The 142,372-nt window shown below is 46.2% G+C and overlaps 8 protein-coding genes across 15 annotated transcripts in view; 4 read left to right on the top strand and 4 right to left on the bottom strand.

Annotated features, from left to right (window-relative positions):
* LOC118233943 (phosphatidylinositol 4-kinase beta-like) overlaps window positions 1-3,194 on the bottom strand; it is a 40,470-nt gene extending 37,276 nt beyond the window's left edge. For both annotated transcript variants that reach the window (XM_035430110.1, XM_035430112.1), the window contains exon 1: window positions 2,773-3,194. The gene's annotated coding sequence lies outside the window, so the exon portion shown is untranslated. The remainder of the gene's footprint in view (window positions 1-2,772) is intronic.
* Window positions 3,195-6,790: 3,596 nt separating this feature from the next.
* On the bottom strand, window positions 6,791-16,124 carry rfx5 (regulatory factor X, 5). 5 transcript variants are annotated; one of them, XM_035430117.1, is made up of 10 exons: window positions 16,104-16,124; window positions 13,670-13,839; window positions 13,062-13,095; window positions 12,152-12,234; window positions 11,289-11,411; window positions 10,720-10,836; window positions 10,121-10,199; window positions 9,397-9,595; window positions 8,629-8,723; window positions 6,791-8,516 (listed from the first exon to the last, which is right to left on the bottom strand). In XM_035430117.1, exons 2-10 carry the CDS (start codon window positions 13,783-13,785, stop codon window positions 7,380-7,382), a joined length of 1,983 nt encoding a protein of 660 aa, XP_035286008.1. In that variant the 5' UTR covers window positions 13,786-13,839; window positions 16,104-16,124; the 3' UTR covers window positions 6,791-7,379. The 5 variants fall into 5 exon arrangements, with proteins under 5 accessions (XP_035286008.1, XP_035286006.1, XP_035286004.1 ...); XM_035430115.1 differs by lacking the exon at window positions 16,104-16,124 and adding an exon at window positions 15,553-15,609; XM_035430113.1 differs by lacking the exon at window positions 16,104-16,124 and adding an exon at window positions 15,427-15,563.
* Window positions 16,125-16,349: 225 nt separating this feature from the next.
* psmb4 (proteasome 20S subunit beta 4) lies at window positions 16,350-21,660 on the top strand. The gene is made up of 7 exons (XM_035430131.1): window positions 16,350-16,512; window positions 17,261-17,467; window positions 18,589-18,735; window positions 19,657-19,738; window positions 20,744-20,860; window positions 21,192-21,280; window positions 21,514-21,660. Exons 1-7 carry the CDS (start codon window positions 16,364-16,366, stop codon window positions 21,524-21,526), a joined length of 804 nt encoding a protein of 267 aa, XP_035286022.1. The 5' UTR covers window positions 16,350-16,363; the 3' UTR covers window positions 21,527-21,660.
* A 2,979-nt stretch (window positions 21,661-24,639) lies between these two features.
* On the bottom strand, window positions 24,640-54,579 carry pogza (pogo transposable element derived with ZNF domain a). Of its 3 annotated transcripts, none has more exons than XM_035430106.1 (20): window positions 54,424-54,579; window positions 42,786-42,886; window positions 42,531-42,674; window positions 41,657-41,871; window positions 41,020-41,091; window positions 39,865-39,955; window positions 39,075-39,509; window positions 37,781-37,942; window positions 37,406-37,497; window positions 36,542-36,882; window positions 36,192-36,346; window positions 35,021-35,121; window positions 34,642-34,788; window positions 32,703-32,837; window positions 32,165-32,355; window positions 31,449-31,589; window positions 30,037-30,096; window positions 28,715-28,827; window positions 27,947-27,977; window positions 24,640-27,456 (listed from the first exon to the last, which is right to left on the bottom strand). In XM_035430106.1, the coding sequence occupies exons 2-20, from the start codon at window positions 42,883-42,885 to the stop codon at window positions 25,830-25,832; spliced, it is 4,353 nt and encodes a 1,450-aa protein (XP_035285997.1). In that variant the 5' UTR covers window position 42,886; window positions 54,424-54,579; the 3' UTR covers window positions 24,640-25,829. The 3 variants fall into 3 exon arrangements, with proteins under 3 accessions (XP_035285997.1, XP_035285998.1, XP_035285999.1); XM_035430107.1 differs by lacking the exon at window positions 54,424-54,579 and adding an exon at window positions 51,216-51,620; XM_035430108.1 differs by lacking the exon at window positions 41,020-41,091 and having other exon boundaries at window positions 42,531-42,689.
* Window positions 54,580-55,724: 1,145 nt separating this feature from the next.
* zgc:153441 (retinol-DH_like_SDR_c domain-containing protein) lies at window positions 55,725-61,598 on the top strand. The gene is made up of 7 exons (XM_035430129.1): window positions 55,725-56,066; window positions 57,151-57,285; window positions 58,034-58,225; window positions 58,330-58,491; window positions 58,884-59,003; window positions 59,508-59,712; window positions 60,491-61,598. Exons 1-7 carry the CDS (start codon window positions 56,000-56,002, stop codon window positions 60,594-60,596), a joined length of 987 nt encoding a protein of 328 aa, XP_035286020.1. The 5' UTR covers window positions 55,725-55,999; the 3' UTR covers window positions 60,597-61,598.
* Window positions 61,599-61,840: 242 nt separating this feature from the next.
* Window positions 61,841-73,322, top strand: vps45 (vacuolar protein sorting 45 homolog). The gene is made up of 15 exons (XM_035430118.1): window positions 61,841-62,156; window positions 62,731-62,865; window positions 63,348-63,408; window positions 63,524-63,603; window positions 63,978-64,046; window positions 64,596-64,733; window positions 65,672-65,782; window positions 66,744-66,878; window positions 67,195-67,308; window positions 67,774-67,941; window positions 68,909-69,067; window positions 69,156-69,263; window positions 69,382-69,503; window positions 69,957-70,088; window positions 72,069-73,322. Exons 1-15 carry the CDS (start codon window positions 62,064-62,066, stop codon window positions 72,154-72,156), a joined length of 1,713 nt encoding a protein of 570 aa, XP_035286009.1. The 5' UTR covers window positions 61,841-62,063; the 3' UTR covers window positions 72,157-73,322.
* Window positions 73,323-76,320: 2,998 nt separating this feature from the next.
* plekho1a (pleckstrin homology domain containing, family O member 1a) lies at window positions 76,321-97,819 on the top strand. The gene is made up of 6 exons (XM_035430128.1): window positions 76,321-76,931; window positions 77,624-77,770; window positions 86,837-86,977; window positions 92,120-92,224; window positions 94,590-94,691; window positions 96,452-97,819. Exons 1-6 carry the CDS (start codon window positions 76,905-76,907, stop codon window positions 97,112-97,114), a joined length of 1,185 nt encoding a protein of 394 aa, XP_035286019.1. The 5' UTR covers window positions 76,321-76,904; the 3' UTR covers window positions 97,115-97,819.
* Window positions 97,820-119,562: 21,743 nt separating this feature from the next.
* On the bottom strand, window positions 119,563-131,709 carry anp32e (acidic (leucine-rich) nuclear phosphoprotein 32 family, member E). The gene is made up of 7 exons (XM_035430133.1): window positions 131,500-131,709; window positions 127,414-127,563; window positions 125,491-125,613; window positions 124,499-124,661; window positions 122,601-122,722; window positions 122,015-122,066; window positions 119,563-121,697 (listed from the first exon to the last, which is right to left on the bottom strand). The coding sequence occupies exons 1-7, from the start codon at window positions 131,551-131,553 to the stop codon at window positions 121,609-121,611; spliced, it is 753 nt and encodes a 250-aa protein (XP_035286024.1). The 5' UTR covers window positions 131,554-131,709; the 3' UTR covers window positions 119,563-121,608.
* Between the last annotated feature and the right edge of the window lie 10,663 nt (window positions 131,710-142,372).

Raw genomic sequence — 142,372 nt, 5'->3', positions numbered from 1 at the left:
ACACGTAAAACACATTCACACACACACATACAAATGGACACACACAGGCAAACATGTGTAAACACACTCACAGACACACAGACACACACACAAACACACACTCTCACAGACACAGACATCCACACACACACACACACACACTCACAGACACAGACACAGACACACACTCAGACACAGACATCCACACACACACACTCACAGACACAGACATACATACACACACACACACACACATACACATTCACACAGCCCTGCTGCAGGTGTGAATGGGACCCAAAGCAAACGATGCAAAGTGCTGTTCAACCCTGCGCTGCTCAGGGGGACTTGTACACATGCACCGATGTGCAAATCAACTGCTCCAAACACTTCACAAGCCCTAAAGCATCGTGCTCTCCACTCACACGGATTTTTAACAGATTAGCAGCATTTTACGCATGAATCCCACGTGTATTTATATTACATCGTTTGCGATTGTTTTATTGGCTGAAAGTTAAAAGTTAAATCCCCGGGGGATTTAATGCACTGTATATCCGTCTCCATAAACTCATGTGAGGCCGTAGCTGTAAGACAAGGACTGGCACTGCCTCGGAAACGCGGCACCGTATGTCCCCGTTAAAAGGGCGCGATCCGGAGGAGGCCGCGCGCTGATGCCAGAGGTCCGCAGCCAGCAGTTGAAATATCTGTAATGCCCGACTGCCGAACTGTTGGGGGTCCTGCCCCGCCCCCTTCGAATCACCCGACAGCTCGGTTCCAGAGTACAGCAAAAGCGCTCTGCGTGTCATCAGAAGTATGGTGCAGCGGTTAGGGCACTGGGTTCCAAACTCTCCTATGCCGCAGGTTCAAATCCCGGGCCGGGTATTCCTGCTATACTCTTAGGCAAGTTACTTATCTTGAACCGCTTCAGTAAACATCCATCTATAAAAATGGATAGGGCATAAAGAACACATAGGCTAAGTTGTGCGATTCACTCTGCATAAGGGTGTCTGTCTGACAATGTAATGCTATGAAAAATATATTATTTCCTCATTGATTCCCAAAAGGGCCAATGGCACTCCATGTAACTGAAACACTACAGCAGCCATCATATGTATTTTTTCCTGATCCGCTATTTCTTTGACAAAAAGGCAAACCAGTCAGACTGTACCGGGCGTATGACCAACAGTGTCGGCGGCGTGCGTAATTAACCGAAATAAAAAACACCCCGGCACGAGGAAGTACGTTGGTGCCGTCAGTAATAGGAGCAGAGTTTCCGGAACCTAACATGTACAGTGACTAACGCTTTGAGACGCCAACACACTCACAATTACATACTTCACAGTCTTTTCAGCACGCCAGCGCGTGGGTTTAGAGAAGTGAGTGAGTGAGGGTCAGTCGTGACACCAGAAACGCTAATATAACTACACAAACCGGAAAACACCCAAGTTCCCGTGTAAACAGCCGACACTTTCTACAATAGCGCACCACCCACCACCCACCACCACACACTGGCGAAACCCCCGCACAATTTAGATAATCGAGGACGCGGGGGTTCCCACAATCACAGTCAAGGACCTACAATTAATCTAATAATAAACTAAACTCTCCCTCACACTGAAAACGTCGATATCAACATTAATCACGATTTACATGGCATGGCTATTTTTCATTTACCTGCCAAATTAATAGAAAACTACCTTAACCTACTGATTAGTTACATAGCCAGCAAAAGTAAGTTATTGGACAATACAGCTAATCAAAACTATACACGCATTTACTATAGACAAGCAACGCAACACGTTATGCAGCTTCTCGCTGTATCTGATAACCATGCGAGATTACTGAGGAAGGTTTGTCTTGGTGAAAGGAACTAAATAAAGAACCTATTGAAATGTATGGACCAGTTACCTGACAGGTTTCTGTGTTAATTGACTGCGTACATCTAAGGCAGGGTTAGGCTCGAAGTATTACATAAATTCCATTTATCAAGCAACACACTAGGCTACATATTGTGTGGAATTAGCTAGACGCGAAGGTACAGTTGTGGCAACGAAAATGAGACTAAAGTGTGCCCGCATTTTACAGACAGTGATATGCTGCCACCATTAACAGTTTATCGCGATAGCTAACTGTGCTAGGTGAACCAAAATACTGGTATAAAGACAACATTACCATTTATCGGCTTGCTGAGAATGTTAGATGTTGGCTAACTGTCTTGTGAACTAGGCTCTGTCGAGAATGTTCAAAAATAAAGACGCACAGAAAAGAATAACAATAACAACAAAATCACGTTGCTGCTCAGACTGCGTATTTTTAAAGCCACAGGTCCTCCCTGATATAGCCACATCATTCAATCCAGCTAACGTTAAAGCAGCGCACGCAAAATAAAAATGAGAGAGGTCTGTGACTTAGCACTGAACTCGGTCCATTCGTTATAGACCGTATTGACAAGAATAAACACGATTTTGGCTCTCTGATAAAGCCCGAGCAGCGAGCTAATGCCAAACTAACGATACGCGGCTACACAGCGATGGTTGTCGTATTAGCCAGCGTGCCACAACCAAGCAATTGCCGTTGTGTACAGACAACCAATTAACGTTATTGCTTTACATTCAGTTAAACAGTTTATTAGCCACGTATGCTGGATATCCTATATAGTATGTTAACTACACTAACGCTCGATAGTGACAGGGTGTGTGAACCCACTAACGTCAGGCTAACAACACAATACATATTCCTATTTAAAAATAAACACCTAACCGCGGAAAATACAGTACGTAGCCACGCCATTCTTACCTGGTAAGCTGCTAACGGTCGAGTAAAAATAAGATTTTTCTCTTTCCTTATCTCCGGTTTATCCGCTCCATGGGGAAAGGACTCCTTATTTACCCGACTCGCGCAGATCCAGACGAGTTTGCTCAACTTCTGCAGGCCTGGGTCTGTCTGTCACTGGCCTGCGGGTCCTCAAATTTTTTATTTAACCGGCGATGTCATAGCAATGAGTGGGCGAAACTGATTATCCCACGCAACAAAAGCTACACGTACAGTTCCGTTTATTTAGAGCTACATTATAACGTTACCATTCGCTGTTAACACTACTGATTCCTAACTACAAAAGCATTCAGGATCTGTGTTTTCGTCTGAGGACCTCGGTCGCCGCAAACGATAACATTTACGTCTATGAACGTACGGCGTGATAGCTGCCCGATTACTGCCTGAAAAAATGAAAACTTGTCACAACATTCGAACCAAGATGAAATGATCTGTTCTAATGGGTGGACGCAGTTCGTTTGATTTTGAAGACGCTGATAGCTTCAACCTTGTTTGTGTTAAGGAAAGAAGATGATCAACGAGGCTTGTAACTAGGGGGAAGTGCATTACAGCCAGCTTGCCCATTGTCTTCAAATAACTAAAATTAATTAATTACACACACGATTAATCCGAAACATTAATTGGAAAATTACGCTACATGTATCAATGAAACTGTTTCCTCTTTAAATGTTGAACGCAAAGTGGAAAAGAAAAAAACCAGTTAGACGTGATTTCAATATTTCTCTGTGAAGAAATAGCCTATGCACTGCAAATTCAGTTTTTATATTTTGTAATAGTTTTTATTTGAATATTGCATTTGTCAACACTAACTCAACATTTAAATGGATACGTTTCATTATATAAAAATGTTCACTTTCTAAAATTCTACACAAACGTAGCCAGCACGATTTAGATCTCATGTGATAGAGATTTCTGTAATTGGAACCATCGTTCTTTAACAGTACTGCTGTCCATGCTGTAATTTGATATCCACCTTCCTTGTCTGATGTTGAAAAAATACACAATGCACACGACAGTTGGCTTGATAAATTCCGCGATTCAAATTCAACGGCGTTGACGATAACCGTGACCTAGCTAGCTATCAGATACCGGCCTCAGATTACTTTTACTCTTTTTATGGCTCTGTTTTCACATAGTTCTTGAAATGTAGTGCAGTAGGCTTAGTGTCAAGTTTTTGTACTGGAAAAAGTCAGTGTTTTAAATGGAAAATGCACATTAGGCTGAATACAGGAGTGACACCACTTAATTAACACAACACAGCTTATGACTTAATTTGTGTGTTTAAGTGCGTGCGTGCACGTTTCAGAATTTTCATTACAATATCGCGCAGTCACAAAAAATGCAGCCATTTTAGAGCATCAATTTTTAAAGAGTGTAATTTGGGAAAGAGTTCAATGGGACCGGCTCCCAGAGACTCACAGCCCCAACCCAAGGAGCACCTTATCGCAGAGCGCCCCCGTGTGACGGAATAAGGCCTGAAACATTTTCACGTCGTCAATACAACAAGCTCATAAACTAAGAATGCACTCGTGTACAAGAGCTAAATTCAAAAATGGCCATCATAGGTCTGTTACTTGGTAAATTAATATTGGGAGTTTACGATTTTAAAAAAATTCCACGAGACTTGAAGAGGGTTCACATACTATGAAAATATGTACACTTATTAAAATAGAAGCATACGTACACAGTAAAATGCCCTGTGTTCATTCAACTCTAACAGAGTAGCCTACGCTACACGAGTCCAGTAGGGACCATATGTACTCTGTAAGAGTTGATTTAACACGCAACATTTCACTGTGTAGCTCTTTACATCTACCAGATTCCCGATTTCTAATCCTTCTCTATGTCATGTCTTCAAAAGCTCAGAGATTAAGGTTTGTATTGTCTTGCCATCCTGATGAGTGACACATGACTGAAAATATTTTTGCAGAATAAAAAGTAGTGACGTCGATGAAAATACGATTACTGAAATTACACTTTTTTAAAATCAAGAATCGAAGTCATGACTGAATTGTGGGACTGACCGTAAATTTTACTTTCTAGGCAACAATAGATGAACAAAACGGCGCTTTTCATCCACAAACATATATGTACACAACATTTATTACAGTAATGTTTATGCAAAATATATTCACATTAGACGGCGTAATTTCGTTTGGGCTCGTTTTAAAAAGGAAGCATAAAAGTCAGTCAACTAAAATATATGAAAGAAACGTGAGGAAGAATTAACGTAGGCTACATTCAAAATAACACACAAAAACCACCAGGATAATCCTTCAGAAGACCAACCCCATATCATGCACACCGTTTAAAAAGACAATCAAGATTTATATGCAGGTTTAAAAAAATTATAATAATAAAGTGCAGGACCCAGGTCGTTGGAGGGAAACCGGACGAATTATTACTGTTATAAATAGTTTTCCCATTTGTCATCAAACTGATTCAAATTTCTGGTTTCCTTAAATTTTAAACAGGCCTACACAAAAAAATCTGAGGTCAATACTTGTACCAATGCGACGTGTTTAACTCCCCAAGTGCAATTTCCTCATAAATAGTCTGTATATTAAAAAATAAACATATCTTTAAAAATAAACGATAACTCTCTTCTCATTTGTAATAACCAACAAAAATCCAAAAAACGAAATAATTAATTTTCCTGCTCCATACACGGCTATAGTAACTGGACAATTCGAATTTAATTACGTTTGCCGTTCGCTTGAGCTTACCGGAAGCTCCACTGAGGACGTCACGCGTTTTCTGACACGAACCGCACTCGGGGGGGGCACGTGAGTGCAAACGTTCAGCTCCGCGGGAGTTACAATCAACGCGTTCTCATTCTCCCCGTATTGACATAATTTCAGTTGCTACAATATAGTGCAATAATGGCAGTGTATTTTCGCTAAAATCCAAAGCAATGTTATTACGCTCCTGGGCCTCGTGATCACCGATTTACAGCTGTTTCGTCTACTTTCTAATTTGATGGGCTTGTGCAAAATTTTGCTAATCGTCTCCTGCCTGCAATCATACTGAGGTCGTTTTCAGGAGTAGCTGACTGATTCAAAATTATTTTCAATCCGTTTCGGTTAAGCGCTCTTTCTTGTTACATAGGCTATGGCGGAACGGTCCAGGTTCGACTGGTTTTTGTCCCATTACAAAAAAGTAATATGCTCTGAAACCAAACATAATACCTCAAATATAAAAAAAAATGCTTTCTCACACTGACAAAATGTCCCGCCTGTAACTACATGTAGATCACTTATGACCACAGTCATACGCGTAATTTTCTGCAAATATATTGCACAAAATGACATGAATTGTGAAATGTTTTACAACATACAGGATGCATAAAATTGCATATATTAAAGAGGAAATGAGTGACATATTTAGGAAATCCTTCCATACACAATATGTCATGTACAACAAATATAGTTCTCATATTCTGGAGGCCAGATTTTTACCATGTATAGACATGTACGCTTTTCTCATAACTTTAACACAGGAAAAGGGATGATTGGCTCAATCAATTATTAAACCAAGTTAGCCAAACTCAGGACAAACACCGAAAACCAACCCCAAACCCATTTTTTGAAAGCCAACAGTAACAGCTAACAGACTAGGGCCAATGATGACCACACTGGGTAAATCTACAGCTGAACCAGACTGGCTCATTATAGCCCTTTCCCACTGTAGAGCTGGAACCAGGCTGGCTCATTATAGTCCTTTCCCACTGTAGAGCTCGAACCAGGCTGGCTCATTATAGCCCTTTCCCACTGTAGAGCTGGAACCAGGCAGGCTCATTATAGTCCTTTCCCACTGTAGAGCTGGAACCAGGCTGGCTCATTATAGCCCTTTCCCACTGTAGAGCTGGAACCAGGCTGGCTCATTATAGTCCTTTCCCACTGTAGAGCTGGAACCAGGCTGGCTCATTACAGCCCTTTCCCACTGTAGAGCTGAACCAGGCTGGCTCATTATACCCCTTTCCCACTGTAGAGCTGGAACCAGGCTGGCTCATTACAGCCCTTTCCCACTGTAGAGCTGAACCAGGCTGGCTCATTATACCCCTTTCCCACTGCAGCGATGGAACCAGACTGGCTCATTATAGCCCTTTAGTGTAGGGCTACAATTCAGTAAGGCTAAAATGAGCCAAGCTGGTTCCAGGTTTAAAGGTAAAACAAAAATAATATCTCTACCCGTAGAGTCCACGCCGTCAGGAGGACTTAAAGATGAAACACTCAGAAGTAAAGCTGCTAAGGGCTCCTGGCTTACACTCACTCAAGGAAACATGCAGTAACTGTGAGGACCGAAGCGCTTCATCTAATCAAGAAACAATGGAGCTCAGAGGAGGGCTTTCCCCCTTCTAATTTACAAGTGACTTGGCTTCATCCATCTGGTTGGCTGCTGCCAGCGCCAATCTCAGACTTCCACCAATAACACAGGTGGACGGAAAGGGGGCGGGAAGAGCGGGAGAGGCTGGAGGGGTGCTACGAGTGTGTTAGCGCGTCCTGGAAGCAGAGAGACCGGACTGACGCTTCCTGATCTCCATGGAGACCAGAGGGGAGGCAGATGCAGGGCTAGGGGGCGTCGGCCGAGGCGCTGGCGGTAACCGGGGGCTCGGAGAGAGAGTCCACGGGGGTGAGGATGATCTCCACCTCCTCCTGCTCCTGCTCCTTCTCCTCCGGCAGGGTGGAAAGAGGAGGGGGGTTGGCCTTCGCCTCCCGCGCCATGGGGGCCCGTCTGATGACCTCCACAGTGGCCCCGCCTACCCCCCAGCTCGGCCCCCCCGGTTTGGCCGGCTGGCCACATGGGCTCTGGAGCACCAGGGGGCCCTCCAGGGTGGGACGGGCATCGCCACTGGCCCCCGGGCGGTAACACTGCACCACAACACTCTTCTGCTGCCCCTGGGGGCTGTCCGTCACGGCCGTGGCCCCTCCTCCTGTGGCCGGGAGGGGCGGAGCCTCCAAAGAGGAGGCGGGGACTGCGCTCAGGAAGCGGATGTGCTGGTCCTGGATCACGATCTCCATGATTTCAGGCTGGGGGGGCTGCTGCGGGGGCTGGGGGGCCAAGGAGGAAGAGGAGGAGGACGAAGATGAGGAGGAGGCCTTCTGGATCACTCCACCGGTAAAGGGCGAGAGGGTGTGCCCGGCAGGGGAAGGGGGCAGCAACTGCCCCGCCTCTTCAGGGCGTGGCTTCCTGGGCCGGCCCCTCTTCCTCTTCATGGGCGTGGCCCCCGCCACATCGACGGGTGACGGGTCCGGGGCCCGTTTAGGGGCCGCCAGGCGGGACTTCTGCAGCACACTGGGGCTGGGGGCTGGGCCAGGCGTGGTTGTCACGGTGACGGGCGGGGCCTTCTCCCTCTCCGGGTAGGAGAGGCTCACCCCAGAGGGCAGGATCATGTTGAAGACGGCGGTGGCCCCGCCCGGCTGCTGGGGCAGCGTAGTCATGGTGATGGGCAGGGTGACCTTCAGCGCGTCCTTGGGGGCCAGCGGCGGGGGGGAGGAGCGGGCGCAGGCTGGGGGCGGGGTCTTGTCCGGGACCGAGCCGCGGGGCAGCAGCTGGGGGTAGCGCTTCATCACCGCCTCCACCTGCAGGTCGCGACCCCCAGCCCCCGCCCCCCCCGCTGTGCCCCGCCCTCCCTCTGCCCCCTTCACTGGCTTCTCCCCGTGAGCTGGTTTCCCTGGTGACGCCTGGTCGCCCCTCTCTCTGTCCTTCTGGAGGAAGGAGAAATAAACACGCCCTCTCACATCATTACATCAGAGGTACTCTTGTAATGACTGTGATACATTGTTTCGACTTGTAAGGACCGTGACACACTATTTCTACCTTGTTTTCAGGCCCGCCTCCTTCGCCGTCTGCTCCGCCCCCTTTTGCCGGGGCCACGTTCCTCTTGATCACCTTATGGGGCTTCGGGGAGCCACCTGAGGGCAATTTAAAGGGGGGGGGGGGGTGTCCAGTGAGAATCAGAGTTCAATGCAAGGTCATAATGAACACAGTGCTCGACACCCCGCAGTATGTATGACACTGGGTGGCGTCAGATGGCATCATGCCACACAAAATACTGCAGCTGATTATAGTCTGTGAACCTGCGTCTCTCCTCTCTCAATGTTTGAAGGACTGTGAGTACACCTATGGGAGCAACATATGGCCCTCGGCCTAAAGCCCCAAGCTAAAGTACAATATGAAGAATGCAGAGCTGGAGGCAATCACTGCCAAAACAAAGAAATAAGCCAATCTTCACAGGTACTTTTGTTTTATATTTATAGTTAAAATCTTATTACTTCTTTCTTAATAAGACAAAAATATTGGCCATGAGGTGAGACAGTGTTTATCTCATCTCAACAGTAAAAAGTGACTTGGCCAATATTTTCAACTTCAGAGAAAAAAAGTCTTTAGTCTTAAGACTAAAACACTTGTTAAGACAGACTTTTTTGCAGTGATTACATTTCAGTTATTTATTTTCAGGGAACTGCTTCATAGAGGAAGTCCTCAGATGGCCAGTATTAGGGCCCCAGACTGCCAGCTGAGCGGCCCGCTTTAGGAGCTGGTTTTGGGCGCGGCCCGTCGGAGGTCGGGGGGGGGGGGCGGACGGACCTGCCAGGGCGGCGCTGGTGATGAGCTCGGCCTGGCTGCAGCGGGGGTTGACGATGTGCTCCTGCACCAGGAAGCGGGCGATCTCCACCACGGTGTCGAAGGAGCGCTTCAGGATCTTCTGCGCCCAGTCGCAGATGAGCTCGCACGCGGCCTCCGTCACCTCCTGCTTGTACGTCTGCACCAGCTCCGTCAGCTCCGACTGCGGGAGGGGAGGGGCCTCGCTTTAGCCACGCCCACTTCTTCACCGCATCACAGCAGCCTGCCACAGCCACCTACTACTAACCGCTAATAGGGCAGCTAGGCTAAGTGGTTCTATGTGTTATGTCAGGCACTGTTTGATTTTGGTTCTAGATTGGTCACAATGTTAATCTCTCGTATGATATGTAAATACTAGTTATTTGCTCAGCTCTTTTCCTTTAAGAACTGTTACTTCTCTTTTTAAGGTGTTTGACCTGTGAAAACCTTTTTTCACGCAACAGTCTACTTCCCCCTTGGCAAATCACTCTGGATAACAGAATCTCCTAAATACTGTAAATGCACTGTAATGAGGAAATGAAAACCCAGGGAAAGTGTTGGGTTGGACAGAACGGAGCTTTTATAGACGAGCATGAAATTAAGGAGTAAAGAAGCTGAGGGCCATGGGAAGGGGCCATGCCTCACTTTGAACAACCAATCAGTGGGGTGGATGAAAAATGTAAGCACCAATCAGCAGGCGGAATCTTACTGGGTCATTCTTGAGGTCCAGGCTGGGCAGCAGGGGCATGTTCAGGACGCTCTTCCGGCGAATTCCGCTGTAGCAGTACGTGTCGGCCGCAGAGTCAAGGAGCCACAGCCTGCACTTTCCTGATTGGCTCTGAAGCAGCCAATCGTTCGATTGGCTCCCACTTTTATCATATGTATGGGGGACCAATGATATCACAACAAAACAGTCACAGCTACAATGTGCAGTAAGGAGACAGGAATGTGGGTGGAAAATCAGGAGAGCCCTCACCCTTGTCTGGCTATAATGTAGGACCAAATCCAATCAGAGCTCAGGAGCTCCCACCACTCAACAAGAAAGCAGACCTGATTGGCCAGAACCTCTGAGATGTAAAAAAAAATCCAGTATTGGCAACCATGGTTACCACAAAATGATTATAATATGAAGGTGTGTCAGTGGCTGGAGTGATTGACAGGCATCTCTGGATCTAAGACTGACCTGGTGTGCAAAACATGCCCCAAACTTTTAAAAATGTACCAACGAGAGGGCATTTGCCCGATGAGTTGAGCAGTGACAGTGGAATGCTGTGGAACATTAATGCAACACAGGAGGCAAAAGGATATTTGGACTGGCCCCGCCCCCCCAGCCTGCGGGCTTTGATGTTGGGGAAGATGTCGCGGATGATCTTGCCGAAGTTGGCGGCACTGAGGGAGCGGTACTGGAGGTTATCACAGTATCTCCTTGGGGGGGGGACAAAGAGACGAACAAAGCACGCTTACAAATGTTTGTTTCTTTTCTCCTAACTTACCTGTAGGCCTCGTACACGTCCTGCTTGGGCTGCGTGCTGCTAACTTACCTGTAGGCCTCGTACACGTCCTGCTTGGGCTGCGTGCTGCTAACTTACCTGTAGGCCTCGTACACGTCCTGCTTGGGCTACATGCTCCTAACTTACCTGTAGGCCTCGTACACGTCCTGCTTGGGCTGCGTGCTGCTAACTTACCTGTAGGCCTTGTACACGTCCTGCTTGGGCTGCGTGCTGCTAACTTACCTGTAGGCCTCGTACACGTCCTGCTTGGGCTGCATGCTCCTAACTTACCTGTAGGCCTCGTACACGTCCTGCTTGGGCTGCGTGCTCCTAACTTACCTGTAGGCCTCGTACACGTCCTGCTTGAGCTGCGTGCTCCTAACTTACCTGTAGGCCTCGTACACGTCCTGCTTGGGCAGGCAGGTGTCCGCATGCTCCTCCAGGTGGCTCCGGATCCAGTTACATGCGTGCAGCTGGTCAGACGTGTTGAAGGAGTTGGAGTCACCACCGCTGCGCGTCAGGACAACACAAAGCACAGATCCTAGATCAGCCTGGGGGCCCAAACCAGCTGCCCGAACAGCGTCTGCCACTGTTCTCTAGGTGGTGAGGTGAATCAGCTGGTCACCATAGTAACAAACACATTCTCAGCATGTTTGCTTAGTCATAATACCCCTGAGGTCATTACAGTTGGGCTTGGTGTGTCTGTGGGCTTGAATATATGATTCAGTGCTGTGGGGATTCGCTCCTCATCTGGATGGCTAATTTCATTGGAGTCCAGGGTGAAAGGCTTAAGCCAACAATTTTAGCCCATTCAACCTATTATTAAGATCAGTAAATCTGTGTAGTCCTGAGGTATAAAAACAATACCATACACTGACAATAAAAAAGCCAGTGTATTATTTCTGCAGTGAGGACATTTTACTTCAAAACTGAGAAGCCGAATCAAAGAGGCTGAGATGTGAAATCTGTAATTGTCCTCACTGAATACATTTTTTTCCTCCAAATCATTCCAACAGTTAAAGTCTACGTGTTTGTGCGTTCCCCCTAAAATTCTGAGAAGCTAAATTAGCAAATTTGTCTTCATAAAGCACCTCAACTTCATGTACTATTGCAATTCCTCGTTCATGTCCATCTGTCATGCTAAACAGGCGCAGTAACCACACTTTACCACTAGAGGTCATGGTTCAGTCAGATCGGGTGAGGGCCCACACCCCTGGCAGTAAGTGCACAGTAAACAGCATATTTCCCACCTCTTCTCGGTCGTCCCCGGTCCGGAGGGCAGCTGCAGGTACAGGTAGAGCTTATCGCTGTCAGAGAAACGCTGGACTTCTTGCTGTAAAGACAGGGGGAGCCAGAGAACAGGGTAAGGACATGCATATTACAGGGCGAGCCCCAAACACTGCTCATTTGTAAATGACACCTGATGGTGGTGGATATGACAAGTTGCGCTCATGATGGTTCTGGAACCTTGATGAATGCTGTGTATGTCCAGCGTGTTTTTTTGAATGAATGAATGAATGAATGAATGAAACATTTCATTTATATATCACTTTTCCAGATGCTCAAAGTGCTTCACAATGATGAGGGGGAACTCACCTACAGTTTTTAAAATTCCACCTGCCATGTTTAAATAAACTGAACCTCCTTTGTCTGACATAACACTATTCCCTTATTTTATTATTTAAAAAAACAGGACTTTGCAAACAGGTTCAATGCCCAAATGATGTTATTTTGCAACCACAGAAAGCTAAATCTTGCTCCATTTATGTATCTAGTTTTTACTGTCACGGTCAGAACTCAACGTGAGACTGTAGATATGTTGGAAAAAAAGTAATTCCACATTTATTCTCTCTGATCGAGGAGAGCCAAAGAACACTGTACAATTATATCATACATAATTCAACACTATTGTTAATTTTCCTGCCCGGAAGTCTGGCCTATTCACAGTGAACTCATTGTTATCACGAAAATGCAGCTTCACATAGAATCTTTGGGGAGAATGAGTGGGCTTGGGTGACCTGCATATTTTTTGGAGCTGCAGAATGTATGAATATTAAATTAATATACATGTTCATTTCTATAGGCACCTAGCCTTCTGAGTAGAGGAATACAAAATTTTTTGCGCCAAAATAAATAGCATTATTCCAAATTAAAACTCACCAGGATGAAATCCACTTTACTCTGAATGTTCTTACTGCAATAAACAAAAAAATATGTGAGGATGCAAAATCTGGAAGCAATGAAGGTCTCGTTCAGAAAACAACAAAGGTTGAAGTCCTCAGTCAACACTGTTAACTATAAATTATGAAATCCAAAACATAAAGGGGCAATTACAATCAACTTAGCAGGGGTCTAAACCCTTAAACAACAGAACTCCATATAAACTTCAACAGCTGCTGCTAAACTGTGGAAGCAGTGGTTCAGCTGTACCTGCTGAAATTAAGTTCTGTGGAATTGGGGTTTAAATGATTTGTAGTTTTTAGTTAGATAAGTTTTAACCGTGTAAGAGTAGGTGCTTTGCAATGTTCTTTTTTTTGAAACTCCAAGTCAGTGTTCTAGAATTTTCAGTTACCAGCAGTGATTGTTACATCAGCATTAAAATGTTCAGTTAAGAACATTCTAATCACATATATGTGATCTCACAACCTACAGGGTTAAACTTGTGCTAAGCTGGCTGCAACTGCCCAGTAACTTTTAGAAAACCCAACGGTCGAGTGTCCTGCACATGGTAGCACAGTTAAGGGCGCCGGGAGAAGATGGGGTCTTACGAAATGTTACTCCTCAGCTTCCGGAGCAGCATGCTTGGCTCGGACCCCACCTCTGCGAGGTCCAGTCTGGGGGCGTCCCGGCTGGGCATTGCTGCCTGAGGGCCGTCTTCCGCCATGGCTTTCCGCTCGTCGCCGTAGAAACCCGCATCCGGGTACCACCACCGGGAGATCTACGGTTGGGAGCACAAGAGCGTAAATAAAATAGAGAATCACATCTTTTTTTTCTTCTTTTCTAAATTTTTGCTTCTGGATTTATTTATTTTTTTGGGGCCTACACAGATTCAGCCCTGGCAAAGACTTCGGAATTCCAGGAAATCATTTTATTCAGCCAGGCATTTTACAGAAGAAAATTAGGTCAAGTACTTTGCTTAAGGTGGGAATCAAACCAGCAACCTTTGGGCCAACAAACCCAGTTCCCTAACCACCATACTGTAACATCACCCTGTTTAATAAAATGATTAATGACAATGTTAATATCAGTACTATTACTAATAGTAAATGTAGTAATAGTAGTATTAGAAGTAGTATTACTACTATTCATAATATTTCAAAAACATTATAAAAGCACAGCACCTGGTATTCAATCAAACAATCTTCTGGATAAATACCAATGTTTCACAAGTAATATAAACTCAGCTGCAACCAAAATAAAAAAAGGCAGACTTTAATGGCACATTAGAACCTGAATGTTTTTTATTCTAATTATTTAATTATTTGTAGATCTCATTGTTTAGAGTACGGTTTAAAAAATACTGTTTTTTAACTATGCGGTGCTGTTCACCTGTGAAAATCTAAACTTTCACTTTCAGCTGCGAGCATACCTCCCTGCTGGTTGTAACAGCTATGTATGAGGATTTTAAGTATTCTGCTCCATATATGATTTTACATCAACGACGGAATTAATGCTCTTTAAATCCTGTTAACAGATTATCAAAGTCAGTGTGCTGATACTACCGCACGAATTCCCCCAAATTCCCAACGCTTAGTTATTCTTCAATGAAACGAGACTGCGGTCCCTCCCACTACGACACGAGACTTCCAATGTCTGAACGATCGAAAAAAAATAGACCCGCGATGTCTGCTTCACAGCACATAGGTTATAAGAACAGAGATTCTCCAAATTAAAGTTATTTTTTCAGTGCATCGGCGCTGAATTACTAGACGATGGCTGTAAACATGAGTTACTAATCATACAGCTAATACTATCTTGGTAACGTCAGTGCTTAATCGGACACAGGCTACTACGGTAACTACGAGAATGTAGCTGGCAAGCTAGTAGTAAGCACGTTCGTAGCTAAACCAGGCACCTTTACAAATTCCGAATCCACGAAACACGCCTAATGCACAAGTCTAGTTTTACTCTTTTCCACATTACACGCTAGCCATGTTCTTAATTGTGGTAATGTTCGTGTGTACGTGCTTAACTTTTTTCATGTTCTTATTGGCGTACAGCATGCTATGGTCATGCGCCTACAATTTACATACTTCCCGCTTTCTTGGGTTTTCGACAGCGCACTTGCGAGAGCCAGACACAGATTGTAGTTCACCAGTTAGCAACCAGGCTAACTCACTAAATTCGTAAACGCACGTTTCGTATGTAGTAGATAGCAAGATACATTATCGCAGCGTTGTGAAATGTTGACAGTGAAACGTTACTTGTAGCAATAGCTGGCTACCTAGCTGGTTAACACATGTAGCTAGCATACTGTAGCTTAACATTTCATCTTACAGCGAATTAGCTACGGACATGTTATTACCTGAATTCGAAAGAACATCAACTTTTCTAAATGCACACAACAAAACGATTTAAATTAAATATATATATATGAAGATTTTCAACAATGTTGCTGCGGTATTTATTTTATAAAAGAAAAAGAAAGTACCTGACTCAAAGATACGGCAAAAATCCTCTTTCAGATTTTTTTATGATTGGACAACTGTGTCATATCTGCCTGACTACAAAGTAAATGTCAATTCTTATTGGCGAATTGTTTTCGCCCTGCCCGGATACATAAAGTGTGTTTAATTCTATTGGTCAAACGCCCATATTTTCTTGTTAAGGTTTATTGTGATAGGAGATCATTTGCAGATCTGCCCAGTAACCGAGCTCAAGATTCCTATCAGAGTCTGCCTAGTGACAAAGATGTGATTGGATGGTTTTATATGCCGATATTTTCCGTCCGAGGTAAGGGGGATCTGCCCGTTTTACGTAAATTCACGGGTGTCAGTTCGGAGCATAGACCGTATAAAAATAGGTTCGGAGCTACGAAGGCGCGCAATGTGGTCCGGTTTTCATGAGCAAACAGTGGCCCCAGTTATTAGAAGCATGTAATGAACAACATTGCTCTTTGTGATGCTGGCTTTAAAATGATTCCTGTGAATAAAAACGGTTATGTTAAAGGTCAGGAAATTGAAAAAAGCGCAGAAAACTCACATTCTCGTGAATAAATGGCAAAGGTGATTCGGAAATGGATACTTAATTCAAGGCTAATTCAAAATTTCAATTCTTGTTTCAAATAGCGTCCACGAAGTACTTCATTGGACAGGGGGCTCAAATGTCATTTTTGATTCAGCTGTTAGAACTCGCGGGGGACAGACCGTGAAAACAGCAAGGTCTTCCAATATCCCATGTGTCCATTCACTTGCCAGTATTAAATATGACTGCCAAATGCAATAAATTTCCTCGGACCATGTATGTCGTCATTTCCGCCAGTTTTCAAAATGGACCCGAACGGAATGAAGCTGAGTTTTTGGGAGAATGGCCCGAAACCCGGTCAATTTTATTCATATCCAGGCAACAGTAACCCCACAGTTCCTGGATGTGGACCCGTAAGACATACACTGTGAGTATATTTTATTCTTACGTATAACTTTTATGTGGGAGAAACGTTTCAAGACTTAGTTCCTTGGCACTTTCGTTTTCCCTCTGAGCCGTGCTGTATCATCATGGTGGTGATAATTAGAATAGGATGCTAACTAGCTAGCCACTGTGTCCGATTCGTATGTGTTTCAGCCTTTTTTTAATGTAGTTAATTAGCTTCTTGGATTAAGTTTTAACATCATTGCGGTAAGTGTTTGCGTTTCTTTAACAGTCTTGTCATTAAACCTGAATTTATGTTCGCGACCTAACGTTAGCTAGCTGGCTACTTGTCTCGTCTTCTTACTTTAAGTGACCGAGTAAGTTGTTGGTTAACTAATTGCGGAATTGTTTTTAACTAGTCAAATCAGATTTATGTTGAGTAGCAGTATTAAGTAATGTGCAATAATATGTGAAGATTAATGTCTGCTTCCTGAACTAAACAGCGACTTACCATCGCTAGTTCTAACTCAGAAATGATTGAATAATCTTGCGACCTAGCTACCAAGATATCTCTGTATTGTTATTTTATATAGTAATGTAAGTCAGTAACTTGTAGTTATTACCCACTAGACAGCCCAACGTTGCTTTTTCTAACCAGAACCATGTTATATTACACATTGTAACCATAACTGAATTGTACTGGAGGACTATATTTGTCTCGACAACAATACCAGGTAGTGTACATAATTCACCAAAACTGAGTGACACACTCCCTCTTTCCCGACCTTTAGTAACCCCATGGTGACGGGTACGTCTGTTCTGGGCGTCAAGTTTACCGGAGGCGTGATCATCGCGGCGGACATGCTCGGCTCCTACGGCTCCCTGGCCCGTTTCCGCAACATCTCGCGTCTCATGAAGGTCAACGGCAACACCATCCTGGGCGCCTCGGGCGACTACGCGGACTACCAGTACCTTAAACAGATCATCGAACAAATGGTGTAAGCCTGGCTTTACTGGGGTTTGCCTGAAGCATGTGTTACTACAGCCGCTGTCTGTGGAATACTGCTGTATCTTTTAAGATTAAGATTAGTGAAGAGTCGTTTAAGGAATAGGTGACGTCAAGGCATTCTGACATAATTCTCTTTGTCATTAACTGTCACACCTGCCAACCTGACTCAAATCAAATTCTGTTTAGGGACCCTCAAAGGCTTAACTTGATAATGATCGTCATGGCTTTAATAATGAGACTAAAGTTGTAATTCAATTTCAATGAAAAGAATTTACATTTCAATTCCTTTCCCCTTCAATATATTCCCCTTCTGCAACTACACACCGCTGCATTCTGGTCTTCCACTGATCAAAGCAGTGCAGTAGGTCTTCTTCCGTTAGTTGTCTCAGTAGCTCCATCGTTTTCTTCTTCACTTCTGGAACAGACTCGAAACAGGTTCCCTTGAGTGCAGACTTGATTTTAGGGAAATGAAAAAAGTTGCATGGTGCTAGATCAGGTGAATAGGGAGGGTGGTCAAGTACTGCGATGCGTTTCTCGGCCAAAAACTGCTTCACTGAGAGCGCTGAGTGTGCTGGCGCGTTGTCCTGATGAAGGATGAAGCCATTTTCCCACAGCTGTGGCCTCTTTCTTCTGACCCTTTTAGAGCAACAGTGAACCAACACTATTACAAACCAGTTCTAGAAACTTTGCGAGAAAGGGTCAGAAGAAAGAGGCCACAGCTGTGGGAAAATGGTTTCATCCTTCATCAGGACAACGCAGAAGGGGAATATATTGAAGGGGAAAGGAATTGAAATGTAAGTTTTCTTCATTAAAATTGAATTACAGCATTAGTCTCATTATTTAATAGCCACACCTCGTATACATTTTTTTTAAAAACCTGACACACTTCTTAGTGGGGAGGGGGGAATCCAGTTTTTTTTTGGGTACTTCTGTTTGTTTAGCTGCCAGTAAATTGATAATTTTATCAATACATTAATTTTCTGGAGTCATTAGGAGTATGCAAACTCAAGTGCACCTTGTTCCTTGCTGAGAGCGAACCTTTTGGGCAGCCATGTTTGGCGTGTCCAGGGGACCGTAGATGATGTGTCGCACTCTTCCTTGCGTGCCCAGGATCGATGAGGAGCTGCTGGGAGACGGCCACAGCTACAGCCCCAAAGCCATCCACTCCTGGCTCACCCGGGTGATGTACAACCGCCGCAGCAAGATGAACCCGCTGTGGAACACCGTCGTCATCGGCGGCTTCTACAACGGAGAGAGGTGAGGCCCGGCTGGGGGTCCGGAACGGGGGGCGCGGGACGCCGGGTTTCAGCAGGCGTGGGCGCGCCCTGTGCTCTGGTGTCTAATGCAGACCACCCCGAATGTTGGCTGGTGTGTAATGGGGCTGTAGTGTGGCCCGTGGAGGGAGGGTGTCAGTTGCCGGGACTGTCCTTGTCTCATGCGGTTGCTGTGGTCAGTTGGGCTCTTGCAGTGAAATGTGCTGCTCAGCTGGTGGGCAGTGGTGTGAAAAGACACAGCGTTTTGCAGCGCGCGATCCATCGGATGAGCGTGTGCTTCTCTGCACGGTCCCAAAAGGACCGAGGTTGTTGCGGCAGTGACAGGTCTACGAATATTCAAGACTGGGAGAAAACAACAGGCATGAAAAATGTAAAATTGTAGTCTGCCCTCAACATTTATCTGTAAGGGAGCCACGGCATTAAGCCGCTTCTCCATTTAAGCCGGATTTATACTTCATTGCACGACCATTTTGACAAGTTTCACATGAACAAAATGCAAGTGTCGCATGATGTTTTGCATTTACACTTCGGAAAAGGGCTGTGGAGAGGGTTCTGTTGTCTCTCTGGTAATGAGACAAAATTACTGAGAAACAGAGCAACATGTTTTTCCATTGAAAATACATCATTTCTATCATGCAACACTTGTCAAAAGTATAAGTCAGGCATTACTTTTATGTAACTGAAGTTCTGTTTAACCATTTAAAGAGCGGGTTTTTTAACGTTTTTTCTAAATTCTAAGTCAGTGTTCTAGAACTTTGTTGCTGTCAATCACCAGTAGTGATTGTCACATCAGCATTAGAATGTTCAGTTAAGAACATTCTAATTGCATATTTATGATCTCACACCTTAAACAGAGGGTGAATTCCACTCAACCCCCCCCCCCCTTTGGTTTTTCTCCCTTCAGTTTCCTGGGTTACGTGGACAAGCTGGGCGTGGCCTACGAAGCTCCTACAGTGGCCACAGGGTTTGGGGCCTACCTAGCACTGGTGAGAGGGTTTTGCATCTCCATGAAAGGTTTTCTTTTCCCGAAAGTGCATTGGAATCCGATAAGGGAACGCTTATATGTGTTACATTGGCATTTGTATTTATGTAGGTTTACATTCGGTGTAATAGTGGTACCTGTCTGTTAGGTGAAATGTGACTATGTATATGACCATATAACTGTGTAGCTCCTTTGGAACCTGAATGTGTTGCGTAAAAACCGGGTTACCTGTGTGAGAGATTTGGTCTAAGGTATCACTAGTATCTGTGTGAAGGCGCAGGTCTGACCCTTGTGTGTGGACACAGGTGGAGGTGTAAGTGAACGTGTATGTGGGTTCAGGTAACTGCAGCTTTGCTAACCCTGTGCTCTGGTACTTGTGAGAGTTCAGGTGAAGGTACGAGTGGTGCCTGTGTGAGGGTTCAGGTGTAGCTCAGCTGTCTGTGTGTGTATTCAGGTAAAGGTGTAGCTCTGGTTCCTTTGTGTAAGTTCAGGTAAAGGTGTAGCTCTGGTTCCTGTGAGAGTTTCAGTAAAAGTGTAGCTCTGTGTGTGAGTTCAGGTAAAATTATTGATCTGGTTTGTTGGTGTCAGTTCAGGTAAAGGTGTAGCTCTGGTTCCTGTGTGAGAGTTCAGGAAAAGGTCCGACCTCGGTCAAATACGTATTTGTTTTGTATTCAAATACTTTTCTGCGCTTTACTGATCACTGATCTTGTCTGATGTATTGGAACCAATGAAATACTCTCAAAAAGTGCAAACCCTGCCTTCTGTTCATATTGGCAGGCTTAATTACACCAGGCAAGATCAACAGAGCCCAGAAAAGTATTTGAATCCAGAACAAATACGTATTTGATCCAGGTCTGGTAAAGATATGTAGCTTGTGTGTGAGTTCAGGTAAAGTTGCAGCTGTGTGTGTGAATTCAGGTAAAGGTGTAGCTATGTGTGTGAGTTCAGGTAAAGGTGTAGCTGTGTGTGAGAGTTCAGGTAAATGTGTAGCTCTTGTGTTTCTCCTCAGCCACTTATGAGGGAGGTGGTGGAGAACAAGGTGGAGATCACCAAAGCGGAGGCTCAGGCGCTGGTGGAACGCTGCCTCAAAGTGCTGTACTACCGTGACGCCCGCTCCTACAACAGGGTGAGTCTCAGCCAATCACAGCCGTCCTCCAATCAGCGGAATCGTCTGCGGTGAATTTTCATTGGTAGAGGAGGTAGTAAAGCTTGTAGGTGTCTCATACATCCTATTCATTTCACAAGAACACAAAACTATTCTCATATAAATTAAGTTCAGAATGTACACTGAATATATAAGCCACAATTATTATATGCAGCACTTCAGAATGTCCATTTCCTGAGCGTGTCTACAGTTGCACTTGTGGAATGTATGGGTTTAAAGGTGACCCCCCAGTGCCCCGTCGAAATTAATTTCCTAATGGTTTGGGCTAATTTTGTCCTTTTGCTCATTTCAGCATGAGATTGCCATAGTAACAGAAGACGGTGTGGAGATTCTGGGGCCTCTGTCTTCTGAGACAAACTGGGACATCGCCAACATGGTCAGGTGAGCAGTGTCCCTTTAGTTTGAGAAGGAAGTCCCCCGCAAAAAATACTTTATTAAAGTGGGATGAACATACAGAATGCATGTGTGGTGAAAGTCTAACTCCGCAGCAAGAATTAATGACATCTGCCATGTGTTTCCTCCCACATTCTTTGACTTCTGCAAATTTGACCTGCATAAGGTATAATTTTAACACTTTATTTTAAAATGTAACATATTCCACCCTTCTTTTTCAGTGGGTTCGAATGATTCTACGTTGTTCCGGTGTCTCCAACCCCTCCCAAAATATCCATCTGTCCCTCTACATTCTACCACTAGTGTGTCTACTCTGTAACCAATTTAGTTTCTTTTTGTAAAAGGAAAAATAAATGTCAAATCCATTCTGCCTTTGTCATGACTTGAGTCTGTGAAATGGGATCTATATAAACTGCGTTCAGGTGAGGTTCAGGTAGCCAATCATATCGGGTCAACTTTCATGATTTTAATCAAAGCCCCTCCCCCCAGATCTGTAGAGGAAGTGGTATCCCCACCCTGAGTGAGTGTACTGGTGCCTTCTGCAAACTTAAATATTAACCCCCCCCCCCCCCCCCCCCCCCCCCATGGGTGTGAGCCTACCAAGCACAGGGTTAGCTGGCGCCTCGGTCACTGAACAAAGAGAAGTGAGGAAGCTGCAGGACATCACGCCAAGCAGCTTCCAGCAGGGTCGATTACTGCAGGGCATCACGCCAAGCAGCCTCCAGCAGGGTTGATTACTGCAGTACAGGGCATCACGCCAAGCAGCTTCCAGCAGGGTCGATTACTGCAGTACAGGGCATCACACCAAGCAGCTTCCAGCAGGGTCGATTACTGCAGTACAGGGCATCACGCCAAGCAGCCTCCAGCAGGGTCGATTACTGCAGTACAGGGCATCATGGCAAGGAGCTTCCAGCAGGGTCGATTACTGCAGTACAGGGCATCACACCAAGCAGCTTCCAGCAGGGTCGATTACTGCAGGGCATCACACCAAGCAGCTTCCAGCAGGGTCGATTACTGCAGGGCATCACACCAAGCAGCTTCCAGCAGGGTTGATTACTGCAGGGCATCACGCCAAGCAGCTTCCAGCAGGGTCGATTACTGCAGTACAGGGCATCACACCAAGCAGCTTCCAGCAGGGTCGATTACTGCAGTACAGGGCATCACGCCAAGCAGCTTCCAGCAGGGTCGATTACTCAGGGCATCACGCCAAGCAGCTTCCAGCAGGGTCGATTACTGCAGTACAGGGCATCACGCCAAGCAGCTTCCAGCAGGGTCGATTACTGCAGTACAGGGCATCACACCAAGCAGCTTCCAGCAGGGTCGATTACTGCAGGGCATCACACCAAGCAGCTTCCAGCAGGGTCGATTTCTGCAGGGCATCACGCCAAGCAGCCTCCAGCAGGGTCGATTACTGCAGTACAGGGCATCACACCAAGCAGCTTCCAGCAGGGTCGATTACTGCAGTACAGGGCATCACGCCAAGCAGCTTCCAGCAGGGTCGATTACTGCAGTACAGGGCATCACGCCAAGCAGCCTCCAGCAGGGTTGATTACTGCAGGGCATCACGCCAAGCAGCTTCCAGCAGGGTCGATTACTGCAGGGCATCACACCAAGCAGCTTCCAGCAGGGTCGATTACTGCAGGACATCACGCCAAGCAGCTTCCAGCAGGGTCGATTACTGCAGGACATCACGCCAAGCAGCTTCCAGCAGGGTCGATTACTGCAGTACAGGGCACCACGCCAAGCAGCTTCCAGCAGGGTCGATTACTGCAGTACAGGGCATCACACCAAGCAGCTTCCACAGCAGGGTCGATTACTGCAGTACAGGGCACCATGCCAAGCAGCTTCCAGCAGGGTCGATTACTGCAGTACAGGGCACCATGCCAAGCAGCTTCCAGCAGGGTCGATTACTGCAGGGCATCACGCCAAGCAGCTTCCAGCAGGGTCGATTACTGCAGTACAGGGCATCACACCAAGCAGCTTCCAGCAGGGTCGATTACTGCAGTACAGGGCATCACGCCAAGCAGCCTCCAGCAGGGTCGATTACTGCAGTACAGGGCATCATGGCAAGGAGCTTCCAGCAGGGTCGATTACTGCAGTACAGGGCATCACACCAAGCAGCTTCCAGCAGGGTCGATTACTGCAGGGCATCACACCAAGCAGCTTCCAGCAGGGTCAATTACTGCAGGGCATCACACCAAGCAGCTTCCAGCAGGGTTGATTACTGCAGGGCATCACGCCAAGCAGCTTCCAGCAGGGTCGATTACTGCAGTACAAGGCATCACGCCAAGCAGCTTCCAGCAGGGTCGATTACTGCAGTACAGGGCATCACACCAAGCAGCTTCCAGCAGGGTCGATTACTGCAGTACAGGGCATCACGCCAAGCAGCTTCCAGCAGGGTCGATTACTCAGGGCATCACGCCAAGCAGCTTCCAGCAGGGTCGATTACTGCAGTACAGGGCATCACGCCAAGCAGCTTCCAGCAGGGTCGATTACTGCAGTACAGGGCATCACACCAAGCAGCTTCCAGCAGGGTCGATTACTGCAGGGCATCACACCAAGCAGCTTCCAGCAGGGTCGATTTCTGCAGGTCATCACGCCAAGCAGCCTCCAGCAGGGTCGATTACTGCAGTACAGGGCATCACACCAAGCAGCTTCCAGCAGGGTCGATTACTGCAGTACAGGGCATCACGCCAAGCAGCTTCCAGCAGGGTCGATTACTGCAGTACAGGGCATCACGCCAAGCAGCCTCCAGCAGGGTTGATTACTGCAGGGCATCACGCCAAGCAGCTTCCAGCAGGGTCGATTACTGCAGGGCATCACACCAAGCAGCTTCCAGCAGGGTCGATTACTGCAGGACATCACGCCAAGCAGCTTCCAGCAGGGTCGATTACTGCAGGACATCACGCCAAGCAGCTTCCAGCAGGGTCGATTACTGCAGTACAGGTCACCACGCCAAGCAGCTTCCAGCAGGGTCGATTACTGCAGTACAGGGCATCACACCAAGCAGCTTCCACAGCAGGGTCGATTACTGCAGTACAGGGCACCATGCCAAGCAGCTTCCAGCAGGGTCGATTACTGCAGTACAGGGCACCATGCCAAGCAGCTTCCAGCAGGGTCGATTACTGCAGGGCATCACGCCAAGCAGCTTCCAGCAATACAGGGCATCATGGCAAGGAGCTTCCAGCAGGGTCATTACTGCAGTACAGGGCATGATGGCAAGGAGCTTCCAGTAGGGTCTGATCCACGTGGACCTGTGTCAGGTACAACTAGCATGTCAGTACACAAAAGTTCAAGTGGGGGGAAAAAATCCTGATTACATTAAATGAGCACAGAGGCAGTTAGTGTTTCTGTTAGTACTTTTTATTATCAAAAACAGCTCCACTAGGACCCCTGAGTTGGGGTGTAACCATTTATAAAAAGGGGGGTTACGTCCACCAAGACCAACAAACGTAAATCCCTCACCTAAGTACAAAAATAAAAAGTAAAAAAAAGTACAGCAGTTATTTTGTACGCTACCTCCTTTACATACACAGTAGTGTTTTTATCCAAAATGAACATCATTTCTTAGTTTTCCCTTTCCCTGCACACACACAAAATGAGGGGTTGCGATTCTGGAATACCAGGGTTGGATTATCCACCAATAAGAATTTTGAATGAACTCATCTACTTGGCCTGATTCTATTATAGCCAGTGTGATGCAAGAACATAAATGTGACAGAGTTGACTCATCTGATGCTGAAAAGTGAAAATGGCAGGCTCAATTGTAGTTATTTGAATCCCCTTTTATTAGTTTCCCCCCTCAATTCATAATTTTTTTTTTTTAACCAGAAGCGATGCCGTTCTCAAGACTTGTGCTCTATTCTTACCAATAAAGGAAGTGAGCGTAAATTTTTTGTTACACAAATGAAACGTAGCTATATTTTTTCCTTTGTGAGTTGTCTGAGGTCTCTGCACATCTGCTATCAAATTGGAGCCTTGGTTTCAGAGCCAAGGATTACTGATATCAACCCAGAACTTGTGTATGGGGCATCCCTTATCACAATGGAGGATCAACACTCTGAGGAAAGGCTGTTGGGGTGAATGATAAGAGACTGGGGTATTGTGCAAGAGAGGAAGAAGAGGAAGAGGAGACAGGAGGAATGTGTTGCGTATTGGGAAAGATCTGACAGAAACATTCCTGACAATGGGGATGGACCCCGCTACATACATTCAAATAACATTTTCCCTCAATCCCTGCAGGGCAGACCCCACAGACTGTCTGCACTAACCAGATGGTCCACTCCATATTAACCAAATGTTGAGTCCCTCCCTTCTTTGGCTCGTTATTAATATTCATGAAGGGAGGTGTAGTAACATCACAAAAACGGGACACCGCGGAAAGCAGCAGAAACTTCCAAATGTCGGGAATACCGAGGACGGAAAGAAAGTTGGGAGTTGACCATCTGGTCTGTGTGTCTATTATCTGTGGCCAAGCCCTCCGGGTTCTTGGTTCCTGGTTTTTAGGACGGTTGGGGGGGGAAGAGGAGGGACCGCGCTACTGCCCGAGCACGGCGGAGATCTCCGACTCGTCGAACCCGAGGAAGGACTCCGCGTCGCTGTCCTTCTCGAAGATGCTGCGGAGCGCCTGGGGGTTGGCGGTCAGCGGCGGCCAGCGGGGTGAGGCGGCCGAGCTCTCGGCCGAGGTGTCCAGGACGCTCCCTCTCTCCCCTTCCTCCTGCTTCTCCTCCTCCTCCTCCTCCTCCGGCGGGGGCGGGACGGCGTTGGCCGGTTTGGGCCCCATGAGGACCTCGGTGAGGGCCCGCACCAGCTCGCTCTGGGTCTCGGCGGGGTCCCCGTCGCCCGCCTCCGCCGGGACCAGGCCGCTGCAGCGGAACGAGCGCCGCAGGAGCTCCGGCAGGCCGGCCAGCGCCCCCAGCGCCTCCCCCAACCAATCCAGCACCAGCTGCAGCATCTGGCCGGGCGTGGTCCCGGCCCCGGCCCCGCCCTCCGCCGCCAGCTGGCTCCAGCGGGCCTCCAGGAAGCCGCGCAGCGCCGGCCCGGCGCACATCTCCAGCGGCTGCAGCCGCCCGGCGCAGCCCAGGGGGAGCACCACCGCCAGCGTGCCCGCCTCCCGCAGCGCGTCCTGGAAGTCCGCCCGCGCGTGCCCGCGGTAGCCGTCCATCACCAGCAGGGCGTGGGAGCCGGCGTCGGCCACGCCCCTCTGCCACGCCCGCGACACCCACAGCCTCAGCTGCTGGGAGGCGGAGGGGCCCTCGGAGGCCGGCTGCAGCAGGACGGAGCGGGGCGGGCGCAGCGGCCCGGGGACGGGCCGGCGGGGGAAGACCAGGGCGGGCAGCAGCGTGCCGTCCGCCAGGGCCGACAGGAAGACGTCGCAGAGCGGCGCCCCCGTGCCCGACAGGTGGAAGGCCAGCTGCCTGCGCTCCGGCGCCGCCGCGGGGCTGGCCAGCAGGTCGAAGTTGACGAAGACGGACAGCTCGTCCAGGGTGCCCACGGCACGCAGGGGCACCTCGCGCGCGCGCCGCCGGAACAACTCCATGAAGGCCCGGACGCGCGCCTGGGCGCGGGCGGGGAGCGGGCGGCTCACGGTGCCCGTGGCCTGGATGCCCAGCTGCCAGCGTAGCAGGAAGTCCACCATCCAGCCGCAGGAGACGCCCCGGGGGCCGGCCCGGTGCTGGAACAGGCCCGAGGTCTTGCCGAAGAGGTTCTTCTCGTGGACGGGCAGCTGCTGCTCCCGCCGGGACAGCACCCACTCCGCCAGTCGCTCCGCCTCCTCGCCCTGGGCCCCGCCCCCGGCCCCGCCCTCGGCCCCGCCCGCCGGCTCCAGCCCCCTCTCCCTCTCCAGCAGCCAGGTCCAGATCAGCTGGGGCGGGGCGCGGAAGCGCTGGGCCGCCCGGGGGACCCCGCAGCAGAGCGCGAACAGCAGGACCCGCAGCTGTCGTACCGTCAGCGCCCCCGCCCCGGGCCCCGCCCCCTCCTCGTTTGCGCCCTCCCAGCCCGGCCCCGCGTCCTGCTCGCCGCGGCCGCCGCCATCCCCGTCGTCCCCGTCGCGCTCGGAGTGCACGGGCACGGCGAGCGGCAGGACGCGCGAGGAGACGGCCGGCGGCTGAGCGGCCTGCCCGCCATCAGGCCCCGTCAGGGCCCTCGCCGCGGAGTCGCCACGGCTACAGAGAGGCAAGAGGGAAAAAAAGAACGTTACTAAAAACAAAGAACGTTTTAAAAAAAAAAATGTTCTCAGACCTTTTTTCATTTCCCAAACGGCAAGCAGGACCAGTTTCTGTTCCCTTTCCTATAATTTAAAATGGCCGATTCGAGGAGGATGGGCATCAAGTCGACTTCATGCTTTGTGAGTAACCAGAGGCGCCCTTCTTCAGCGATGAAACAGGTAAAACGGGAAGCGCCCAAAACTGGAGCCGACTGAAACGTGACCCGTGTGATCGCCTTCAGATTTTACAAATGAACCGATACGGGCAGGAAATGAGAACGCACAGATCCATCTGTTTCTCTCTAACATTCAGGTTCTGTGAATCAGGATTCAGGACGCTCCCATTAACCCACATTTCCAGGTGTAAATACTCAGCAGGAAAGGCACAGAGCTGTTCCACAGGGTGGTTTGTTAAAATTTTTTTTAAAAATTAAAAAAAGATTTGTTACCTCTGAGATCCCCGTCCTCGTACCGGAGGTCCTGTAAAAGAATGAAGAAACTTCAGATGGAACATTGCCAATTTTTACCAAAATATCGTTGCAACTTTCATTTGAAAGCATGACATACCATTGTTCTCGATTTCAGTTGAAAAAACTGGGCTCAAAGGCCAAAACCAAAAAAGAAGGAAGAACTTCAAATCCAAACAAGTGAGCGTTTACTGACACTTAGGATATGCAAGCAAGCTTTCACCTGAAGAGCAATCAATCAATTGTATTTCCCTTATGTAGTGCATTTTACAAAGCACTTGTCACACTCTGACCTCTTCTATACATCAACATATTTTCCTATTGTTCAGACACTGCTCCTTATTAATGTAACAATGGTGTGAAGTCAATAGTGCTGTTTGCAAAAAAATAAGTGTTAAAATGTGAGTCCACAAGGTTGGCATCGTAAGACACATCCCTGATTGAGTGCAGAAACGTGATGTTTAAACCCTTTGAAGAGTAGGTTTAGTGGAAATCAAAATTCAGTGTCAGTGTTCTAGAACTTTGTTGCTGTCAATCACCAGCAGTGATTGTGACATCAGCATTAGAATGTTCAGTTAAGAACATTCTGATCACATGTTTGTGATCTCCCACCTAATAGGGTTAACTGACACATCAAAAATACACGTGAATCCAAAGCCACTGCCATAAATGTATCAATTTCAATTTTGATCGACAGCCCCGCAGTCCAATAGGGCAGCTGGGTTACCAGGTACGTGTGTAAACCCCCACCTTTCAGCGTGCAGTAGCTGGAGGAGTGGGAGGAGTTTTTTGCCAGGTGTTTGGCCATCTGGTCCCCCACATGGGTGCTGAAGCCGCAGGCCGTGCACACGAGCTCAGACCACCTGGAGGAACGGGAACGACAGGAAGAGTCAGAATGAGAGAGAGAGAGAGAGAGAGGGAGGGGGGGGAGAGAGAGAAAGGGAGGGGAAGAGGGAGGGGGGAGAGAGAAAGAGACAGAGAGAGGGAGGGGGGGCAGAGAGAGAGAGAAAGGGAGGGGGAGAGAGAAAGAGACAGAGAGAGGGAGGGGGGGCAGAGAGAGAGAGAAAGGGAGGGGGAGAGAGAAAGAGACAGAGAGAGGGAGAGAGATAATACTGACACTCACTGTCCCCCAGGCTATGAAGTAATTTTACAGTAATCCCTCAAGCAGAGAACATCAGACATGGCAGAAATTCTGGCGGGATTATCATGGTATAGAGATGATTTGTCAACCCAATTAGAACTAATTAAAAAGGCAACAACACACATCTGGCTAAAATTAAATAAAAATATTATCAAATGTGGTAATGACTTACATATATGTGCGGCCTACATTCCCCCTTGAAGTCACCATGTTACAATGAAAACATTTTTGAAAATTTCCATAAAGCGACCACACATTACACACATTGTAGTTGACTATGCCATTACTGACATGGACCCCTCTTAGTGCATTCACGGTCAGACTACAAACATAGCTCAGGAGGTAAGAGCAGTTGTCTGGCAGTCAGAGGGTTGCCGGTTCGATCCCCCGCCCTGGACGTGTCGAAGTGTCCCTGAGCAAGACATCTAACCCCTAATTGCTCCCAACGAGCTGATTGGTACCTTGCATGGCAGCCTTTCACCGTTGGTGTGTGAGTGTGTTTGTGAATGGGTGAATGAGAGGCATCAATTGTAAAGCACTTTGGATAAAAGCGCTATATAAAAATGCAGTCCATTTAAGCAACAAAGAAAACAGAATTTGGCCCTTTTTTAAAAAAAAATCATTTTAAAAAACTTAATTGGCAAACGTCACCTAATAATCAAAATTATGAACAAAAACAAATCCAAGAAAAGTTGAAGAAAGAACCCTGTTGATTACCAAATTACAATGAAAGAATTAGAAGACAACATTAAAAAGCTACAACCTGGAAAAGCATGTGGGCCTGACCGCATCAGGACAGAGATGCTTAAACACAGCACCCCTGAGCTGCGACAGGCCCTGCTCAAATTGTTCAATCTTGCTCTCCAAGCTGGCTGCTTTCCTGATATCTGGAATCAGGACAAAGGAGACAAAGGGGAAGGTTCCGTGTTACCTGGGGCCGGCCTTGTACAAGGCCAGGTATTTGGTGCTGGTCTTGCGGGACACGTGATTGCTGCAATCGAAAAGCGACAGAAACCGTTAACAGCTGCCAGAGGACCCGACCACTCACCAGCACAGCATTTACACTCCTCACAGGGGATTTAAAAGCTGGAGTAACACACAGCATTTACACTCCTCACAGGGGATTTAAAAGATGGAGTAACACACAGCATTTACACTCCTCACAGGGGATTTAAAAGATGGAGTAACACACAGCATTTACACTCCTCACAGGGGATTTAAAAGCTGGAGTAACACACAGCATTTACACTCCTCACAGGGGATTTAAAAGATGGAGTAACACACAGCATTTACACTCCTCACTGGGGATTTAAAAGATGGAGTAACACACAGCATTTATACTCCTCACAGGGGATTTAAAAGATGGAGTAACACACAGCATTTATACTCCTCACAGGGGATTTAAAAGATGGAGTAACACACAGCATTTATACTCCTCACAGGGGATTTAAAAGATGGGAGTAACACACAGCATTTATACTCCTCACAGGGGATTTAAAAGATGGAGTAACACACAGCATTTATACTCCTCACAGGGGATTTAAAAGATGGAGTAACCGACTACACGCAGGCCAAAGAACATTAAAAAAGGGTGGCACACAACCAAGGAGGACAGCTACTCTCCATCACAAAGGCCTTAATTAGCACAGGTATGTTACTGAGTGAACTATGAGACTACAGACACAGAGGGGTTTGGGTTAAGGTGTGGAGAGTAAAGGCTGATCTGCAGACACAGAGGGGTTTGGGTTAAGGTGTGGAGAGTAAAGGCTGATCTGCAGACACAGAGGGGTTTGGGTTAAGGTGTGGAGAGTAAAGGCTGATCTGCAGACACAGAGGGGTTTGGGTTAAGGTGTGGAGAGTAAAGGCTGATCTGCAGACACAGAGGGGTTTGGGTTAAGGTGTGGAGAGTAAAGGCTGATCTGCAGACACACAGGGGTTTGGGTTAAGGTGTGGAGAGTAAAGGCTGATCTGCAGACACAGAGGGGTTTGGGTTAAGGTGTGGAGAGTAAAGGCTGATGTAATGTGGAGACAGATCTGTTCCTTCCAGCCGTGATCAAGTGACCAACACCAAACTGCACAAACACAACGTGGAAAATAAGCTAAAGGAGTTAATTCGGGAGTGAAATCTTCCGAAAACATTCACAGGATCATAGATAAAGATCCTGGTTTTTTCTCAAACTTCCCCAACAGCTGCGTTACTCCCCACCGGCAGAGCGGAGAGGCAGGGGTTAGGGTTAGGGTTACTCCCCGCCGGCAGAGCGGAGAGCCAGGGGTTGGGGTTAGGGTTAGGGTTAGGGTTACTCCCCACCGGCAGAGCGGAGAGCCAGGGGTTCTGTGACTCACTTGATCATGTGGTTGGCGTAGGCTCGGGAGCAGCAGGTGCAGTACTGGCAGAGGGAGCAGCTGACGTAGGTGGGGTAGTGGCTGGGGAAGTCCGGGATGTCGAAGGTGCACTCCAAGCAGCTCTGCCTCCCCAGGGCCTCTCTGGGGGAGGGGTCAACGCCAGAGGCCAACATTAAAACATCACCTCCAGCAGGGCCCACAATGCATCACATCAATCCCATAATGAGTCATGCCAATACAACAATTCATCCCAACAATCCCACAATGCATCATGCCAATCCTACAATGCATCATACCAATGCTTCATACAATTCCCATAATGCATCACAACAATCTCATATTGCATCATGCCAATGCAACAATGCATCCCAACAATCCCACAATGCATCATGCCAATGCTTCATACAAGTCCCATAATGCATCGCAACAATCCCATATTGCATCATGCCAATGCAACAATGCATCCCAACAATCCCACAATACATCATGCCAATCCTACAATGCATCATACCAATGCTTCATACAAGTCCCATAAAGTATCGCATCAATCCCATATTGCATCATGCCAATCCTACACTCCCTCCCAACAATCCCACAAGATATTGCAACAATCCCACAGTACAAACATCTCACAGTCCATCACAGCAATCCCACAAAGCACTGCAACAATCCCACAATGCATCACATCAATCCCACAGTGCTTCATTCACACACACCTTTCCTCCTGGAACTTGGTCAACAGCTCCTGCATGCTGCACATTGGTTTCCTCTTGGCGACTGGCTGCTTCTTGGCGGGGGAGGGCGTGGCTGAGGCGGTCACTGCCTGGGCGGCGGGTTCCGGCTTCACCGCTGCCGTCCAGTTTATCCCCACAGTCCTGTTCTCCACGGCATAGGCGCGGATCGTGACCTGCCGAAATGCGGGAGGGACCCTTTCACACACAGTTTGGTTTCTGGGCAATCAGAGAAATTTGCCTGACCTCAGGCAAATGCAAATACATCTCACTGCTGATTTTACCATATGAGAATTGAACTTCATTTCCCAACACACCCCAGTGCGGGCTTACAAAAGCACAGTTCCTACAAGCAAAGCTTACTTGTGCCCAATCACGTTATTGTTTTTTTTTGGGGGGGGGGGGGGGGGAGGGGGGGGGGAAACAAGGCACATTTTGAGGATATTTTATTCATCCCGCGTTTGGCATAGACCGAGGTGACAGCCTGAGATAGGGGTTGGGGGTCAGGCGTCGCGGGCCTCACCTTGGTGCCGGGCTTCAGGCCCTGCAGTTGCCTGGGCTTGCAAAATGACTTGTGCTGGCTGACCTTGTGTTCCAGCTTGTCCCTGGTGCACAGGAACTGCAGACGGCACTTATCACAGTGGTACACAGACTTCTTCTACAGAGAGGGAGAGAGAAGTAAGAGAGAGAGGGAATGAGTAAACTGGAGAGGGAAAGAGAGTAACTAAAAGGACAAAAAGAGCAATCGAATCGAGCGAAAGAGTAATCGAATGAAAAAACTGAATGAATGAATGAACCATCAAATGAAGGGGTGAGCAAGAGAGACCAAGTGAATAACTGAACAACTGAGCAAGAGAGTGAAAAAGAGAAGACTGTAAACCTCCCCACATTATCCTGTCCAGCATTACCCACAATTCTCTCCCCAAGACACACAAGAACATTACATACCCTGGTTGATGATTCGCAAGTAACAGCTTGAGGGGCGGACCCTGCATGCGTTCACTTGCTTAAGACGCTACAGACCGACTGTATTACTACTGCAGACTGCTGTGAAATTAATTAGCACTAATTTCAGAGTTGCATTTCTGGTCGTATAGAAACTGCCGCAAGATACTAGGACTAACTCATTCTGCTGCACACATCACATATAGGCTACTGTATTGCGTGCAACATGTCTACAATTTTATTAAGCAAACCCAAAAATTGTACTTATTCACTAAATCCAACTATTTCTTCCTACAGTCTACTTAATAATACTGCGTACAACCACTAGCCAACATTTTGTGAGTCTGTGTGTGTCAGCATGTGTGTACTACATTTCTCTATGTAGGCTAGTGTTGGGCAGAGCTAATACCTTAACTAGCCTACGTTTTCCATTACCATGTGTGTACTTTCTTTTACTAAAATCAAGTACCGACAATTATAGCCGAGCTGTATTGGCATAAAAGTGCGTTTGTTAGACCACCATCATTTCTTCACAACCAAAATCCCAGTTCACATTTAAAGCCCCATTGTCTATCGGATATTGAAAGCAAAACCTAAATTAGACCACATCGTGTCTCCAACACGATTTTCTTGCGCCAATTTCACTGGCAACGTTTTTGTACTGTCACTATGGAAACCTGTATTGGTGTAAAAGTTCATTCATTACACCAGCGTCATACCTGGACAAAATCCCAGCTTGTACATTCACACCATTATCCGTCGAATATTCACAGTGAAATTCCCTGCCTGAAATGGACATGATTTATCCTCTTACCACAACAGCTCTGCCCCATATAAAATGCAAGTATTTGTGTTGCTGTCACGTAATACTGGACAGTTAATTTACCATGCCATGAATGAATGGGCACGCTTAATGTAACAAAGTTCTCAACAGCAGCAGATTGGCCATATTTCACATCAATCAAGCGTACCTGCCGTCTCGCTGGCTATCTATTTATTTCTCTTGCTAGCTAGCTAGCGATCTATGAATCTTGCTAGAGAGAGATTTTTAAAAAAATTAATTATTGTATTCACTCTTTCACCTAATTTAAACATGACATTACACAAGCTAACATACACAAATACCACACACACAAAGTTGTATTCTGTTCATCATATGTTTACTGTTTGTTGGACTTATGTTTTCCAGTATGCCAATAAAGCTTATTTTATTTGAATCTTCTGACTGAGAGATCTGACCAATCGGTGCAATGTAACAGCACAACGTAACCCAAGAAAGGGAAAGGGGGGATGAAATTAGGCGTGACAGCTGCAGGGAGGCTAAGCTCGCGTGTCCCCTGCTGATGACTCACAGGCACTAAAGGTTGCAGGGAGGCTAAGCTAGCGTGTCCCCTGCTGATGACTCACAGGCACTAAAGGTTGCAGGGAGGCTAAGCTAGCGTGTCCCCTGCTGATGACTCACAGGCACTAAAGGCTGCAGGGAGGCTAAGCTAGCGTGTCCCCTGCTGATGACTCACCTGGTGGCGGTTGTAGTGGTGCTGGTAGTTGCCGTTGGTTTTGAAGACTTTGAGGCAGTAGGGGCACAGCAGTTTGGCGGTGTCTTTGTGCTGGCTGCGGAAGTGGTTGAACACATCCGAGTAGATGGAAGAGCGGAACTCGCACACCTCAAGTGGGGCGGAGAGAGGGGTTGGGGTTAGCCGGTCAGCCAATCCGAATGAAGCTCAAACTGAACACGCCCTGTACTAAAGGCACACAGGGTGTGAGAAGAAATGCAGCATGTTCATTTGCTGCAGATTAGCTGGAAAACTAACTGCAATGAATTCTGGGATGTCTTCAAAATGGTTTGTACAGTGAAAACAGCTCTTTTAGCTGATCTGTGGAGAGGGCAGGGGTTACCTGGCACAGGTAGGGCATCTCGCCGGCGCTGTGGGTGTTCTTCATGTGCTGCAGGAACACAGGCTCGCTCTCGAACGCCCACTCACAGATCTTACACTTAGCTGCAGCCAGCAATCCACAGACAAACAAAAACAGACCATCAGCAGAGCCTCCATATCTGCACCATGCACATCTGCGTGTGTGTGCGTGTGCGTGTGAGAGAGAGATTATGTGTGTGTCTGTGTGTGAGAGAGAAAATGTATGTATGTGTGTGAGTGTGAGAGAGTGTACGTGTATAGTGTGCATGCGTATATAGTGTATATGAAAGGCAGGCAATCAATGGTGAACTCGTACTGGCTGTGGTGTGTGTGTGTGTGTGTGTGTGTGTGTTGTGTATAGTGTGCGTGTGTATAGTGTATATAGAGGGCTGGTGCTCACTGGTGGACTCGTACTGGCTGTGGTGTGTGTGTTGTGTCTAGTGTGCGTGTGTATCGTGTATATTGAGGGCAGGTGCTCATTGGTGGACTCGTACTGGCTGTGGTGTGTGTGTGTGTGTTGTGTATAGAGTGCGTGTGTATAGTGTATATAGAGGGCTGGTGCTCACTGGTGGACTCGTACTGGCTGTGGTGTGTGTGTGTGTGTGTGTGTGTGTTGTGTATAGTGTGCGTGTGTATAGTGTATATAGAGGGCTGGTGCTCAATGGTGGACTCGTACTGGCTGTGGTGTGTGTGTGTTGTGTATAGTGTGCGTGTGTATTGTGTATATAGAGGGCTGGTGCTCACTGGTGGACTCGTACTGGCTGTGGTGTGTGTGTTGTGTATAGTGTGCGTGTGTATCGTGTATATCGAGGGCAGGTGCTCATTGGTGGACTCGTACTGGCTGTGGTGTGTGTGTGTGTGTGTGCGTGTATATAGTGTATATAGAGGGCTGGTGCTCACTGGTGGACTCGTACTGGCTGTGGCGTGTGTGTGTGTGTGTGTGTGTGTGTTGTGTATAGTGTGCGTGTGTATTGTGTATATAGAGGGCTGGTGCTCACTGGTGGACTCGTACTGGCTGTGGTGTGTGTGTTGTGTATAGTGTGCGTGTGTATCGTGTATATCGAGGGCAGGTGCTCATTGGTGGACTCGTACTGGCTGTGGTGTGTGTGTGTGTGTGTGCGTGTATATAGTGTATATAGAGGGCTGGTGCTCACTGGTGGACTCGTACTGGCTGTGCACGCTCTCCAGGTGGCACTGCAGGCGGAAGGGCGTGGTGAACCGGCGGTAGCAGTGCTGGCAGCTGCTGTGTGTGTCCACCTCCCCACTCTGCTGCTCCAGCTCTATGTGATGCCTCAAGTGGTTCATCAGCCTGTGGGACACACACACACACAGACACAGACACACACACACACACTTATTACGTACATAAGACATACACCTCATACAATGACCATGTGCACATGCATGTATATATTTGTACTGCCATCTTCCACAGTGTACATAATGGAACCTCAGCAGAGAAAGCTGGGGCGCCACAGGTGAGATGCACTGTGGGTAATCAGACCTGACGTTGTTCTTGAGCTTCTTGTCGCAGCGGAGGCAGCGGAACTGCACGGGCCCCTGCTGGCCGCCGTCCCAGCCGCCCGGCGCGCCCCGCCCCTCGTCCCGCCCGTAGTAGAAATCGTCCACCAGCATGATCAGCTTCCCCGTGGTGTCTGAGTCGCCCTCGTCCGGGCGGGACGGGGAGCGGGACGGGGACAGGGCCACGCAGGCGGTGGCCGCCACTCTGGGCGTGGCCTTGGAGGCGGGCGCTTTGGAGGCGGCGGGCGAGAGGACGGGGCGGACGTTCGCGGCTCCGGCGGCGCCGATGGCCAGCAGGCCGCGCGTGATTTCAGGGGAACACAACTAGGGAACAACCCACCCCCCAAAAAAGCAAGACAAAAGAAATAATATTAGCATCTGCTCGGGGGTAAAACTGTAACAGAATGGTTCAGGGACTGCGCTTGTAGGTCGCAGGTTCAAGTCCCTGTGTGGGACACTGTTGTTTTAGCCTTGAACCAAAGCACATGACCTGGATCGCTGGCTAAATGTGCAAAACCCACCCTGCAATTCTGCTTTGCCATCAACCAGCTCTGAATTAAAGACCTGGGTTAACTGTGGAATACGGCATGCTTGTAGCAGTGTCGACACAAACACTGACATTTTTATGCTACCAGTGAGTTCCAATGGCAGCCCCCCAATATTTAAATGGAAATATTAGCAAGAAGTCATACTGCCGTTCTTTAAATGGAATCAAGCCTGACCCGGCTGGTCCACTCAGTTTATCCGAGCAGCTCTGTCAGACAGGCGGCGAGCGGTCGCTGTGAACACCTGCCTGGGTGCCGCTGGCCGTGGGGCTAATGTACGCGGGACGGAGGGGCGGACTTACGCACAGCAGCCCCCGAAGAGCTTCCACCACCCGGTACTGAGCGCCGCACTGTGGACACATCTTATTCCCCAGCACGGGTTTGGGAGGACGCGCTGCAAAAACACAGAGGCATGATGGGATACGACCTCTTCCACTGGAGGTACAAGCAGTGAAACGAACAGCAGTGTAGGCAGGCTGTCACTCAAAAAGGAGTTTCCTGGCAACAGCCCTGAAGCAGCCCCCTAACCCTGAGGCCATTACGCCTTTATGTCAACCTGCAAATCATGCATGACTTTATTTTTCTTCCTAAACAAATAATTCACCCAAAAATGGAAACAGAAAAATTAGATTAATGCAATACTGTCCTAAATCAAAAAGTTTTATTTGACCTCTGACCTTTGACCTTGGACGGGGGGGCGGCGGGCAGGCCGTTGGCAGGGGGCTTGTTGTTGGGCTTGACAACCTTCAGGGTCTTCAGCTGCGCGGCGATGGAGGTGCTGGCTGCATTCACAGCCTGAATCAGCTTCTTCACCTCCGGGTTGGAGGGCCGTTTCTCCGCTGCACAGGAAGGGCAGGGCGGGTTAGCACAGGCAAGAAATGCCTCAAGCAGGGCCCTCATTTTTAATTTGTTGTGAAATAGGAAATGCTGATTTTCAAACCCAAAATATCTCAAAATCTGCAATGATCCTGGTGTATCATAAGCAAACAACCCACTCAGGTACACCTACCAAACATTACGAGCTTTGCACTCCTTCATAGGTCATTGCAGCCCAACACACACAACGTTCTCAAAATGTTACTGGAATGTTTTGTCAGGGTTATAACACTGCCACAATGTGGCAGAAATACTGTGAGACTGCTAGGGAATCAGGCTTGTGTGAGAGGACAACTTCAGGATGAAAACCGCCTCCCCTTTCCCCACAAGCACCATACTGGCATTTCTCCTGGTTATGTATGCCTGTGTGTGTGTGTGTGTGCGCGTGTGTGCGTGTGTGTGTGTAGTGGGCGTTTGTGTGTGTGTGTGTGTTTGTGTGTGCGGTAGGGCTGGGAGATACGGACAAAATCAAATATCACAATATTTTTGACCAAATACCTCAATATCGATATTGTGATGATATTGTGTAGATGACTATTAGTACTTTCACAAAATTACACAATGAGATTTTTGATAAATAATCATCAGTAATGCCTGTGTAATAATTAAGTGGGCAAAGGCAAATAATAGAACTGCTAGAACAGTCAGGTAAGTTCAGAAAATTACATCACTTTACTGTAATGTTGCCTTTAAAACCAGGAAAAAACAATACTTATGCCATATCACAATATTAAGATATACAAAATCCCAGACGATATGTAGTCTCAAATCACAATATCGATATAATATCAATATATTGCCCAGCCCTAGTGTGTGGGTGAGCGAGTGTGTTGTGTTGTTGTGTGTGTGTGTAGTGTGTGTTTGTGCGAGTGTAGTGTGTATATGTGTGTGTGTGTGTGTGTGTAGTGTGCGTTTGTGAGCGTGTGTGTGCGTGAGTGTTGTGTTGTTCTGTGCGTGTGAAGTGTGTGTTTGTGTGTTCGCGTGTGTGCGTGTAGTGCGTGTATGTGTGTGTGTGCGCGTGCGTTTGTGTGTGTGTGAGCGCGCGTATGTGTGTGTGTGTGCGTGCGTGTAGTGTGTGTGTGCGAGACATCGTACTGATTTTCTGCTTGGTGAAGGGTGAGACCCCAGAGATGGCATTGCTGGAGGGGGGCGTCGCGGTCATCTTGGTAGGGGGAGCAGAGCCTTTGACGGTGACGGTGGCTGGGATGTGTATGGTGAAGCTCTTCTGATTGGCCGCCGTAGTTGCCATACGTTGATTTGCCGCCGCGGTCTCCAGCTGCAGGCTGGTTGACGTGGTTTCCGCCTGTTGATTGGCCAACGTAGTCACCGCCAGCTGATTGGCCGCCGTGGTTGCCGTACGCAGATTGGCTGCCGCGGTCTCCAGCTGCATGCTGGCTGACATGGTTGCCGCCTGTTGATTGGCCAACGTAGTCACCGCCAGCTGATTGGCTGTTGTGGTCGCCGGCTGCTGATTGGCCGGCTGGGAAAGAGCCCGCGCAATCGCTGGCTTGAATAACTGGGAGCCGGAGGCTGAGTTTGGAAGTACAGATTAATGAGATAGTTTAGTTTAGTATATATAATCCACATATCAGGTATTATTATTAACTTTCTCAGGCACAGTCAAACACAACTCATACTTAAACATCTAAATCCCACAAAGCGCATGTGTACAGCAAGTCACCAATTACCTAGAGTAAAACACTTTATGTTTTGGTATTTATCTGACCTTCTGTAGAGTGACCCAGGAAGGTGAGATCACTAAAACTGATATTTAGCTACTGAAATAAAAAAAGACATATTTCTAAAAAGGGAAAGAAAATATATTTTCCCCATTCCCAACCCAAAAATCTAATTGAAAGGTCACAAGGTCATGGGGTGTGGTTACCGGGCACAAAGGTGAAGGCCTGGCCATTCAGCAGGAAGCCCACTGGGTTGAGCATGCTCTGCCCGGCAACCGCGTTCTGGACCTGGAAGCCCTGTGGGACAGAGAGGAGGATGCACACTGTGAGCGACCAATCAAACGCTAAGGTTCCACACACACCGCTACCCACAACCAATCAAACGCTGAGGTTCCACACACACTGCTACCCACGACCAATCAAACCCTGAGGTTCTACCCACACTGCTACTCACGACCTATCAAACGCTGAGGTTCTACCCACACAGCTACCCACAACCAATCAAACGCTGAGGTTCCACACACACTGCTACCCACGACCAATCAAATGCTGATGTTCCACACACACTGCTACCCACGACCAATCAAACCCTGAGGCTCTACCCACACTGCTACTCACGACCTATCAAACGCTGAGGTTCCACACACACTGCCCAAGACCAATCAAACGCTGAGGTTCTACCCACACTGCTACTCACGACCTATCAAACGCTGAGGTTCCACACACACTGCCCAGGACCAATCAAATGCTGAGGTTCCACACACATACTGCTGCCCACAACCAAACACTGAGGTTCTACCCACACTGCCCACGACCAATCAAACGCTGAGGTTCCACACACACACACACACACACACACACACACAGCTACCCACGACCAATCAAACACTGAGGTTCCACACACACTGCCCATCAAACGCTGAGGTTCTACATTCTGCTATGTATGCGCACCCATAAACACATGCAAACACACACACTCACACTCCCATGTCAGACAGAATTCCGCAGCCCCAGTCCCCGTCCAAGATGGCAGCCAGCTCCTCTTTAAAATAAACTAAATAAAACCAGAGCTTTAAAAAAAATATTTTAAAAACACACTATACTGCTGTTTAAAACAACAAAATGGAAGCTTGTTGGTTTAAATAGTCTACTTCATAACTGAGCCCAAAACAGAGCAGTCTCCTCCTGTCCATCAGGGACAGAGGTTGGGGCAATGGCCTCTTCTGACGTCACCCAGGTGAGAGTTAGCAAAAAAAAAGATACATAAAATCGGTTAGAATCTGGGCAGGGGTGAGAGGGGTGTGGCTGTGATGTCATTCCGCATCCTGTTCCCCCCCTAAGGTGTCCCGTCATTGTGTTACCTGCGTCCCTACCAGGTCCAGCCAGTCAGGGGGGAGGGGGCCCCCCAGGGCTCTCTGAGTTTGGAGGGTGTCCTGAGGAGGAATGATCAGCCCAATCATTGTTTGTCTCTGTGTGTGTGTGTGTGTGTGTGTGTGTGTGCGAGTGGGGGGTGTGAGGTCACGGGCGCACTTAGTCCCCGCAAAATATTTCCTGATCACAAAGTGACAGAGGGTAGGAAAGAAACATTAAGTATTCATTTCAGAAAGGATGAGGTGGTCATCCGCTGATCTCTGCATCCTGAAACAGATGGGACAGATGCTCTCCCAGAGGCCCAAGCTGTGCATCTCAGACTGCAAACATACTGCATTACGCTGCCACTGGACAGCATGATGATGCAAAAGTTACTCCAGGAGCCTGTATCATTAAGCAGGATTAAACCTCAGTAATCCTGCTTCGTGACACAGGCCCCAGGTCCTTTGTGACATCACAGGCCTCCACTGTTTGCGACATCATAGGCCTGATTCACTGGCTTGAATTCTGAATTCTTTGCGACATCATAAGCATGAAACGGAACTAGAACCTTGGAACTTGGAATGCCAGTGAGGAAAAGCAAAAGTTACATTAACAAAACAAAGAGGTTCAATCACAGGACAGTACCGATGTGGTTATGAAGATGGGCTGGCCGGCGATGTTGCCAGATGGCACACCAGACGCCCCCGGCACAGAATGCAGCACCTGGGACAGGGACACCGTGCCCAGCGGAGCGGGGCTCTGGGTCAGGATCATCTGCTGGCCCGGTTTGAGCTGGGGCAGGGCGGGGGGCACCAGCGACGGCATGGAGGGGGGCACGGCAGAAGGAGATGGGCCCAGCGCTGCCAGAGACATTAAATTAGAACAGGCTCTTCCATCCTGCCGGATGGGTTTGCACACTCATGCTGGCTGTAAGACAAATCGTGACCAATAAAGCTTTTCCAATCAAAATATGTTCATTTTCACATGCAGACAACAGGCTAGCCTGTATGTCGTACATGACAGCAAGACCGATGAAGCGGCTAATTACATAAATGGCCATCATGATATCTCCAATGTCAACACATAGCAACCGTTTGTAATCCATAGCCATTTCTGCCCATTCCACACATGGCAGGGGGGGGGTCCATGAGTTGGGGGGGGTTTCAATTAGCCAAACAGGAGATGAGACCAGGGCCCTGTTTCACAAAGCGGGATTACTGAGTTAGTTGGATTAGTGCACTAACTAAAACCCGGAACCCTCCCAAATCTGGAACGTGGACTGCAGTAAAAAGAGCTGTTCGGGTTTTTACTCAGCGCAGTTATCGAGCTAACTCAGTAATCCTGCTTCATGAAACAGGCTCCTAGGAATCCCAGACTCCCCTGACCATTTACAATAAGTGCCATGAGATCTTCAGTGTCCGTTGTGATCGGTGACCTCAGTTAAACTCTGGTAGATGAGCCAAGGTAAGTGCGCTCCTGCGATAGCGCTGCTGCTGGGGTCCACAGCTGCCCCGCTCACCTTCCCTGCTGGGCCCGCTACTGGAGACCTCCATCGTCACCGGGGAAACGAAGGCGGGCAGCTCCATGGTGGGATCATGAGGGGGCGCTGCCGAGGCACTGCCAACAGGGGGCGCCGCGGCCAAGGAGTAGGGCATGGCAGCCACTGCAGGGGAGGAATCTATAAATAAATACATACATACATACATACATGCATGCAGTGGGCTGTGAGCGAAAGGACAGACGCTAAAACACAACGTCCTCAAAGGCAACTTACCCGCGACGGCCGCGTCCTCCTCCTGGATGTTGTGGTCGACCTGTTGCCATGGCTCCAGCTCCTCCTCCTCGCACTCCATGAACAGGTTTGAGTCTGCCATGCTGCCGGCAGGAGGAGACAAATCAAACCCAGGGGGCAAGGGCGTAGGTTTGCATATGGACGGTAGGAACATGTCCCTACCAATATTTGAGCGAACTCGTTTGCATTGTCTTTGGAGTGAAATCATATTAGATAGTTCCGATCTGCCCTCTCAGAGGCTGTCTCCAAGACGACCTATTTAGGCATGCTAGCATTTGATTGGCTGAAAGGGAGGGGGCTATCTGAAGGCTCACGTCATGCAAATATCATACCTACCGAGACACGGAGGAGGCCAGTATGCTGACAACAGTAAGTTATCACTGTCAGTCCATACCTCAAGCATGCGTGAAAATTTAGTCTTTCAGATGACTTAATCCCTTTCATCTATTGCCTGCACTGCACAGCACACAAAGTAATTTTGTCCATGCCAACACGTTTTGTACTTTGTAGATACCATGCCACCAAAAAAGAGAAGGCACATCTGGAGCTTTTTCACCACCCAGAGCGTGAGTAATAGGTAGCAAACTAACTAGCCAGTAGCCACGTTGATTTAAAATTAAAACCTGCTAGCTACCTAACGTCACCAGCCTTTCCACTGCTTTTGAAAAATAATAATGTAAACTGATGTTAGTTAACCCTGTTAGCTAGCGTTAACTAGCAAGCTAACCCTGGCTTCTGTCATCTATATGCTAGCAGTCAGGTTGCTAGCAGGAGTAAACATAAAATAGAAATCTCATGAAATTGTCACCATTAATGAATTTGTTTGTATGCAGGAAACACAGCAGCAGGCTAGAGAGGTAGAGCAGGCTGATGAGGAAACAGGTGCATCTTCAGGGTTTCAGGTGAGGTCTTAATTATGAATAATAGTTTGGAATTATAGGGAGGCATTAACATTAAAGTTAGTTTTAGGATTTTTAGCAAGTTGGTTTCATAAGATCCTGTTCACTCAATATTTAAAGTTTCCCTCAAAAATAAATGGGACCCCAAGTTTAACCATATGTTTGTATGTATCTTGTTCATCAATACATCATTTTATTAAACATAGGAAACACAGAAATAAAGTGAAGATGGCAAGTCCAACCATGTAGAGCAGGTCATATACAGATAGATTAGCGGGTCTGTCAGCACCAGCATGAAAGATTATCGTTTATAAAGTTTCGGTTAGCTAACGTTAACGTTAGGAAGGGCTGGATCAACAGGTAGCTAGCTAGCTATCAAAGTCAGGTTTATTTGTCATTACAAACCATATGCTGTACAGTACACGGTGTAACGAAACTTTGTTTCGCAAGGCTTCGGTGTACATAGACTTTCAGTCTGCACACAGCACGTATGCCGTACAGCAGGTTGAGGGAGAAGCAGGGTTTCAGGGCTTCAGATGAGGTCTCAAAATGATACTGTGATTAAACAGATGATATTATGGATTAATTGTAAATTACCACCTTGCAGCAAATGTAATGTAATCATAGCCTACCTATTTTGTTGTTAACTTAGTTGGAAGTTATTATATGTTATAACACAGGATGCAAAAGAATAATGTGCTAATATTGATACAGACCAGGTTAAGTTTTGTTTTTTTAGGAGACAGTCAGTGTGAGTGAGGATGATCCAGAAGCAAGTCAGTGTAGCAGTGCCATGGACATGGGTAGTAAGCCATACCAGCCTGATCGAAAATTTATAGAAGTACAGCGACTTCCAAACAAGATGTTACGGTTTCCGGCAAACTGGTACAGTCAGTATCCATGGCTTCAATATAGTCCAACACTGAAAAAGGTTCTTTGTTTTGAGTGTGTCAAAGCATACACCACAAAAAAAGACCACTTTGGAAAAAAAGAATGACCCTGCCTTCTGCACAGAAAGGTTTCAATAATTGGAGGAATGCCACAGGTAGCTTTAGTCGCCACCGAGCCAGCAAAGCACACCACCATGCAGTTACAATCAACGCACAGGAGCAAAATCCAGTTCACACACAAATATCAAGTGCATGGGCTAAAGCGCAGGAAGAGGCAAGGCACTGTCTGGAGAAAACAATGGGTGATGTAAGGTATCTTGCTAGGCAGGGAGTAGCATTTCGAGGACATGAGGCAAATGAAGGGAATTTGTACCACCTTGTGAATTTACTTGCAAATGCTGACCCTGTTCTTTCCTCTTGGCTCACCCATTGCCATGATTATGTTAGTCCACAGTGCCAAAATTAATACTGAACCATGTTTGGTAACACAATTGTCAGAGGCATTGCAGCAACAATCAGGTCCTTACCAGGGGTTCAGTTTTCAGTTATAATGGATGGCACTCAGGATATACCGGGAAAAGAGCAAATTTCCATATGTTTTAGATATGTGGACCAAGACCTGGTGCCACAGGAAGTCTTTGTGGGATTGTATGAGGTGCAATGGACAACTAGTGAGCAGATAGCCAAACTAGCTATTGATGTGCTCTTGAGATTGAATATTCCAATTTCAGGCTTATGAGGTCAGGCGTATGATGGCGCCACTAATATGGCAGGGAAGTGGTCAGGAGCACAGGCAGTGTTGAAAAGAGACGAGCCATTGGCTCTGTATGTGCATTGTGGTGCACATTGTGTGAATCTTATAACACAAAGTGCTTGCAGTGCCTCTCCCCTAGTACGTGACGCATTGCAGTGGGTCCATGAACTTGGAACTCTTAGCAACCAATCAGGGAAATTCAAGGGGCTATTGGCTGGACAGGCGATATCAGAGGGGCATACCAAAACAGTGAAATCTCTGTGTCCGACTACGTGGACAGTGCGTGGACAAGCTGCTGATACAGTTCTTAGTCAGTATGAGGCTGTGTTGTCCAGTTTGGAGGAAATGGCCTCAGTTGGTTCTGACTCTGGCACAAGGGCCAGTGGTCTCCTAGATCGCTTCCAGAAGGGCAAGACTGTTCTTGGACTGCTGGTAGCATCAGAGGGGTTGGGAGAGCCTGAGTGCCTAAACAAGTCATTGCAAAAGCAGCCCCAAGCAATCGAAGGCATGCAGGATGCTGTTGAGTATGTTCTCATCTCTTCAAAAAAGAGGAATGAGGAAAAGTTTGAAGAAGTGTTTGAGAAGGCCGTGTCAATGACAGACTCCCTGGGTATTGAGTCGATTCAAATCCCTCACCAAAGAAATCCCCCCAAAAGATTCACTGGTGGGGCTAGTCAGCATAAGCCAAAAACACCAGAGGAATACTATAGGATAGAATTTTTCAAAGTGCTGGACACTTTGGATGTTCAATTCAAAGAACGCTTTAACCAACCAGACTTGCAGATCTTGAAAAAAGTTGAGAATGTTCTCCTTACCGGGCAAATGGATGATGTCATTGGACAGTATCCAGAGATAAACAGAGATAGTGTGAAGGTTCAGCTGCCAATGTTTCTCTCAAAGAATTCCTTCATGTCAAGTAGTGAAGCTGCAGATATCCTAAGAGGAATGCCAAGTGAGGTAAGAGGCTTATTCAATGAGGTTGAGGAGCTTGTTAGGGTGTTTGTGGTCGTCCCTGTGGCCTCAGCTGAAGCTGAACGAAGCTTTAGCGCACTCAAAAGACTGAAAACTTGGTTAAGATCTACCATGTCTCAGCAGCGCCTTAATAATTTAGCTGTATGCCATGTACATCAAGAGGCCCTTGACCAAGTAGATCTTAGAGATATTTGCCAACAGTTTGTATCTGTGAATGACCGACGTAGGCATCTGTTTGGATTGTTTAAATAGACACCAAGACACCATCATGAGAAAAACACAGAAAACAAGGAATACTACAGAACAGAAAAGGAAATGAGGTAATATACTGAAACTGGTAGGCCTACTGAATATAAAAATGTTGATGTTGGATGCAAAAATGCAGAAAATTCGTTTTATGTTTTTTCTCTCTTTTTCGTTAACAAGTAATGTTCTAAAGTTTACTTTCTTTTAGTCTTTGATCTTTTACTGCGTATAGTTTGTATTTAAATGTAAATACAGATCTTAACATATAAGCTCTGTATTTACATTAAGATCTGTATTTACATTAACAAACCATTTGGTTGTTAGCATTAAACAGTCCTCTGTTTTTTTTTGTTTTGTTTTTTTTTGCAGTGGTCACACACCCTCCCTAGTCATTGATTTTGCATTAGACAGTATGCGATGTATACAGCCCCCGGGGGGGGTTTGATGTGTCCCTACCAATGTTGAGACCAAACCTACGCCCTTGCCAGGGGGTAACAGGTTCAAAACCCAAAAGGGGCACAGCAATTGTGTGCTCTTTAGTGTAATCAGTATTAACCCATTAAAGAGTAAGTACACTCTAGATCACGTTCTATTAGCTGTAACTGTGTTTGCATGCCTGCTTTATAATGTAACATTTTAATCTATCCATGTCGTTATTTCAACATTTCTGAAATAATATAATTTGGCAGAAAAAAATGGTAGAAAAGCATCTTGGTACCACCCTCTAACGTTTAAAATTTTGTTTCTGCATTCCACTCCGGCCCTGCCCCAATCATGATGTCAGAGCACCACTTTGGAGGCACTATGATATATATATATATATATATATCAGTGGCGGCTGGTGACTCAAAAAATTGGGGAGGACAGGAAGAAAACCAACCCACGACATCATGTTATTTTACACTAGTTGGCTACTTATCTCTACTTTCTTATGTTCAAGTTATGTTATGTTATTATGTTCAAATGTAGCAATAATCCAACTAGCAACCTAATGCAAACATACCATACAACTAAGGTAAGTACCCGAAGTTTATCCCCATCTTCCATAAGGAACAAATATTATATTATCATTTATACACCGGCTTGACTGAACACTCGATTCTGACTGGTCCAAGGGTGGGCATTATTTCTCAGTTAAAGGGACACCTCGGCCTTTTAACAGTTCTAAAATCAATGCGCTACAAAATCCAGCATTCTAAAGCAGTTTAAACAGCAACATTATTATTTCGCTTTTGAATTGTTGTTACATCCCCTCCCCTTTTCAATGTCCAATTTCACAATTGATGGCAACGTTGAATCACATTTCTACTGTTGCTAGCTTTATTTACGGTTGCCAACCATCACGCAAATCGGAATCATCCCTTATTTGGACAGTAGAATAGGCGTTCCGCATTTAACTCATGGCTACGGGACGCATTTTCATATGTTTGTGAACGACTGCGTTTATAGTAACCGCTGTTTTGAATACAATTCAATAGTTAGCTAGCTAGCTAGATAACAAGCATGCCGTGAGACCATCCTACCTAAAACCAATAATTTTTATATTGGCTAGGTGACAAGTGACGGCGAACCTGTCATTAAGCTAGCTGGCATTCAAAACCCGTTTCAGAGGGTCTTAGAAAAACGTTATGTCTACATTGCGCAACCACACCATTTAAAAAGTAAGACAGTGCTAGAGAGATTAATTTGATTGACTTATGGTTTCATGCAGTTTTATTAAATAACGTAATGACAAAAATGACCAAAATTGGTCCTAACTGTATGGTATAAAACGAGAAGGAACTATTTTTTCTTGATAGAATCATGTTTTTGTTTAACAACGGTGCAAATGGAACTACCAACCAGATCTGCTTGACAACGGTAAAATAATATGCTCAAACGCCCGCGGAAGAATATTTCACTTTCAGCTGATTAAATCGATAAAAATCAATAAATATAAAAGTAACCATATAGGCCTATAGTCATTGTTGGTAACCCGTTGTATAAGTGGAATAAACCCCGTTATTGGAAAATAATGTAGCCTACTTCGGGGCTGGTTAAGCGACCCTACATTATTTTCCAATAACGGGACAGCCTATTGTGGTTCATTCCTTACATATCATATTACAACACAAGGATGAATATAAAAAGGGGCCAGGTGAACGAGAGAGAAAGACACATCTAATCACTGCAGGCTCTGGATGGGAATGAATGTATCACTAGAATTGGCATTTTTGATCATGGTTATTTGTGGAGCTGGTCGTCCAGCAGTCTTGATCCTCACCTGTTGCGTAATCCAAATTGTGGAATGGCTGTGACAACAAATAATCCACAAGATGTTCTTCCCCATCCCACTCTCTGCGTCTGCGTCCATGCCTCTCTGTGACCCCCTCACTCACGCTGCCGTTAATTGCCTCGTTAGCAATAGCAGCACCACTCCCCTCAAAATCCATTCTCGCCGTTAGCTCAGTCCCTCAGGGCTGCTACAACAAGCTAACTGTTGTGTTGGCTAACGCAAGTAAGGTAAGTACGGCTCGGTAAAAAACGGAAACGTAAATCTGAAAAAAAGGAAATTTGGACAACCTCCTCTGCCTCTATGGACCAGCCTCCTCTAGTTGAAAAGGCTTAAATAAAATGTAATTTTTTAGTGAGGTGTTTTAAAAGTAGTTCGCAATTTGCACGTTATAATACAATACAGTGGTAGAGAATTGAAGATGAAATTTGGAAATTATCATTGGACCAACGCAATGTCAATATTGTATTCTGGTTGTTGATTGGTTAGGGAGGACGTCCTCCCTTGGAGCATCATTTTACGTGTTTTGGCCAATAACAGATTAGCATGAAAAAAAATGAAGTACATTAAATTGATATAAGAGATCTCACCCTGAGGAGGACAGCAGGAGCCCGTCCTCCTCTGCCCCCCACACTTCACACAGACTGCCCTTTCCCCTCTTGCCTGCCCTGCAGGTATCGCTGTTGAAGCATTTTAATCAGAATTTCAATAATACATTTTTTCCAAAGAAGAGATAAAAAATATTTTATAAGTGATACTGAGATTTGGTAATGGTTTATTTCAACCAATTACTTTTTTAAAAATATTTTGATCTCCCTCTTGCCTCTCAAGAATAGAGGAGGAGCAACCTCCTCTGCCTCTATGGACCAGCCTCCTCTGATATACTACATATATATATATATATATATATATATATATATATAGAGAGTATGTTAATGTTAATCAAAATATCCTGTGAGAAAATTGTTGGTCCCCACAAACTGGTCTGTAGTTTTCTTTTTTTTAAACGATGGAACACTGCTGGCAACTGATTGGTCAAAAACACCCTTGGTTTCAGCCCAATGTTTTCAAACCAAAACAACATGGCGGCCTGTTCAAAAACTCACGCATATCCAACCAAAACAGTCCACAAAAAATATTTCTTAAAACATTTGAGGTGAGAAATAGGCCATGCAATTACTGAATCTTGATTCATATTTGATCTGCAAAGCCTAGTTTGAAAGTTTGAACAATTTTTCATGAGTCAGGCGCAGCTGTGCTGTTCCAATTCATTGGCATTCATTGGTTGATTCCTATATGCGATGCCCAATAATGGCAACAAACTGCCTAAAAGGTTAAAACACAATCTTTCAATTACGTGTCAATTGAAAATTCTAAATAGGCTTACTTGTTATGGAGAATTAGAAGAAAATAGAACACAAGCAAAAAAATGTAAATGATTTTTAAAAAAAAATTTGGCCATGTTATTCCATTAACGTATGCACTCGGCACGGGCTGTGACTGACATAGGTCCACAGGTTATTCGTGATTGGTACGAAAACTACAACAGCGCCACCTTTCAGTTGGTCCTTGAAACCACCTCCCAGTCAAACCGGAAAGCCACAGTCGAAACCTGGGGCGCGTTCAGCCCCAACAAAACGTCGCGAAACGTTTATTTAAACGGAAACGGTTGTGCGTTGAACCCTGTTGTGTTACGCAAGCGTTGCAACTATGACAGCTGAGACATTCTTTGCGTTCTTTTCGAAGAATTTTCGGAGCCTGATGAAATCGGTTTAAATGCATGTTTAATACTATGAAATACTTACGACAAATATGTCTTCTAATGTCTTCAATTGTTGCATACACCAAGCTGCAGAGGACGCATTTGTAAAGGACTTCAGTTGGATCCATTGTGTACACTGCCTTTCTAATACGGCGGGGTTTATGTACACGTCGCTACCGACTGGGTAACACCTCTGACACACCCACCAAACGAGAGAAAGCGTACCTCCAAGCCCATTGCACACCGTTTCGAGGAAACATGTCGTTCAACCCGGAAACAGTAGCAAAACGATGCACACCGTTTTCAGATTGAACGTGCCCCTGAACGTAAGCAGGATAGGGCGGGAGGAAACAACTTGTACGCGTGAGTGAGCGTTTACATGCATGTCCGCGCAACGACCACGAGAACGCTGCATTAAATGCGCATGCAAATCGCAAATAAAAAAATTAACTCTGGGGACGCGTCATGTAACAAGTTGGGAAGCGCTGGGTCATGCATCTTGAACTGCCTCATCGACCCGTTCAGCAAATTTTAGACGAGCCGTTCAGCCGCTACTCGCACACACCACCCACCCCAACGAAACACACTCCCGTTGAAAACTGAAATGTAAGACTCACCTTTTAAACTTTTATAAAGTTATTAGTCGATGCAATTACATGGTATTAAAAGGAACACGTGGACATAATTCGCGGGCTTAACTACCGACTGAAAAATAGTAAGATTATGGGGGGGTCAGACGTTTTTCCTACGCTCCTGCTCGCACTGGTGGAATCACACAACTACAACACTTCCGTTTGTTGACAATGGCTGGGTTGCGATTGGTAGCCGACCTTCGAAAATGGGCGGAGTAATGAATTACGAAGGGTGGTTGAGTGAGACATCAGGTTGAATGGGACACTTAAGCAAATTGGTTTGGAAAATTATCACAATAACATTCACAACATATGTTACTGGATTGTAGCTGTATATGTGCTGAACATAAAATAAAACTTTTGATTGGTGTGACATCATTGTAGTGGACGTGGTCTCGTTTTTCAAATCTGCTGAGCAGATGGATGACATAGTAAGCATGCTGACATGCGTTAAGCTATGCTAAAATGTACTGTAGGTTGTACATCTGTCCATTTTTGCGCAACAACATTCATTTTGGTGTTAGAATGAACAGTGATAAATAATTTTTAAAATAATAATGTTTGCAAATTGGCACTAGATTTTATGAAATACCTATTTATAGCACTGTCCCACTCTACCTGACAGCTATAGCTTGAATGGGACAGAAGTTTTCAGCACTGTCCCACTCTACCTGACTTCTGCCCGAAACACAGAGGGGGGACTTTCCATGTTTGAAGGGCTGTCGTTTTTAAACAATTATACATTCCAACACAATTTCACCATAGAAATGCTGTAGAGACCTAGGATTATTTATAGAAATATCACTTGAGTGAGTAAACTGCCTTTTCGTGGTTTCCAGGAGGATTTACCAAAAAGTGTCCCACTATACCTGAGTTCACCAAATATGCCGGGCATACTTATACCAAAACTTTCTGTCCATAACGTTTTGCGACAAAAACGTTATCAAAAGTTGAACAACATTTAAAATAAAGAGAACAACCATTATCCATAAAACCAATTCAAAAAGCAAACATTTTGAACGATTCCGTCTCTCATGGATGCGAATGTGGGGCACGTTCAATCTGAAAACGGTGTGCACCGTTTTCCTACGGTTTCCGGGTTGAACGACATGTTTCCTCGAAACGGTGTGAAACGGCTTTTGCGGTACGTTTTCTCTCGCTTGGTGGGTGTCTCAGATGTGTTACCCAACCAGCAGCGACGTGTATATAAACCCCGCCGTATTAAAAATGCAGTGTGCACAATGGATCCAACTGAAGTCCTTTACAAATGCGTCCACTGCAGCTTGGTGTATGCAACAATTGAAGACATTAGAAGACATGTTTGTCGTAAGTATTTTATATAAACATGCATTTAAACCGATTTCATCAGGCTCCGAAAATTCTTCGAAAAGAACGTAAAGAATGACCTTCTCAGCTGCCATAGTTGTAACCATAGACTTGTACCAAGTTATCATGTCTGCATTTGTTTAGATTTAGAGAGCTGGTAGTCGGTAAGTTTTAACGAACACTGGTTGCAACATAGCCTACATTAAAGTGACAGTCAGTTACCCTGATTTAATTTTATTTTGAATGTTCCCCATTTTCTTAAAACTGAAACCGAAAAAAGTATTGGAACTGGAATTAAACAATTTTGGGATAGATTTTTTTAAATGATAAAATTAAACAATTTCACGGGCCCTATAATTGTTGGTATGTTCTTAAGTATTATTCCGTCTGTTTTGAGATAGCAATACCAATGGGAATGCCGGTAACAGAATTCTTCGCATGCATATTTTCCCTCTAATGGTGACCGGTTGTTACTGCAGCTGCTCGATTTGTCCTGAAGATGGATATTGAATCGTAGGCAACACGCAATTATAATAGCCACTGAAATTCCTGGTATGCTCGCCAACGCGTTGAGACACCTTGCTCGTTTAATTAACAAAATAAAATCATACTGATGTGTAAATCAACATCCTGGATTAAACTTCTGTCCAGCAAATACGTGCTAACAGTGTGAAATACATACATTTGAAGAAAAACATCTATACACAATTAATTTGATCTATTTAACTTTGTTGTCGACCTGTTGCCATGGCTCCAGCTCCTCGTCCTCACACTCCATGAACAGGCTGGAGTCCATCATGCTGCCGCCAGTAGGAACCGAAAGGGCCACAGGTTCAATACCCAAAAAGCACAGAGCAGTTGCGTGCTTTTTAATTCAATCAATTTTACCTCCATTTAAGGTACTTAACAGAATGTTTTGAATGTTACGCAGTATTCATATAATAGTTGTATCCATACATACAGCGGGATATACACTGAAGAAACTGCCAAAGCGTACAATAAGTGTTTATCATGGGAATTGAACCGGCAACCTTCAGCTTAAAAGCTCAGTTCCTTCACCATTATACGAAACGGTCATCCTCACAAAGCCCTTCAAGTGTGTCTGCAAATAAATTAAGTGAAGTAATAATTCATAATAGATATGTTTCTGCCCACATAGGCTACTCACTGGTCTGGGGCTGCTGTCAGGCAGGCCTGTCACTAATGCACATATTGATCAAACAAAGGCACTGCCGAATAATGGTAACAAACTGCAAGGTTTTTTTTTTTTTTTAAAACGATCTTTCAGTTAAGTGGCCACTTAATGCCGTCATTATAAAATTCCAAATGCTTGTGAGGAATTATCAGGAAAACTGGACACACCCAAAAAATGTCATTGTGTAACACCCTTACACCTTTTTTTTTTTTTTTAGCCAGGATTTAGCCAGAATTAATATATGCACTCGGAGTCCACAGGATATGTGATAGTTCCCAACGCACAACAGCGCCACCTGGTAGCTGGTCATTGAAACGCATTCCAGTCAAACCGCAAAAGCCAAAGCCGAAACCTGAACGTCAGCACGAGGGGAAAAACAGCCAACTTGTGCGAGTAAGATTTTACAGGAATGTCCGTTCACAATTACAATTACCGTACCCACTACGACCACAAGAACGCTGTATTAAATGATAACTGCGCGTGCAAGTCGCAAAAAAAAAACACGGTCCTGAAACAAGTCGAGACGCGCGGAGTCTTGCATCTCGAATTGCCTCATCGACCTGTGCAGCACATTTTTAACGAGCCGTTCAGCCTCCACGCGCACACACCACCCACCACCCACCACAGCAAAACACAACCCCATGAGATAGGCTACTCAAAAGTACGACTCACCTTTAAAACTTTTGCAAACTTATCAGTCAATGCATTTACATGGTATTAAAAGAAAACATGGACATAATTAATGGCTTAACTACCGACTGAAAACAAACAAGACTACGGAGGGTCAGACGTTTTTCCTTCGCTCCTGCTCGGACTGGTGGAATCACACAACTACGACACTTCCGTTTGTCACGATTGGTAGCGATCTTCGAAAATAGGCGGAGCAATGAATTGCGAATATTCTATGTCGGGCATAATTTTACCCATTACTTTCTTCACCACTACAACATTGTCAAGAGCAGTGCAACACCATTTTAAATGAAAGGAGAACAAACATATGTCATAAAATCAATTAGAAAAAGCTAACAGTGCCTCTTATTGATGCGGATCTGGCCTTTTTTATGTGTAAAAAATGGAGTAAATAAAACTTGAACGCAATTATGCCATTGTTATCGGTTTTTATAATATGTAGCGGCACATATGAAGGATTATAAGGTGTGCCTGATTGAATGATCTGTGTAAAACAGGTAAGCAACATTTTCCTAATTAAGGTGCTGTTTGATTAAAACCTGGTAACAGCAATTAAAAGCATGTAATTGCATTAGAAACTATCGTCAAGACAAACTTCACTGAAAAGACACTTAGCATAGTTCCTGGAATGGTTGCAGGGTTATTTTATCTGCATCCTTTCGGAGAGTTTGTTCATTTTAATGAACACTGGCTGCAACATACATTACAGTGACACTCAATCACCCAGATTTCAGCGTATTTTGAATATCCCCCATTCCCTTAACAAGACCAGGTCAAAACCTAGTATATGGCTGGACCTAACACACGTGATCCGGCCGACCAATGGTGTAACTTCATCACTCAGTCACTCACTCAGTCACAGACATTCGCGTTTGTAGGGTTGTCCCCGCTGTTGCGGTCCAGCCAAAAATATAAACAAACACATATTGGAAGAAGTAGTATGAAACCATTCTGAGGTAGATTTTTTAATGACAAATTAAACAATTACACAGACCCCATAATTGCTGGTATGCGGCCAATTATTGTTCTATTTTGATATCAAAGGGGAGGCGGTAACTGAATTCTTGAATTTCCCACTCTCAGTTTCAATGGCAAAATAAAATCTTACTCATGTGCAAATCAAAATTCTGGATTAAACATATGCTTCGCAAATACGAGCGAAAAGCATAAAATATACATTCGGACAGAAACCTATAGGCCCTACATAATTCATTTTACCAATTTAACTTGAAAACAACGATACAGGTATTGCGTAATATGCCTCCCATAGGCTACTGGTTGAGCAGTAGGCGACTTGCATGAGAAACCAGAGAATTTTTCCCCGTTCGTGAAACTATTTCACAGACATTCGACAGTACTGGGCCTGTTTCCGCACATTGTCCATTGAGTTAGGAGCGAGGCGCGCCTCTTTCTAATCTGATTTAATCTTTTAAACCCTAAAGCCTATTCACAGCGACATACTTCTGCGGCCATAGCCGAGGGACTGCACTCTAAAAGAGGCGACGAGGAGAAAAAGAGACCCGCTCGTTGGACGGCCTGCAGTTACAGCCGCGGTGATATGTTGGACTTGGTTCCGTCAAGCAGACTCGCCACTTACGGCTCTGTCACAGTAGTGACGGTCATCAGTAAGTCACGACATTTGCATCATTTCATGTGTGTGTGGCACGGTCGTTTAGAGATAAAAAGGTCAACGATTTACGCTACTGTTTAGTCGTGTTGTGGCTGTAAACGGACACGCACATGCTCAAAAGTTTTCTTGCAGTCACAACAGACGTAAACAGAGCATTGTCGAAGTGGTGTTTTAGTTTTAGTAGACTATAGCCTACTCGTATACCGTACTATTGATTCTTTAGCACGCGACGCGAACAAAATACGCGAGTCCTGATCAATTCTATCTGGTAGAGTACAGATTCCTCCTTGTTTCATTGTGATACAGTATAATAAGACAAACAAATATATCGCTTACGTTAAATTTAAATAACGAATACCCGTGTCTTCGTCAATCTTGCATCTAACTTTGCGTCATCACTTTATAGTAGCAATGTCAGCACGTGCACAACACTACAGGTGAGTGTGCGGGGAGAAAACTTCAATATCTGACAGTGTTGACATTGCGGAATCTCAACAAATACTCGTTAGAGTTTTTGTTCGGTACAAAGGTTCTTAATTATATCATCGTTGTCATGTTATTAGACAATTCTGTCGACACCTTCAATTGACTGCTTTTTCAGGGAACTAATGTGAAATAATCAAATAAATCACGCTCTACAAACGAAATTCTGAAGAGAGATTCCAATCTTTTAATTATTTCTAATCCAGGAATAGATTTGCACAACCATGGCCAGGGATAATCTGGGTTTTAAATGAGTTAAGTGAAATGTCTCATTTGTCATTCATAGAGCCACTCAGTCGCAGGAATGTTTAAATCTGTGACAGGGATGAAAAACACTAGATGTTAACTCTGGCTGTTAGCCCTTAGTGTGACTCCATTTAGTTAAACTGAAGAAAGACTAACTTCAATCTAACATGACAAAAAGTGACATTTGTCTCACAAGGCATTGTGGGACTTCGCTGACCGCTTGTGTCCAGTCCGGTCCTGCGAAGATGGTCTCGTAGTGTCCGTGTTGTGTGTTAGCGCGATGTCGTGGCGTTTACGCGATGTTGTGTGGCGATCCTGGTTCTGCTTGCCCCCCCTACCCCCCCATCCAGGCCTGGTTCTCCTGCGGAAGTGGATCGCGGGTGGGGTGTGCCGCAGTCGAGTCCGCCTTGATGGCAAGACGGTTCTCATCACCGGCGCCAACACCGGAATCGGCAAGGAGACTGCCCGGGATATGGCCTTCAGAGGTACTGCCTCCACCCGCCAGAAGCACTCATGCGCGCACACACACACAATCAAACATGCACGCACACGCATGCACACCATCAAACACGCACTGAAACACACACATGCGCACACGCACGCACACAATCAAACATGCACTGAAACACACACATGCACACACGCACGCACACAATCAAACATGCACTGAAACACACACATGCGCATGCACACACAATCAAACATGCACGCACGCGCACACACACAATCAAACATGCACTGAAACACACACATGCACACACAATCAAACATGCACTAAAACACACACACACACACACACAATCAAACATGCATGCATGTACACACACACACACACACACATACAATCAAACATGCACTGAAACACACACATGCACACACACTCACACACAGAAATGCACATGCTCAAACAAACACAAGCACACACACACACAAAAACACACACTGAAACATGCACACACACACACACACTCAATCAAACATGTACGCATGCACACACACACACACACACACACACTCTTACTTAACCCTTTCCTAACCGTATAGCTGGTATCGGTCTAGGGGCAAACTGGAGCCAGAGTTAGCGGGCCTGCAGCAGCAGAGAGATATGAATGAGTGAGCCTCCCTGGTTCCATCTCTGCAGTGAGAGAGGATTACATGTGCAGGGTACTGTAACTGGTCTAATGGAGGTGTTGTTGGAGGCAGCAGCGTCCGTTTCTGTGGCAACTGTTTCAGGGGCACGGGTGGTGATGGCGTGCCGGGACCTGGCGCGGGCAGAGAAGGCCGCCGCGGAGATCCGCGGCACGACGGGCAACCAGAACGTGGCGATCCGCCAGCTGGACCTGGCGTCCCTCCGCTCCGTGCGCCAGTTTGTTGGGGAATACGAGGCCAGCGAGGACCGACTGGACATCCTCATCAACAACGCTGGTGAGAGTGGGCGGGGCCAGGGGAGACAGGGGCGGGGTCAGAACTCTGAAAGGAGGAGGACCCCCGCGTCCGACGCCCCCGTTCTCTCATCCCGTCGTCCACAGGAGTGATGATGTGCCCCAAGGGGCTGACGGAGGACGGGTACGAGACCCAGCTGGCTGTCAATCATCTGGGGCACTTCCTGCTCACCATCCTCCTCCTGGAGAAGCTGAAGAGCTCCGCCCCCAGCCGGGTCGTCACCGTGTCCAGCATTGCCCACAGAGGCGGTATGGGCCCCCATCCCCCACCTTAAAAGGCCCCTCCCCCTTCAACATCACAAAGGTCATGGCACCATGGTAGCCCCATCAGCATTACCAGGATCTTCCCCCTTCCACTTCATGAAGCCCATCCCTCCACACTAGCCCTGCCCACATTACACAGCCCTCCTCCGTAAAACTCAGGAAGGACATGTTAGCCTCACTCACTGTTAAGAGCCCCTCCCCCTCCATAAACCAGACCCTATGTTATTCCTGTGTCCTATACAGCATAGTTAATGGGTTTTTTTTAGCAGCCCTGAAGTTTAATCTTTCCTCTGTCTCTTAAGTTAATAAATTAACTGAGCTTTCTCCCTCCTCCATTTTCACAATACATCCTCTCATATTCCTGTTCCACCACGCAGGGCAGATCCACTTTGACGATCTCTGCTTCGAAAAGACGCCGTACGATTCGCTGGTCAGCTACAGGCAGAGCAAACTGGCCAATGTCCTCTTCTCCAGGGAGCTGGCTCGCAGGATGAAAGGTCAGGACCCTCACAGCAGTGAACTTTGACCCTGGAGATATGTGTGCACATGCGTGTGTGTGTGTGTGTACGTGCGTGCGTGTGTGTGTGTTTGTGTGTGTGTGTGTGTGTGTGTGTGTGTGTGTATGTGTGTGCATGCGCATGTCTGTGCCTGTGTATTTGTGCCCATAACATCACAGGTTTACATCATCAACATTAGAAATCAAAGTATATCGATATACAGCAGTCTTCTAATGGGAAGTATTAGAGGAAAGCTAAAACTGACTTGTTAGCTAAATCTTGTTACTGTAGAGCACCGGCTCTGAAACGTTTTAATATTGGGACCCAAATTGCAAATTTAGTATCTTTCGGGGACCTGTTAAATGCAAGCAGAGCCTAGCGGACCTCAAACTCATTCTGGGACCCACCTCATACACTCCTGTGACGCATTTTTGTGCCGACCCACAGTTTAAGAAACACTGCCATAGAGAACCTCCGGCCCCCCCCCCACCCCACTCCCCACAGGTACGGGGGTGACCTCCTACGCGCTGCACCCCGGCGTGATCCGCACCGAGCTGAGCCGGCACCTGGAGCTGGGCTACCCCGTCCTGGGGGTGCTGCTGACCGTCCCGGCCTTCCTCCTGATGAAGACCCCGTGGGAGGGCGCCCAGACCTCCATCCACTGCGCCGTCGCCGCGGGGCTGGAGGGCAAGTCGGGCTGCTACTTCAGGTGCCGCCGCCGCCGCCATTTAACGCGTCCCCTCACCGAGCACCCGAGGTTTCATACGGGATGGGCCTCCCCGATTGCATTTCCCTTACATTTTACTGTGAACAATGACTTACACGCTTTATGCTCTTTTAGACCCTAAAACAATCCCAGGGAGAAAAGGTATGACAATTACCTGTAAAGGTACAAATACTTGTCACTGGGGTGGTACCTACTGGGTACATAAAATTGTACCCCTAGCCACCAATACGTAATTAATTTGTACCTTTTTTGTTTGTAAAATGCACTGATTATTACCCAAGTATTACATTACAGGCATTTAGCAGACGCTGTTATCCAGAGTGACTTACATTGTATCCATTTATACAGCTGGATATATACTGGAACAATGCAGGTTAAGTACCTCGCTCAAGGGTACAACGGCACTGTCCTCCCGCAAAATCGAACCTGCAACCTTTAGGTTACAAGACCAACTCCTTAGCCATTATACTACACTGTCGCCCCAAATGTAGAACACTATTGTACTTTTAGGATACCTAATAAGAATACCCCGAATAAGAATGTACCTCCACTGTACCTTTATTTCTGAGTGCACACAGCTGGATATTTACTGAAGTAATTCAGGCTAGCTACCTTTCTCATGGGTGCAACCATGGTGCTCACCTGGGAATCGAACCTACAACCTTGGGGAGCTGTAAGCTCAGGTACACCAGGCTACACTGCCACCTGGTGTTACACAGTACCCGTGAGTCATTTTGGGGTTTTGTGTTCCCCCCCACAGTGACTGTGCAGTGAAGGAGCCGGCCCCCGAGGGGTGGGACGACCTGACGGCTTTCAGGCTCTGGGAGGTCAGTGCCCGGCTGGTGGGGTACGAGGACAGAGACTGACTCCGCCCCCCCCCCCCCCCCCCCCCAGCATCTGTCAAGGTGTGGGGGTGTGTCAGTGCCCATGGCATGGGTAACTTGCACATCTGTGAGGGCACCATTAATGCAGAAAGATATGTACAAATTTTGGAGCAACATATGCTGCCACCCAGACGCCGTCTTCTCCTGGGACGTCCCTGCATTTTACAGCAGGACAACGCCAAACCACATTCTGCCCGAATTACAAGTGCATGGCTGCGTGAGCAGAGAGTGCGGGTGCTAGATTGGCCTGCCTGCAGTCCTGACCAGTCTCGGATTGAGAATGTGTGGCGCATTATGAAGCGCAAAATGCGGCAACGAAGGCGCAGGGCCTTCGTTGTCGCATTTTGCGCTTCATAATGCGCCACACATTGTGCAGCTGAAGACCTGCATAATGGAAGAACGGGGGAAAATTATGCTTGCTAATCTTAACCGACTGGTGTCTTCAGTGCCCAAACGCTTACTAAGTGTTATTAAAATAAATGGTGATGTTACACAGTGGTAGACACTTGACTGTCCCAACTTTTTTGGAGCGTGTTGCAGTCATCAGATTTTAAATGAGTGTATATTTTCAAAAAACAATTAAATTCACAAGGTAAAACATAATAATGTTCTGTTGTAGTGTTTTCAATACATTACAGGGTGAATAGAATTTACATTATCACTCCTTTTTGTTTTATTTGCATTTTCCATACTTTCCCAACTTTTTTGGAATTGGGGTTGTGTTTGCATTTATATAATCTTGAGTTCCTTCACAGCTGATAGTATTTGTTTATTAATAATATAAATAGAAGTTTTGATAAATTAATTTTCTTTTTTCTTTAAAGGCTGCGTGTATATTTATGTGTATTTCTTTGTCTTTTAGTTTGATAAGCCTGCCTTGTAATGGTTTTCTGGAATGATAATTTCAAAATAAGTACGATTTTTGCATTAAAGGCTGGTGTAATTCCATGGATATGGCGTTATGTTTTATAAATTCTAATATCTAGCCATTAAAAAATAAATTTTAATATAAAATGATTAGATTCTAACGTTTTTTTTTTTGTTTGTTTTGTTTTGTTTTGTTTTATTATTCGTATTGCGTATTCTTTCCCCGGTCTTGTATTGTGATCCAGGGTCAGTGTTTTCATACCCGTACACGACAAACACTCGCATAAAGAAAGCTGCAGCTGATCGCGGGTCAGTGGCAGAATCCAGACAAGCTTTTCAGGCGGAGGTGCATTGTGGGATATGTTCATCATTCTTACCGGATGTTGGATCAGGGAGCAGAGGCTCAAAACAGTTGTTAGCTTCGCGGTACAGCAATGCAGGACTGACGCGTTTTCTTAACGAAATAAACACCTGGAACATTTGACAACGAGAGCGGTCTTTGAGCCGCGATCTACGGGAACTGAGCTTGCACATTTCAATTTTTAAGGATCATTCGGGTAAACGCGACCAGCAGTGTCAAAGATGAACGTCACCTTGGCAGTCAAGCAGTACATTTCCAAAATGATCGAGAACAGCGGGCCAGGTATGAAGGTCTTGCTCATGGATAAAGAAACGGTGGGTGATATCTATCGTATACGGTGATTCGTCTGAATGACATTTAGTCCCCACGTCTGCATGAAACACTGTGTGCGGTCAGGGTCTAATGTCACTACAGCAAGAGCGTAGTCAGGTCCGACGATCAGGGGACGGCTAACTTTTAGCAATCAACATATCTATCCTGTCTACAGGCTATCGAGCCAAACTAGCTCTATAATCACGATCCTGCTCAAACCCCCTCACACGAAGAGCTTAATATAATGCAATATAAGCACTACATCAATTGCGGAAATTAGGACACTATGATTTACAGTGTAATTTGATTGTTAGCCGCGATCTCTTTAAGATGGCTGGGCTAGGTGTTGCCAGAGAGGTGTCAAAATACGCTGACACCGTGCATGAAACATTTCTGCTGTTCACCTGTCCAATTCACAGTTACTGCACGTAGCTATCTGGCGTTTAAATACAACTAACGACCACTAATAGTTTTCTAGCGAACAATAGTCTTACAATGGGTTTGTGTTATGTTCATAACTAATTCTTGTCTTAGGCACTGGTCTGCGTACTTAAGTTTTCCCGTATGCCCCCGTAGACCAGTATCGTGAGCGTGGTGTACACGCAGTCGGAGATTCTGCAGAGAGAGGTCTACCTGTTCGAGCGCATCGATTCGCAGAACCGAGACACCATGAAGCACCTGAAAGCCATCTGTTTCTTACGCCCGACCAAGGTACGGAACGCCACAGAGCGACCAGCTCTCTAGACTTTGCGGTCGGATTCATCTAATCACGACTTATTTTTGATGATATATTGAACAGATGCGTAATTCATGAGAAATATAACGCTGAAGCACGTAATGTTTCAGCTTTACTGCTGTCATTTCTGAAGTCATGTTGGCAACATTTATGTCAATACAAATGCACAGCTTTGCATAGCACATTTTACAGATGCTGTACAACAACACTTTTCAGCGAAACTAGAAATATAAAAATTAGGAAAGAGCCCAAACCTACAAAAAGCCTGTTGAACACAGAACTAGTTTGACATGGTTGAAATATAAAGGACTGAATGCTTTCAGAGATTTCAAACAACTACTTTGCGACTGTCAGTGTCAAAGAAGAATCTGGAAAACGGTTCTATTGCGCTACAGTAAGAGTGAAAATTAATGGAGGCAAATTGCAAAAGCTGCTCTGTTTGCCCTCTTCTTGGCAGGACAACGTGGAGAATCTGATTCAGGAACTGCGTCGACCCAAATACAGCGTCTACTTCATTTGTGAGTGTCGGACGAGGTGGTCCCGCCTGTCACCTGACATTATAACGCCATTTTAACCAAAATATGCCATATCGGTTCTGCTTGTCGACTGAGCCCTACCCACCATGCTTTGCAGACTTCAGCAACGTCATCAGCAAGAGCGAGGTGAAGGCCCTGGCCGAGGCAGACGAACAGGAAGTGGTGGCAGAAGTGCAGGTGAGCTCACCTGTCCCCAGGTGTGTGGGTCCAACTGTGCTGATTACAATAAAAATTATAATAATCATTTGAATTTATGTAGTGGCTTTTATGGAACTGAATGGTTTTAACAGTGTGGTTCCTTAACCACTGTTAGTAGTGAATTGCTACCAGTTTGCAATATAAAGTTGACCTCACATTACTGAGCTTTAGAGACAGGGGTGCATGCTGGTTTTCACCATGATGAGGGGTCGCTGGAGTTGCCCCCAAAAACGCCCATCTTCTCTGACTGACAGTGTGTATTCCAGGATTGGTGGAGCCTCGTGTTTTTGCGGGTGAACTCTGTGTGATGGCTCTGTTTCCCACGGTAACCCCTGTGTTCTGTCTGGCTGCAGGAGTTCTATGGAGACTTCATCGCTGTGAACCCCCACCTCTTCTCTCTCAACCTCACGGGCGTGGCCAGGGTGAGGCGTGTGATGGGGTGGTGTGTGTGTGTGTTTGCGCTTGTGCGTGTGTGCGTGTGTGTGCGTGTGTTGGATGTGGGGATTGCAGAACTTCTGTAGGCTGTTCTTACACCTGCTTTGTTTTTCCCTGTTAAGTTAACAATCATTTTCATTGTATGTGTGTATGTCTGTGCGTATATGCGTGTGTGTGCGTGTGTATATGCGTGTGTGTGTGCGTGTGTGTGTATGTGTGCGGGTGTGTATATATGTGTGTGTGTATGCGTGTGCGTGTGTCTATATATGTACGTGTGTGCGTGCGTGCGTGTGTCTGTGCGTATATGCATGTGTGTGTATGCATGTGTGTATATATGTGCCTGTGTGCTTGCATGTGTCTGTGCGTATATGCGTGTGTGTGCGTGTGTATATGCGTGTGTGTGTGCGTGTGTGTGTATGTGTGCGTGTGTGTACATATGTACATGTGCGTGTATGCTTGCATGTGTCTGTGCGTACATGCGTGTGTGTGTATGTGTGCGTGTATATATGTGCGTGTGTGTGTTTGGGTCTCTCCAGGGTCGGAGCTGGGATCCCGTGCTGCTGCAGCGCTCCACTCAGGGCCTCACCTCGGTTCTGCTGGCCCTGAAGAAGTGCCCCATGATCCGCTACCAGCTGTCCTCCGACATGGCCAAGAGGCTGGCCGAGAGCGTCAAGGTGAGAGCTCGCCTGGCCTACCATTCCACACTGCTACCCTCTTACACCCTGATGCTGTTACAGTAAGAGCTTACCTGGCCTACCACTCCCCCCCTGCTACCTTCTGCCACACTGGTACTAACCTAGATCATCAAAGAGCTTACCTGGCCTACCACTCCTCACTGCTACCCTCTTACACCCTGATGCTGTTACAGTAAGAGCTTACCTGGCCTACCACTCCCCCTTGCTACCTTCTGCCACACTGGTACTAACCTAGATCATCAAAGAGCTTACCTGGCCTACCACTCCTCACTGCTACCCTCTTACACCCTGATGCTGTTACAGTAAGAGCTTACCTGGCCTACCACTCCCCCCTGCTACCTTCTGCCACACTGGTACTAACCTAGATCATCAAAGAGCTTACCTGGCCTACCACTCCTCACTGGTACCCTCTTACACCCTGATGCTGTTACAGTAAGAGCTTACCTGGCCTACCACTCCCCCCCTGCTACCTTCTGCCATGCTGGCATTAGCCTGGACATCATTTAGAGCCAAAATTGCTCCATAAGTGCGGTAAGAGTCAGTTATTGTGGAAGTATTAAAAGCCAAGCCAGTTTTTAACTGTTTCTCATCATTGCTATAAATGATATGGCTACATTAGCGAGCTTCAGGCAAATAGCATGAAATCAGCTTCCTGATTCCTGTGAGGTCCACATGTCTGCAACTTGCCTCCGACTAAAGTTACCTACTTTAAACAAGTCTTTACGATTTCTCCGGAATACCTCTTATTGGATTTTATTCCTATTTTTTAATGTTTAAATGTTTGATTTCAGACCTTTTAGTGTGGCGGGCAGAATGGTCTTGTCTTCTTCGTCAAATACGTATTTGTAACCAGCGTTGCCATAGCGATGACTGTTTCTCACCTGTCTCCGCCCCCCTGTCCCCCCTCCTCCTTGCAGCAAATCATCACTAAGGAGTACGAGCTGTTCGACTTCAGGAAGACCGAGGTGTCTCCATTGCTTCTCATTGTGGACCGCAGCGATGACGCCATCACCCCGCTGCTCAACCAGGTCAGCGCTGCGACCGGAACCGTGACCACAGGGTCAGCTAAAGGCATCATAGAACCAAACATCCATCGTGAATGGTGATTGGGTAAAGGCCAGTGTTTTCAATCTTGCCTTTCCCCTTCTCCAAATAAAACCAAGCGTACTGATTCATGGATGTACATACCAGACTGGCAGGCAAAGGAAATTGCTGTGTTGGGGTTTTGGCCTCAGGTGTTGTGCACTTTTTTGCCTTTAGATGGCAGCAGAGTCCAGAGTTTCTGTGGGCGATCTGACTGCTTCTCAGCGACTCTAAGTCGTACTTAAGGGGTCTGAAACTCCAGTCCTGCAGGGCCGCACTCTCTCCTGGTTTTTGTGATTTCCTTTCAATCAACAGCCGATTTAGGCCTTGGAAACAAGGTTTGCAGGCTCTAACCAATCAGTGACTTAAAATAAGCACTTAAGTGCAGGAACACATGAAGAACCCGCAGACACAGTGGCCCTCCAGTATTTGAGCTTGAGGTCCCTGATTTACAGTGACCTGCCTTACCTCTATCGTCTGAGCCTGAGGCAATCCAGAGGGGTCCCTTCAGCAAACTCATCCAAGGCCAACAGTGTTTTTGGCCAGCCACAGAAATAATAGATGGTTTTCGCTTGGCCATAGGTGAAGCAAAGTAGAATAGGCAAGTTTAGCCTGTGTAAAAATACAAGAGTCAGTGCTTGAGAGCATCTGTTTGGTGGCATTTGAACCACCATATTGGATCTGAATGAGAATGGCACTCCTAGTAATTTGGGCTCCTGGAGACCTGGTTATAGCTCCAGTCAACCTTAGCAGCTGATCCAGGATCAGCTTGCCGAAACCCCAGCCATCTCGTTAAAGGAGCTGAAGCTGAACTGGGGTCAGCGGCCTGGGATCGGGGCCGTGTAGTTTGTGTGTGTGAAAAGAGAGGGCTTGACTTTGTGTCTGTGCTTTCTGCTGCTCCCCTAGTGGACATACCAGGCCATGGTGCACGAGCTGCTCGGTCTCAACAACAACCGCATCGACCTCTCCCGCGTGCCCGGAATCAGCAAGGACCTGCGTGAGGTGGTGCTGTCTGCCGAGAACGACGAGTTCTACGCCAACGTGAGTTCTACGCCAACGTGCAACGTCTGAAAAAAATATATATATAACTTCTTTGCCAGGGAGAGTTTTCTTGGTTCTGTTAAGTTGTGAGATCACAAATATGTGATTAGAATGTTGTTAACTGAACATTCCAATGCTGATGTCATAATCACTACGGGTAGCTGAAAGCAACAGACTTCTAGAACTCTGACTTAGAATTTTGAGGAAAAAAAAACATTGCAAAAGAACCTACTCTTCAGACAGTAAATATTCATGGCCCATTTACAGAGCACTTCGATATCGTACACATCTTAACATCCTTCACCCCGCCTCACAGAACCTGTACCTGAATTTCGGGGAGATCGGCACCAACATAAAGAACCTGATGGAGGACTTTCAGAAGAAGAAGCCAAAAGGTCAGCAGAAACTGGAGTCCATCTCCGACATGAAGGTGAGATGGGGTGGAGGGGGTGGCCATTTAGTTGGCTGGAGATGGAGTCTCTGAGCTGGGGGGCTTGGTAACTTAGATAGTAATCCCACCCACTTCCATTTTTTGTTTAGTCAAGCTAGTGAAGAAAAAAAGAATGCACAGTGCTTTAAAAAATCCAGATTTGTTCTTGCAGAAATATCAAAGTGAAAAGTTCCTCACTTTTCTTAATTTTAAAACTGAAAATTTTTGCTAAATACCTACCATAATTTTGCCTGTAGCTGAGGGGGGTGGTTCTTTTAGTATCTGTTATTTTCGCTGTGTGGGAAAGGAAAACATGCACACGTAATATGGGCTCATTAAACCAAAATATGAGTCACAGGAGACATTCGGAGTAAAAACATTAGAGAAATGCCTCAGATCCTTACCTACCTCTCTCTTCCCTCCCTCTCTCCCTCCCTCCTTCCTCTCTCTCTCTCCTCTGTCCAGGCGTTTGTGGATAACTACCCGCAGTTTAAGAAGATGTCGGGCACGGTGTCCAAGCACGTGACGGTGGTGGGGGAGCTGTCGCGGCTGGTCAGCGACAGGAAGCTGATGGAGGTGTCCGAGGTGGAGCAGGAGCTGGCCTGTCAGAACGACCACTCCAACGCGCACCAGGTCAGCAGTGTGTGTGTGTGTGGACGTGTGTGTGTCTGTGTGTATATGTCTCTGTGTATGTGTGGCAGTGTGTGTTTGTAACTGTATACGTATGTGTGTGTGTACATGCGTGTAGGAGTATGTATTTAACCCCACCCCTACTCTCTGACCCTGCCCCTCTCCCTCTCTGACCCCACCCCTCTCCCTCTATAACCCCACCCATCTCCCTCTCTGACCCCACTCCTCTCCCTCTATAACCCCACCCATCTCCCTCTCTGACTCCACTCCTCTCCCCCATAACCCCACCCATCTCCCTCTCTGACTCCACTCCTCTCCCCCATAACCCCACCCATCTCCCTCTCTGACTCCACTCCTCTCCCTCTATAACCCCACCCATCTCCCTCTCTGACCCCACTCCTCTCCCTCTATAACCCTGCCCCTCTCCCTCTCTGACCCCACTCCTCTCCCTCTATAACCCTGCCCCTCTCCCTCTCTGACCCCACTCCTCTCCCTCTATAACCCTGCCCCTCTCCCTCTCTGACCCCACTCCTCTCCCTCTATAACCCTGCCCCTCTCCCTCTCTGACCCCACTCCTCTCCCTCTATAACCCCACCCATCTCCCTCTCTGACCCCACTCCTCTCCCTCTATAACCCTGCCCCTCTCCCTCTCTGACCCCACTCCTCTCCCTCTATAACCCCACCCATCTCCCTCTCTGACCCCACTCCTCTCCCTCTATAACCCCACCCATCTCCCTCTCTGACCCCACTCCTCTCCCTCTATAACCCCACCTATCTCCATCTCTGACGCCACCCCCCTCCCCCTCTGACCCCGACCCTTCTCCCCCTCTAACCCCACCCCTCTCTTCTCTAACCGCGCCCCTTTCCCCTCTGACCCCGCCTCTCTCCCTCTCTAACCCCTCCCCTCTCCCCCTCTAACCCTGCCCCTTCTCCCTCTCTAACCCCGCCCCCTCTGGCCCCGCCCCTGCAGAACGTGCGCAGGCTCCTGCAGAACCCCAAGGTGACCGAGATGGACGCGGTGCGGCTGGTGATGCTCTACGCGCTGCGCTACGAGAAGCACAGCAGCAACAACCTGCTGGGCCTGATGGAGGACCTCAACAGGAAGGGCGTGTCCGAGAGGCACCGCAAGGTGAGGGGCGGGGTCGGGGTCGGACCGAGGGCGGGCGGGATATCCTAGACCAACCCTTAGAGTGTTCACTTTTGCCCCCGTGTCTCAGATGGTGCAGTCCATGGTGGAGTACGGTGGGAAACGAGTGAGAGGAAGTGACCTCATCACTCCCACAGACGCCGTGGCCATCACTAAACAGTTCTTCAAGGGGCTGAAGGTACAGTCAATCAATCAGTTATTTATTCTGTTTTATTATTAGGTTATCTGGGCTAATCCAAATGTGTAATCTAAACTGTGTGTCTCTCGTCTCCTGTATGCGTTTGCGTGTGTATCAGGGTGTGGAGAACGTGTACACCCAGCACCAGCCGTTGCTGCAGGAGACTCTGGACCAGCTGATTAAAGGCCGTCTAAAGGACAGCCAGTTCCCCTACCTGGGCCCTAGCACACTGAGAGACAGGTAACTTACAGTAGCATTAGACTCTGTGCCACCTACCTGTGGCCGAGCGCACTGAGAGATAGGTAACTTACAGTAGCATTAGACTCTGTGCCACCTACCTGTGGCCAAGCGCACTGAGAGATAGGTAACTTACAGTAGCATTAGACTCTGTGCCACCTACCTGGGCCCTAGCACACTGAGAGATAGGTAACTTACAGTAGCATTAGACTCTCTAGCACCCTGTCCATAGATGTTGTTCTCCCTTTGTGATGTCACAATACTTAACTGATTGGCATTTGTCTGCCAGGCCCATTCCCTAGCACCCCTGTCCCTTGCTGTTGTCCTTATCTATACTCAGTTGATTGACATCCACCTGTCGCACACATTCCCCTGCCACCCTTTTCTACAGTTGTGACTCACACCTTGTGATGTCACAACATGTGCATGATTGATTGTATGTCGCCACCCCCCCAGGCCCCAGGACATCATCGTGTTCATAATTGGCGGGGCGACTTACGAGGAGGCCCTGACAGTGTACAACCTGAACCGCACCATGCCAGGGGTCCGCATCGTTCTGGGCGGCACCACCATCCACAACACTAAGAGGTTAGAGTCCCCTTCCGCAAACATCCTCCCCACCACACCAAAACCCTGACCTGGAACTATATTTTATTGCAGGGGAAACGCTCGATTCGCAACACTCGCATTTGACGTATCCATTTATAGATCTGGGAATTTACTGAATCCATTGAGGTTAAGGCAGTTGCTTAAGGGGGAGGGGGGGGGGGACAAAGGCCTTGTATTTGAACCTGCAACCCTTGGGTTGTTAGACTAGCCCTGTGACCCACCACAGCACATCTGTGGTGATGAAGCTCAGTGGAATAGTGCTGAATAACGTGGGATGCTGCTGAATCAGGGTAAATAGGGACGCAGAGGGTAAAACAGGAAGCTGGGTAAGGCTGCAGAACAGCAGATTGTCTCCACCAAGCACACTTTGTCCTCTGTGTCTGGATCAGCCGTGTATGTGCGTGTGTGTGTGTGTGTCTCTATGGGGTGTGTGTGTGTGTGTCTCTATGGGGTTTGTGTGTGTCTGTCTCTCTCTATGGGGTGTGTGTGTGTCTGTCTCTCTCTATGGGGTGTGTGTGTGTCTGTCTCTCTCTATGGGGTTTGTGCGTGTGTCTCTCTCTCTATGGGGTGTGTGTGTGTCTGTCTGTGAGTGAGTGTGTGGGAGTGTGACTGTCTGTGTTTGTGTCTCTATGGGGTGTGTGCGTGTGTGTTTGTCTGTAGTGTGTGTGTGTCTGTGCGTGTTTCTCTCTCTATGGGGTGTGTGTGTGTGTTTGTGTTTCTATAGTGTGTGTGTGTGTATCTATGGTGTGTGTGTGTGTGTCTCTATAGTGTAAGTATGTGTGCGTGTGTGTGTGTGTGTGTGTGTGTCTATAGTGTGAGTGTGTGTGTGTGTATCTCTATAGTGTGTGTGTGTGTTTGTGTGTGTATCTATAGTGTGTGTGTGTGTGTGTGTGTGTGTGTGTGTCCCTATAGTGTGTGTGTGTGTGAGTGTGTGTCCCTATAGTGTGTGTGTGTGTGTGTGCGCCTATAGTGTGTGTGTGTGAGTGTGTGTCCCTATAGTGTGTGTGTGTGTGTGTGTGTGTGTGTGTGTGTCCCTATAGTGTGTGTGTGTGAGTGTGTGTCCCTATAATGTGTGTGTGTGTGTGCCTATAGTGTGAGTGTGTATCCCAGTGGAGGCCCGCTCGGTGTTCTCCAGGGACAGGCCGCTCTGTCAGTAACAGCTGCCTGGTGTCAGGTGATCGGGTGCGAGGCCCTTGAGCTGCTCTCCATCTGTCCCATGTCTGCGACTGCGCAGCGCGCCCGCCAACGGCTGCGTATCGCCCTGCGGGACCGCCTGCGCATTTCACATGCGTCTGTCTGTGCATGTCTGCCACTGTGATCAAGCGTCTGCGCAGCCCTGTGGGCGTCTGCCAAGCCTGCACATTCTTCCCCCCGCTGTCTGGCCCCCCTTACAGTTCATAAGGTGTTAAACACAGTTCGTAGAGTGTTAATTACACTTCATAGGGTGCTAATTACAGTTCATAGAGTGTTAATTACACTTCATAGGATGCTAATTAAAGTTCATAGAGTGTTAGTAAGACTTCACAGAGTGTATTTTCTACTGGGCCTCCAGGCATTAAAGCTATGCTAATATGCTAATGTAGGGCTGTGTGCAGTTATACACTGTATGTATGTCCTGGATGGAATAATAATATACAGTCACACATTAGTCACTTTTTCTTTTAGTTTCAGTCCATGATGGGAGGTGAAGCTTAAGCAAATTTCCACTTCTTGGTGGACACAGTCCTGATCTATTCTATTCTATTCTATTCTATTTTATTAATTTTATTCTATTCTGTTCTATTCTAGTAATTCTATTCTATTCTATTCTAGTAATTCTACTCTGTTTATTCTATTAATTTTACTCTGTCCTGGTCTATGATAGTAATTCTGTTCTTGTCTATTCTATTACAGTCTGTTCTATTCTGTTCTAAGTAGTTCTATGTCTGAGTGAGGCTTCCCTGTGCTGTCTCTCTACAGCTTCTTGGAGGAAGTGACGTTGACAGCCAGTTCAGGACATGGCGGAGAGAGGTCACTGGGGGCGGGGCGGTACCCTAGCAGGCGCTGAGGCAGAATTTTCCGGAACCTTCTTCCACTGGCCCAGAGACGTCCAGCTGACAGATCCCTGCAGCACCTTTGGGCAGTCCAGCCGGTGTCCCGCCCTCCCTTTCCCAAACTCCCTTGCTGCAAACATTCCTATATCGGCTGCACACTGCACACAACAGCTCCCATGATCCTTTGCTTTTGACGGGTTGATGTGCAGCTCCTGTGTCCAGTGCCCTGTTGGCTCGCCACACCTCTGTTTCAGGAACAGATGCGAACACCCCCCCCGCCCCAAAACAAACCTGACTGCTGCTGTCCATACCTGGGATTGTGAGGATTTCCTTCTCCGTTTCACTCTCTGGCAACCCCTCAAACGACAGCCAAGCCCCTGAATACAGAGTGAGCTGGACCCCTACATCTGTCATGTGAAAGTCTCCCAAAGTTATGTACATATTTCAGAATGCTTTAAATGCTCTTCTCCTTTAATGCTCTCTCTCTCTCTCTCGGTTCTATTATCAGTCCGTGTGGCACTACTGTTCAGCATGCTTCTGTGCTTGATTCATCAGTAAAGTTATTTTATTTCCTCCAAAGGGCTGGCTGGAGAGCTCTTCTTATTAATTAACCCTTTAAAGTGTGAGGTCATAAATATGCGATTAGAATGTTCTCAACTGAACATTCTAATGCTGATGGTCACAGTCACTACTGGTGATTGAAAGCAGTGGAGTTCTAGAACACTGACTTAGAATCAATTCTTTAAGGGGTTAAAAGAACTGATTATGCGCAGGTATAGCATGGCCATACAGAGAGGCAGAGATGATGTTGTTGGGTGAATACAGTTTTTTTTTTTTTTTTTTGCATACCAAGAACTGAGCCAGGTGCAGTTTATATCGGCTGTGACTACTCTGGTGGCCCTGAGGCTGTTTGGCGCCTCTACCTGTGCACCATGGTTACCAGCGGGAGCCGTTGGCTAGGCCGGTTAGTGGGAGAATGAGGGATGCTTGCTTTTTTGCCGGTCCCAGGCGATTCACATACATCAGGTTTTCAGCTGGGCGTGCAAGTTGCCAGATTGCAACAAATCCGTCAAATTGTGAGCGCGAGTGATTTGATTTGGGCGGCTCCGGCTAGTCTGACAGCTCGAAAGCGGACTGACTTGGCAAGAACAACATCACCCCTCCCCCCGAAATAAACTCCAAGAAGTCAGGCCTGGGGACCAAAAAATAGTCTCCAGGGAGTTCCTCATTCACTGAAGAGCATGTAATGCCCTGGAGTGCATCCAGCACTGCGCCAAGTTTGGATTGAACACCCTGAAGGGTCTCTGACTTTACTCCATGACCTGGCAACCCATTTCATTCTTCAGCAACACTCTGTGGAGTAGGCCTGGCCCCAGTCCAGCTCTCGGTGAACCCCCCAAAGCAGGGCCCTTCCCCTGTTTTGTTTGTGGGCGTCTTGGTTACACACAGGAATTGAACCAGGAATTAGGACGGGGCGTGTTTTAGTTAGGGTTATAATTCCTGGATGGGGGAAGGATGGAAAGAAAAGCCTAGAAGATGCCAGTGTAACCAAAATATGGACACACCCCCTTATAGCACGCACACACGCACACACGCACACACACAAGCACGTGCACACACGCATGCACACACGCACACATACACGCTCACTCACACTCACATACACACGCTCACACACACACAGTCACACATGCAACCACTGACGCACACACAGTAGCACACTCACACTCACACACACGCACACACACACACACACAAATACAGGGTCGTGTCCCTCTGAATGCACGCCCCGGTCAGTTTCCTGTTTAAATGCGGATCAAACAAACGGAGCCGTGATGTCACACACCTGCTCCTCCAGAGTGTTCTCGCGCCTTGCCCAGAATGCAGTGCACGTGGCGGCGGAGCATCACAACATCTCACGCCAGGAGGGGAGGCAGAGAGTCTCCGCCCGTAAAAAGGGGGCGGGCCGTGGTTTCGTGGGTCTTTGTTTTTCCCGCCGAGTCGGCCCGTGATCGCGTGGGATCGCGGTCGCCCGTTCCTCTGGACCGCGGCGGCGACGGCGGCTTGGGTTGTTTGCGCAGTTCACGGAAACGAGGGCGTCGAACGGTCTGCTTTTATCACTCCTGGCTGGCGGGGGGATACACGCAAACGGAGGGGGAACCCGCTACGACCCTCCCACCAATTCGGTCTGCCCTTGAAAGTGTCCATGTTGTTACAACCTCTTCCCTCGTCATTTTTCAAGTTTGTCTCGGAGAGGACAGGTGAAATGTCTTCCTGCAGCGGAGCAGTCGTCACCAACAGGGTTGTACCGCACAGAAGGTGGGGATTTTCAGGGAAGTAGCGTTAGCCGTTCCTGAGCTCTATGTGAATGGAGGATTGTGGCGGTTGCATTTGTAATTATCCTGACGTGCCCCTCCGTACAGAACTGAAGGACGGAATGCATTTTGAGACGTTGAGGCTACCTGGGTTTTCGTTAACCCGAGAACTGAAACGGACAGAATTGGCTGTCATCCGTTTTTCTTTCCGAATCTTCTGTTATCCACACCTTGGGTGGTGTGTGTGTGTGTGTGTGTGTGCGTGTGTGTGTGTGTGTATGTGTGTGTGTTTACGTAAGACTCTTTCACTCAGTTTCATCACGGTTGATTGTACAGTCTTTGTCTGAAGATTGTCAAGATCTCTGTCCGAAAAAAGACTAACTTATTGTGACTGTGAATGTTTCCTGCACAACTACTAATAAATGTGATTGTTGTTAATCTGCTTGTTTAGGCCTGGTCTTTTAAAAAGCACTCATTAGTATTATTGAATGTATGTTGAACCAGCATAGGCTCTGCTCAAGGGTACAACTGCAGTGCCAGATCACCTGGTCAAAAGGACAGTTTTCTGGGTACATATGATTGCCGGATGTGTTCATGACGTTTCCACACAATGCCCAGGTGAGAGCAGAAGTCACACAGGTGTAATTCACCTGGACAGGTGAGTCTCAGGGTGTTGATGTAATAAAGGCTGCTAACTTTGCTCACTCTCACAGACAAAGCCTGGAGCCTGAGGCTGCTCCCCACACCCTGAGGGGACCCAAACTACCTTTCTGATTGGCTTTCAAGCCATTCTTAGCCCCTCCCCCCAGCCACCAAATTATAAATCCTTCTCCTTCTATGAAACAGAATGGAAAGTCCAGGGAGCATGTGTTAGTCATTTGTTTTGACACTGTTGTGTCTCTTGTTAGATTTTGTTGACCGGGGGTTGGTTTAGCTGCTTTAAAACATGTTAATGCTTGAACTTTCAATGCCTTTCAAACTGTGTTAACACAGGTAACAAGCTGTGGATAAATAGCAATAATAATAATAATAATAGTAATAATAATAATGCTTTTGTATTTGTGACTGAAATGTAAAGAGGCTTGGATGTAGTCAATTTTCTTCCTTGGTTGAGGATATTTTGGTGTTGTTGTTGCGAAATAAATAAAGGCCTCAGAGTGGGAAGATAATGCAGAATCAGGGCTAAAAATCACATGAAAACCTCAGGCAAACCCATCACATCACATGTTTGTGGTAGACTGGAGTGTATATGGCCTGTTCTGACAAATCTCATGACGCATTAAATTCCGCAGTGTTAAATCGGCTTAACAGAGTTAAAATGAGTCAAAACTGATAAAAGGTTACTCTCTCTGTGTAAAAGGTACTCTGTCAGAGTTGGTTTTACACTGAGCATTTTCTCATGCATCAGCCCTCACATGCTATAGGGATGATAAAAGATAGGGAAATTACTGCGGTAGAAAACAACGTAATTCGCACACACACATACGTGAGCGCGCACACACACGCAGACACACACACACACAGGCAGACACAAACACACACACGTGCACGCACACACACACTCACAATATTTGACTCTCCTGAGACAGTAAATATTTAAATTATTTAGATGCACGTGTCTTCAATGTATAGTATCTGACTATGAGGGGCGGGGGAACATTTTGGACAGCTGTATCTGGACAAATTAATTGGAGAACTAGGTAAGCCAAGAATTTCAACCTGCAGGAAACCTGACTTATACAACTGCTATCAACGATGTCTCTTAACAGCTGCGTCAAAATGCTCTTTTATTGTTTTTTGTTTTTTTGTTGTTGTTGTTGTTTTGTCAGGTAAAAAATGCGATAACCAATCGTATTTTCACAGCGCACTATCAAAAAAGGCGGCTCTCGAGACTGACAGCCGTTTCGGCTGTATCCCGGTGACATCACTTAACCAACCAGCGTTGTTGGGACTATAGATGGAGCTGTCGAGTGCTAAAAAGGCAGGATCCGACGAAGTCTTGTCACAAAGCGCTGCGCCTTCCAGACGGGAGCCCCAAGTTCTCGTAGTAGAGCGGAAGAGGGCGAGAGCGACAGAGAAGGGAAGACTGAATCCAGGAGCCAGCTGCTGTAGCAATGATATAGTCTAACAGCGACCAGAAAGTGCCAATTCAGCGCGCGGAGTACGGTGCGCGAGCTGGAGGAGGCGCAGACCCATTTGGAGAAAGAAGAAGGAATGAAGCAGAAAGACGACGGGAGAAAACGGAGGTAGTTCGATGAAAGGAAACAGCCTGACGAGGGGTTACAGCTTTTTGCCTAACAAATAATAATAATAATAATAATAATAAATCCCGTCGCATATCGACTAACCTGTAATCACAGCCAACGGGAAAAAACATCAGAAGAAATACGACAAAACCTGGGAGAAACCAGGGGATACAACTGCCACTAGTGCAAACAATCCACACAATGAGGAAAAGCAACTTGGCCAAACGGGTGAGATTTTATAACGTCGCATCTGCACGAATTATTTCGTAATTCTGTCAGCTGTTCGAGGACGAGCGCTTTATTATTTACACCCGCTGATGTAACCAGCACGAGTCGGACGTGATGCTAATATTGACGCTTTACTCTCAATTTGGTGAGATGTATCTTTACGCGGAGCTACTTACAACATGTCATTGCGACACAATATCAAAAGAACGCTTGTCAGCATAAATCTCGCTGTATGCATTTGTGTTGCACGTTGATTATGCCACGTGCCCCTTGCACCAAAGTTTCCCTTTCAAATGTTTGTAGAGGTTTAATAAATCCCTTATGTGTTAGTAGTAGCAGTGCCTTTCAGAATACACCGCCGATTCCAGCAGATTTACGTTTCTAAATGATAGGCAGCGTTCCCGCGATAGGGCCAGCAGCTACAATTCCATCTCAAGCCCCGCCCTAATTAAAATATAATAGTGATCCAAATAGTTTGAACCAGATTGGACGTGGAGCGCACGTGCGTGAGTGTGTGTGGGTGGGTCGCCTGGGTGTCTGCGTGCGCGATGAGTGCGATGCTGTCACAGGATAAATGTCAGGGGCTGAGTTTGCAGCAAGAGTTTTTAGTCTCTGTTCGGTTCCCCCGTGAAGTGCTTTTGAAACGTCTAACATTTTTTTTTTTTTTTTGCTTTTTCTTTTGAAACATGCAGGGCATGCAAGATACCAACCAGCCATCGTCGCAGCCAGATAAAACTGGCTGGATTCGCAAATTCTGCGGTAAAGGGATTTTTAGGGAGATCTGGAAAAACCGTTTCGTTGTGCTGAAAGGGGCCCAACTATACATTTCAGAAAAGGAGGTGAGTTCGCAGAATATCGTTGCTTATCCCTTCTGGAATCAAGAATAAGAGATTTGCGTCTCGTAACTGGTCTGCGCGGTTCCACTCATTATTGTCACTGTGCTAATCGGGATCTAAAATTATAGATATTTTTTCGACTGCTGGGTTTTGTTTGGCATTATATTCATGCATCAGAGTGGATATGTCCTTGAAATGTGAGAGCAAGCAGAAGATATCGTGAAACTCAATTCATTGTCTTTTTCTTGGAAATTAATGAATTCGTGATTCAAAGTTAACATTTTCTAACTTTCTTAACCTACTGCTCTCGCTTCTGATGTCACACAAACAGTGATCCTAGAATGAGAAGTAATATTTTAAAATAAGCAATGCAGAGGTATATTTAAACAGATGGAAAAAAGAAAATGAGGTGTTAATATAAGCACTTATAATTAGAAATTTCTACTGTCAGGAAAAAAGTACAACGGTAATCTGCTCATGATGTACATAAATGTTAATGTTACCAGTATCAAGGAAATAATTAGACCTTGATAGTTATTAAAGCACTTTCTTGTGTTTGACGCTGGAGGCCTAATTATTTACTCTCGATTAGAAAACACAGGTGACCACAGGTCACAGTCGTAAACAAAAACAAAACAGGCACTCTGTACATGCTCTGATAGATTTGCCGCCCTCTAGCGGTCACGGTAACAGTGCAGTACTGCAGTTACTTTGACGTCCACTTCCTGGAGTCACAGAATGTGAAACAGAATGTTGTCTGTGTTGTCACAGAACCAGCTTATGTTTAAAATGACAAAGGAGGCCGCCCTCATGTGTTTGTTCAGCGGATGTCTCTGAATTGTGCTTTCTATCCAAAGTGAAATGGCACCATTCAGTAACTATTCGCCCACGTCCAGACTCACCCCAGGATCATGTGAGCTGTTCTGGAGTGGGGGGCAAGAGGGGTCTATTACAGGGTGCTTAGATGGAGTTTAGACCTCAGGTTTAGACCACAGAACTGCAGTGCAACTGGAACAGCTAATCCTTATCGCGGTTCCAGCTGTAATACAGCACTGTGGTCTGGAGGTTCAAACTCCAGGGGCACCACCAGGGATTTTGGGCCCCATGAAAAGATCTCACTTTGGGCCCGCCACTGCCCCCAAAAATCCTGTGTTCTAATATTTTTTGAGGGTACCTGTAAAGTCAGGGGGCTTGGAATCATCCTACCCCCCCACAGCTCCTGTCATATGTTAGTTTGGGGGACGTGAGAGAGTAAAGTGCAGACCTGTTCACAGCTTGGGCGGGAGTCGCAGATTGGCTTGTGTCGCTACGGCGATGGGGTTTTCAGCGTAGAGAGAGACACATCGCCGCAGTCTGGGGCAGGATCCAGGGGGTCATTACAGAAGGGCAGCCCACAGGACTGAGAGGAGCAATACGCCAAAACCGCCGCCCGAGTACGGGACAGCGCCCCCTAGCTGGGTTTCCCTCGGCTAGCGGACTGCGGGGCTAAAATAAAATGGGTGGCTGGCAGAGGAGAACACTTGCTCACTTTTTGCAGGTTGTTTGATTTGTTTTGATTTATGTCCGCACACCCAACGATGCCTCAGATACACATAAAGCTCTAGTTTTTATTTGAGGGCAACTGGACAAGACAGACGTCTCAGCATAAAGCTTTCTTTGTGTTTGTCTTATCCAGTTGGCCTCAATTACAAATGACAGCTTTATGCATATCTGAGGCATCTTTGGGTGTGCAGAGCCTTTTTTATCACTCTGTTTGGCAAACACAGTACTTTTATGACTGTATTTTTTAAATTTGTGTCCACATTTTAGTTGTATAGCAGATGCGTTTATCCAGAATGACATGCATAACTTAGATTCTTTATACACAGTCCATTTATACAGCTGGGTCTATACTGAAGAGTTCAGGGTACAACTGCACTGCCCCACCAGGGAATCAAACCTGCAAACCCAGTTCCCTACACTGCCTCCCCAAAAGCTCCGTTTTGGCCTCAGTGCATTGGCAGCTGGGGGAGTACTGGTTATACAAAGTAAAATTTCCAGTGTTTATTTAACTAACAGCATACATACAAGTCCAATAGGGACCATATGTACTCTATAAGAGTTGATTCAACACTGAGTATTTTATTTTGTATAACCAGTACTGTATATGTTCCAATTCCAAGTGTGAAACTACTGTCGTAGTCGGGGTCATTATTTTTTCATTATTTCTTTTTTAACCCTCGTGCTAAGCGAACTGTTTTAACCCAAACAGTTTTCAGAACAGTCTGGGAGTTCTGACGGGTAACCGGAAATACAGGCCTCGTGCAGCCGTCCTGCGAAGCCGGGGCTTTAGAGTTCCCCAGTAGGCAATCCTGTCTGAGATTCGGAAAAAAGAAAACAGATTTTTCTCAGCCTTAAGGTTTTTCTCTCAGGGGTCCACAACGGAAAACCTCCTGAGAAATATTCTGTCATGGGTCGATGGGGGGGGGCTTGAGCCATTGGCCTTTTTTGTTTCAGGGTACCTTGCAATTCTGACACTCCGAGACTTGAGGTGGCTGTTTGAACACGGTCTTAATTGATCCCACTTCCTGAAGTGCTTCGCTTTAATCTAACCCCATTGGCTGAGGTGTTTTGCAGTAATAACCCCATTGGCTGAAGTTCTTTGCTTTAATAACCCCACTGGCTGAGGTGTTTTGCTTTAATTACCCCATTGGCTGAAGTGTTTTGCATTAATAACCCCACTGGCTGAAGTTCTTTGCTTTAATAAGCCCATTGGCTGAGGTGTTTTCTTTAATAACCTGGTTCTCAGCTGCATTAATCTGAAACTTACAGTACTTACTGTAAGTTTCAGAATTTGAGGTTTGGTCGATCAGTACTGGGATATCATGTCACACACCTTCATTCAGAAGCACACAGCCTTAGCCTATGCTTACTGTGTTAACTGCACTTAATGTGTTCATGGCTATGAATAATTGTTAATAATAATGAGTGTTGTACCTTATTCTGTTTTGTAGTGGTTCCAATGACATTCGATATGCATTTATTGTACGCCAGTTTGGATAAAAGCGTCTGCAAATAAATGTAATACAGCATAATGAACCTTTTCATGATACCTGGGGCACCTTTGTGTGTGCACGTGCGTGTGTGTGTGTGTGTGTGTGTGTGCGTGCGTGCGTGCTGTGTGTGTGTGTGTGTGTGCGTGTGTGTGTGTGTGTGTGTGTGTGTGCGTGCACGTGCACTACCTGGGCCACCAGGGACTGCTCAACTCACTAGACTTTCCTCTCACACCCACCTCTGACTCAATGCTCGTCACGCACAGACCAGAGTGGTGGGGGCAGGGGGACAGAGAGAGGGACAGAGAGGCTTGTTAGACAGTGATAGAGGGAGAGGGAGTGGGGCAGGCAGAGTGAGAGATGGAGATAGAGACAGGAACCGAGCATTAAAGGAGAGCACGTAAAGCACCCTGTAAATTATGCTCTGTGCCAGAGGGAAGGGGGGCGTCCCGTCGGCCGATCATGCAGAGTCCAGTGAATGTGTTCCCCCCGTCAGTGAAATGTGCCTGATCTTCCCTACAGAACAGCTACATAATAAAAACACTGCATAATGCTGTGAGTAATATAATCTCACTTTTATAACCTTAAAATCTTTTTTTATAATAGTCTTAATAGTATTATTGTGCATTTTATTTATAAATAAGAATGAGGTTGAATGAATGAGATTTTTTTTTGATCCAACTTTAAAAAAAATTAAAATAATGCATATTTATGGAGGAGTCATGGAGACCGCCTGCCCCAAGGGTTGGCCAATGCAGGTCAGCTGACCAGCCGGGCCAATGGGAAAGGTCAGACCCCAGTGGTGACGGTTCTTGACCTCTGACCCTGAGCCGTCTGTCTGGCACATGCACTGCGGGCCTTGGCCCAGCAGAGGTCAAAGGTCAGACGACACTTTGAGCGGGAAAAGCTCTCAGAAGTGTCAGACGCACCACACTAACATGGATCCAGAGCTCTACAGTGGGCTGAAATCCTGGAAACTGGTGGGATTTAGACACGATTGGTTCAGTGAACACACAAAAATATTTTAGGGAAAAATTGGCTCGCACTTTTAGGCATCTATTAAAGTACTATTCTTCTTTTTGTTAGAACCATAATTTATCTCTTTGGCTTGACTCAAATTACACAAAATGTTTTTTTTTGAAGGCTGACTGAAATAATTCACCCATGTGCATTCTCTCTCTCTGTGTTTCTCTCTCACACACAAAAGCACGCATGCGCACGCATGCACACACACACACACACACACGTCTGAAGAAGGAAAAATGGCAGAATCATTTCTATCCAATAATAAGATTTGAATTTTGCTTGTCACGGTGTGAGTGCGGACAGTCCCTCTCTTGGGCAGCCCCCGTTATTGAAGGGTGTGTAACAGCAACCAGCCAAACTTATATTCTTTTAAAATGAATATTTTATATAACCGTGCACATCAGGAGAAACAAACATTTAAAAAAAATCCCCACAGAAAAATGAATAAATGATCTAAAGAACACAGCGTAAGGACAATAATGACTTAAATTTTTAAATGCAGGGGACCAAGACCAGACGGTTTATCCAGTCACATGACAGAAATCAGTCAGCCTCTCAGTGGAGATGTGTTATGATGCATCTGCTGCTTAAATGCTGGATAAGGAGCAAGAGGACTAGGAGCAGAGGTTCTATAGGGAGGAGGAGGAGTGGATTATCAAACCAATTACACTGGGGGAGGATTAGGTGGGCAGCCAGGTCGTAATTTTGTTAGGACGTTGAGGGGAACCATGTGCTCTTTGTGGATTAGCAGGCCTGCGTTACAGTAAGGGGGGAATAAGAAGAAGGAACTGTGGCACGCTTACGGACGTGAACCTGCAGCCTCTTCTCTGTGCACATACTCTGTGAGCAGGGGTGCACGGTGAGCTTCGGCCCGTTCCAGGAACTCGTGCTCATGATTATTTCGGCTGAACTGATCGCTCCGGAGACCTGTAACCCCAGACACGGAAGTAGCTGCTCCTCTTCTTCTCCTGCTGACGCACTGGTACTCTGTGTCGGCGCAGGAAGCCTGCTTTTCCTAAAGTCAAAGGGATTCATCCGGGATTTGTGCGCCCGTTCGAGTCATTTCATCGCTCTTTAGACAAAACTAGAGCTTTGCATGCTGCTAATTTGGTTTTGAGGGTGACTGAGCAGAGAGCTGCGCGGAGCTCCGCCCCCCGTGGAGCAGGGGATTGGTCGTGTTTGACTGGGCCTGTTTGCGTGATGGTTTAGCACCTTTCCCTCCTCACATTCTGTCTCTGGAGATGACTTTCAGAGTCGCTGGGATGGGACCTGACATGACTTTTTCCTGTCAATGTTCTATCATGCTCCATACTTTTCTCGAGTATGAGAGAACACTGTTTTAGTATCCGTTTTATCCATCCATCCATTATCTATACCTGCTTATCCTGGACAGTGTCTCAGGGGTTACTGGAGCCTATCCCACCATGCATTGGGCAAGAGGCGGAAATACACTGGACAGGCCGCCAAGCTGTCTCAGGGCACACACCATTCACCTACACATTCATGCCTCTGGGCAATTTAATTATTAGCCTACCTATTAGCATGCCGTTGGACTGTGGGAGGAAACCGGAGTACCCAGAGGAAACCCACGTGGACACGAGGAGAACATGCAAACTCCACACAGAAAGGCCCAGGCCAGATTCAAACCCAGAACCTTCTTCATGTGAGGCAGCAGTGCTACCCACTGCGTTCCACCCCCTTCTGTATTATGTTTTTTTTAAAAAGAGCATAACAACCTAAGCACAAAGACCATCAGCCTTTCTTAAAGATCCTCCACACAGCTTGTGGCATGATGCTCACGGCAGCGTTGCCATTGGCGACAGAAGAATACTAGTTTGCAGAATAGGAAAAGCAGTGAAAAACATGCATGGAAAGTCATGGGATGAAGCTGGAAAAGACCCGGTTTCCGCCTGCTCCCATGTGCCGGGGGTCACGTCACGCCTGTCCGTGGGCCTGGTCTTCAGGGTCGTCCGCGTCGCGGCCTGATCGCCCCACGCACTCTGGCGTCTGGAGGATACTCTCTCACTTTCGCACGCTCACTCTCCTGACTCCTCCCCCACCCCCCCCTGCTCAGGGGTACAGGAGCCCTTTGTCTTTTCTCTCCAGTGCACCAAAAAAAGCCACAGGTGTGATTTAACCCCCCCCCCCCCCCCGTTTGCAATGCCTCTGTTCCCAGAACATGTGTCTTGGGCGGTGTGGATGTTAGCTGTAGTGTGCAAGTATGCACCACACACACAGACACACACCCAGCCATACAAACACACATAGACACATGCACACACACAGACACACACCCAGCCATACAAACACACATAGACACATGCACACACACAGACACACACCCAGCCATACAAACACACACAGACACACGCACACACACAGACACACACCCAGCCATACAAACACACACAGACACACGCACACACACAGACACACACCCAGCCATACAAACACACACAGACACACGCACACACACAGACACACACCCAGCCATACACACACACAGAGACACACGCACACACACAGACACACACCCAGGCATGCACACACGCTAACACACACACTATCTGTCATGTGATGTTTATATATAGCCACGGATTCTTTTCTTTCAACATTTTAAGTGCTCCTTCGGTACGGATGCACGTTGCCTCAGCTTCCCTGCAATTTTAATGGGCTGAGACAGTGAGTATAAATAAGAGAAGGATCGGGGGACTTGCGTGAGTACTGTACACGTACGAACACATTGCACTGTGAGGAGAAAGACAAGAGCAGCGCCTGTTTTTATTCCGTGACAATAATTTTTTTTAAACAATGTTATTTTGCTGGGATACACGTACATTTTTATCGTTTCCTCACACATCAGCCTTTTACCTTTTAACATGAAACCCACCCTGTGACAGTCCTGCTATCTGGCCAGTTGAGTAGAGTGTGTTTTTGATGCAGTCCCTCAGACGCCCATCTCTCACACTTCTGAGCGTGCGGTACGGGTCCCCCCCAGCCCCCGTGTTTCTGTCAGAGAAGCTCTGCTGGGGTTCCGCGGGGTTGTTCCCGAACCCCAAAACGCCTCCAAGCGTTTAACTCACGCTAATCTGCGCTGGGATTTCCGTACCCCCATTTGGCCCTGTTACAGGCTTACCTAAGGGTGAGCGTACCGCACCTCTCTACCACAGTCAGGACTGAAGAACGACACATTTAGGGATGTGCGTTTTTCCACCCGGACCCCGACACCGGGTCTCAGTCCCGTCCTCAAACGGTTTGCGCGTCGGCGAAAAAACCCAAAAAAACTTGAATGAAACAAGAGTAAAATGGGTATTTTTCCCAGGCTGTGCGTGTGTATTTATTGGCCGATTCGCACGCGCTCAGTTGAGAGCGAGGCTGGTGCAGGGGCGTGAAGCTCCAGGCGTGGGGGAGGACTGCAGCGCTGCTGAAATATTAATGGGACGGGTGGGGGGGCTCGCGGGCGTCCCGACGCGTCTGTGCGCACTCTGCGCTCGTACACTGCGGCGTGCTCGCGTCTGTCCGCGGCGTCGCGCTTCTGGAACCCCGTGAGGAAGGACGGGTCGCCAAGGTTACGGGCTGACGTATCCGTCCCTATCTCTGTCGTTAGTTATTATCGCCCGCCATTTTCTCATGCAACCTCACAAGTGATAAAGTGCTAATAAAACACACATAGAGTGTCGTTTTTAAAAAAAAAACACAGCTCGTTATGTCACTCCCCTGCTGAGGCCACTTCACTGGCTACCGGTCGCCGCCAGGATCAGGCTTATAGTCCTGACCCTCACCTACACTGCCGCCGACAGGATAGCCCCGCCTAACCTATAGGACATGATTCAACCCTACACGCCAGCTCCACCACTCCGCTCTGCTGCAGCAATGCGACTTGTACCCACTGCCATCCGGGTGAATGGCTCTTGCTCGTCCTGACCACGGAGCTTCTCCACCCTAGCTCCCCAGTGGTGGAACTGTTCCTCTACGAACCACTCAGTCCCTGCCCATTTTCCACCGTGGCCTGAAGACGCATCTCTTCAGACTGTACCTGAACTAACTATCACCACTCTGCAGGGTACTCCCAATCTAGGATGACTCTTATAAGTTGTATTACTCTGTCCTGTTCCTCTAGCACTTTCATGTCACACTTGTATCTCCATTCAGCACTTAATATGCCGACTTTAGGATTTAACATGGGTGATGATGCAGAGGAGAGTCTGTGAGAACAGGTAACTCAGGTGTCAGGTGATGTGTGTAAGAGGTGTGGCTGGGGGGGTTGAAGTGCATTATGGGAGATTACTCTGCTGCACTACAGTGGTGTGGGAAATAAGGTGACAGGTGTGCAGCGTGAAATAGTGAAATGAGTGTGAGCTGACAATGCAGGTAAACGTATCCCTGATAGACGACTGAGACCATCAGAGTAGTGTGTGTGTGTCTGTGTGTGAGTGTGTGTGTGCGAGTGTGGGTATATGTGTGTGTGTGTGCGAGTGTGCGAGTGTGTGTGTGTGCGAGTGTGAGTATATGTGTGTGTGTGCGAGTGTGTGTGTGTGTGTATGCGTGTTTGTGTGTGTGTGTGTGTGAGTGTGTGTGTGTATGCGTGTGTGAGTGTGTGAGTGTGTGTGTGTATGCGTGTGTGTATGTGAGTTTGCGTGTGCTTGTGTGTGTGCATGTGTGTGTGTGTGTGTATGCATGTGTGTGTGTATGCGTGTTTGTGTGTGTGTGAGTGTGTGTGTGTATGCGTGTGTGTGTGAGTGTGTGTGTGTGTGTGTGTGTATGCGTGTGTGTATGTGAGTTTGCGTGTGCTTGTGTGTGTGCATGTGTGTGTGTGTGTATGCATGTGTGTGTGTGTATGCGTGTGTGAGTGTGTGTGTGTGTGTGTGTATGTGAGTTTGCGTGTGCTTGTGTGTGTGTATGTGTGTATGCATGAGTGTGTGTGTGTGTGTATGCATGCGTGTGTGTGTCTGTGTGAGTGTGTGTGTGTACAGAGCTGAGGTAAACGCAGCGTGTGCTTCTGCTCGCTCAGGTGAAGGATGAGAAGCGTGTTCAGGAGGTGGTGGATCTCACCGACTACGAGCGCTGCGAGGAGCTGCGGCGAACCAAGAGCCGCAGCAAGAGGAACCACAGCAAGTTCACCCTGCTGCGCGCCCGCCAACCAGGCAACACCGTGAGTCTCCCAATCCGCCCGGCAACCGGGTCCCATTGGACACTGCCATCAGGGTCATACTGTATCTCCCTATATGGCTCAGTCAGTCAATCAGCCAATCAATCAGTCTGTCACATTATTATTATTATTAGTAGTGGTATTATTCTCCTTATTATTATTGTTGTTTATTAATAATAATTTGATAGGAAGGATACACATTCAAATTGTGTAATACACATAAAAGACTGTATGTAACGATATTCCAATGCATTATACCCTGCCATTTGTAGCTAACCTGCAATTCTTCCATCAGCTTTTAACGGTTAGCCCGGCTGCTGTTATTGCAGGCGTAGCTGCTTATGACTAAGACCAGTAGAGAAGTGTGGGGAGGAAGCGTGTGTTACGGGTGCGGTGCTAAACGCTGGTGCGGTCTGCTGAGGGAGGGAAATCTGGGCTGTTAGCGTAAGGAAAGCGACCGGCGCACGGGAAGCCAAGTGTGAAATGTCCTCCGACGGGCAAACAAATGTAAACTCTGAAGTGCAAATCCGCCCTGTCTGCTGGGGGGGGAGGGAGGAGCAGGCAGCCGTGGGGGTGTTGGGTGTCGCTGGGTGACCGTCCCAGGTCGTCCTGATGAAGCGTGAATGTCACCTGTCGGCCCTCTCCCAGGTGATCGCGTCTGATTGGTCTGATCGGGTTTATGTGTTCACACTTTTCCCTCTGATTGGTCAGATCGGGTTTATGTGTTCATACCGTGGTGTCTGATTTGTCAGATCGGGTTTATGTGTTCACACCGTGGCATCTGATTGGTCAGATCAGGTTTATGTGTTGACACCGTGGTGTCTGATTGGTCAGATCAGGTTTATGTGTTCACACTTTTCCCTCTGATTGGTCAGATCAGGTTTATGTGTTCAGACCGTGGCGTCTGATTGGTCTGATCGGGTTTATGTGTTCATACCGTGGCATCTGATTGGCCAGATCAGGTTTATGTGTTCACACCGTGGTGTCTGATTGGTCAGATCGGGTTTACGTGTTCACACCGTGGTGTCTGATTGGTCAGATCAGGTTTTTGTGTTTGCACCGTGGTGTCTGATTGGCCAGATCAGGTTTTTGTGTTTGCACCGTGGTGTCTGATTGGTCAGATCAGGTTTTTGTGTTCGCACCGTGGTGTCTGATTGGTCAGATCAGGCTTATCAGTGTACCATGGGCCAAAGGGGTGCAGTCTGCCTGAACATTCTCACTCCCTCATTCTCTTACACACAAACTGACCAACAACTGCAAACCTATGTCATAACTGGAGAGAAACGTCTTCTTGCACACATACACACAGGCAAACAAGTACAGGCACACACACACACACTCTGCTCGATCCCTAACAGTCCGTTTTGAGAGGGGAGCCCATTGGCTATCACCTCCCATGGGTCAAGTTTGCCACCACTAAGCCTTTTATGAAATGGCTTTGCCAGTCAGCCCAGTTAGGTGCTTCGCCGTTTGTCTGGCACGTTTGGGCAGCATGCTGTGCATGGCACTCAGTAAGAATTGCGTGTTTTTTTTAGAACAGTAGAGGTGTGACACGCATGCAGTTAGCGAACGAAAACGACTCTAACAGGAAAGTTGTTTCCTTTTTTTGTCGGTGCTTATCATATCTATCCGCGTCTGCTATTTTGATCAGTCTCAATCAATTGATGTTCTTTTTCCAGAATGGGGAAGGTCAGCATGTTCTTCCTTTTTTATTGTCAGATTATTTTCGGTGAGTCATCATCACAAAAAAAAAAAAGCCTGCAGGTGCACTTGAGTCACGAGCAGCGCAGGCGTGAGAGGTCTAGAGCTCAGCACAGTTTGCACATCGGAGGAAGTTCTGGAGGTTTCCGTAGAGCCTGTGTGCGGTGAATCCAGGGGTGAATCCAGGGGTGAATCCAGGGGGTGAATCCAGGGGGCTCACACGGCTGGTCGTGGTGAATCCAGGGGGTGAATCCAGGGGTGAATCCAAGGGGCTCACACGACCGGTCGTGGTGAATCCAGGGGGTGAATCCAGGGGGCTCACACAGCTGGTTGTGGTGAATCTTCTGAGCATAACTTAATCTACCGAAACACGCTGTTGGGTTCGCGATAAAAAAAGTGTTATTATTTCTTCTTATCTGCTGGGACACGGCACGGAGTTTGTGTTGGCTTTTGAGGGAGGTGTGACTGTTTAGCATGGAGGGGGCGATGGATTTTTTGGGGGGGAGAAAATCCATAACTTCAGAGGAGCCGTAAATCAGAGCGGTTTGCTAGAGTCCACGGCGGGCGAAAGATCCACTGCTCTTCCTGGAAAAAGAGAGGACAGACACCCTCCCTAATCATCCCCCTCTCTCTCTTCTTCTGGCCCTCTTTCCATCCCTCTTTTGTTCCCTCTCTCTTCCTCCCACCTCCAGTTAAATTAAAATTATATTTCAGTTTATTAACAAAATTACACATAATACAACCAATTTCATATCAGCACAGAAGAAACGACAGTTAATAAACACACAAACCGGAAATCGAATCGACTGTGTCAAATTGAAATAGTTCTCATTAATGTAGTGATGACAGGCACACTTACGATGAGGGAGTTTCTCTCCTCATGGCTGTAAATTAGACGGTAAACGTGCATCACCATGGACACACGGTGCCCTCCCTCTCCTAGGAGAACTGGGGGTTTTCTCTCAATCTCTACAGGGTAGAAATTTGGAGCTTTGGGGCATTTTCCAAACTGAAGTGCAGCTCTGATTCAGCTGCTCATTCATGCCTCTTTGGGTTTACTGCTCAGCCTTTGTACTTTGGCTGAATGAGGCCAGGTTGTGTGTCGGCTGCTCTCATTGGCCAAATTGGGCCAGGTCTGCCTGTGTCAGCCGCTCTCATTGGCCAAACTGGGCCAGGTCTGCCTGTGTCAGCCGCTCTCATTGGCCAAACTGGGCCAGGTCTGCCTGTGTCAGCCACTCTTATTCGTCAAACTGGGCCAGGTCTGCATGTGTCACCCACTTTCATTGGCCATCGGTGTCTGCAACTCTAATCAATGCTACCTGTTTGCCCAAACATAGAATTAATCCCAACGTTCAATCAAAAGTTCTCCTAAGCTTAAAAGAAATTAAGTCACCAAAAACAATCACCAAAACAAACTTTCCAGATTGAATTTTGGGGAAGAAAAAAAACTAAAGCTTCAGTTTGGAGTTGAGGACAATGCTGACTGAGTGCAGGCCTAACTGTTTCTGCCTCCTCATGGATTCATTGATTTGTCCCTTAATTGGCTGGAACAAACAGCCCTGGAACTGAGAGTTTGGTACAAACTGTTCTTCTCTCTCCCATTGAACCTCTACCCTTAATTCATTATTTGCAACCAAAAGCCTTCAGTTTGAGCCCCCCGTTTTTCTATCAGGACCTCCTGCAGTTTAAGGATTGGGGTGAGGGTGGGGGCGGGGCTGATATTCCTCTCTACATTCAGGACAGCTGAGACATCTTCCACCACAGTCTGAAATCAAACCTGTTTACACTGTGTCCTGGCTCAACAAACCCTAAACTTGAGTACTTATTACAGGCTTACTACCCCCTAGCTATGCGAAATTCAGCACCATACCCTCAAACCTCATTGCTAATTAAAACACTACATCCGCTGTTTTCCTTCTTCAAACCTTCTATGGCGCTTCATTTTGTAGGTTATATGTACTATTGGCTTGGGTACTGATGGGTTACAGTCACCCTTTTGCCTAAACCTTTGTGCAGGTACGTTTTTAATTTGTCCTGGATAGAAGTGTCGACTAAATGTACACTGATGTCCCCATAAAAGTTAAGTAATACTTGTATTGACCCCGTGGGGTAATTAGTCCTCTGTATTTGACCCATCCTAGTTGGGCAGCCAGAGGGCAGCGCCCGAGGACCAACTCCAGTTCTGAGGCCAGTGCCTTGGTCAAGGGCAATGGCAGGAGTATGCCAGCCTAACCTGACACACGTGTCTTTTGGTGATGAGGTTTGCTCTCCAGAGACCAGAGCGTGCATTGAGTTGTCCTGAACTTTGACCTGTGCATAAACACTGCAGTGTTGTTTTTATTCTCTGCAAGTGCTGTTTGGCAACTTAATTTGCTTTGATTGCCAAACTCTTCAAACCGGGTTTGGTAAGGAGGAGCTCTTGGTATGTAAACGCAAGTGAAAGTCAACAACGTGCGCTTTATTGAACCCAGGCCCCGTTGCACTCTGGGTCCACCGACTCAGTGTCACACAAACCCCACCCACCTGATCGCGCCAGCGACTGGAACACCACTGCGCTGTCCCGTCCCACTGCAAAAACGTGCTTTACACGTTGTATCCAGGGGTGTCCAATCTAGCCCAAAAAGGGCCGGTGTGGGTGCAGGTTTATGTTAAATCGACATCTGATTCTACTCATCAAGGTCTTGATTGAAGACAATGATTAGTTAAATAGTTGAATCTGGTGTTGTAGTGCTGGGCTAAAACAAAAACCTGCACCCACACTGGCCCTTTTTGGGCTAGATTGGACACCCCTGCTTTACTGAGACTACGTAGGAAAATGTCCTATAAATCTGCTTCATGGGTGGAGAAATAAGGAACAAACCTTTAAAGCTGCATTCAAAGAGGGATATTTGCCTGAGAACATCAGGGCTGGAGCTTTGCACCACCCCCCACCTTTCCGTGTCAGACAGCCAAACCCTGCCAAGGGAGTGCGATTATGACCTCACAATCATGAATATGCAATCTTCCCATTGGTGGGTTGTATCGTTTTGTGCCACTGGACTTAAAATGACGTCATGCCCATTGTGCTGCGTTTCCTTTTTTAAGCTAATTAAGGCAATGGTGTTCATTATTGGCCTTGGAGAGCAACAGGTCTCTACTGTTTCTTTTCCCCATAAAATCAGCAACCAGTGCAGACCCGAGGAACCAGGTGAGGCGAGTCAGGTGCGTGATCGACGGCTTTCACAGACCACACTGCGGCTCGCCAAGGATGAGGGCGATCACCGCTGAAGAAAGAAATGATGAATGTTTCAAAATGGCTGCCAACAGCAAACTGCACTTGTTGTGACTGCTGTGGTTAGGACAACTGTTGTGCTGACATCTCTGTCTCCTCCTCTGTTTTCCTATCTCTTCTTTCTCTTCCTCTTTTTCTGTTTTTTCCCCACTCTGCCTCTCCCTTTTTCCCAGGTCCCAAATCTGGTGTTCCTGGCCGTCAGTCCGGAGGAGAAGGAGTCCTGGATTAACGTCCTGAACGCGACCATAACGCGGGCCAAGAACCACGTCCTGGATGAAGTACGGCCCCTTACATTATCATCATCATCATCATCCCTCTCTCCCTCTCTCTCTCTCTCTGTCTCCCTCTCTCTCCCTCTCTTTCTCTCTCTGTCTCCCTTTCTCTCTCTCTCTCTCTCTGTCCCTCTCTCGTTTCCCCATTGATCACTCCACACCTTCCTCTCCCTGTTGCTTTCTCTGCTCACTGCAATTCAAATTCAAATGAAAAAAACTTTATTTGCAGAACGACAAGGTAACTTGCGTCACTAAAGCAGTAAAGGGGACAAGACAAGAAAAGATTAAACTAACACCCCTCCACCATAAAATTAAAAAATAAAAGTAATGCGCCCTCTCCCCTCCCATGCACAGTTACTCACCCGTCCATAGAAAGCCGAATTCAAACAGAACCTTTCTCTCTTTTTCCCTGTTTCCCTCCACTTCTTAATTTCAGTCCCAGGAACTACTTTACCAGGAACTAAAAGGTTCCTTCAGTCAATGGTTGTCTGCGTTTCCACCGGGGTCTAAAGTACCGCGAAGATTAGGCAAATTAGCCCACTGACGTATGAAAAAGCGACGTTGTCGTCGGTCCATCTGTCATATGATTTCTTCTGTAACCCCATACTACCACCAAAGTAGCCTACATTATTTTCTAATAACCGGGACAGCCCGGAGGGGTTTATTCCACTTATATACAACGGGTTACCAACAATGACTATATATGGTTACTTTTGTATTTATTGATTTTCATATATCCTCTCAAACACATTCATTATGTTTTTATGCGAACATTCGCTTTCATGTCTTGACATCCGAAGCGACAGAATGCATTCACATTTATATGTATAACTGGCAACAACCGCAGAAAACATGCACACGTTGTAAACAATTTGCTGTTTGATTACTTTCTCGTCGTCAATTCCATATAGGCTAATCGCAAAATGACAAGAATAGAACGAAAACTCGGACTTGCGTGAAAATGTAAATTAGTAGTGGTACAGCCACCGTTTGCTTTCCTTCGAAGTTACTGCTAGCCGAGCAGCGAAGTGTGCCCTCCAGATGCGAACCATGCACCATAAATTAATCCATAGTCTCCTGGTCTTTTCGTGGAATTGAAAAATGGCAGTAAAATTGAGTAAAATTATGGCAGTCTGAAAAAGCTAAAGGGAAGATTACTAGAATTAACCTGTTATTTTACCTGGACAAAAAGTGCGGAAGGTGATTTCCAGTTTGCTTGTACTGTATCACCAATGTTAATTACGCAGAACTACCGCATACCTCACATCTGTATCAAACGTTTTGAGTCAGTTACAACGGGCTAACAAAGAAAATCCGGAAGAAAATATTCAGCAACCGAATTAATCCGTTTGAATGTTTTAGTACGTAATATGCTGTCCCAGCACGAATGCTTAGCATTTTATAAAACGAATACTAAAGCAAGAAAAGAGTCTCTCTCTGGCAGCCCACACACTGAGTTCTTCTACTCCAGTCTAAGAGCTGCTAAGATGTGATGTGGTCCACCAGCCACCCCGCTGTGTCCTGAACAGAAACACTGACCCAGGGTCTGTCTGTGACTCAGGGTTCGCCTCTGACTCAGAGTCTGTCTGTTGCAAATGCAAAAAAAAAAAAAGATTAGATTTTCTATTCACTTCCGCCCCCTTGGTAACCTGTGGGGCGTGCTGAATTTCTGTTGCTGCTCGGCTCTTGAACGATTGAATAAGAGCGACTGAATATGCAGCTGACTCACTTTGCCTGAATTAGTTTTGAAAAGGACAAATGATACCACTGCTTTAGATACCAGCGACATGACTCAACATCTTCATGAAAGTTACTGACAGACCAGTGCAGATTATTAACAGTTTTAAAAAGAAATGCCTTTCCTTCTCATCAATATTCAGAACAAAATTCTTTTCTTTCCCCTCCAATTTCATCAGTACGTTTAGAATTTCTGGTTCTGGGCTCCTGAGTTTCCTGTCACTGGAACCCATCCCATGGAGAGTAGCCTGTTCTGGAACAAAGGGTTAAACTGTTTTTAGGTTTATGTCATTAGCCAGCCTGGTATCTTTCTCTCTCTCCCCCCCCTCTCCCTACTAACCTCTCTCTCCCACCTCTCTCTCTCCCATCTCTGTTTCTCTTTCTCTCGTTCTTTCACACTCTCTCTCTGTCTCTCATCTCTCAATTCAGTTCATTTTGCCTTATTGGGATGACAAAACCCTACATTTTGTATTGCCAAAAACCATTGAAAACATACATCCAACACTGAACAAGACTAGAAACAAATGAGCAGTGACCACCCTGTTCTTACTTTCTCTTGATATTAATTTTAACTAATTAATTTTTTCTCCATCTTTCTCCCTTCCTCCCTGTCTGTGGCTTTCCATCTCTCCAGGTCACTGTGGAAAAAGCAAGCCCCCTCTCCCACCCCACGCGTGACCGGGCCAAAATCCCCCACGCCCGTCGCCTGCCCACCCGGGGGCACCTCCTGACCGTGGTACGTGTCATCGGATTCACGTGACGCCTTTCAGTAACAAAACATTCTCTGCGGAACACCAGGCTAGTTCTAGTGCTGCATTCTTTTCTTTGAAACCCTGTCACCCACCCATTCATTCCATCTCCAGAACTTCTCAGGCGGATTCTATGGTGACCTCGTCCCCAACCCCAAGCAATCTGACTGGTTCTGGCCAAGGTTCAATCGGCATTATGTTGCGGGTCAACGGGTTGAGTTGGTCTGAATCACCGCCTCAAATTTGAACCCCGCCCACACAAGGTCACGATTCACCGAAAGGAACTGTAAATAAATATGCTCACTGGCTCATCTCCCTGGGTGAGACTTACCGAACAGCATTGCATGGTTTGGCTCTTGGTACTGTGAGGTTATGATTCTGACAGCTGGAACTAGCTGCGAATAGACATTAGCCAGTCTGTCTTGTGACATGTGACATGTCCTCTGACATGTCTCTTGCTGATGCTCTGATTGGCTAATATTTGGGTGGGTGCATTCCCCGCATTTTTCAGGGCTTTTTCATTCATTCGATAATGAGGCGTCGGTGACATAACGGACGACCCTGGATGGAGCGATGCGGAGTGTGAGAGTGTGTGAGAGTACGGGTTATCTGTGTTACAGCCACGTGTCGTACAGGTTTCCAAAATAGACCCGTTATCTGCTGACTGCGGGTTCAAATCCTTCTTACACTGGGGTTGAGGAACTAAGACAAATTTAAGCCAAAGAGAGTGACAGAGAGAGAGAGTACATGAAAGAATGAAAGGTTATTAAATTAAGTGGACTCGTTTTAAGTGTATAACAGCTAACATTGGTGGGAGTTGTTCCGAGTATGGTCGTATGAAGAGGGATGTGAACGCGCTTTGGTGTTAACAAAGATCCTGGATACGGACCTTATGAACGGAAGTGGACGAAGCGTTTGAGCATCAGCTGCAGGACGGTCGCTGGTGCTAAGACATGCATAGAGACAAGTATAGTGTAAAGGCCGGGATGGTCTCTGAGAAACCTGGTATACGCTCTGACCAGGGCGGAGAGGAGGGTGGCTGTGTGGGGTTTGGGGTGTGGCTGTGATCGGTGCTTATATTGTGATTTTGCATGGGGTGGCGGGACTTCCCTTTGTCATGGCGACACATCCTCCAGGGTGTGTGCCTTAATTATCCCGTGGTTCCACTCAACACCTGGAATCTTGTGGAATTCCTACTGCAGTTACCAGGTGGAATATCGAATAATGATTGGGTCGCGATTTGACTGTAAATTACTGCTTGATTGTCCTCCATCCATAGCCACACTGTCTTTAACTGTAAGTTTTTCTATTTTCACTCGTCATTTCTGTGTTTCATGGCTTTTTATGGGGGTTATTAAGAATTTTTGTAAGAAATATGTGATCCTGTTTGAAAAGAAAAAGGAAAACTTAAATGATCAATTTTATTGGTTTGATTTGGTAGTTGTTAGGTGTCTGATTGGTTGATTTATGGGTTGATTGATTGGTTGAATGACTGTGATTGGTTACTTAATTAACTGATTGATTGACTTAATAGTTATTTGGTTGACTGATAGGATGGTTGGTTGGGTTATTGATTGATTGATTGGTTAGTTGGTTAACTGATTGATTGGCTTAATAGTTATTTGGTTGACTGATGGTTGGTTGGATGACTGGCTAAGTGGTTATTTGGTGTTCATTAGTTATTTAGCTGATTGATGAGATGGTTGATTGATTGGTTCATTTAAAAAAACACACCCTCTGCCTGTAGGCATCCACCTCCACATCGGACGGCATGTTGACCCTCGACTTCATCCAGGAAGAGGGCAGGTCCACGCCAGAGGCACGGGACGCCTGCGAAACGGCCTTCAAGGTCACCAAGGCCTCGGACGCAGACACCACAGATCCCTTCCTGTCGCCGTGGCTACAGCCGCCGTCTGGGCGGAAGAGGGCGAAGTCGGGGAGCCTGCCGCGCCGGAGCGAGGCGTCTCCGGACTGGCTTCGGCCCGAGGGGCAGTGCCGCACCCCTCAGCCTGGCAGGAGGCCGGCCGCCCCGGAGAAGAGCCGCTGCGTCTCCATGGAGATCCTCACCCGCTCGGACTCGAGCGCGGCCAGGAGGCTCGGCCCCGCCCCTTCGGCCGCCGCGGCCCCGCCCCCGCTGCAGGATCTCATCTCCCGGAAACTGGAGAGGACTCAGGAGCTGCTGGAGGGGGTGCGGTCACTGGGCTGCGGGGGGGGTGGGGGTGGAGATTCTGACTCAGGGGGCGTTGCCCAGGGAGGTGGGGAGGCAGAGCAGCTGCTGAAGGAGGCGGTGTCCGCCTGGGGGGAGGCGCGGGAGGTGCTGGAGGAGGTGAAGGAGCTGCAGGTACTGTTCCGGAAACTGGACTTGGGTCCATCCTCCTCCTCCTCGCCGTCCCACATGATTGAGAGCTGAGGAGTCCCCAGTCGCTACAGGAATATGCCGTATGATGCAGTCGTGGGGGAAATCAAAGAGTAAGACCAATCAGTGTGCCCCCATTAAAAAAATGGCGGTTTCACGCTTGTGGAAATACGTCTGGTTTTCCTCTTTACCACTCTTTGTTTTTTTTTCTACCCCCCTGTAAGTCCCTCTTCATGGCCTCTGAGGTTTCTGTTTCCCTCTTGCGCCTCCCAGCAGAGCACCACTGAACTCTGGGACTGTGATTTGGGGGGGGAGCAAGACTGATCCGTGGGGGAAGGAAGCAGGGAATGGACTGAAGATGCTGTCGGGACAACGGGGCTTTCCTGGCTGGTCCCAGAAAAACTTGAAATGTGAATGTTCCCCTTTTTCAGGTTTTTCTAGCACACTGGGGAGATTCCAGAACTTTCCGGAGTCACTGTACTCCCATTGGTTGGAGCCAGTGGGGGGACAGTCGCGGTGTCATCCTGCAGGGTACCCCTGAGAGGTAGCAGAGAGCAACACCACGTTGCTCAGCGAGGCTACGTTACTGTATGCTTCCACGAGCTGGATTTTAGCTCAGATTTCTCTCCGTTTCTCTCTTCTTCTTCTTTAGTCCCTACTGCAGTCAGCCTGTGAATTTAACACTTTTTTGCTTAATTAGTTGGTCAGAATGAAAATCACTGATGTTGATTAAAAAAAATAAAAACGAGATGGATGACATGCATCAGTGTCTTTTATTTTCGGTCTGAGGAGAAGCCACCCGTGATGGCGGGTGCACAGAGGTGCCGAAACTTTACGGCAATGTGTGGAAAAGAAGACGCAACAACGGTGTCCCGCGTGGAGAGAGAGAGCGCATGACCCAAGTCTCTCAGTCAGGAAACACACCCAGCAGCACTTCATAGGCCTTTTACTTTTCAGCCTTCCACACCTGTCTCGACAAGACACAGTCACCTTCCAAACGTTCCTTACCCTAACCCAGTCACCTTTCAAAATCCATAATGCAGCCCAATCACATTCTAAAATTCCTAGTGCCTTCCCATGTTCCGAATGCCCCAGCACAACACAGCCTCTACACCCTGGCAGAAGACAGATTTAAGTGCTGTGAAGATAACTGAAGGTGTTGGAATTTTGTTCTTGCCTGAACACCATGTTTGGCTGGTTTACAGTGGCTCCATTGTAGGAGTTTTAGCTTTTCAGAACATACCAATAAATACTGCCTCACTGTCACTGACAAGCACAAACAGTGATGTCACCATAAGCCCCTTGTGATGTCATCCACAAACGGAAGGGTGCCCCTCGCCCGGTCTATTATGTGTGTGTGTTAGTGGTGGCACATTGGTAATTGGTGTCCTCTTTGAAATATGACAGAACAACACAGTGCACCTCCCCCCCCCCAACACATTCCACATGGTTAAAGTGTTTGGATCGCATGTTCGGCAGAAAACTGTCAGACTCTGAAAGGTGTGAGATTGTATAATGAAGTGCTCCTAAAAAGCTCTCCTGTGGAGACTGCTTTGTCTGCACATCGGCACCACTGAATCACAGTTGAAGGAACGTGTGAAAATCAGCTCGCATTGCCTCTATAACAGAAGACTGCATCGAGCAAACTCCCTCGCTATTTTTATATCCAGCTGTCAAGTCCAAGCTGAGAAATAGCACAGATAATCCTGCACCGGTCTCTCACAGATCAATGGTTGCTTTGTAAACGGCATACAATTAACACAAAGGGTTACTCATTTGTCCAGGGTCTCTGATTACAGTTTGAAATCAAGTTTAATTTCTCAGGAAGAACTAAATGTTCAACGCGTATGAATTTCAGTACATACAGTGTTCTAGTAGGAGTGTCTGAGTACGCGCTAAATAGAGGAACCTTAAAAAGGAAGAACAATTACTACGGCCAACAAAATACTTCCAAGTTGAACACTATTCTGAGAACACAGCACTCAAGTGTCCTCTGAATCAGCTATGTGTGCCAGAATAACAAAGGTACATCGTACCTAACATTTCTTTAATCCTATATAGTGTAGGATCACGAATAGTCAGGTCCATAAATATTTGGACATTGACAAAGTTATTGTTATTTTAGCTGTCTACCACAGCATATTGGAGTTGAAATTAAATAATGAATATGAGCTCAAAGTGCAGACCTTCAGATTTAATTTTAAGGTATTTACATCCAAATCAGGTGAACGGTGTAGGAATTACAGCACTTTTTCTATGTGGTCCCCCCCTTTTTTAAGGGACCAAAGGTAATTGGACAATTGGCTGCTCAGCTGTTCCATGGCCAGGTGTGTGTTATTCCCTCATTATTTTATTTACAAGTAAGCAGATAAAAGGTCTAGAATTGATTTCAAGTGCGGCAATTGCATTTGTAATCTGTTGCTGTTAACTCTCCAAAGAGCTGTCACTGTCGGTGAAGCAAGCCATCATTAGGCTGAAAATAACAAAAACCTCATCAGAGAGATAGCAAAAACATTAGGTGTAGCCAAATGAACTATTTGGTACATACTTAAAAAGAAAGAACGCACTGGTGAGCTCAGGAACAGCAAAACGCCCAGAAGACCACGGAAAACAACTGTGGTGGATGACAGAAGAATACTTTCCCCGGTGAAGAAAAACCCCTTCACAACAGTTGGCCAGATCAAGAACACCCTCCAGGAGGTAGGCGTATCTGTGTCAAAGTCAACAATTAAGAGAAGACTTTACCAGAGTAAATACAGAGGTTTTACCACAAGATGTAAACCATTGGTAAGCCTCAAAAACAGGAAGGCCAGATTAGAGTTTGTCTAAAAAAGCCTGTACAGTTCTGGAACATCCTATGGACAGATGAGACAAAGGTCAACTTGTACCAGAATGATGGGAAGAGAAGGGTATGGAGAAGGGAAGGAACTGCTCATTATCCAAAGCATACCACCTCATCTGTGAAGCAAGGTGAAGGTAGTGTTATGGCATGGGCATGTGTTGCTGCCACTGGAACTGGTTGTATTTATTGATGATGTGACTGCTGACAAAAGCAACAGGAAGTGTATTCTGAAGTGTATAGGGCTATATTACATGCTCAGATTCAGCCAAATGCTTCAAAACTCATTGGACGGTGCTTCACAGTGCAGATGGACAATGACCCGAAGCATACTGCGAAAGCAACCCAAGACTTTTTTAAGGCAAAGAAGTGGAATGTTCTGCAATGACCAAGTCAATCACCTGACCTGAAACCAATTGAGCATGCATTTCACTTTCTGAAGGCAAAACTGAAGGCAAACGCCCCAAGAACAAGCAGGAACTGAAGACAGCTGCAGTAGAGGCCTGGCAGAGCATCACCAGGGAAGAAACCCAGCGTCTGGTGATGTCTATGCGTCGCAGACAAGACTTCAGGCAGTCATTGACTGCAAAGGATTTGCAACCAAGTATTAAAAATTACAATTCAATTTATGATCATGTTAGTTTGTCCAATTACTTTTGAGCCCCTAAAATGGGGGGGTATAAAAATGGTTGTAATTCCTACATTGTTCATACAATATTTTTGACAAAACCCTTAAATTAAAGCTGAAAGTCTATACTTAAATCATATCAATCAATCAAATTTTATTTATATAGAGTATTTTACAACATTTGTCACAATACACTTTACAGACAACCCTAGCCTAAACCCCCACAGGAGCAAGCCTAAGGCAACAGTGGCAAGGAAAAACTCCCTGTGGCAGATGGGGAGAAACCTTGGAAGGAACCAGGCTCAAGGTGGAAACCCTCAGATGATGGGTGGGGCCGGGGGGAACAGCAGGTGGCGGGGAACAGCAGGTGGCGGCAGATGTGGGCAGGGTGGAGGCAATGACGAGGGAGGGGCTGGACCGGACTGCAGAGGTGGGGGAGACCAGACGACTCTCGAAGCACTCTCGAGGGTTGGGGCAAGAGCCCCACTGGCAGCGTGGGGAAGAGGGTGGAAACGGCAAGTAGGGAATTTGCAATATTATCTTGATTATTTCATTTCAAATCCATTGTGATGGCGTAAATTATGAAAATTGTATCACTGTCCAAATACTTATGGACCTGACTGTATGTGATTACAATGGGCCTCATTCACCAATCGTTCTTAAGAATAATTTTCTTCTTAAAACCCAAAAATGCAGCTTTCACGAAGATTCTGACATTCACCAATGTTTTCTCATTTGGAATTTGTTCTTAGGTAAGAACAGAATCTACGCACACTCAAGAGCACACTTACGCACATATGAATGCTGACATGTTTGTGCAAAATAACTGGTTATTGCGTTTTCTTCAATTCTACAGTTGTATAATATTATAGGATTTAAATTACAATAATATTTTTAATCATTTATAATATTTTTTAATCATTATTTTCATTATTTTACAAAGCATTAAGGTGCCAGGAGGGTGGTTGCCTCAGCGGGAGTAAATGATAAAAATCAAACCATTGTAGTGACCTTTTATTTTTGGGGGTTTCAATTATGCAATGTTTGGTCTATACTGCAAAAGCAAATGTTTAAATTTAGAATACAAACTAAGCACTTAAGTAACACTTTTTAAACACATGGACATGTTGAAGAAGAGAACACCATCAGAGGGGGGTGACACCAAAATGACTGGCAATACATTTTTTGTGCAGTGTTTTGTACAGCGACGGGTTTACTCCGATGCAGTTTACTGCCGGTTTATTTAATTAGCGGTATTAACGTGACAAGAAGCGCTTTGTCTTTTAAATGCATAACAGGCAATTCCTTGCGCCCTCTACCACCAGTATTTATTTATTTTTATTTTATTTTGCCTCAGATTTGACATCAAACCATTTTTTTCTACTTCATCAGTTTGTGCGCCCTTCTCCAGATACAGCGTTCACTGAACGAGTAATATCATCCCATGCATCTTTTTTTGTGTTATTTTATATCCACTACTAATGCTATGAAATATGACAGGTCGTTTGCTGTTCACTTCCCGCAGCAAAACTTCCACTTCAGAACTACCGAAGTTTTTCTTACGTTCTGTGTGTGCACACGCCCCGGCAGTCTCATGCCCTTTCATGGGGATTGGCCGGGCGTTCACCTATGGTAATTAGGAACAACGGGCACGCGCTTTACACTTACGAGGACAATGGGATTCCTCATTTTAAGAACACATGTGCTAACAATTCTGCGGTTTAAGAACACGTCGTGAATCTGACGTTGACTTTTCTTAGGAATTTGTAAAGAACAAATTTAAGAAAAAACTTGGGAAGATATTGGTGAATGAGGCCAAATGTTCTTACCTGAACATTCTAATGCTGATGTAACAATCACCTCTGGTAACCGAAAGCAATTCTAGAACATAGATTTATAATTTGGAAATAAACATTCCAAAAACCTACTCTTCAAAGGGTTAAAGGGACCATAATAATAATATACTTGAATTTCTTTAGAGAAGGGAATAACCGAGGAACATTCAAGCATGTTTGTTCCAAGTCTTATAGGAGCATTCAGCCCAATTGCGGAGAGAACTTCCATTTATAAACACTGTTAAACACATTACCAGGATAGGCAGCCGTCATTGAATCAATATTACATTACATTACAGGCATTTAGCAGACGCTCTTATCCAGAGCGACTTACACAACTTTTTACATAGCATTTTACATTGTATCCATTTATACAGCTGGATATATACTGAAGCAATGCAGGTTAAGTACCTTGCTCAAGGGTACAACAGCAGTGTCCTTACCCGGGAATCGAACCTGCGACCTTTCGGTTACAAGCCCAGTTCCTTACCCACTGTGCTACACTCCGTCCTTATATTTTACGTTTCACAAAAGGAATGTTCTTCCTGGGTTTCCTGAGCATTTCAAACAGGCAGGAAGCTCCAGAGTGTTTTGCCACACTTGTGTTTGTACAGAAATGAATCCTAAATGCAATCATGCAATAGGGTAATTGGAATAATAAAGCATAATAAAGCAACATTGTAACAATAGGGTTCACATTTCCGGTGCTACTATGACATCACAATAGTTTTCAGGCATTGCTGCTGCAGGAAAACTGACCAAAAATCATAGTCTAAACAAGGATCGCCCTCTTCTCCAGGGAGTTTCCATAGCCTCTGTTCACATCAATTATGACCTAAATCTCCCTGCACAGATTTTTGCACAAATACAATGCTTCACTGTAATCCAAATTATTTAACGAAAGCCAAACTGTACTTACTGCGCAAAGGTAATTCTGCTAAATTTTGTGAGGTCGTTGTCTTCGATGCAAAGGTAATTAGTCTGATTAGACGGATCAAGAGGAACTAACCAAGGACCCACAGGGGGAACATGGCTGCAGATGGGGCATCCTCGTATGAAATCCGCAGGCTCCTTAATTGCTAATAATATCCAAAAACATGTGCGGGACAGTGACCTCTTTAGACAGCAGGGTCTGTGTTCGTGAAGGGTCCCGGAGCAGGAGGTGCTGTCCCAACCCTGTGCATCATTTGCCAAAAAGCAGAACTGCCTTTTCAGGGACACAGTATAAATATGGGTCCTGTTTCATAGGACCTTTTTTCCTTGAGTCGCCGTATGCAGGCTTTCATTTTCCCCAGTTCACCCTGGCTCAGTCAGCCAATTAGCTCTATATAGCAAAGCCAGTTCACTGATACATTAGACCACAGCAAAATGCTTCACATACATGAAAAACAGTAATCTGCGACTCACTAGCTTATCAAAAGAAAATGCATAACATATTCATTCACATAGTCATATTAGGTATATAACTGAGTTATGTAATCAAGCTATCTTGGAGTCCAGGCAGACACACTCCTCCACTCCAGAATAGGACGCGTCAGTCGCATTAGTGATGAGCTGGCCCAATGCATGCTGGGACAGGCTCCAGCCCACCCGCACACAAACCTGACCAGAGTTTGATGATGCATGGAAGGATGGATGGATGAATGGAGGGATAGAGCGATGATGACTTTGATAGGGATTGTCCTCTCTTTCCCATGGAGAGATACAGGATCTGCTGGTTTTTATTTTCACCTTCAAAATCTGCAACCAGTTCAGACCCAAGACACCAGTTGAGGTCAGTTAACTGTGTCAGTAACTTCTTTAAAACCAGCAGACCCCATCCTTCTCTTGGACCAGAACTGCAGACCTATGTCTTAATACAAGAGAAATATTTATAAATACACACAATCTGAGAACCACTAAACTGGCCAAGCCTCCCATTGTGACGAGTGCGAAACATGAACAGTATTGGGCGCGTTAATAATAGTTTGGAGATACACAGATCACATTGCATAATTCATTTTGAAACACAGGTCATTTGCACAAAAAATACTTGGACATGACAGTGATTATGAGTTATGATTTGATTTTTGACATGAGTTATTTATTACTTCCTACCATTTTGCTGTCGCTGATAAAACAATTAAATTTTGAGTTCAGTAATGGATCCTTCAGAGAAACATTATGGTTGAAGATAATTTATGTAATAATTAAATTTTTCTGTCTCTGTTTCTGTGGCAGGAGTATTTCTCTTGTTTTTTTTGTCACCGCTTTTTTGATAATGGTACGAAGGAAAATATGAAAATAATCCATTTATTGTGCGTGTGAGTGTCTGAGTGTGTGTGTGTGTGTTTGTGTCTGTGTGCGTGTGTCTGAGTGTGTGTGATTGTGAGTGTGTGTGAGTGTCTGAGTGAGTGTGCGTGCGCCTGTGTGTGTGTCTGTGTCTGTGTGTGTGTGAGTGCCTGAGTGTGTGTGCGTCCACGTGTGCGTGTGTGTCTGTGTCTGTGTCTGTGTGTGTGAGTGTCTGAGTGTATGTGCATGCACATGTGCGTGTGTGTCTGTGAGTGTGTGTGAGTGTCTGAGTGTGGGTGCGTGCGCGTGTGTGTCTGTGTGTGTGTGTGTGAGTGTCTGAGTGTGTGTGCGTGCGCGTGTGTGTGTGTGCATTTCAGGGGCATTTTAGCTCAGATGCATTTCAGTTCAAGCACATTTCAGCTCTGGCACATTACAGCCCGGACACATTTCAGCTCAGATATTTGGGAAACTAACTGAAATTCAATTCACACATTGCAAAAATGCCCTCAGTGTTCCATGAGGAGGTCTCAGTTCATGAACTGAATTTCAATCAGTTCATGAATGGACTGAACTTACATGGAAATGACCCCTAAATATTTCTGTAACACTGCAATCTTTCCATCTTCCGGGAGTTTGTCTCTCAATCATCCTTTGCAAAGAGTCGGGGAGTGATTTATTCTCACTTGGGTTTTTGGCAGGTTTTTATCCCCCTCTGGAAAACAGCACAGCGAGCGGCGCTCTCTCTGTCCCTGTTCCAATGCACGGAAGTGCTCAGCCAAACACAAAAGCTATTCCACTCATTACTGAGTCACAGTTATGCAATCAAGTCACAGAAAGAGTAGCTGCAAAGAACCTTAACGTACGTCAGCTTTCTTGACATGGAATGAGCATTAGGGGGGGGGGGGGGGGGGGGGGGGGAGGTAGGAGAGAGAGAGAGAGAGAGAGAAAGAGACAGGGAGAGAGGGAGGAAGAGATGGAGGGAGAGAGAGAGAAAGAGAGGAAGGAGAGAGAAGGGGAGAGAGAGAAAGAGAGGGGGACAGGGAGAGAGAGAGAGAGGGAGAGAGAGAGAGGGACAGAGAGAAAGAGAGGGGGACAGAGAGAGGGAGGGGGAAAGAGAGAGCAAGAGAGGGAGGAAGAGAGAGGGGGAGAGGGAGAGAGAGGGGAGAGAGCGAGGGAGGGAGAGAGAGAGAAAGAGGAGGGAGAGAGGGAGGGGGAAGGAGAGAACAAGAAAGGGAGGGATGGAGAGAGAGAAAGAGGAGGAGAGAGGGGAGAGAGAGAGGGGGAGAGATGAGCTTGTGTGACGCTGCGTTCGTGCGAGCGCTGGAGAGTGAAGAGGAGGCAGGGGAATGCGGTGAGTCACGTCCACCGCGGCCGTGCTTCGTCAGCGGTTGCGGGGGGGGGGGGGTTTGCGGGGGGGCGCCGTTTGTTCTCCCACACAGAGAGAATCCTCCTCTGTGGGGGCGAGAGGGCCGCCTCATCGGCACCTTAGCAACACAACTAAAAATATCTGCTCCTGACGAACCGGAGGGGAAAAAAACCACCGGCAGGTTCCGCGGCGGCGCTGCCGAGCCTTACCGCGCAGCGTTCATCAGACGAGCTCGGCTAGCGCGCGACCACCCGTGAAAATAATAATATGACAACGGCAGGCCTTAGCCACGGCGAGAGCCTGAATATCCCAGGGGCTGGAGGACGGGGTCGGGGGGCCAGAGCGCCAGGCCGTCCTCATGGCAACCCGTAGACACGAGAACCGCAAGACGGAACCGCTAGACAAATCTCGGCGGTCCGAGCTCTTCCGATGGGCTGCCGCCGATGAAAATACGGAAGAACCCCGAGTGTTCTGGAACTTGCGGCGTTCCGGAACGCCCGAGTGGGAACGGTGCGGCGTCCTCCCCCGCCCCGCAGACGCAGGGGAGACGCCGTCTCTGGCACTGGCCCTACCGCTCGGCTGGCTCCTCACAAAGGGACCGGCCCGTCCGTCTATCTGTCCTCTATCTGTCCTCTATCTGTCCGTCTATCTGTCCTCTATCTGTCCTCTATCTGTCCTCTATCTGTCCGTCTATCTGTCCTCTATCTGTCCTCTATCTGTCCTCTATCTGTCCGTCTATCTGTCCTCTATCTGTCCTCTATCTGTCCTCTATCTGTCCTCTATCTGTCCGTCTATCTGTCTTCTATCTGTCCGTCTATCTGTCCTCTATCTGTCCTCTATCTGTCCTCTATCTGTCCGTCTATCTGTCCTCTATCTGTCCTCTATCTGTCCTCTATCTGTCCGTCTATCTGTCCTCTATCTGTCCTCTATCTGTCCGTCTATCTGTCCCTCTATCTGTCCTCTATCTGTCCGTCTATCTGTCCTCTATCTGTCCTCTATCTGTCCTCTATCTGTCCGTCTATCTGTCCTCTATCTGTCCTCTATCTGTCCGTCTATCTGTCCTCTATCTGTCCGTCTATCTGTCTCTATCTGTCCTCTATCTGTCCTCTATCTGTCCGTCTATCTGTCCTCTATCTGTCCGTCTATCTGTCCTCTATCTGTCCTCTATCTGTCCTCTATCTGTCCGTCTATCTGTCCGTCTATCTGTCCTCTATCTGTCCGTCTATCTGTCCTCTCTCTGTCCTCTATCTGTCCTCTATCTGTCCGTCTATCTGTCCTCTATCTGTCCTCTATCTGTCCTCTATCTGTCCGTCTATCTGTCCTCTATCTGTCCGTCTATCTGTCTCTATCTGTCCTCTATCTGTCCTCTATCTGTCCTCTATCTGTCCGTCTATCTGTCCTCTATCTGTCCTCTATCTGTCCTCTATCTGTCCTCTATCTGTCCCCTATCTGTCCTCTACCTGTCCGGGCCGATCTTGCGATCGCTGCCCTTGCCGTGGCCAGGAACGCTCGGAGAGGAGAGAGAGGGCCCGGATGAGTCACGCGGTGTCATTTAGGTCTCAGCAGGAATGGCGGTTTAAGGGTTTTCTCCTTAAATCGACGCTGAAGTAACAAGGTCATACATAAAACTGCCTTGGCTCCAGTGGTGTCCTCTCAGCGAGTTCGTTCTGAACGCAAACCCCCCCCCCCCCCCCCCCCCCCCCCCTGGCCCTGGCCCTGCCGCTCGGCTGGCTCCTCACAAAGGGAGCGGCCCGTCCGTCTATCTGTCCTCTATCTGTCCGTCTATCTGTCCTCTATCTGTCCGTCTATCTGTCCTCTATCTGTCCTCTATCTGTCCTCTATCTGTCCTCTGTCTGTCCTCTATCTGTCCTCTATCTGTCCTCTGTCTGTCCTCTATCTGTCCTCTATCTGTCCGTCTATCTGTCCTCTATCTGTCCTCTGTCTGTCCTCTATCTGTCCTCTATCTGTCCTCTGTCTGTCCTCTATCTGTCCTCTATCTGTCCTCTATCTGTCCCCTATCTGTCCTCTATCTGTCCTCTATCTGTCCATCTATCTGTCCTCTATCTGTCCGTCTATCTGTCCTCTATCTGTCCGTCTATCTGTCCTCTATCTGTCCTCTATCAGTCCTCTATCTGTCCGTCTATCTGTCCTCTATCTGTCCGTCTATCTGTCCTCTATCTGTCCTCTATCTGTCCTCTATCTGTCCGTCTATCTGTCCTCTATCTGTCCCCTATCTGTCCTCTACCTGTCCGGGCCGATCTTGCGATCGCTGCCCTTGCCGTGGCCAGGAACGCTCGGAGAGGAGAGAGAGGGCCCGGATGAGTCACGCGGTGTCATTTAGGTCTCAGCAGGAATGGCGGTTTAAGGGTTTTCTCCTTAAATCGACGCTGAAGTAACAAGGTCATACATAAAACTGCCTTGGCTCCAGTGGTGTCCTCTCAGCGAGTTCGTTCTGAACGCAAACCCCCCCCCCCCCCCCCCCCCCCCCCCCCAGGTGTCCGCCAACGCTGGGGTATTCAAAGGACGCTGAATGTGCACGAGGTTCCTTGTAGCATTCTACGGCACCTGCATTTTATTTTTTTTAGACGTGGAACAAAAGGCTGAGGGGTGATGCTATTTTAGGCCGAGCTATGCACAGTTTTTTTTTTCTTTTCTTTTTTTTTTACATCATCACTCTACTCTCCACAGATACACAACCTCTGTGCGGATCAAAATGATTTCAGCCTTGATGCTCCAGGATGCTCAGCTTGCATGTTCTGGAACTTTCCGCTTGACTCCGTGTTCTAGAATCACATTACCTTACATTATATTACAGGCATTTAGCAGACACTCTTATCCAGAGCAACTTACACATTTACATTGCTGGATCCATTTACACAGCTGCATATATACTGAAGCAGCACAAGTCACGTACCTTGCTCAAGGGTACAAAAAGCTTCAAGTGTTTTAGTCAAGTCATGAGATATAAAATATTTTTGTTTTTCCTCTCAAGTTGTTAATACTAGCTTGCTTCAAGCTACGTTTTGCTTGTCAACTGAAACTGTCTTACCCTATCGGCAAATATTGAAAAAGAAGGAAAACTCACTCACTTCATTGACAATATTTTTGTCTTATTTAGCAAAAATAGAAAGTCATAGAAATAAGACTTAAAGTCTAGATATAAGACTAAAATACTTAAGGTTGAAGTTTAAAAAAAAAGTTTTTGCAGTGCAGACTGCCAGTGCAGGTGGCACGTTTATCTGCAGGCACAGGTACCAGGGGTTTAGAGAAAACTGGGCGTACAAGGACAGCTGGGTTGAGATGCTGCCCTTACCACACCGTATCTAAAGAGCGTGCTTGGGAGCGTTCTAGCGGTGTGTAGGCATGTCTGAGAAATGGGCTTCAGCCTGGACACAATGCATAAATACTAAAGAACTCCAACAGGGCTGGCGGGTCATAAGACACTAATGAGCTTTATTCTATGTAAGATGAACCCTCAAAGGCGTGATGTCACAAATATGTGAGTAGAATGTTCTTAACTGAACATTATAATGCTGATGTAACAATTGCTACGGGTAAAAGTGGAGTTATAGAACCCTGTTTGAGAAAACATTCCAAAAAACCTGCTCTTCGAAGGGTTAAATGTAATACATCACATGGGTTTATGCACCCAATCAGGGCTGTGTCTTGTCACACCAGCCATGTGGACGCACATTTTAACAGATGTAAGTCTCGCAAACAGCACAATTGACTTCACACCGTAGAGTCGCAACGGCGGACGTCTGAAGAGAGACATCGTTGCTTTTCTCAGCATGCTACGTGCGTATGAAACGATGGCATATCCCAGGCTTGCTCCGGCTGCCGTTCGAACACACTGACCCTCCTGAAGAGGTTTCAGCTTGGTAGAGACTTGAACACATCTGCTTGCGTTTGTTATTTTTTTTACAACAGCGGTTGCCAAACTCCCTCCCCCCCCGCCCCGTGTCTGCTGGTTTTCGTTCCAACCACAGTCGCAACCCTGGGATTTTAACAAGCTGTTGTTTTTCCTTAATTAGGAGCTTTTCATTTTTAGAGGGATTATTTACCCTCTAAAGCCACATTGCGTCAGATATAGCTTTGCATGCTATGAAACATACAAATCCCATGTTCGTGCTGAGCTTTCTGTGGGTCAAGGTCAGGGGTGCCCCAGGACTGAGTTTGGGAACCACATTTTAGAATGTATTTCTTAAGGTGGCTATCCTTCATTTCCAGTTTTTGGTGGATTTGGCAACTGGTGGTCACAAAAGTTAGTTTTCACAATCCAAATAACAGAGTTCCATTCAAATCAAAACTATTACTAGCAGCACATCAAGCGCTTATTTTTCTTAGAAGACAATCCAGAGGTAGAGCATTTTGGAGAAAGAACACAACCAACAATGTCGTCTGACACGGTTTTTAGATTTTAGGCGCTTGCTATCTAGCACTCAGCATTCAAGTTCCCGCGCATGCATCACATTTGAATACTTGGTGAGATTGCCACACCCGACACCGCCAGTATGAAAACAGCATATAGAGGAACAATTTAGGAACACAAACACGTTGAAGCGATATTGCTACAAAAATGCCATCGTGAGAAATATGTTATTTTTTGAGGTGGTGCTGAGCCAAACGTTCCCTACATTTTCTCAATTTTTTTTCCTCTCCCATGAAGCCACCGTTCGATCAGAGTGACCATGGGGTGCGAACACCCTGCCCACCAATCAAAACGCCTCTGAGACAGAACAAATGGACAAACTGGCGGCGTTTTCAGTGGCCAGAATTTCCTGATCAAAGAAAAAGCTCACAGAAGAAAGACAGAAGCTATGTCTCCCTCTAATGAATCCGCAAAACTAAAAACCAGGCAGCGTTAACAATTCGGCCATCTGGCTAGCGCCCGGTTCAGCCTACACTTAATGGGGATCTTGAGCGCTAGCTGGCACAAAGGCATTGTGGCTGCTGAGAGAGAAGAAAAAAAAACATAAAAACAATTGAGATAAATTCTGGAAAATGGCTATCGGCCTTCTCGCTCATGCAATATTCATGACCCATGATGCATTGTGCTCGGTGTAATTGCAGGTCTGGCATGGAGAGGACCATGCCAGCCGAATTAGCACCCTTTTTATCTCCCACTCAGAGAGAAGAGTTTCTTCACAAGAGCCACGGTGTTATAATGGTGTTCACACAAAATTTAAAAAAATTTAAATAAAATAAAAAAAACTGAGGGAGCACAAATCTCCAAAGCTGCCACAGGTGCAGCTTTTTTGCCCTCTCCCTTTTGTTTCGCAGTGTGTCTCTGTGCTAATGACACAGAGCGTTGGGGTTATGTCTCTGTGCTAATGACACAGAGCGTTGGGGTTGTGTCTCTGTGCTAATGACACAGAGTGTTGGGGTTATGTCTCTGTGCTACTGACACAGAGCGTTGGGGTTATGTCTCTGTGCTACTGACACAGAGCGTTGGGGTTGTGTCTCTGTGCTAATGACACAGAGTGTTGGGGTTATGTCTCTGTGCTACTGACACAGAGCGTTGGGGTTATGTCTCTGTGCTACTGACACAGAGCGTTGGGGTTATGTCTCTGTGCTAATGACACAGAGTGTTGGGGTTATGTCTCTGTGCTAATGACACAGAGCGTTGGGGTTATGTCTCTGTGCTAATGACACAGAGCGTTGGGGTTGTGTCTCTGTGCTAATGACACAGAGTGTTGGGGTTATGTCTCTGTGCTACTGACACAGAGCGTTGGGGTTATGTCTCTGTGCTACTGACACAGAGCGTTGGGGTTATGTCTCTGTGCTAATGACACAGAGTGTTGGGGTTGTGTCTCTGTGCTAATGACACAGAGCGCTGGGGTTATGTCTCTGTGCTACTGACACAGAGCGTTGGGGTTATGTCTCTGTGCTAATGACACAGAGTGTTGGGGTTGTGTCTCTGTGCTAATGACACAGAGCGTTGGGGTTGTGTCTCTGTGCTAATGACACAGAGCGTTGGGGTTATGTCTCTGTGCTACTGATACAGAGCGTTGGGGTTTGTTTTTGTAACTTTTGTTCGCAGTGTGTCTTTGTGCTACTGACACAGAGTGTTGGGGTTTGTGTTTGTAACTTTTGTTCGCAGTGTGTCTTTGTGCTACTGACACAGAGTGTTGGGGTTTGTGTTTGTAACTTTTGTTCGCAGTGTGTCTCTGTGCTAATGACACAGAGTGTTGGGGTTTGTGTTTGTAACTTTTGTTTCGCAGTGTGTCTCTGTGCTACTGACACAAGCGTTGGGGTTTTTTTTGTAGCTTTTGTTCGCAGTGTGTCTCTGTGCTAACGCTAAGCTCTGTGCGCGGTCTGACTCCTCCGCCACGTCACCATTTCGCCCGAGACATAACAGCCACGGACCGCAGCCACATCAAGGTGATCACCAGAGGACGTCTGGGGGAGCGGTTAGGGGTGTTCTCAGACTCCAAGTGGTGTTCAGAGAAGTGATTGGTTGAAGGGGAAGGGGGGGTGAGGGAAGAAGGAGCAGTGATTAAGCATTGCGGTCTGAGGGGGGCGATGACACCACAGCTGTTGGGCTTTGTGATGCAACTGGGATCTAGTGTCAGTTGTTTTTTTGGGGGTTTTTTAAAACTTATTTTTTGCAGTGTCTCTGCACTGAACAACACAGAGCACAGGGTTTGCTTTAAAATCATGTGTGTGTGTGTGTGGGGGGGGGGGGGTGTAGGGGAGCGAGTGTGTGTGTGAGTGTGTGTGTGTGTGTGTCTGTGAGTGGGTGTGTGCATGTGAGAGTGTGTGAGTGTGTGCCTGTGCATTTGTGTGTTGGGAGTATGGGGGGTATGGGTAGGTGTGTGTGTGTGTGTGTGTGTGTGTGTGTGGTAGGGAGGTGGGAGCATGGATGTGTGTGTGCGAGTGCAGGCATGGGCGTAACCACGCATTCTTTGGGGGGGTCGTGTCCCCCCCCCCCAATACTGAGAAAATACCAATCAGTCTCCCCCAAATATGTTAAATATGTCATCCTTTCATGAACCCTGGCAACAGATCTGTCTCTTGTTATTTCCTATTTATTTTCAATTTATTCCCGTTTGTTAAGGAAAACATAAATGTGTGACCCCCCCCCCCCCAATTGTACACTTGGTTAAGGCCATGTTTACAAAGTACTTGTTGCACCGATGGCAACTTTCACAAAATACTCCCGGCAGCAGCCTGATAGCAGGCGTGAGGTGGGTTAATTGACAACTGTGACAATAATGGAATGCCAAGCAATCTAACCCAAGTTAACAACCATGTTCTTTTTAATACAGCTACTTTTGAACTGTCTTTTAAAATGCTAGTATGTTTAGGTGTTACAGTGTAAGGTGACCAGATTTCTGAAATGAAAACCGGGTGCATGTCCAGTTCGGCGGTCAATCATTAAAATATCCAATGTTATTATCCATGAAATAAAAAAGAGGGACAATTCCGGGTTCATGTATTTTGACCATGGTAACTGTTGTACTGTAATAAACTATGGCTGAGTTTTCCACAGCAGTTTTCATATATAAATATCATAGAATTGTGGGCAATGCACTTTTTAAAAAAATTCTGGGGTAGGGCTCTCATTTGGACCCCCTCAATGTCTATACCCTGGTTACGCCCTTGCGTGAAGGCGTGTGCGTGCATGTGTATGTGTGTGTATGCATACCAAGTAAAATACTCAGCATTAAACCAACTGTGACACGGTACATTTTTCTCTGATAGCTTCTTGTAGGCCACTGAGCACTTTTCAGTGTATATCTCCATTACCTACCAAGCACAGAAAGACCTGTCAGGAGGAGAGTGGGTGGAGACTAGGTGGAAACCAACACAGAATACCATGGGGAGGACACGCAAATCTCACTTCTTCTTTGACACACAAAGCACGCAGACCTCAGCATTTCATAGCGTGTCACTTAAGGAGACGCACCACTCTCTCACGATGCCCGAAGACTGCACATGCCCTGCTCCACCTGCTGTGATGTCATAATACAACACTGACCTCAGAACTCAAGTGATTCCTTGAAGCAGGAATGAACGCAGCTGACCAATGATTATGACATCACCACAGAAGCAAGGGTGATGTCATAGTCGCAGACTTCAGATCAAAGAACAACTATCTCCTGTCCTCAACAGTGTTGTTGTTTTTGGGGACCTGCAGACAGTTACCCCAGAACTGTACCACCATAATCCAAATCCAATCAAACCACTAATGTTCTCAGAAACTAGACTGCTGAAATCCAGGCCATGACTAGCTGACCCATGTGGCCAGTTGTAACTAAAATCTTTTAGAATAAATTAAGAATTGAATTTATAATTAGCTTCGAGGCTCTTATATGGAAAGCCTGGCTGCCATGTCCCTTAGGAAACATACCCACGTGCACACAGACATGCACACACTTGCAAACATGCAAACACAAACACGCATACATGCATGCACAAACACACGGAACGAACACATGTACGCACGCACAGACGCATGCACACATGAGCACACACGTGCATGCATGCGCGCACACACAGTCTATGTTCTTTAAGAGGTTGAAAACTCTATTCGTTCCATACATTATCTGTTGTTAAGAGACAATCTCCACATTTACTGCATCATAACATCTCTGGGATCACACAGGTCCCTTAGCAGAGGACCAGGGGCAGCATATCCTCCCCGCCAGACCATGGGGGTCACAGGTCACTCTCTATAATAAGATTTTGGGCGTCTCTCTCCAACGTGACCGTCTGGCCCCCAAGCTGTCGCCCCCCTGAATTACCCTCATTATAACCGGTGTCAAAATTGACACCCATGGAGTGCATGTCACAAGACCAGGGTCTGGCGTCCAGGCTGTCAGTACAAGTGAGGCTGAAGTGTGTATCACATGACCAGGATCTGGCATCCAAACTATCAGTATGAGTGAGGCTGGAGGACGTGTCACATGACGAGGGTCAGGCATCCAGACTGTCAGTATGAATGAGGCTGGAACGTGTGTCACATGACCAGGGTCTGGCATCCAGACTGTCATGATGAATGAGACTGAGGAGAGACATTCTGGGATTTTGGTGGTTGAAAATAAGGGGGGGGGGGGGGGGTACCATGTGACTATTTCAGCCTTCAGTCCAGGCAGACTGCTTAATTGACATATTTCCATGTAGGCACATATTGTGTGTCAATAGATTTTAACAGCAATATTAATATGCAGAGTTTATATTACTAAAGAGCCAACGAAAATATTTATTATATATTGTATTTCTATTTGAGACCTTCAAACTTGATGCCTGTTTTCTATACCCACCCCCCCCCCCACCCCCACTTGCTGAAAAACAGGGGCTCATTTCCCTAACGGCGATATCAGTGTGCAGATTGTGGTCACACACATAACTGGGGCTCATTTCCCTAACGGCGATATCAGTGTGCAGACTGTGGTCACACACATAACTGGGGCTCATTTCCCTAACGGCGATATCAGTGTGCAGACTGTGGTCACACACATAACTGGGGCTCATTTCCCTAGCGGCGATATCAGTGTGCAGATTGTGGTCACACACATAACTGGGGCTCATTTCCCTAACGGTGATATCAGTGTGCAGACTGTGGTCACACGCATAACTGGGGCTCATTTCCCTAACGGTGATATCAGTGTGCAGACTGTGGTCACACGCATAACTGGGGCTCATTTCCCTAGCGGCGATATCAGTGTGCACACTGTGGTCACACACATAACTGTCGCTGTTTTGCATCTGCGTGAGACTTCATATGCAACACTCACGATGGTGCCGGCTTTACATTTCACTAAGAGCACAGTGCGGACTCGTTGCTTTGAAATTCTACATTTATATCATAACTGTGAAAATCAGCTTCCGTTAATTTGAAAACAAAAGCCAGAACAACTTTGTGGATCTCCTTTCAGCCATCTACTGGTGAAATGGCATCACTACAAACTGCTAAACTGGGAACTCCAGAACTGCAAGGATGAATGAAGAATATTAAGTTCTAAGGCTGCAGGTAATAAATGGATGTTGCGTAGATTGTATGTCTGGTTCTGACATCATCATTCACAAGCAGAATATGGGTTTGATGAACAATGCTGGAGTCACAGAACCAGTGTAGTATAATTCTAGGCTTGTAACCTAAAGGTCACAGGTTCAATTCCTGGGTAGGCCACTGATGTTGAACCCTTGAGCAAGTTACTTAACTCAGTATATATCGAGCTGTATAAATGGATGCAATGTAAAAGCTGAGTAAGTCGCTCTGGACAAGAACGTCTGCTAAATGCCTGTAATGTAATGTAATGTGGCACCACTATCAAATCAGTGTTCTACAATGACCACAGTGGCTAGGAAACATGGGCTCTATCGCCACCTGGTGGTGTACAGGCATTATTACTTAAGCTGCTGACTCTTCACTGTAATTGGTCTGAATGGGTGGATTTTACATTACATTACATTACATTACAGGCATTTGGCAGACGCTCTTATCCAGAGCAACGTACAACAAAGTGTATAACCATAACCAGGAACAAGTATGACGAAGTACCGGTCCAAGTGCAGGGAACAACCGCATTGTTCAACTTGGACCCTGAAGGTTAAACTGATTAACACTAACACAACGAGAACGGCAACAACGCAGTGGAAAAAATACAAGCAGTAGTTAAGACAGTTAATGCACCTAAGTCACCTACGAAACAGCTGCCTAGTTACAACCCTAAGCTTACAGTCATTTACAGGGGGGTAGGGAGGGATGGGGAGAGGTGCAGCCTGAAGAGGTGAGTCTTCAGTCGTCGTTTGAAATGGGTCAGTGTCTCAGCTGTTCTGACCTCCACGGGGTGGTCATTCCACCATCGTGGGGCCAGAACAGACAGGAGACGTGTTCTGGAAGTGCAGGTGCGAAGAGGGGGAGGTGCCAGGCGTCCTGAGGTAGCAGAACGGAGGGATCTGGCTGGCATGTAGGGTTTGAATATCTTGTGGAGGTATGCTGGGGCTGATCCCTTGACTGCCTGGTATGCTAGGACCAATGTTTTAAATTTGATGTGAGCTATAACAGGCAGCCAGTGGAGGGTAGAGAGCAGGGGAGTGACGTGGGAGTGTCTGGGGAGGTTGAGGACCAGATGAGCCGCAGCATTCTGAATGAGTTGCAGGGGTCTGGTGGCAGATGCTGGTAGTCCAGCCAGAAGAGAGTTGCAGTAGTCCAGGCAGGATAGTACCATTGCTTGGACCAGGAGCTGGGTTGAGTAGGTGGTGAGAAAGGGGCGGATTCTCCGGATGTTATACAGGAAAAATCTGCATGCCCGGCTTACTGCTGCGATGTTCTTGGAGAGGGACAGTCTGTTGTCCATCACCTATTCCGAGATTCTTGGCACAGGGTGATGATGTCACTAAGGTGTCCCCTAGGGAAATGGAAAAGTCGAGGAGGGGAGAGGATAGAGCAGGAATAAAGATTAGCTCCGTCTTTCCCGGGTTGAGCTTCAGGTGGTGATTGTCCATCGAGCTCTGGATGTCCCTCAGGCAAGCGGAGATGCGGGCAGGGACCTGTGTGTCCGATGGGGAGAAGGAGAGAAAGAGTTGCGTGTCGTCGGCATAGGAGTGATAGGACAAGCCATGGACAGATATTACAGGGCCAAGGGATCTGGTGTACATGGAGAAGAGAAGGGGACCGAGGACTGAGCCCTGGGGCTCAATTAAATTTAATTTTAATTTAATTATATGCCTACCCATCCCTGTGTTTTTCAGCCTTGGCCCTGGAGAACCACTGAGTATTATATTAATAATACGCTTTTATAAGTGCACATCCGACAGCACGCTTCTTTCACAACTTATTTCTTTTAGTGTGAAAGGGTATTTAGCTTGCCCTGATTGGTCCCTCACTAATCCCAACTCATACCTTCGGGCAGTGCTATTGGTCTCCCTCTTGAAAAAAGGCTGGATTACCCACCCAGTACTCTACGACCTCATACTGTACATAATTTACCATGTGCAAATAAAGTGAAGGTCATTATACACCATTTTGGTCTTTCACTTGGAAATGCCACTGAACCCAGAAACCTGCAATTAATTACCGATCGCCCATGGACCTACCTGAAATAGGTTCATCATTCCTGACGATGAAAATGGCGGGTTTACTGTTGCATGTTCAACATGGTCATCATCTTCCTCTTCATCCTGGGACAAACATCAACTAGTCAATGTTAGAGGACACTCAATTCCCATCACAGATAACAACCCAAGGTCTGTCACTGTACGTGTCTCACTGAACCAGAGGTAGAATCCCATGCACTTTCAGGCAACGGGAAATATAAATGAGACAAACCGAACAAGCTAATTATTGAGCTGGGGGGGATTTATCTCCTCTCAGTGACTTAGCAGAGGGGCCCAATAGGCTTGCTTGCACCCTGGACCCGTGTTTCTGGTAGGGTTTTTTGGCATTCAAAAGTCAATCAAGAACGCACATCATTTGTGCACATCCTTTCATCTTTTTTCAGACTCATCTAGATTACTTAGTTGCTATTGCCTTTTCAAATAAACAAACAAATAAATGTGAATTTACTCACAGACAGAATTCAGTTTCATCAAGCAGATTTCCACCCCATCGGCGTCATTTTACCTGCCAGTCAATCATCAGTCAGTTGATTAGGCTAAGCTACAGTCCTTCGCAAAAGACTTCAGCTCAGAGCACCAGAAATTGACAGTTTCAGCTATAAAAATATATATATAATAATCGGGATCTACAGGACCAAGTTTGTCTAAACAGATGTTTAGAATTTATGAACTTCCATTACCATCTAAGTCAGCGTTTCCCAACCGGTGTGCCACGGCACTTTGGTGTGCCGTCAGGTGAGGTCAGGTGTGCTGTGTGAAAAATCCTTAAAAAAAAATTTTAATATTCAAATGAATAAAAAAAAAACTTAAATGAACAAATACCATTCACAAAAGCCAAAATAAATGTCATTGAAATGCATATCGCTTAATTAAAACCCCAAAAGAACATTCAGGCCTGCTGTTGGCACGTCACATCAACGTCAGTACGTCGCTCGTGGTTTTTTTCTTTTGAGAGAGGTGTGCCATGAGATTCTGTAAATTTGGAAAGCGTGCCGCGGAAGGAAAAATGTTGGGAAACGCTGATCTAAGTCATATCAGTCCCGTCACTGGATTTGTAAAAGGACATAATGCTTCTCACACTGCACGTTATTACAGTGATATATTAGGACGGGTGTATATTAGCGCAGGGTATATATTCAAATCTGCCGATTCAGTGCAGCTGATTCACTTTAAGACGTTTGCTGTCCAGCGGCTCCTCACGACGCATGTAGAACAACTCCATTAAGAGGCTGTAACACCCTGTGTACTATGAAGCGTCATATACTTACAACACAACGTGTTACACTGCTGGAGTAAAGTGAATATATGTGCATCATGAAAGCTTTAAGAACACTTACCATCGGTCATGTGATCACATTTGTAATTTTTACATTCTGGTATGCTTAATGCATTCACAAACAATATCAAATAAAACAGGCCTTTTTAAAGGCCTAAGGCTCAAACTACACTATATATATAACACTACCACATCAGTGACACAGAATTAGACTTAAATCCTTTTTAAAATTTTTATTTTAAAGCATGTTTTTTTTACAATTTTTTATTTAAAACCTCTCTTAGGTTTACAGCACACATATGCCAAACACATAACTGTCACAACAGCTAAGGACCGAAAACAAAACTATATATCGAGTGTTGCGGTCTAAAGCCTGACTTCTTGACCTGTGCTTTGTATTAAAACCAGTTCTTTAAAAAAAACATTTACACAGGAAACACAATGACAGTTGGAACGAACACTATATACATATTGCCATTACAAACAAAAAAATTCTCACTGCGTAAAATACCTGAACAAAAACAAAAACCCTAAAATGACTAATTCATGTCCACCGCCAGACCAAAAGATTAAGAGGTAAATGGGAGAACAGTTCACTCCTTGACAAGAGTAGTTTGGCCTCAACCGTCAATCACAACTTTAAAGTTTGAGTAACGCTATTATTGTTTTTAATGACCTAACCCTAAAACTACAAAAGGTTTGAAATACGGGGGGGTGGGGGATTCGAATTGAACGTGAAGATCGAACAGTCGTTGGAGCAGGCTGAACAGTCCCTGTCGTTTTTACTGTTAGGAGCGGCCCTGGGCCCCCGAACGCCATGATGTCACTGGACTATAGCTCCTCCTCCTCCTCTTTCAGTGAATGGAAGTGTGTTTTGACTCGCTGAACACCATGCAGTGGGGGGCGAACAAATCTGCAGTTCTTCTGTATTCCAGAATGAATAATTACAAGTTAAGAAATTCCATGATTGCCTGGAGTCCTGTCTTGGTTTCATCTGAACTGTACTCTCCACTAAATCACCCAAATCCATTCTCTACTGGGGGGTGGGGCTATGCACATTTCCTTTTAGGGCTAAAGTATTATGTGCCACATAAATGACATGCATTATTCTGAAGCTTAGGGCAAACAAAATTATAACCCCCACCCTCTTTAAATCCACAAAGCCTCTCCCAGGGCCCAACACCGGTATTATTTTTAATTTTTTAAATTTATTTATTTAAAGTCTAACTTTCAGTACACCACAACAACACTATTCTCAAACACCCTCCCCACCAACCTGTGCTCAAAAAAAAAAGAACCCCCTCGATTATTTTCACAATTGATCTACCACAGCTGCTGTGACTAGCCTATAAGAGACAAGGAGCAATATTTATTTATTTATTTGATACAAAACAAAAATAAATAAACTAGAAGAAAAACATGGAACTAGAAAGCAATGGAGAAGTCTACAAAAAAACAAACAAAACCAAAAAACACACGTTGCGGTGGAACCAGGCGCACCGTCGAGTTCTGGGTGCGTACATCTCTGGGTTACCATGGCGCCAAACCATGGTAGACAAAGGGGGGTGGGGGGTGGGGAGGGGGGGTGGAGACCACATGTGAAATTGAAATGGGCAGTTTCTTGGGACAGCTGGAAAGGGGGGGGGGGGGGGGCACGGAGGGGTGTAATCAAGCCTGCCGAGATAAGCAGGTGGGGGTTCACTTCATCCCTTGCAAAAATAAACAAACCAGCAGTTAAAATGACAAAACGAAACGCAGACCAAACGCAGCGGTTAAAAAAACCCAAAAAAAAAACCCAATGAAGACAAAAAAAGAAAAAAAAAGATCTAAAAATATCTTGTTACCGATTGAAAACTGAAGCCCAGAAAGAGGCAGTTGGCATGTCTGATTCAGACTGGCCTTGACATGACCCCGCATACAACCCAAATATATCAGAAGGGGGGGTGGGAGGGGGGGGATTGGTGAATAAATCTTGGAATGATTACATTTTCTTAAAACCTTTCCGTTTTTTATTCAAATAGCATATCTTAAAAAGAAACTAAAAAAACAACAAAAACAAAATTTCAACATGTACATTTCTACAGTGATATCTATAGTTCATAAAGAAAGGGAAATAAAAAGAAAAGAATTACAAAACTGAAATCTGCAAGATCACACATCCTGTGGATGGTCTAGAGCTTGGCTCAGGACCTGAGTAACCTGGGGGGAGGCCAGGAGATAAGGGGGGGGGGGCGTGTGGTTGGGGATTTGGGGGGGGGGGGGGGTTAGTCATCATCATCATCATCATCATCTTCTTCTCCCTCGTCATCCTGATCCCTCTTGCGCTTCTCCCCGTGGACGGCAGCCTCCTCTTCTACAGAGCAAAGAATTTATCAAATGATAAAATAATTTGCAAAGAAAAATGGAAAACAAAACAAAAACAAAAGAAAAAACATTCACAATAAGGCATGCCCCATACAGTGTGCTTAATACAGATCCCTTTCAATGGTTCGAACTGCTGATATCGGGAAACAGTCAATCAGTTAATCAAACCAATGAAAACCCCCGGCATTCAAATACATGTATAATACACAAAAACAAATCGCCCTGGAATCGGTCCATGTCACTGGGACGGACCATTCCTGAAGGTGTTTGGTGGTACATGGTGAGGACTGGGGAGACAATTCTTACCCTCTGCTTCCTCCTCTTCCTCTTCAACATAGTCATCATCATCTTCTTCATCCTGGGGCAAACGGTGAGCGTTCGATTAGCCAAAACTTTAAACAATCAACGTCAGTAAAACTCCCATCGTGGATAATGACCCAAGTGTAGTTAGGCTGCTCTTGTAAGTTACAAAGTACACGAATAAGCACCAGACAATAGTTCCATGCACTTTAAGGCAATGAGAAAACCGGAGACAAAAAAATACCAAAAAAGCAATTCTTGGCCAACATGAAGCTCAACACAAGCTAAAATAGTCCCCCCCCCCACCCCCCCATTCTTGAGGCATGCATCTGCAGTTTTGACATTCGGCTGTATAGATGTGTGTAATTATTTAAGAAAGTAAATAATTCACCAAAAAAAGGTTTGTGTGTGCACGTTTGCAGGAATTATGACTGTTCTGAAAACTTAGCGAGGGCAAACATGACTTCTCCCTGTCTTTGGAGATCGATCAAGCAAGAGAGATCACCGGAACTCCAAGCACAAGGCTGTATCCATGAGCCAAAACATGGCAGTACAGCACGTCAAATCAAACCCCCATCACTGCTGGCCTCACCTGGATGCCTTCTTTCATCAGGTAGGACAGCCCCACCTCGCCCGTCTCCGAGCCTTCCTCGTCATCCTCGTCACTGTAGTCCCCTGTGGGGCCAGCCCCTTCTTCGCCATCCTCATCCTCATCTGCACGACACACACACACACACACACACACACACACACACACACACACACACACACACACACACACACACACACACACACACACACACACACACACACACACACACACACACACACACACACACACACACACACACACACACACACACACACACACACACACACACACAGAGGACAGGAACCATCAGGCCACGCTCCTTTCCCCAGAGAATATCTCAGGAATGTGGACTCTGCATTGCAGCATGATCCCTCAGCAGGCTCTTAGTTTCAATTTACCAGACCCCGATTAAGCTTAGTCCTCGACTAAATTGACCTTCGCATGCAGAATCTCCAAAACTTAGTCTGAACTTAGTCGAGGACTAGGCTTGATCTAGGTTTGTGAAACTGGCTCTATAAGCCTCTACTTGAGTTATATCAACTGCAGTGCCAGTAAAACTCTAAGACCAGAAAGTGTGCTCCCAAAACACCATTAAAGTGCTAACGTAGCTTAGCTACGCCAACCCACAGCAAGGCTCATCGACTGAGTACTGAAGCTCCAGGCTCAACACCTAATCACAGCTGCAGCCCTGCTGCTGGAGAACCACAGGGTGCAGCTGGTTTTTACCATGGTTATTACTAAGCACTGAATTACCGCACATTACCCAGCACTGAATTACCGGTCATTACAGAGCACTGAATTGATCCAATAAATCCCAATTACACAGTTACTCTCATCTCACCTGGTTCCTTGGTGAAGGGGTACCCCTTGTCGGTCACGAAGTTCGACCATGCAGCAAAGCCATATGTTTGTCATGTGTATTACATACATTTTCTTTTTTTTTACCTTTTAAGGGCACAAGCGTGTGTAATTTTGTGAATGCTGCGATTTGATTGGCTCTGGGAGTGGGCGGGGCATTTGCCCGGAACAAGTGGTCGTAAAAGCCGGTCCAAGAAGACAGCAGCTGAGCAAAGCTATGAGCAGTACTTTGAGCTTAAACATCTCCATGTTTAACATTTTTGTGTGTGCAGAGGTTTCACAGCAACCTTTTGTTACTGACCATAATTGCACCCACAAAAGAAAGAAAAAATCTGCAATTACTCTGACAGCTACCACAGTGATTTTTAAGTTTTTTTTCTATTATACGGGCAAGACTGGGAAAAAAACTATTTTTACAAAGACCTAAAAAACTGGGCATGTGAGTCAGAGGTTGCAAGTTCACATCCTTGGTGGGGCACTGCCATTGTACCCCTGAGCATGGTACAGAACTTAGATCGCTCCACTAAAATATCCAGCTGAATGAATTGTACAGGTCTCCCCCTTGGGAATACAGGGATCTGCTGTGGAGGTCTTTAGGAAATAAGCAAAATAAATTCTTATTTACCCGCAGTAATGCCATACTATACAAACTGCCCTTGGTCCATGCAGTGGATTGGGTCTCCTCTTTAAGCAATCATTCTGACTGGTGAAGCAACAAGCAGTAGGTTCTATTTCAGAAAGTTCAGGGCTGCCCAACCCTGTTCCAGGAGATCTACCATCCAGCAGATTTTCACTCAAACCGTGACAAAGCACACCTCATTCAACAGTTAGAGATGACATTGAGCTGCTAATTAGTAGAAGTAGATGTTGCAAAATTAGGGTTGGAATGACAACCTACAGGACAGTAGATCTCCAGGAACAGGATTGGGCAAGCCCCTCGTGTAGACAGGACCAGACCAGCACCATCCCGAAAAATCACCATGGCGACCGCCATCTCTCTTATCGTCACAACCACGACTCCCCGCCTACCCCAGCCTCACCGTCGTCATCCACCTCCGAGTCGGGGGGCTCGTTGTCTTCCTGGTCGAAGCCATCCAGGTAAGTGACCTGGGGCAGCAGCTGGAAGATGCTCTCCCTGTAGTCCTCCAGGCTGGTGATCGCACAGTTAAACAGGTCCAGACTCTTCAGGTTCTTCAGATTTTGCTGTAGAGGGGGAACCGCGGTTTGGACAGGGTCAGAACCGTCAACGGACCCCACCAGCAAGATGGCTGTTCCGATATAATCGATGGGGTTAGGTTAATGAGACACGGTCCCTAATTTTGGGTCCCTACATACAAGTAGACCAGGGCTGCAGAACTCTGGTCCAGGGGGGCTGGTCTGTGTGCTGGTCTTTCTTCCAACCAGTTACCTTAGTTTTAGTTTTCTGACCGCTCTCTAAACTCTGCTGGTTTACTGCTGTACTGGAGCACAGTAAACTCTTTAGGATACACTTGCAGCCTGCAGCTGTAGCTTATACAAATGTCAGATCAAGATATGACTGGGCTAATTAAATAATTAAGAGCAGAAGTTGGCACAAAATCCTAAAATGGACTGGCCCTTGTGCACCCCCAGAAGTAGAGGCTCACAAGCATGACAAGCCAAGACCCATTAGACCTGGAGTTTCCAACCTAACCCAAAAACTAACCTAATCTTCAAACACGACCTCGATACGTTGAATCAGTTGTCTTAGTGCTGGGCTAGAACAAAAACCTGAACCCACATCGGCCCTTTTCTGATAAGATTGGACAGCACAGGCCTTAGCGATCATGTCATACTACCAACGTCCGAGTCAATTTAAATAAGGACAGCCCATCTTCCAACTGGATAATGCAGTCTACAGTCAGGTGCCTCCCAGACCACGCCCCTTTTTACCGCAGACTGTTGGACATGACCGAAAACGACCGAGTACCACAGAGCCCTGCTGCCCCGGCTGGGGGCAGGTTTGGGACATGGCGGTCCCACGGGGGTCGCACACCGAGCCCCGCCGCCTTACCAAGGCTTCCACTGTCTGCAGCTCCTTGATCTTGTTGCCGCTCAGGTTCAGGTAGGTCAGGCTGGGACATTTCTCCGACAGGGTCTCCAGGGCACCGGAGATGCTGTTATCACTCAGCTCCAGCTGATTGGGTGAGAGGAAGATAGCGGTGACTTTAACAACAGACTTGCTGCCAGCTGAGAGGGCAAGGGGAAGACAACGGTGCTTTAAACAACAACAAACTCACAGTGGGGAACTTTGAGTATGTTGTTGATTACTGACTCTGCAGTAAAAAAACCACAGGTAGGTACGTACTACACAGGTGCCTTCAGGCGTGTGCAGGAATAATACAGGTATGTGAAGTAGTAGGCATCTGCAGGAGCTGTACAGGTTTGTAAAGGTGTGCGAATGACCAGGTGTGTGTAGGTGCCAGACAGGGGCAGACCTGCCAACCTTAGGAAAATATTTTGAGTACCACAAGAGTCAGTGTAACGCTTAGTTTGCATGCTTTCGCACCACTTCTCTTTGCACGCACACACGCACACAAGCCTTTCTTCATAATTCTAGTTTTGACTGTTGAAGTGATCAGGCAAAATTGTATAATTTGACCTGATTCTAAAATATCAGTAGCACTGGGCTATATTATGATATACTTGAAAGTCAAAAGTTTGAGTACACCTGCTTAAAACAATTTTTTCATGATTAATATTTCATTATAAGATATGTGTGCTCATACAAACTGATAACCATAAGTGAATTACATTCAATTATTTAATAAAAATTGAAATAATTAATTTTGTATATTGTAACATATGTTTTCATTTTCAAGTATTTACAGAAACCTATGTTGTAATGTTAAAAAAAAACTTATGTTGCGATGTAGAACACTGACAATTATTAATAAAACCAAGTTTCTGTTCATGATTTCCATTTTTATTTAATAGTTAAATAATTGAATCAACTTACATAGGCACACATCATAAAAGCCCAATGAAAAAAAAAGTATTCAATTGAAAAATTATCTAGGAATGTAGGCTTTTGTAACTAGAGGTTTAGCTAAATTATTACCTGAAGCTCCTTGGTGGCTAATGTCGAAATCATAATTGCACAATGTGCAAAATGCATGGTGCGGAAGTTTTGAGGGGCGGAGGCACGGCCATTGCTCCTGATATTTTGCGAGGAACTTCTGGGGGGCATGGAATCGCTTCTTTTTAGTATCCTCGTCATCTGACGTCATGATTATTTTCTAACTGCAAGGCTGGTCGGGTGACTGGCTGCAATAATAGGAATTATTTTCTACGTTAGCAGTCTATAGTCAAACACCTTTGCAATGGTCACTTTGCTCCAACAGAGCATGCGCGATTCGAAGTTTGAACAGGGAGCCTCCGTAGCGTTTGAGTTACTGCAGCTAAATTACTCCATCAGTTATTCACACGTCTCCTAACGAGGCTAAATCGTATGCGAGCTACTACTACGGCTAACTATGTACACAAATTTATCTCATTAGGATATACCTCTTGAAACGCATCATCTTGTAAAGATATTCAACATGTTTTAACGTTTTATATGTTAACATTACGGTCACATGTTTGTGCTTGATTATTACTCCCCACTTCCCATTTTACCTCAGCTATGCAGCGTTACGCCTCGGCCTTGTATTAATTGATTGTTTTCCGTAATTAAATTACAATAATAAACTTTTTTTTTTTTTTTTTGCATAGTTTCAGCTGGCATTTCGTACCTGCGTATTTTGACCAAGAATAGCGTGGTTGGTACACAAAATGCGTGCAGGCTGGCAGGTCTGCAGGGGTGAAGTTGTAAGTGTATGAAGGTGTGGGTGTGTTCAGGAGTGTACATTCAGGCGTGTACAGGTGCTGCACAGGTGGCTGAAGGCATGAAGGTGTTTGAGCGTGGTCGTTTGGGGGCGCTGGCCCCGCCCCTCACCCTGCGCAGTTTGGGCAGTGAGGGCAGCTTGGCCAGAGACGTCAGGCCCACGTTGACCATGCTGAGGAACTCCAGCTCTTTGAAGTCATCCGTCAGTCCCTCCACCTCCCCGTTGCTGGACCGACAGTTATCCACCACCAGCTCCGCCACCTGGGAGACGGAAGAGCGCCAACGATCTCACCCACAATTCCAGTGAGATTACACCGTCATACTTCCCCGCAGAAACCTCGTCACACCACCCACCCAACATAGACCAGACTGCCACCGGCTGGCCAGGTTGAGTGCAAGACCCACCTCAGAGTCGGACTCGAAATTGTGCATTCATTTCTTCCACATGCGGACAAGCCAACACTAATGCTGCTATAAGTCATATTACAAAAGCACACAAGCTGTGCTAAATGTAAGGAGTTAATCTAGTTAGTCCAATTAGAGCACAAGTGTAAACACCCTGGTATCCATTTAATTAATAACTGAACTGTGTGTAAAAAAAATTTCTAAGTTAACAAAAGTGGTGCTAATTTTATGGTATAAAACAAGGACCTATTTTTTCCCTGATAAAATCATTGTTTTCACTGAATTAACAACTAGAGGTTTTTGCTTAACAATGGTGCAAATAGAACTACCAAGCAGAGTCTTGCTTGACAACGGTAAAATAAAATGCCCAAACTGTCGCAGAAGAATATTTCCATTTCAGCTGATCAAGCTGATAAAAATCTATATAAAAGTAATTATATATAGTCATTGTTGGTAACCTGTTGTATAAGTGGAATAAAACCCTCTAGGCTGTCCTGTTATTAGAAAATAATGTACTTTGGGGGTGGTTAAGCAACCTAAGCATATAGTTATATATATAACATTATAGCAATCATCCATTTTATTTTATTCCAGACAAACAATTGCTATAGCACCACTCCGTAACAGTGTAATGGTAACACTGCAACTGTTTAACACTTTTCGGTGGACGTGTGGACAAACCTCAAAAGAAACTGTGCTTTACTCAGACGAGACTGGACTACAGCACCTCCTGTTCAGAAGTGAACTGTTCGCAAATCCGGCTCTCTGGCCGAGGGCTGGATTTTGAACAGCCCCCCCGAACCCCCCCCCCCAATCCCCCAACCCCAAATCACTCTGGCTTCATGCTGTGATAACTGTGATCTGACAGCAAACAGGGGCGGTGTCATTCAAACGCTAGATAATGTGTGGGAATGCAATCTAACTGCAAAATAAATGCCCATCCTGGTCTTAAGCGCACCCTGAACCAATTGTTCATTGTCAACGGGTGCAATTAAAAATAAATAGGAAATAAACAATGTGGGCAATGTCAAGGATGCAGAGAATTTAATTTTGAATAAAATAGTCACCTTCACATAGGCTATAGGCTATATATTTTAGATGAACTCGTTCTTTGCCAAGTTGTTCTAAGAGACCATAAGTCAAGCTTAGTTGGTTAAATAAAGGATGAAAATAAATGCATTGAAAATTCCCATGTCAAAATCCACAAATCACCAGACACTCACAGATCTCATTTACCGCACTAACATGAATGTTGGCATACAGAACTGGAAAAGGGTCAACAGTGTACTATGCATTTCTGCCCAGTAAGTCCATGTTTTGTACTTAATCAGTACTCATTAAATGAGCAATTGAGATGACTTAGGCAGGTACCACAACAGGATTGTGATGACTACACACAACAGGTGTCCTTAGGAGGGGTTGATCTAACTCAGGGGCTGAATCATAAACCCTAATAAACCATAATGATACCATGTCTGGTACCTGTTCTTGTTTAATCAGTGTTTTCAATATTACAACACATCCAAGCTACTGATATATTACTGCTGCAGTCTGCCAAGTAGTCCCAACACAATTTTTTCAACGAAGAGAAAAAAGATGATTCTTGGACTGTAGGTTGTACATAACCAGAAATGCATCAGTCTTCAAAAACTCCCCCATGCTCACCATGGCGTACCTTTTCTTTCTTTTCTTACCACTGATTCATAACTAGCCAACACCACTCTTAATTTGTTAATTTTCATGGACTTCATTTTGTAACCATTACAGACCCAGCCCGCATACAACAATAAGTCTATAGGTTATAAATAACAAAACCTGTCTGCAAGGAGCTTTATCAAAAGACAACCAAAATAAACAAGCGTTTTGGAATGTAAGTTACGTTCTAACACTTCAAAAAAGTAGGCACTCGACATTAGATTTGGCTTTTATAGAAACAAGGGCGATGTGCGATCTTTCGGTGAGTTCTCGGTTCTCCGAAAAGAGACGCTGCTTTCCGACAGCGTACTGCATAGCCCCAGTGACACTCGCGTAAACAGACTGCCTGTTTTTGTGAAACACTACACGGCGACGTTTAAAAAACACGCTACTGTGCGTGTAACAACCAAAAGAGTATTCCGCCGTCAGTAGCCACTACGGACTACTCAACGCTGCATCTCTATGACGCCACGTCGTTTTCAATTTGTCCCGAAGCGCAATCGCTCGGCGGTACTGAGACGTCAAGAGTGAGGAGAGTTGAGCGGTGGACGGGACAGCAGGGCCGAATTGCAAGGGCTAATTCAATGAATGCGAAGAACTCACTCAGGCTTGCGAGCTCGGGACGGTTGGGGTTTACTGTAATCTACCAAATAGGGGGGAGGTGGACTGAGCTCGCGCCGCCATCTGCCAGATTGCTTCAGCTCAGAGAACACGAACGGGGACATCTTGATACATTTACACATTCAATATAAAATGTAAAATTAATGTTAAATAATACTGTTTAAAGAAACAGTGCTCTTTAGGACAAGACGATGGAGTTATGTAACTGCGCCGCATCTTAAATCTGAGGATGGGAAGGGGGCGGCGGCGGCGAGTTGCATTCTGTGGGGGTCCGTTTAAATGGACGTTGATGCGAGTTCAAGAATAACGCATGTAGTCAGGAAGCTTACTAAACAGAGTTGCGTGAATAATTATGTAGCTCAAAATAAACTAGATGGCCCGAGACGGATCGATCATGTCGTGTATTAATTCCATAGTAAAATTGCAACTAAAATCCACAACGCCACCGAGGTAGTCGTCGTACCTACACAGCTAGCGAGAACAAAATGACTTCCACTTCCATCCCGTCAGAACAAGGGCTCAACTTGCTGGCTAGCTGCAACGCAATCGCCCTGTCGCCTCCCTCCACTTGCTGTTAGAGTTGCTGCCTTCACGTACTGTAGCCAGCAGTAAGCTCAAAATTTACAAATGTGCATCACATTGGCTAACTATGCAGACAACTACACAATAACCCCGACGGACATGTCCGCTTTTATGGATAATCACGCCAGCTAACGTTAACCGTTTGTTCGTCCTCCAACTACAATGAACTTCACCTGTTCGCCGTCACATCTCACCTACGACCTAAGCGAAGTCTGATGCTCTTTGGTAAACGTTAGCGAACTGATCATAGTTTGTTAGCCAGCAGACCAAGCCTTCCAACTCAATGATATTAAGTTTTTTGTTGTTGTTGTTGTAGGTTGCTATGCCTAATCGTTATCCATATCCATATAGAATATAGACTGCAGTACAAACAGCTCGACCCGCCCCAAAATAGGTTTGGTGACTGAAGAACCTTTTTTGCTGAAACTAGTCAAATTCTTACGGTAAATTACGATGAAAGGTACGGTTCTACTGTGGCGGTATACGTAACTATTTAAATATATAAATACATATTTACACGATATCGTGTCACCTTCCACACCGTTCGGTATATCACACCGACGCCTGCCACCCTCCGATTTATCAAAACTAGTTATTGAGCAAGCCATGTGTCACATAACTAACGTGAAATAGGGTATTTGAAAATGTGCGACGAAGCAAGCGAACTACCCAATGAGTACAAAGTTAACTTTTCGTCTGCAATCCGATTTCTCTAACTTTAGAAGCTCAAATTCGAATAGCATCGTGTCAAGTGCCCATGTGGTATCACAGTCTAATGAGACCGTACGGCTACCTTGCTCGCTAGCTGACTATTTCTCGTCCACTGGACTAGCAAGCCTCCACCGCCTCGCGTTTCTTGTAAAAAAATAAATAAATAAAGGAGAATTTGCATACCTCTTCTGGAGTCCTGTTCCGTAGTTCTAAACTTATTCTCTTCTTCATTTCCATTTCCAAAAATAAATATACGACAATTTCGTCCGAAGGAAGACAACTGTATGTTTAAAAAATGCAGAAACTCCGGAGCTCAGAATTACAGCTCGGCTTTCTTCAATGGCTACTCTCCGCTAACTGATCCTCCATGATACTTCGCACCCAACCCCCTCAATAAAATCCCGCCCTTTTAACGTCAGGATTGGTCACTTTTTATTTTACGAATTTTAATTGGTTAGATGACACGCCAGTCAAAAAGACCAGTCCGATCAACATAAACCATCTCGGCGTGTGTAACGATTGGCTTGTAGTACGCGCGCAGTTAATTATGATTGGCCTGAAAAGGTATCAATACAACATTTTTAAACTTTGGGCACGCCTACTCTTTGTTCTCATTGGCGCCCTTCTACGTTGAATGTCAAACCTCTTTATTTCTCCTCGATTCGGCATATGGCTCGGTCGGTCTCAAGGGTTTAAGGTCAAGAAATGTTTGTGCCTTTTGAAATAATAGTGCCTTAAAACAAGCCTTTTATCTTCAAAACTTCAACATGAGCAATGCTTTTTTGTGTGCATCTGCAAAACTATTTTCAATATTCAGCTGAAGACTTAATCTGCAAATACCCTCCTTTCCCGTTTTACATGCTGTTTTGTGTCCCCATTGAATTGGTACCAAGATGGCGGTCAAGGAGGCTTTTAGGAGAAGCGGAGCAAGCAATGCCACCTGTGCTATGTAGTGTGCTGTTCACATAGGCCGAAGTCCTGGCCAAACTGTTGTTTCACTTACTCTTACATCATTTCTTAAAGAGATTGAGTCGGGAACGGTTTGTCAAGTTTTTTTTTTTTTTTAAAGTGTCTTCCGACCAGAAAAAATTTCCATGACAAAACACATGCATGGAATTTTAGCATGTCTGTTTTGCTGCAGACGATTGATCTAACGTGGATAAAAATGTATTCATGGTGCCCGTGATGTTAAGTAGCCTACACAAATAATTACTGATATCAGCTGAAGATATAAACATGACCATTGTAACCAATATTTCTATTTTTGTAACCATTTACGCGGAAGAGTTAAAAGCTAAGCGACTATTTTGCTATTTAATGGGTAAGGAGTTTTGATGGAGGAAAATCTTACGCACCCGTCTCGCACACACGAAAACACACCGGCGTTGTTGTATGAACAGAAGAATGCAGTGCCGTTACTTCAAGGTGACCAACAGGGGGAGCACGCTGACCTAACATGGAGTTTGTCATTGTAAAACATCATAAAGTATTTATTAAAAATAAATCAAAAACACAATTCTAAGTCTTCTAACATATCTAATATAATTTAGTTTTTTTTCAATTAGGTCTGATTTTCTCATAAATAAATAAAAATGATGCAAGCCCTTATATTTTATTTTGAAACTGGTAAAGATAAATGTTCATGATGACTTTGAACACCCCAGCACAGCAAAGCTTCTTAGATTATTAGAAGCCTCCAAAAGCTGAATGGTTCTTTTGCTGGGTTTGTTGGAGCATTACTTTTTTGTAATGTTTTTTTTCCTTCAAAATTCAGAGTTCTAGAACTCCATTTCTTTAACTCACCAGTAGTAATTGTTACATCAGCATTAGAATGTTCAGAACATTCTAACTGCATATTTGTGATCTTATACCTTATTGGGTTAAGGGAAAGGGAAACCCATCAAATGGCAGGTTACATTACATTATATTTATTTAGCAGACGCTTTTATCCAATGCGATGAAAAAAAATTGCATATCATGGTCATTGGACAACTACAAAACACAGGTTCAATAAGGTACAATACTCATTTCGTACAGCTATTTCTAGCCAAGAACTCAGTTCAGTTCACGCAGTGAACACTATTCTGACCTAACATATACCAAGCCTAGGGAGAAGAACAAGCTACAATATTAGGGCAAATACAAATTACAAAAAGTGCTGGAATGAGTATCATGAAAGGGGGGATGTAAAGTGAAATGATTCACAGAGTGGTGGCAGTTAGTCCAGGTATAGTCTGAAAAGATGTGTCTTCCGACCAGATGTAGTGAGGGGGAGGTTCGAAGAGGGACAGGGAGTTCGTTCCACCACTGGGGAGCTAGGGTGGAGAAGCTCTGTGATCCCTTTACTCGGGTGGGAGGGGGTGCAAGGCGCTCTGCTGCTGCAGAGGGGAATGGTCGAGCAGGCGTATAGAATCTAATCATGTCAAGTAGACAAGGGCCATCCTGTTGGCTGCAGTGTAGGTGAGGGTGAGGACTTTGAACCTGTTCCTGGCAGCAACCGGTAGCCAGTGGAGTGACTACAGCAGAGGAGTGACGTGGGAGAATTTTGGAAGGTTGAAAATGAGTTGGGCAGCAGCATTTTTAGTCATCTGTAGTGGCTGTATGGCACAAGCTGGCAGGCTTGCAAGGAGAGTAATCAAGGTGGGAGGTCACCATAGCCTGGACAAGCAGCTGGGTGGAGTGCATGGTCAGGTATGGTTGAATCCTCCTGATGTTGTACAGAAGAAATTTGCAGGACCGTGATGTTGCCTTGATGTGCTCCTTGAGGTCCAGCTGGTCGTCCAGGACCACCCGCAGGCTCTTTGCAGAGTGAGAGGCAGTCACTGTGGTGCCATCAACTGTGATTGAGAGCTCACGTAGCAGGGAGGTCTTGTATGGGAAAAACAGCAGCTCAGTTTTGTTGAGGATGAGCTTCAGGTGGTGGCTGGCCATCCAGGTTGAGATGTCAGCCAGGCTGGAAGATATTTCATCATCAACCTGTGAGGCGGGGGGGGGGGGAGAAGAAGAGTTGCGTGTCGTCAGCATAACAATGATAGGAGAAGCTGTGTGAATTAATAACTGAACCAAATGATTTAGTGTATATGGAGAACAGCAGAGGCCCTGGAGCAGATCCCTGTGGTACTCCTGTAACAAGGGGATGAGGAACAGAGGCAGACCCCATCCTGGTAGGACCTATCTGCAAGATATATAGTGAACTAAGATAGTGCGGTCCCAGAAATGCCCATCTCAGCCAAGGTGGACAGGAGTATTTTGTGGTTGACCGTGTCGAATGCTGCAGACAGGTCAAGGAGGATCATGAGAGAGGAGAGGCGTGAGGCTCTTGCAGTGGCGAGTGGCAGGAGGAGGGCAGTCTCTGTTGAGTGCCCAGATCGGAAGCCAGACTGGTGAGGGTCTAGCAGGTTGTTCTGATGGAGAAAAGAGATTAGTTGTTTAAGCACTGCTCACTCAAGGGTTTTGGACAGAAAAAGTAGAAGCAATACGGGTCAATAGTTAATTACATAAGGTGGGTTTCTTGAGGAGTGGGGTAACGTGAGCCATCTTAAAAACAGAGGGAAAATGACCAGAGGCAAAGGAGGAATTAACAGTGGAGGACAGTGTAGGGCAGCCAATTATTAAATAATTTAAAGATAGCTTTTTTTTTCAGGTTGGGCGCAAGGCAGCAGCAATCTGCCGAAATATGGTAGGCCTATGCTAGAATACCGTTCCTATTAGGACCAAAACATTACAACAACAGTCATTTTTTGAAAGAAAAATCACTGAATGTATTCAGAATTAAGAGTATTTTTCCCAATTGTCAGTCCATTACCGAACCCATAGTCCTTCCAATCGCACAATACAAAAAAAAGAAAAAACCATTTCAAGGCAACTCACGTCGCATATAAAAATAATTTACAGTCCATAATAATGTTCACAAAACTCTGAAATTATATAGTCTCTGTAAATGTTTCAGTTCAGTCCAACGAAGACATGCAATCTTTCATTTCACCAAAATTAAGTGATACCGCAATATGCGGAGACACTCGTTCATTTAGTGAACCACAAATTCGTTCACTAAACAAATTAAACACAGGTAAACAAAAAACCTCGCCTTTCGAGCAAAATGAGTAGAGTATAATTAATACCCAAACGAAAAAACCAAGCAGGTATTCAACATTTCATTTCAGTTCAGTCTTTCAGTTAACCAAAATTAAATGAAACGCAATATGCGGAGACATTTCGACATTTCGCAAACCCGAAAGTTTGTTCACTAACAATTTCAAACACAAAGATTTAGAAAAAAACTCCGTCTTTCAATGAAAAATAATAAAGTGAAATTTATATCAAAACGAAATATCAAACAGGCATGTAAGAGTTATGGGGTGGTCACAGATGACTATGAGTTTGTGTTAGTATGAAAAAAAACGTAGGCCAGTGTCGGGCAAGCAGAGAGAATAAAATTGGAGTTTTCAGTGGAGTTTAGAAGCAAAGGATTTAGGAGCATGGGGAAGTTAGGTTTCTAGTATCTTTTCGAGTCAACAACAGTTCTGGCAAAAAACCTCAAACCAGTTCCTTGTGCTGTTGTCTTCTTCGGTAATGTTCCTCCCACAAGAAACGATAAAAGATCCAGTGTTCCTTAATCCAAAGGAATTTAACGGAATACTCTCCCAGGGTAAGAACCTGAGAATAAAAAAGTATACTCTTTAAGCCTTTTTTTTGTTGTTCCTTTGTTTGTGGATTTCAAACTTCCCACTCCCTCTCTCCCCCGTCCTCGTTCTAACTTTCTGAATTCTCCACTCCCCTTCTGTCATACCTCACTCCCTCCCTTTTCTAACTTTCTAAACCCAACGTCATGTTACTAATTAAGTTAAAACAGAAATTGTGCCATGATTAGTGTAGGCTATAGGACTTTAAAAAAATCTTTTATTAACTTAAATAAGGCACTAAATGTTTAAGTTGAAGAGGCAGATTGCCACAACAGATAGGGAAGCATCTTGTCGGATATGGATTGGAGGACTGTAGATGGGATGGGGTCAAGTGGACAGGTGGTTGCGCAATGAGAAGTGATAAGTTGGAGTACATCCGAATCCTCCAGCCCCTTGAAGGAGGTCAGTGTGGCCGTGGGTTTGTCCTGGGAGGTAGGGGTGCTCACTGGATGGACAAAGGAGTTCCGGATTTTAGCCACCTTTCCTTCAAAGGCGGCCAGAAAGTCATCTGCGAAAAGGGAAGAGGGAGGTGGGGGTGGAGGAGGAATGAGGAGGGAAGAGAAGGTGGAGAATAGTTTGCGTGGGTCAGAGATACATGCACTGATCTTTGATTGGAGGCTTTAGCTGATATGTGGGCAGATGTGAAAGTTGTCAGCAGGGTGTGATATGCAGTCAAGTCATCAGAGGATCTGGATTTCCTCCACTTCCTCTCTGCAGCCTGCAGTGATGTTCTGGTGGACCGTAGTGACTCAGTCAGCCATGGGCAGGGGGGTGAAGAGCGTGCTGGTTTGGGGTCAAGAGGACAAAGTGAGTCGAGGGACTGGGAGAGGTAGGAGTTGAGGGTGGAGGTAGCAAGGTCAACTGGCAGGTTAGAGAAAGAAGCAGGAGGAGGAAGTGTAGAGAGAGCAGTGGAGATGAGGGAGGATTGTGACAAAGTAGAGAGATTTCTTCTGAAAGTTACTGTGCGTGAGCTGTTAAATGAGTTGTGGGTGAGTAGGAGATGGAGAAAGAAAGAAGTGGTCTGAGACATGGAGGGGCGTCACCGTGAGTTGGGGAATAGAGCAGCTTCTGGTGAATACAAGTCTAGTTGGTTACCAGCCTTGTGTGTCGGGGGAGAAAAAGACTGGGAGAGGGCAAAACACTGGAGGAGTGAGGCAGCCCTGGATAGTTGGGAGGTCTCTGGTGGGAGGTTGAAGTCTTCCAGTAGTGCCATCCTCAGGGAGGGAGTTCAGGAGAGTGTCCAGCTCATCCAGGAAGCAGCCAAGTGGACCTGGAGGACGGTACAGAACAATAATGTGGAGTTTTGTAGGATGAGTTACAGTAACTGCTGGTGTCATGCTACCCTCATTTGTGTACTGAACACAGGCAAGTATGGGTATCTGTTACCGACCAGCAAAACCAATCCCCCCCCCCCCCCCCCCACCCATCCCCCAAATGTTACCATCAAGGTGACCAATTACAAATATAGTTCTTTACGACTCACTAACTCATTGACTTGTTGGCTGCCAAAGTCTAATCCTGTGTCTATTCATGTAAAAAAACAAGAAAGGTGATGACTAACCACAACCTTTGGTGGTGTTTTACTGTTGATTGTGTATAAACAGCAACATGCTAGGATTCTTTTCTTTTTCTTTGTTTTTAATGAGCGAAAACTCACAAACCATCGTGGTTGGCTAATTTGAATATGAATTCAGTGAAAGTCATTGTGTATTTATAACAAGTATTTGGATTTACTTATTGAAAATCACAACCTAACCCTAACCCCCTCCCCTTGTGCACGCACACACACACACTTTTACACTCGCGTTCGCACACACACACACTCACTCATTCACTCACTCAAACACACACACATTTACTCTCTCTCTCACTCTATACTTACTTCTGGAAGGAACTAATGAGATGCATCAAATGACAGAATTAGGCATGTTTTATAATATAATGTAATATTAACTTCAAGTAAGACTGATTTGACTGTTGCCACAATATGCATTCTCTCAAAATTTATGTTCTGTGATTCCTGAAAACAATAAAATAGCAAGTTGAATAGAAACCTTTGTGTGGTTCATGATGGACTGTCAAGGGATGACTTGTAAATGACTTAAGTAATTCTGATAGCAATTCAATGGATGCCAACCCAGACCTTCAGTCCGCGGGGCTGACTGGAATGTGTCGTACACCACACATGACCTATAGGGGGAGCTCAACACAAGGCCAGAACCAGTATATTGGGATGGCAGGCATGCCATCCAGCCAAGTTACGCCTCATGCCCCATCCAGATATACAGCTATGTAATCTCTTTTCACCTCTGTGGAATACAAGTACTTTCAGTAAACGGCCACAAGATGGCGTGTTAATGCCGTGATCGTTTATATTTAAAAATAAATGTCATCTGTGCGATTTTGAACACTTCAGAGCGCCACTCCTAGTATTAACCAGACATACATCCTGATACTTTCTTATAGAGAGAACAATTCAACGATCCAGGCAACCTAGATCAGCGCAAATTGTGGGTGACATAAATCTCTGCCAAAAGATCATGCCACATCTGCAAGTAGCCGTCTGTCCGCCTTTATTCGTCTATCCCCTCAAAAAGCTAAAATGCATTAATAAATTAATCAAATAAAGATCTCACCCACCCCCCCACCCAACCCCAATTGGTCCACCAGTTTTACTCTTGCAATTCAACCGTTTCATGGTTCAGTAAAGGTTCTTGCCACATTCACCTGCGACTGATACATCCTCCAGTCATATTTCTGCTTGTTATTGGTTTCTTATTGAAAACCATACAATATCCCTTTGACTATGATCCTATCTTTTGTGTGTGCGTGTGTGTGTGGTGGGGGGTTCAGACTATGGTTATCTACACACACACAAATGGATAACCTCTGACAGGAGAAAACTTGTGGGAACGCGTCCTGTCTGATATCAAAGCGCTCAGCCCAGCTGTTCGAGGTTTTCCCAGCAAGCAAGCGCCTACTGCCAGCTGTCATACCGCCAGCGTTTGAAAACCAGAACTCCCACAGACCTCTACTTTCAGAACCTCTCGCAAACGATTCCGCCTTCTTTTAAACAGCGGACCCTCATCCTGCCCCCCTCGCCTCATCTGTCCACTATTCGACATTATTGCTGCGGCGATTATCGGTACATTTTCACTCTCGCGTCGAACAAAATTGTCCGTCAATCATCCTGAATGATTCTGAAAATGAAAAGAAATATGCAAAACCGTCCTGAGCTTTGGAGTAAGAGCATCACTTAAATGAATGTGCTTTTGAATTCAATCTATTTTATTGCAATGATGATCGAGCCAGTAGATTAATAGTTATAATTAATATTTGGATTTTCTCATGAATGCATCCTTTCACACTCTTTTTTTACAGGGTATCCTTACATACATGTTTATTGTATGTGGGAAACATGGCACAGAATAACTTGAACTTGAATATTCAGTGTAGTCTGTAAGCATTTGGACGAAGACACAATTTTGTTGTCTGGATTTGAATTGGGGGTCTATATATAAAAATGGCTGTAATTCTTACATATGGATGTAAATACCCACAGATAAACACTGACAGTCTGCATTTCAACCTTGTATTTGTTGCTGCATTTCAAATCCAAAGTAGGGGAGTACAGAGCCAAAACAAGAGACAAAGTGTCAATGTTACTTATGGTCTGCACTGTATATTATTATCAAAATAGTGCATAATTCCACTGCAAGTTTTTTTTGCCACATGGTTTGATGGTAAGCCTTGTTCAGATAATAATGAACCATGGGCTATTTTGCATAGACACTGATTAAGCTTAGTCCTAGACTAAATCCTATTTTAAATGGAGATTCTCTCTACAAAACTTAGTTTAGCTCAGGACTAAATCTGTGCCAGTTAAACCAGCCGTATATGTTTCATTGTGTACTCTGAACATGTCTGAGCATTGTGTTCTCTGAGCTAGTCAGAGCATTCTAGATAAATTTCTGAAGTGCAGAGCTCTTCCCTCTGGGAGACGGGGGACTGAGGAACAGTTGTCACTGGCATGCAATGTGACCTCTGACCCCATTTTTTGTCTCCTGCTTGCAGTTCAGTGCCCATTTAGGGCCTATCACATCGTGAGGGCGGGGCCAGAACAATGGGACATGCAGACTGGCTTATTCACATGCAAAGGATAACCATAAGGAGTAGCACTGGGGGTGGAAAGCCCCACATGAATTCAGACGTGAAAGGCTCAAGTGAGACCAATGGACTAACATCCCTTCAGCAGGTCAGTTTGGGTTTAATGTGCTGTTGCTTGTGTAATCACTTGTTGTTGATGGTTTTTATTACACTCTAAGAACTAAAGTTACAATGGAGGTACATTTTTGTTCTTTAAGGAACACATTTACCAATAATTGCTGTAAGAGCAATAATGTTCTACTTGGGTATTAATAAGTACATTTTAAAGTACATTTTACAAGCAAGAAAAGGTACAAATGAATTAAGGATTGCTGGCTAGGGGTACAATCTATAGGGTACCACCCCAGTGACAAGTGTTTATAACTTTATAGGCACTTCTTCATAAGTTCCTGTCAGCAAGTGTAGTTGGAAGATCAATAAAGATCAAAACTATGAACTCATATTTTCCATCACAATTGTTCTGCCTGTTTTTGAGTTTATTTGCTCATATTCAGAATGCTCCCATTGCATTCACTGACCTGTCATTTCAGGAGAGCGCAGACAGAGGGCGCTCTCCTCCAGTGCACGGCTTCCTCTCACTCTGCAGTCCACAAAGGGTGCGTCCCAATATTAGAAATACGCACCCTCCTTTCCTCCACCACCACCTCCTCCTCTCCCCTGTGTCCGATCTTTGTGTCCTCCCTCTCTCCAGTGTCCCAGTATTGGAGGAGACGAGCAAAGCGCACAGAACTGCATTGGTGAAGCGGCTTCAAACTCATCTCCTTCCCTCCTTTCCTCCACATACTTCCAGGTAGGAAACGAGTGGTAGTGATGGAGTGGAGGAAAGGAGGTGAGTAGTGAAAAGCGATGGGATGCACCCCAGCTGAGCTGCACAGTCCTGGCACCAGAGGAGTGCACTCTTAGGCACAGTCAGGGAAGCCCTCTGATTGGCCAGTGCAGACTGCAGCCCTGTGATTGGCCATTGCGGACTTCAGGCCTCTGATTGGCCAGAGAAGCTGAATCTGCATCATGAGATGGGAAAATCACACTGGTACTATGCCTCAGTAGGACAAGCCAATCAGATGCCCCTAACTGATTTAGGTGCTTAGAAAACACTGTGTTGACTGATATATAAAGCCATGCATATATTGTGACCCAATTGTTAATTGATACATTTTTACAAACATTTATTTGCCCAGGGGCACCTGCAAGCCCAGGTCAGCACTCTATAACTGAGTAACCGGTGATAGAGCACATATTTTAGTATATGTTTACCTCTGGAAATATTATACAAGGTTATTTGTCTTTGCAAGGAGGGCTGCAGGAGCAGTGTTGAGCTTGCACACGCTGACCTCAGATCAGCTTCAGAGTGGAGTTCATCATATTCCCCACCACACTCCACACTGACCTCAGATCAGCTTTAGACTGGAGTTCATATTACCCACTGCACTCCACACTGACCTCAGATCAGCTTCAGATTGGACCTCATCACATTCCCCACCACATTCCACACTGACCTCAGATCAGCTTTAGACTGGAGTTCATATTACCCACTGCACTCCACACTGACCTCAGATCAGCTTCAGATTGGACCTCATCACATTCCCCACCACATTCCACACTGACCTCAGATCAGCTTTAGACTGGAGTTTATCATATTACCCACCACACTCCACACTGACCTCAGATCAGCTTTAGACTGGAGTTCATCATATTACCCACTGCACACCACACTGACCTCAGATCAGCTTTAGACTGGAGTTCATCATATTACCCACTGCACTCCACACTGACCTCAGATCAGCTTTAGACTGGAGTTCATCATATTACCCACTGCACTCCACACTGACCTCAGATCAGCTTTAGACTGGAGTTCATCATATTACCCACCACACTCCACACTGACCTCAGATCAGCTTTAGACTGGAGTTCATCATGTTACCCACTGCACACCACACTGACTTCAGATCAGCTTTAGACTGGAGTTCATCATATTCACCGCCACACTCCACACTGACCTCAGATCAGCTTTAGACTGGAGCTGATCGTATTCCCCACCACACTCCACACTGACCTCAGATCAGCTTTAGACTGGAGTTCATCATATTACCCACTGCACTCCACACTGACTTCAGATCAGCTTCAGACTACAGCTCATCATATTCTGAACTGCACGGTAACCCCAGATCAGTGGACTTCCCCAGGGAAGATGTGCTTTGAGCTCTTCT

This window comes from Anguilla anguilla, chromosome 8, assembly GCF_013347855.1.
Source record: "Anguilla anguilla isolate fAngAng1 chromosome 8, fAngAng1.pri, whole genome shotgun sequence".
NCBI lineage: Eukaryota > Metazoa > Chordata > Actinopteri > Anguilliformes > Anguillidae > Anguilla > Anguilla anguilla.
Note: the sequence above shows the minus strand (reverse complement) of the source record. Positions and strands in the feature narration are given on the sequence as shown.

Bases quoted from the DNA above. Each gene is read 5' to 3' on its own strand.
- zgc:153441 (XM_035430129.1), top strand. From the start codon at position 56,000: ATGTTGGACTTGGTTCCGTCAAGCAGACTCGCCACTTACGGCTCTGTC. The intron at 58,492-58,883 runs GTATGGGCCCCC...TCCACCACGCAG, and splicing joins CAGCATTGCCCACAGAGGCG to GGCAGATCCACTTTGACGAT. The intron at 59,004-59,507 runs GTCAGGACCCTC...CACTCCCCACAG, and splicing joins GCTGGCTCGCAGGATGAAAG to GTACGGGGGTGACCTCCTAC.
- vps45 (XM_035430118.1), top strand. From the start codon at position 62,064: ATGAACGTCACCTTGGCAGTCAAGCAGTACATTTCCAAAATGATCGAG. The intron at 63,409-63,523 runs GTGAGTGTCGGA...CATGCTTTGCAG, and splicing joins ATACAGCGTCTACTTCATTT to ACTTCAGCAACGTCATCAGC. The intron at 64,734-65,671 runs GTGAGAGCTCGC...TCCTCCTTGCAG, and splicing joins GGCTGGCCGAGAGCGTCAAG to CAAATCATCACTAAGGAGTA.
- rfx5 (XM_035430113.1), bottom strand. The intron at 13,096-13,669 runs GTAAGACCCCAT...TGTTTATTGCAG, and splicing joins AAGCTGAGGAGTAACATTTC to TAAGAACATTCAGAGTAAAG. The intron at 11,412-12,151 runs GTGGGAAATATG...CCTGACGCGCAG, and splicing joins CCGGGGACGACCGAGAAGAG to CGGTGGTGACTCCAACTCCT.
- anp32e (XM_035430133.1), bottom strand. From the start codon at position 131,553: ATGGAAATGAAGAAGAGAATAAGTTTAGAACTACGGAACAGGACTCCA. The intron at 127,564-131,499 runs GTATGCAAATTC...TCCGTCTCCCAG, and splicing joins GGAACAGGACTCCAGAAGAG to GTGGCGGAGCTGGTGGTGGA. The intron at 124,662-125,490 runs GTAAGGCGGCGG...CCCCCTCTACAG, and splicing joins TGCAGACAGTGGAAGCCTTG to CAAAATCTGAAGAACCTGAA.
- plekho1a (XM_035430128.1), top strand. From the start codon at position 76,905: ATGAGGAAAAGCAACTTGGCCAAACGG. The intron at 77,771-86,836 runs GTGAGTTCGCAG...CTGCTCGCTCAG, and splicing joins TATACATTTCAGAAAAGGAG to GTGAAGGATGAGAAGCGTGT. The intron at 92,225-94,589 runs GTACGGCCCCTT...CCATCTCTCCAG, and splicing joins AGAACCACGTCCTGGATGAA to GTCACTGTGGAAAAAGCAAG.
- psmb4 (XM_035430131.1), top strand. From the start codon at position 16,364: ATGTCGTCATTTCCGCCAGTTTTCAAAATGGACCCGAACGGAATGAAG. The intron at 19,739-20,743 runs GTGAGAGGGTTT...GTTTCTCCTCAG, and splicing joins TTGGGGCCTACCTAGCACTG to CCACTTATGAGGGAGGTGGT. The intron at 20,861-21,191 runs GTGAGTCTCAGC...TGCTCATTTCAG, and splicing joins ACGCCCGCTCCTACAACAGG to CATGAGATTGCCATAGTAAC.
- pogza (XM_035430106.1), bottom strand. From the start codon at position 42,885: ATGGCAGACTCAAACCTGTTCATGGAGTGCGAGGAGGAGGAGCTGGAG. The intron at 32,356-32,702 runs GTGAGGCCCGCG...GCATTTCGGCAG, and splicing joins GCCTGAAGCCCGGCACCAAG to GTCACGATCCGCGCCTATGC. The intron at 27,457-27,946 runs GTAACAAATCTT...GCCTCTCTGTAG, and splicing joins CGAGGACGGGGATCTCAGAG to CCGTGGCGACTCCGCGGCGA.